The sequence below is a fragment of the Myotis yumanensis genome, unplaced genomic scaffold (assembly GCF_028538775.1).
Source record: "Myotis yumanensis isolate MYYU_CA2020_CCGP unplaced genomic scaffold, mMyoYum1.0.hap1 SCAF_11, whole genome shotgun sequence".
Lineage (NCBI taxonomy): Eukaryota > Metazoa > Chordata > Mammalia > Chiroptera > Vespertilionidae > Myotis > Myotis yumanensis.
The window spans coordinates 68,538,569-68,681,592 of record NW_027223762.1 but is presented as its reverse complement, the minus strand read 5'-3'; the positions used below and the strand labels follow the sequence as shown (position 1 = coordinate 68,681,592).

The following is a 143,024-nucleotide window of genomic DNA, read 5'->3' as shown; positions in this document are numbered from 1 at the left end:
ACAAGATATATATCTGAGATATGACATAAAAATGCAATTATAGCGTTTTGGCAATGGATTACTTAGACTTCAAATCAACCCAATTTTTGGATGAGAAACTGAGTCTCAGAGAATGAGCAAGTGCCCTGTGAAGTAGCCGGGCACAGGATGAGAATTAGAAGCTCTGTGTTCTGACATCCAGCCCAGCACTCCTCCCTCGACACTTTGCCAGATATCCACACCTCAACTTAGACACTGCCCTTCTCTTCTCAAAACCAGCTGGTGGCTGTGCCCATCCCTTTATCCTCCATCCATTTTATATCTTCATTACAAGAAGGACTTTATGGAATTTCACTGGCTGATGAGAGCATAAGAACATCAGCTGGGGAAGGAGGAGGCTGTGGGCAGCACTTCCCACAGGGGGCGTAGTCCTTGGCCGCAGCGTGCCCTTCCCTGTAGCACCTACATTTGATTCCTACCCACAAACTCAATCAGGGTCTCACCTCTTCCACAGAGTCCTCTGGCCACCGAGCTGAATGTGATCTCTCCATCCTCTAACCCTCCAGATGTTTTGCAAACCACTCATGCGGCACTACCTCTCCAACGAGATGCTTTGGCTGAGCATTAGAGTCACCTGGGAGCGTGGGCTCCACCCCCATCCAGTCACTCAGAATCTCCAGGATCCAGGTTGTTCCAAAGTGCAAACAAGGTTGAAACCTCTGAACTATCTGTAAGCCATTTCAAGATGGCAAGGCCTAGGAGTAGGACCATCTACGTAATTTGCAGGGCCCGGTGTGAAATGGAACTGGAGGCTCCTGTTCAGAAAATTCAGAATTGCAACAAGCTGACAGCAACGTGCTAAATCCTTCTAGATCCGGAGCCGTCTACACCTGGGAAGGCTGCACACCTGTGCCAGCAGTGGCCTTGGACAGAGACGGATTTCAACAAACAAGGTGTAGATTGGTGAGGGGCAGGAGGGATAGAGTCCACTAGCATTTAGCAGACTTAAACTGAGCAAAAAAGCACAGGCAAGCACTTCAAAAGCTGGATTCAAAAGGAAGTTTGGGGAAAGTGTAGAGGTGGGCATTTCAAAAATGAAGACTTCTCTGTAAACAGTTTTTAAATAATTGAGCTATAAAGTGCATGCAGTAAAGGGTGTAAGTCTTAAGTCTGATAAATTTTTCATGTGTAACCACTCATGTGTAATAGAGTAACCACTACCCAGACCAAAACAGAACATCTTTGGCCCCTAAGCAAATCAAGTCCCCCTCACTAAAAAGCCACAGTTCTGACTTCCCTCACCATGTAGTCACATTTCCTTGTTCTCAAACTCCATAAAAGGGTATTATGCACTCTTACGATCAGTGTGTTAAGGTTCATATATGTTGTTGCATGTATCTGGGGTTTGCTCTTTTTATTGCTGTACACACTTTATTCCACACTTGATCCTTTCTACTACTGCCGGACACTGTGGGGCTACCACGTATAAAGCTGCTATGAGCATTTCGTACTTGCCTTTTAGTGAAAAGCGTGCACATGTTGGGATTTACCTCTGACTGGGATTTCTGGGCCATGGGACAGTGATATGCTTCATGTACACATAGTTTTAAAATATACGTAGCTGTACAGATTTACACACCCAACGGCGTGCAGGGGAGTCTGGCTGTGCCACATTCAATCCAATGCTTGGTATTGGCAGTCTGTCTGACGTTAGCCCTTCCTCTAAGTGTGTGTCGGTATCTCCCAATGCTTTCTGTTTTCCCCATGACTAATGATGTTGAGCTTTCTCTTTTTTTTTCAGGAAAAGTATAGGCCCTTTGGATATCCTTTTTTTGTAAACTCTTTCCCTTTCTTAAAAAGGACTTGTCTGTCTTTCTCTTATTAACCTGTAGAAGTTAAACTATATTTTAGTACTTATCTTTATCAAATATATGGTTGCAAATATCTACTCCTAGTCTGTGGCTTGATCTTTACAATCTCTACATAGTGTCCTTAATTGTTCATTTTAATAAAGGCAAGTTCTTCCATCTTTTCTTTATTGGTTTGCATTCCAGTTTAAGGAAGCTTTGCCTAACCCAAGGGTCATAAGATATTCTACTTTTTTTAGCGAACCTTTACTGTTTTGCCCTTTTCATTCAGGCTTACAATCCACCCAGAACTGACTGTTTTGCCTGTGGTGTTGGAGGCCCAAGCTCAAGACTTTTCCTTAATGTAGCCAAGTGACCCAGTACCATGTTTGAAATGGCTATTTGTTTACCACGACATTAAAACTGCAACTTTATTGTAAACCAGTGGTTTTTGTGTGTGAATATATTTGGTTTGTCCCATTGGTTTCTTTGTCTATTCTTGTATAAATACCACATTTAAAAACTACTATAGCTTTATAAGAAATATTGATACCAAGGAGAGTAATATCCCTGGTTTGTTATTTTGTTCTGGGGAGTTTTCCCCCCAAAATTGTCTTGACTCCTCTTGGCCTTTTGCTGTTTTGTGTAAAATTTTAAAATGTATCTTGGCAGTTTCTACAGAGAATCTGTTGGAATTTTACACAGCATTGGATTTAATTTGTAGAGACTTGTCTATTTAAAGGGAGTTGAATTTAGAGCATTGTCATCTTAATAATATTCATCTTCCAATCCATGAACACTTGTTTAAGTCTTAATTTTTCTTAGCAATGTTTTGTAAAATTGTGTGTATAAGAATTGCATATTTTAAATTAGAGTTATTAATGGGTTTTTTAAATGTTTTTGATGTTTCTAAATGTTATTGTTCCCTTTAATTTCATTTTCTAATTGTTTATTTTTAGTAGAGAAATACAATACCTTTGTATGTTGATTTTATATCCAGTGACCTTGATAAACACTATAAGTTACAATATTTTATCTATAGAGTTTTGAATATTTACATATATACTCCTATCATGTGAGAGGAATTCACAGTTCTGTTTATTCTTCCTGATATTTATAACTATGGTTCCTCTGTCTTGCTTGTCGCTCTGACTAGGCCTTGTAGTGCAATGTCAAAAGAAGTTGTGTTGGTGAGCATCCTTGTTTTATCAAATTCAGGAAGGGAACATTCAATATATCACCATTACTTATAATATTGACTGTAGGTACTTTATCAATTTTAAAAAATTTTTCTTTTTTTTTTTGAGAGTTTGTGTTTTTTTTTAAATCATGGTTAGGTGATGAATTTTACAAAAGCTTTTTGAGGCATTATTTGAGATGATCATATGGTCTTACTCTTCACAAATTATTATAGCAAATTATATTGATTTATTTTCAATTCATTTCTTTATTCCTGGAATGCACCCTACTTGGTCTGCTCTATTATTTTTTTAAGTATCACTGTATTCAAATTGTTGATATTTTATTGAGGATTTATGAGAGCTATCAATCTGTGACTTTTCTTTGTGTAACATCCATGTCAGGGGTTGATATAGGGCAGTGATGGCGAACCTTTTGAGCTCGGCGTGTCAGCATTTTGAAAAACCCTAACTTAACTCTGGTGCCGTCACATATAGAAGTTTTTTGATATTTGCAACCATAGTAAAACAAAGACTTATATTTTTGATATTTATTTTATATATCCAAATGCCATTTAACAAAGAAAAATCAACCAAAAAAATGAGTTCGCGTGTCACCTCTGACACGCGTGTCATAGGTTCGCCGTCACTGCTCTAGGGTCATGGGGCCGAGGGCAGGAGTGGAGAGGAGCTTCTTGCCCTGGAGTTTCGGTCTGGCAGGTGCTTGTTAATTTTATGAGACTTCAAAATATGAACCTTTGTCTTGATTTTCTTTATCATGTGTTGTTTTATTTTTTCATGTCATTGATTTTTGCTCTTACTTCATAACTTCCATTCTTCTATTTAGAGCGTAAATTTTCTGCCCTGGCTGGGTAGGTCAGTTGGTTTGAGAGTTGTCCTGATACGCCAAGGTTTCGGGTTCCATCCCAGGTCAGGGCACATATAAGAATCAACCAATGGACGCATGAATAAGTGGAACAACAAATCTATCATCTCTCTCTCTCTCTCTCTCTCCTTCCTCTCTCTCTAAAAATCAATAGTTTTTTTTTTAATAGAGCATTCAGTTTTTAACATTTCTGCCTTTTTAATATATGCATTTATCCCAGGCATATTTGGTTTATGTTTGATAATCATTTAGTATCTTCTTGAAATAGAGGCTTAAATTGTTGGTTTTCAATCTTTCTGCTCTTCTGATATATGCAGATAAAGCTGCATACTTTCCTCTGAACATTGCTTTAGCTAAAACCCATAGGTTTTGATATGTTGGATGTTTATCCAACATATTTCTAATTTCCTTTCTAGTTTTCATTTTACCTACATATTATTTAGAAATATGTTTTTTACCTTCTAAATATATGTAAATCTTTCATTTATCTTTCTCTTCTTAATTTCTAGTTTAATTCCACTGTGGTCAGAGAACATATTGCATATGATTTCAGTCTTTTGAAATTTGTTGAGGCTTGCTGTATGGCTCAGAATATGGTCTTTGTTGGTACATGTTCCTTAGGGCAAGAAAAATATTATATTCTGCTATTAATGTTTGCAACATTATGTATATTATATGTGTATGTATATATAATATATGTTATATGTACATCATTATATTAAGCTAGAGGCCGGTGCATGAAATTCGTGCATGGGGGGTGGGTACCCTCAGCCTGGCCTGCACCCTCTCGCAATCCGGGACCCCTCAAGGGATGTCTGACTGCCAGTTTAGGACTGATCCTACAGTGATCCCTGCGGGATCAGGCCTAAACTGGCAGTCAGACATCCCTCTCGCAATCTGGGACTGCTGGTTCCTAACTGCTTGCCTACCTGCCTGCCTGCCTGATCGCCCCTAACCACTCTGCCTGTTTGCCTGATCGCCCCTAACCACTCTGCATGCCTGCCTGATTGCCCCTAACTGCTCACCTGCCTGCCTGATCGCCCCTAATTGCTCACCTGCCTGCCTGATCACCCCTAACCACCTCTGCCTCAGCCCCCATTGTTGTAGCTTCATCAGGAAGGTCATCTGGAAGGATGTCTGGAATGATGTACGAAAGGTTGTTCAGCTGTCTGGTCTAATTAGCATATTACACTTTTATTATTATAGACTAGAGGCCTGGTGCACAAAAATTTGTGCACTCGGGGGGGTCCTTCAGTCCAGCCTGTGCCCTCTTGCAGTCTGGGACCCTTGGGGATGTCACCTGTTGGCTTAGGCTTGCTCCCAGAGGATTGGGCCTAAGCTGCCAGTCAGACATCCCTCTGGCAGCCCAGGAGCCCTCAGGGGATGTCCACTTGCCAGCAGGGAGCAGGCCTAAGTTGCAGTCCGACATCCTTAGCGCTGCTGAGGAGTGGGGAAAGCCTCCCACCACCAGAGCTGTGCTGGCAGCCGTCGGCCTAGCTTGTGGCTGAGCAGAGCTCCCCCTGTGGGAGCTCACTGACCACCGGGGGGCAGCTCCTGCATTGAACGTCTGCCCCCTGGTGGTCAGTGTGTGTCATAGTGACCAGTCATTCCCAGTCGTTCTGCTGTTAGGGTCAATTTGCATATTACCCTTTTATTATATAGGATAGGTCAAGTTGAATCATTTACATCTTTACTGATTTTGTGTCTGCTTTAATAGTCTCTGAAAAAATGTTTGTTAAAACCTCTAACTACTAGTATGATTGTGTGTTTGTCTATTTCTCCTTTAGTTCTGTCACTTTTTCTTTACATATTTCTAAGCTATACTAATCAGTGCATGAAATATATGATAGTTATATTTTCCTATTGAATTAATGTTTTTATCATTAAGAAGTATTCATCTTTATCTCTGATAATTTACTTTTCTTAAAGTTTTCTTTATCTGTTGATAATTTATCTATCCTAGCTTTACATTGGTTAGATCATACTCAGTATCTGTTCTATCCATTTACTTTCATCTTATCTGTAATGTTATATTTAAAACATGTCTTTTATAATCAGCATATACTTGTGTTTTTAATTTAATCTAATATTTTTGTCTTTTCATGTGAGTATTGGTCCATTGACATTTAATGAAATAACTGACATAGTTTTAAATCTATCATCTTAATAATTTCCTTTTTATGTTTTTTTTTATTTCAGAGAGAGGAAGGGAGAGGAAGAGAGATAGAAACATCACTTATAAGAGAGAATCCTGGATCAGCTGCCTCCTACATGCTCCCTACTGGGTATCGAGCCCACAACACAGGCATGTGCCTTGACCTGGAATTGAACTGTGACCTCCTAGTTCATGGGTGGATGCTCAACCACTGAGCCACACCAGCCAGGTTTAATAATTATTTTTATATTGTCCCCTCTTTGTTTCCTTATTTCTCCCTTATAGATTTACTTATTAATCAAGCATTTTTATTGTTCTGTTTTAATATATCAGCCTATTACTTATACATTTTAAATTATTATTTTAGTAATTAATTATGATATTAAAAATACATCTTTGACTTAGTAAGTTTATCTTAAATTGGTACTTTTACCAACTCCCTGAATAGTGCAAAAAGCTTAAAACAGTCTAACTTCCCTTTACTCCACATCCTCACCAACACTTGTTTGTTGATTTATTGATGATAGCCATTCTGACAGGCGTGAGGTGATATTTCATTGTGGTTTTAATTTGCATTTATCTGACGATTAGTGATGTTGAGCATCTTTCCATATGTCTATTGACCATATGTATGTCCTCTTTAGAGAGGTAGCTATCAGGTCCTTTGCCCAGTTTTTAATTGGATTGTTTGGTGGGTTTTTTGTTGAGTTGTATAAGTTCTTTATACATTTTGGATATTAACCCCTTATCAGATGTTTCATTGGCAAGTATGTTCACACACTCAGTGGATTGTCTTTTCATTTTGTTTATGGTCTCCTTTGCTGTGCAAAAACTTTTTAGTTTGATATAGTTCCATTTATTTATTTATTTATTGTTTACTTTGCCCGATGAGATATATCAGAAAAAAAATATTGCTATGAGCAATTTACTGCCTGAGATTTTACTGCCTATGTTTCGTTCTAGGATTTTTATGGTTTGAGTCTTACATTTAAGTCTTTAAACCATTTTGAGATTGTTCTTGTGCACGGTTAAGAAGATGGTCTAGTTTCTTTTTCTTTTCTTTATTTTTTTCACGTATCTGTCCAATTTTCCCAACACCATTTACTGAACAGACTATCCATCCACATGTGGCTGGCAGTAGTAGAGCCAGACCTTGCAGGCAGGTCTGCCTGACACCTGAGCTGATGACCTTAACCAGGACATTACACTTCCTCCTGGCTCCTTCTGCTCTCAGTGTCTGGCTGAAGCCTGACATCATGAAGATCCACTGTCATTCAATTTTTATTAGAATTATTAAAGTTTCTTTGCATCTATATTTGAATTGTGTTATGGGTTGAATTGCATCCCCCCCCCCCCAGGTTTATACACTGAAGTCTGAATTTAAGTCCCAGTACCTCAATGTGACAGTATTTAAAGATAAGGTCTTTGAACAGGTAATTACAATTAAATGAGGTCATTAGAGTGGCCCCTAATCCAATATGACTGGAGTTTTTATAAGACGAAGAAATTAGGTGTCCCTCTCAAAAGTCATATGTTGAACCGTACCCCCGAATGTGATGGTACTAGGAGGCAGACCTTTGGCAGGTAACTAGGATTAGATGGGGTCATCAGGGTGAAGCCCTCACGAATGGGATTAGTGCCTTTAAGAGAGTCATGTGAGAGCTTGCTTCTGCTCTCTATTCTGTCCAGCAAGTGAAGTCACAAGGAAAACTTGGCTGTCTGAAACCTAGAGAGGGTTCTTACCAGAACTCAAGCATGCGGGCACGCTTCCAGCCTCCAGAGCTGTGAGAAATAAGTTTCTCTTGTCATCAACTCTTTGATACTTCATTATGGCAGCCAAAACTAAGACATTACGATAAAGACATACACAGAGGAAAAACTGTGTGAAGACACAGGGAGGAGACAGCTATTTGCAATCCAAGGAAAGACCTCTCAGAAGAGACGGACCCTGCCAACATCGTAATCTTGGACTTCTAGTCTCCAAAAGTGTGAGAAAATAAATTTGTGTTGTCTAAGCCACTGACTCTGTGGCACTTTGTATGACGGCCCTAGTAAACCAAGGATGTATTTAGTGTATGGCCCAGGCTTACTGATTTTAATTTGCACAAGTGATTTAGATCTTGTGATCCATTCGAGACAAACTTCAAGTGAAGCTCCATTCTGTCATGCTTACTGTAATTCTGTGTCCAGATACAGACACACAGACTGATTAAAGAATTAGCCCACTCGATCTCAATGCTTGAAGATCAAAAGATATGGGAATGATTACATTGCCTCCCAAACACAGCATGACCAGCTTGACCTTCTTGGCTATGCTTATGTCACTAGAATTAAAACAAAACAGCAGATCTGAAAGCAAATAAGCATGGACAGGAAGAAAGTCAGATTCACAGTCAGAAAGGGGGAGGGTGGTTGCCAGGCACCGGGCGAGGAGGGGGTGGGGAGCTCGTGTTGAATGGGACGGAAGTTCTGCTTGGGACAATGAACAGGTTCTGAGATGCATGGTGTTGACGGTCACAGTATATTGTGATTGCACTCAGTGCCACCGCCCCGTACACGCACGCACTGAGATGGCAGGTGTCAGGTTCTGTAGATTTTACCACAATAAGAAAAGGGTCGATGGGAAACAGACTGGATTGCCTTTATTGATCCTTTGTGGTTCAGCTGATGCACAGGCGTCTGCGTGGCCTCTCGGGCCAGCGCAGGGAGCGCAGATGCACCTGGTGGCAAGTGATTATTCTTCTAACAGTGCTCTTTGCACCAACCCAGTAAAGGCAACAGAGCAGCATTTTTTCTTTCAGTTACTTAGAAATAGAGAAGTCAGTCAACCCAGTGTTCTTGGTGGCTCTGTTTACTTTCCCTCTCAACGAATTCCTTCCTGTTCTGGGGAAAGGTAACGGACATTTTGCGTGTTTCCATGTTTTTCGGGCCTAAGCAATGTGATTGATGATGGCTGGAACTTAAACTGCCAACAAGTTCTCAGAAAAGGTATGTTTTTAAACTAAACACCACAATCAGAGTTCTTTCCGCAGACCCTCTGTTACCCACATGGCACTAAATGCACCTGTGTAGTCAGAAATGTCAAGGCCATCAACGTGCAGCTGTGGCCTCCTCCCCTGCCCCAGCCCCACCCCCCACCCAGGCCAGGGTGTCTGTGCCCACATGGAGAATGTCCAGGATGGGTTGACCTCAGTATGTTCTTCATAAAAATGAAATCTCAGCCCCACTTCAATGAATTTTGAGTCAAACTTTCCATGCCAGGGCTTCGGAAAAAGAATTTGGTGCCCAAATATTTTATGTGGTTTCTGGTCCAAGTCTTAGCCACACACCGTAAGAGCTATTTTCATCTCATTTTATTGATCCAAGTGTGAACGCTGGAAGGCGGAGCCTAAGCAGACCCCGAGTATGAGCGGCTTCAGAGCCGTAGAAACGCCCTCAGGCTGCTTGGCCGAAGTGCACAGTGAACAGAACTTCTTAGTCATCTCTTTTCCCTTTGGTTCTAAAGTTGGGAGTACAAGGGAGCTTCCAGTGGGGCTAAAGCAGGGGCCAGGGCTGGAGGAGTTCAGCCAAGGCCCCTGGCAAGGTGGCAATGGGCCCCCTGGTGTCCACCCGCTGCCCCAGGGAAGCAAGCAGGTGTGGGGGAAGGAAGCCCAGCAGGATGCAGGAATGTTGGGTGTGAGCGGTCCTCCTCCCGCAGGTATAGTCATTTGTGAACTCGGATTCTCTCGATTTCATTACAGTGCATGTTAGAGCGGCCCGTGTGGTGGAGCAGCTCGCTGAGATGGTCATTGGAGGAAGGGGATGGTCGCCAAGGAGATGGGCGGGTTGGCCGAGAGGTTAAGAACCTGGCTTCCAGGGTCTGAGCCCGAGTCTATAAAATGGGACTAGAGCTGCTACCTCACTCATGAACTATCTGGTGGACGAGGAAATGCAGGTAAACACAAGTTAGAAGCTGGTGTGTGACAAAGCATGTGCCCCTTATTACAGCTGGTGTTACTCCCGCCGCAATGGGCCATGGGCAGCCCACCTGCTGTGCACCCAGCACCCTGGGAAGTGCTGACAGGTGCATCCCTGGAAGAGAGGTGGCCCTAGACCAGTGATGGCGAAACTTTTGAGCTCGGCGTGTCAGCATTTTGAAAAACCCTAACTTAACTGTGGTGCCGTGTTACATATAGAAATTTTTTGATATTTGCAACCATAGTAAAACAAAGACATATTTTTGATGTTTATTTTTTATATTTAAATGCCATTTAACAAAGAAAAATCAACCAAAAAAAATCACCTCTGACACGCGTGTCATAGGTTCGCCATCACTGCCCTAGACTGTGCAGACGATGGAAAGAAAATGTTGTACATTTTTTAAAAGGGTCTCGATGAACTGTATCAGCGTTCAGAGAACAGCTGGTCCTTAAGGGAGTGGTGGGTTTTGAGCCGCACCTTGAAGAGCAGGTGGGATTTGGAGAAGTGCTTCTGAGTGCACATGTAACCCCTTCAGTGCCCCCACCTCACGCTCACCTCCCTCATCTCGACATGCCAGGGCCACCTTCACTTCAGGACAGAGGGCACCACCTCAGGGTGGAGACCCCAGGCAGGAGGTGAGAACCCTGAGGCCCTGAGGACATGTTCTTGGTGGATGTTGGGCCGCCCGTGGGATGTGAACATAGGAAGGTATTTCTATGTCCCTATGTTCACCTGGTGGCTGGTCCTTTTCCACCTCTTTAATTTGTCACCAAAAAGATGATGCTGGAAAAGTGTGATCTTATTCCCTCTGCTTCTTGTTAGCTTGCTCGGCAAGTCTAGGAATGCCAGTTATACGAAAATCTTTACCCAAAGAAGGCAACTCCTTCTTCTGATGCCTCTCCTCCTGTCTGTGGTTTGTCCTTTCAGTTTTCCATTCAGTAGATCTGTTTTCCCCTCTGCAGAACGTGTAGGTGACAGGCTTGATTCAGACCGGAGTGGGAAGCAGGAGGCTGGGTACATGAACGCTCATGCCATTGGGCCAGGCAGGAAGCAGATGGCACACTGAAAGAGGGTAATTGGCAGTGAGCTCAGTAAAAGGACTATTTTTTTTTTTTACTTTTGACAGTATTACAGATGTCCCCTACCCCACCCTGCCTTTGCCCCCTTCCACCCAGCCCCACCCCAGGCCTTCGCCACTTTATCACCTGTGTCCATGGGTTATGCATGTAGTAGTATGCATGCAAGGTCTTTAGTTAATCTCTTCCAATCCCCCCACCCTCTTCCCTCTGACCTCTCTGTCAGTTTGTTCCACACATCCATGTCTCTGGATCTATTTTGTTTGTCAGTTTATTTTGTTCATTAGATTCCACATATGAGTGAGATCATGTGATACTTGTCTTTCTCTGACTGGCTTATTTCACTTAGCATAATACTCTCCAGGCCCCTCCATGCTGTCCCAAAGGGTAAGAGCTTCTTCTTTTTTAGTGCTGCATAGTATTCCATGCTGTAAATGTACCACAGCTTTTTTAATATATATATTTTATTGATTTTCTACAGAGAGGAAGGGAGAGGAAATAGAGAGTTAGAAACATCGATGAGAGAGAAACATCGATCAGCTGCCTCCTGCACACCCCTCATGGGGATGTGCCCGCAACCAAGGTACATACCCCGGACCAGAATCCAACCTGGGACTCCTTAGTCCTCAGGCCGACTCTCTATCCACTGAGCCAAACCAGTCAGGTCGTACCACAGCTTTTTTATCCACTCGTCTACTGATGGGCACTTGGGCTGTTTCCAGATCTTAGCTATTGGAAATAATGCTGCTATGAGCATAGGGGTGCATATGTTCTTTCTGATTGGTGTTTTGGGATTCTTAGGATTTAAAGGGATTCTCACGGGGATGGTGCAACTCCTTGGGCCAGCAACAAGGGAAGGTGTTTGCCACCCAGGACCTAAAGGGATGAGGGAAGAAGTGACCCCCAGAACCCAGAGAAAGGCCGTAGAGGGCCACCTGGGAGGCACTGTGGCTTGTCATATAGAAATACAAAATGAACAGCAGCACCTGCAGGGAGAGATCTGGAAGACAAATAAACACCACTTCACTCTCTCAGATCTCCTGTCAGGAACCCGCCTCTACCTCCTAGCCTACTGGTCTTTGCTGGCCACCTTTGCCTGCCTGGTGGTCATGTACCAGAATGCCAACCGGTCATCTTCTGAATCCAAGAAACACCAGGCCCCCACCATTACCCGGAAATATTTCCACTTCATTGTGGTAGCCACCTACGTCCCAGGTATCATCTTTGACCTACCACTGCTCCACGTGGCCGCCACTATGTGTCTGGCCGTCTTCATCTTTCTAGAGTATGTGTGCTATTTCCGCATTAGGCCCCTGGGCCATGCTCTGCGCAGCCTCCTCTCCCTCTTCCTGGATGAACGGGACAGCGGGCCGCTCATCCTGACAACATCTACCTACTCCTGGGCATGTCCCTTCCCATTTGGCTGATCCCCAGGCCCTGTACACAGAAGGGTAGCCTGGGAGGAGCGAGAGCCCTAGTCCCCTATGCCGGCGTCCTGGCTGTGGGTGTGGGTGACACTGTGGCCTCCATCTTTGGCAGCACCATGGGGGGAATCCGCTGGCCCGGAACCAAAAAGACTTTCGAGGGGACCATGACATCTATATTTGCCCAGATCATTTCTGTAGCTTTCATCTTAACCTTTGACAGTGAAGTGGATATAAACCACAGTTATGCTTGGATTTTGGGGTCCATCAGCACAGTGTCCCTCCTAGAAGCATAGACAATCTCCTTTTGCCTCTCTATCTCCTGATATTGCTGATGGCCTAGCTGTTGTGCAGCAGCGATGAAGGAAACAGGGACATGGAGAGAACAAATGGTCCCCACAGTGGCCAGCCTCTTGGGCATAAAGAAGCAAGGGGTGAGAAGCAGATTGGATTTTTCAGTTGACTCAGATTCAAAATAAAAATTAAAGCTCTCAAAAAAATGGAAATAATAAAAATTGCCTTCAATCTTATCCTCCAAAGATGACTTCTGTTACATTTTGGTGACTGTCCTGTCAGTGTCTTTTCCGTGCGCGTGTGCCAGTGTTTTTATATGAAACGTGGACTGTGCTCTTTACTCGCCTCTGTATCAGCTTTTCTCACTTACTGTGCCTGGAGCATGTTCCTGTGTTGCTGGCTGCATGTCCCCTACCTTGTGGGTATATGATAATTATTTAGACACTTCCTGGTACTGGGGATTAAGGTGTGCCCAGTTTCTTACTACTATGATTACACCCTGATGACAGCAGTGCGATTTGAAGAGGCACCTGACTTCCTGCTCTTACTGCCGAGCTCTCTGAGGAGCGAGGCTCAGGGTTTCAGCGCGTCTTCACACGAGGCGCAGCCTGCAGACCTCCCCACTGTTCATGGATGCGGCCCCACGGTGTCGCGTGCACGTTGAAACGGGCGCCCTCCCCAGCTCTCCTGGAGCCCGTTCTCAGTGTCTTCACCAGCCAGCAGGAGACCCTGGGAGGCCCGTCCCCTGTCCCTTGGGGGAGACAACGTGGGCCCAGGACAGAGCAGCAGGCGATGGGCCACTGGCCCGGAAGACTGGAGACACGGCAAGCTCTCGGTTTCCATTCCTGCTGGTGCGAAATCTTCACCGTTGCTCTTAAAAGTGGGCCTGCTGGCCCTGGCCGGTTTGGCTCAGTGGATAGAGCCTCAGCCTGCAGACTGAAGGGTCCCAGGTTCCATTCCAGTCAAGGGCACATGCCTGGGTTGTGGGCTCCATCCCCAGTAGGGGGTGTGCAGGAGGCAGCCGATCAATGATTCCCTCTCATCATGGATGTTTCTATCTCTCTATCCTTCTCCCTTCCTCTCTGAAATCAATGAAAATATTTTAAAAAGGGGGGGGGCCTGCTGGCACAGGGCCACCTTCTGCCCGCAGGTACTACGCGCCCTCCCCACACACACCGGGCAGGGCACCCTTCAACAACCGGAACCTTACTCCTTCACCAGCCTGCAGACCCCCCCCCGACCCCCCCCCTCCCCGCTCTAGCACGGATCACCTGTCCCTCGGCTTCTGTGGAAGGCTGTCCTCTCAGCAAAGATTCGGATGTAATTGATGTTTGCTGGAGGGAGAGGAAGAGGACTCAGAACCAAAACAGAACAGTTAGCCCCAAAATTCTTTCCTACTGAATGCTGTCTGGCATGGAATTATCTGGAATCCATCTGCTCCCAGAGGAATTGGAGAAAGAATAGGGGGGCGGAAAGAAAGCATTTGATTGGGGAATTTTGCAAGTTGGGTCTGAGGAAGCGGAGCTGCCCTCAGCACCGGGAGGGGGTTTGGGAGAAGGATGAGACCTTGGCCCTGCTCCCCTGCGGAGCGGGTGGCTGGCTCACCCAGGCTGGGGCCGCCTTAAATCCTGTGGGACAGACGTGGGGTGTGCTATGCGCCAGGTCCGCGGGGCCGGGGATGCCCAGGCCAAGATGGCCCGAGCCTGCTCCTGGGCCTGCGGGGCGGCCAGCCGAGTCCCACCCTCTGTGAGGAGTGGTAGAGATGCCCAGTGTGTCCAGGGTCACGGGCCGCACTGGGCCAGCCCCTCTCTCCTGCTCCAGGACTTGGACCTGCACCTTCCTGTTCCCTGGTGTCGTCTTGTCATTCCTCCTCTCTCAGCACGCAGATGATCCTTACTTCAGCTGAAACAGAAAAGCAAGTAGCTAACAAAACCAACCCCTCCCAGGCCGATTTGGCTCAGTAGATAGAGCGTCGGCCTAGGGACTGAAAGGTCCCAAGTTCGATTCCGGTCAAGGGCACATGCCTGGGTTGTGGGTTGGATCCCCAGTAGAGGGTGTGCAGGAGGCAGCTGATCAATGATTCTCTCTCATTGATGATGTTTCTATTTCTCTCTCCCTCTCCCTTCCTCTCTGAAATCAATAAAAATATTAAAAAACAAAACAACCCCCATCACTTCCCTGCTCTGCCCTCTGGCAGCAGTCCTCGGAGGCTGGCTCCGCCCAGGGTCCCACTCCCTCGCCTGTACTTGCATCACTGCATTCCCAGGGTTCCCATCTCAAGGTCAGGCTGCCCTCTGCTTTCACCTCCACTTTCATACCCCACACCTCCGCACCCACACCTCCGCACCCCACACCTCCACACCCCACACCTGCACACCCCACACCTCCACCTCCCACACCTCCACCTCCCACACCCCCACCTCCCACACCCCCACCTCCCACACCTCCACACCCCACACCTCCACCTCCCACACCTCCACTTCCCACACCCCCACCTCCCACACCTCCACACCCCACACCTCCACCTCCCACACCTCCACCTCCCACACCTCCGCACCATACATTTCCACCTCCCACACCTCCACCTCCCACACCTCCACACCCCACACCTCCACCTCCCACACCTCCACCCCCCACACCTCCACCTCCCACACCTCCACACCCCACACCTCCACCTCCCACACCTCCACACCCCACACCTCCACCTCCCACACCTCCACCTCCCACACCTCCACCTCCCTCACCTCCACCTCCCACACCTCCGCACCCCACACCTCTGCACCCCATACCTCCGCACCCTACATCTCCACACCCCACACCACCACCTCCCACACCTCAACCTCCCACACCTCCACCTCCCACACCTCCGCACCCCACACCTCTGCACCCCACACCCCCACCTCCCACACCTCCACCTCCCACACCTCCACCTCCCACACCTCCAAACCCCACACCTCCACCTCCCACACCTCCGCACCCCACACCTCCACACCCTACATCTCCACCTCCCACACCCCCACCTCCCACACCTCCACCTCCCACACCTCCACCTCCCACACCTCCGCACCCCACACCTCTGCACCCCATACCTCCGCACCCTACATCTCCACACCCCACACCACCACCTCCCACACCTCAACCTCCCTCACCTCCACCTCCCACACCTCCGCACCCCACACCTCTGCACCCCACACCCCCGCCTCCCACACCTCCACCTCCCACACCTCCACCTCCCACACCTCCAAACCCCACACCTCCACCTCCCACACCTCCGCACCCCACACCTCCACACCCTACATCTCCACCTCCCACACCCCCACCTCCCACACCTCCACCTCCCACACCTCCACCTCCCACACCCCCACCTCCCACACCCCCACCTCCCACACCTCCACCTCCCACACCTCCACACCCCACACCTCCACACACCACACCTCCACACACCACACCTCCACCTCCCACACCTCCACCTCCCACACCCCCACCTCCCACACCCCCACCTCCCACACCTCCACCTCCCACACCTCCACACCCCACACCTCCACACCCCACACCTCCACACACCACACCTCCACCTCCCACACCTCCACCTCCCACACCTCCGCACCCCACACCTCTGCACCCCACACCTCCACCTCCCACACCTCCACCTCCCACACCTCCAAACCCCACACCTCCACCTCCCACACCTCCGCACCCCACACCTCCACACCCTACATCTCCACCTCCCACACCCCCACCTCCCACACCTCCACCTCCCACACCCCCACCTCCCACACCCCCACCTCCCACACCTCCACCTCCCACACCTCCACACACCACACCTCCACCTCCCACACCTCCACCTCCCACACCTCCACACCCCACAACTCCACACCCCACACCCCCACCTCCCACACCTCCACCTCCCACACCTCCACCTCCCACACCTCCACACCCCACAACTCCACACCCCACACCCCCACCTCCCACACCTCCACCTCCCACACCCCCACCTCCCACACCTCCACCTCCCACACCCCCACCTCCCACACCCCCACCTCCCACACCTCCACACCCCACACCTCCACCTCCCACACCCCCACCTCCCACACCCCCACCTCCCACACCCCCACCTCCCACACCTCCACACCCCCACCTCCCACACCTCCACCTACCACACCTCCACCTCCCACACCTCCACCTCCCACACCTCCACACCCCACACCTCCACCTCCCACACCTCCACCTCCCACACCTCCACCTCCCACACCTCCACACCCCACACCTCCACCTCCCACACCTCCACACCCCACACCTCCACCTTCCTCACTTCCACCTCACTCACCTCCACCTCCCACACCTCCACCTCCCACACCCTTTGTGTTGAGGGTATTTACCTCTCTCCTGCAGGCGGGAATCTAGGGGAGGGTCAGGGTGGGTCTCAATAGAATACTCGTCAGCTTCCAGGGGTGCTCTTTCAGGGTCGGCGGCGCCAGGGCCAGGGTCATTAGTCACTGCAGCTGGTCCTGAGGCAGCCACAGGGTCACTTGTCTGGTTTTGCTGCTTTTATTGATTTCTGGTTTGGAGCTGAAACACACTGAGGCCTAGATGTTATCCTTCGGAGGAAAGGTCAGGGGTCCAAACCGCATGGCCAGCGCTATCCAGGGGAGGAGAGGTTACCCTGGGTGTGAGGTCCTTCTTTTCCCAGTTTTGCCCCTTGCTAGGCACCTGGGGCTTTCCCCCCTGGTGACCTTCTGCACTGGCCCATCTTCCTTGCTCTGCTCGTGTCTAACTGCCCATTACAGTATGCTTTCTGTATATTTCCTATATCTATAATCAGAAAAAAAGAGCTGGTACCAGAATTTTCTCAGGAAGAAAACAAAATTTCCAGTATACGGTATTTCAGAAGGCACCGTCTCAGCCCATGAGGGGTGGGTGAGAGCTTGAGGCATGGTGTCTGCAGACACAAGCAGCAAAGGGAGAGTGCTCCATACCCTTTTGCAAGCTGCAAAGCCAGCTCAGGCGAGAAGGCCAAGCCTGGTCACAGAGCCAGCCCCACACTAATTGCTGCTTTTCCAGTAACTGTTTTCTACCAAATCCTTGAAACAGTACGGCCCCCACTCTGGGCTTCAGATCGCTGTGAGGGCATGAAACAGCCCCAGCTGGAAGGTGGGCGTCATGGAAGGTCTCCAAGAGCTGTCAGAGAGAAAGCAGCATGCGAGCTAGGACTGATGTCCAGGGGACGTGCGGCTGCGGCAGGTGGGGCAGGAGGCGTTGGTTCTAGCATGAGCTACAAGGAAATCTCTAGTTGAGGACTGGACTGTCCCCTTTGGTCCAAGGAGCCTCCAGAAGACCCGATGAGTTCGCACGCTATGAGCCGGAAATAGGCTGGGAGTCATGTCAGTGGGCCTGCATGGTTTATCAGTGCAGATCAGGGGGTTATGAACCAAGACTGTGCACACCAGAAAGCCTGCTGGGCAGGTGCCAAGATGACCACAGGACATGTTGGAGTCATTAACTTCCTGTCCCTGTTTTTGTGTCCCGTTGGCAGCTTCTCAGAATGAAGTCTCTGCAGAATTCACTCCTGCAACGTGCAGGAGGGTCCAGGGGTTGCAATCGTGTGTCTGCAGCAGCCACGCAGGTGACTGAACGTGTGAAGCAGATGGCCTAAGGGGGCGGGGGGAGACCCTCGGTGCACAACTAAACCATGGAAACCATGTGCAGTGGGACTCGGCCCTCTAGCTGCAGACAGCCAGCCCTGGAGGGGCGGGGGGGGGGGGGGGGGGTGCGGTAATCCAAGGCCAGTCTGATCAAGTCTAATCATCAAGCCACTGGGAAATCATGCCAGGATCAGAGCATTGGCCACAGCCACGGTCAGTGTTTCCAGACAAAACCTCAAGTGGTTCCACAAAATGAGGTTACATTCATCAGCCTTTTCGTTTGCCCTTCCCTGCCCTTTCCCCTCCCTCTTACATTTTTCTTTTCAATTTAAGCAAAACAGACCTTGAGTCTTTTGCTTCTGGAAAGTTACTGAAAACAGCTCACTCAGAAGCTTACTTTCCATAAATACGCCCGTTTATAAATGAAAGAATGTGATCACCGGGAAGCTGCAGACATTTCTAATTTGTTTCTGTTTGTTTGACTTTCTCAGGGACATGATCGGCCAATGCACACATTCTTTTCAGATCTGCACATGGGTTCCAGCGAGAAGCCCTCAAGCCAAAGAGCCTGCAATCAAAGCTCCTGCCCAGCCGCTGACAGCAGTGAGAGGAAGTCGTTATCCATGAAGAGCACGGGGGTGATGACACTCAGGATTAAAATGCTCCTTCTGGTTGTGCCTAAACATGTCAAAACAAAAGACTAAAGCAGGACAAATCACTTATCTTGATGCCTTCACAAGAGGAAACAAATGTTGACTCGTTGCTCAGTGCGCTCTTATTCCTGTCCCAAATAGATGAGTAATGTGGGGTGCCCTGCTCCTCATGGTTTTTTATGGCAAAGATCATGATGCTGGGAAAACCGGGCCAATGCTGTGCACTTTCAGAATGTGTGTGTCGCAGCGGATAGCAGTCGCCTGTGAAATAGCTGCTCTCTCTGTCTTGCGTGTTCTTGCCAAGACTCTACTAAAGGCAGCGGGTGCTCGGGAGAAGGGGAGCCTCTGGAGTTAGCACCTGGCTCTGTGCCTCGTTCAAAAGGTGCTTTATCTACTTTACGCCTTTGACGCTTCCTTTGAAAATCAGCCCCATCTCCTTGCCAAGTTCACTGGGGGAGTTCAGTGGCATTTTCACAAGCCATTTCATTTTCTGGATACCTTCCTATCGGGGAGACACAGCTATGATCCCACTAACTCCTGGCTGCACCTCTCTCATTATCTCCCTCCTTTCTCCTCTCCCCCATCCTCTTCTCCCGCACCCCCACTTCCTTCCTTCCCCTCAGCCCTTCCTTTGCAATCCCATCCACCTCCCTGCTCTCCCCTAAGCCCTCAGCTTCCTGCCGGAGGGTGGGAGTGCAGCCTGAACCATTGCTCATCTCTTCTCAGCACCCTTTACCTTCCAGGTTAAGTGTTAGTTCTGGCGTCTCTGTTAAAACATCTGCACTACAGTACCAGCGAACCAGCGAAGAATCAGCGTGTGCCTAGGTCACTCCCTGTGCGTACCGGTGAGTTTGGGTGCCCAAAGCCTTCATGTACATATTCATAAACTACAATGAAGCGGTACCATTAAGGAGACAGAAGGAATTTAGGTAGATGGGGTGGGACGACGTGAAAAGAAGTAGAACCCGGAACCCACTTGGGTGGAGGCCTGAACTTCAAAATATGTGGATACTGCTAAGACAGGCATCGTGCAGATAACCAATCACAAGGCAGCAAGGCGTATAAACCAATCCCAAGGATATTGCCCAGGCACAATTCTTTGAAAGACCAATTAGGAGCTAGCAAGACTACCCACCCCCTAAGCTAAAAGGCGCACGGGTGCCTGTGGCTTGTGGCCGTGTGGGACTCTGCACACAGACTACTAGGCTTTCATTTGCATGGATGCTCTCAGTAAACATTGGTTCCGCTACTTTATTCTTTGTCCTCAACTTTATTCTTCCGTTTTTCGAGGCAACGAACTCGGACTCAACTCCCCACATTTTGGCTTCACCATGACGTGAATTAGAGGACAAGGCGTCTCAAGGAGAGGTTCACAAATATGGTAACATCTTGATTTTGTCAAAAGTCACCAATTATTTTTCAACTGTTTTAATTCAGTAAAACCAAGTCTCTCTCTTGCTGGACTTTTAAACTCATGTGTACTTTAGGTGAAATGTAATCCCTGTGTTTCTACCACATTCGCACTTAACACAGCCAACTATTATTTTCTTAAAGTCCAAGAACACTTTAAGAGTGGTTATAGCCTCTTTTAAAAGGCTTTCCTCCTCCCAGGCTCCCAGGCAGGAAATCAGTTTTACTAAGGTAAATAGGGTTACCATTCCCAGCTTCCTGAGCCTTCACAGCAGCAGCCAGCCTGCTCAAAGGAGCTCCGGATTGGACAAAGTGTATTCTAGTTCCTCTGGTTCAAAAGTGTGCATATGTGAAATTCCCAAACAAGTTTATAATCATACAGATAGATATGTAAACATGTTAAATGATCAATATCTATATATATAAAAGCCTAAGCGACCGTTATGATGGAATGACTGGAATGACCCATCAATCAGTTGCTATGATGTGCACTGACCACCAGGGGGCAGACACTCAACACAGGCTCACGGCTGGCAAGCGCAGCTGCAGGGATCAGGCCTAAACCAGCAGTTGGACATCCCCCAAGGGGTCCCAGATTGCGAGGGGGCACACACTGGGCTGAGAGACCCCAGCCCCTGCCCCCCCCCCCCCGCATGAATTTCATGCACCTAACCTCTAGTATATTACATAAATGCATTACATATCTCTATACCTACCTCCAGCTTAATGTTTTCATTCAAGTTCTTTTTTGGGGGAGGGACAAAGATCATCGTTGATTTTTTTTTATTCTTTATTATTTTTACTAGAGGCTCGGTACATGGCATTTGTGCACTGGGGGTAGGGGGATCCCTCAGCCAGTCCTGTGCCCTCTTGCAGTCCGGGACCCGTCGGGGGATGTCCATCTGCCGGCTTAGGTCCACTCCCTGCGGACATCCCCCAAGGGGTCCTTAGTGCTGCCACAGAGGTGGGAGAAGCTCCTGCCACCTTACCTGCGCTCACCAGCTGTGAGCCCAGCTTCTGGCTGAGCAGCACTCCCCCTGTGGGAGTGCACTGACCACCAGGGGGCAGCTCCTGCATTGAGCATCTGCCCCCTGGTAGTCATTGCGCATCATAGCAATTGGTCATTCTGCTGTTCAGTCAATTTGCATATTAGGGCTTTATTATATAGGAGGATTGCCATCTCTCCATCCCCTTCCTCTTTGGCAGCCATCAGCTTGTTCTCTATATCTATGGGTCTTTTTCTGTATTTGTTTTTCTCTGACTTATTTCACTTAACATAATACCCTCCATCCATGTTGTTGCAAATGGCAATACTTCATTCCTTTTATTGCTGAATAATATTCAAGAGTGTGTGTGCGCGTGTGTGTGTGTGTGTGTGTGTGTGTGTGTGTGTGAGACATCTTCTTTATCCATTCATCTATTGATGGACATCGAGGTCACATCCATATCTTGGTTATTATTAGTAATGCTACAATGAACATAGGGGTGCATATATCTTTTTTAATTAGTGTTTTTGTTTTCTTCAGCTAAATGCTCAGAAGTGGAATTGCTGAATTATAGGGCAGCTCTATTTTTTATTTTTTGAAGAATCTTCATACTGTTTTCCATAGTGGTTGAACTATTTCCAAATTAGTGTATAAAGGTTCTCTTGTCTCCACATCCTCACCAACATTTGTTATTTGCTGATTTATTGATGATAGCCATTTTGACAAGTGTGAGGTGATATCTCATTTTGGTTATCATTTGAATTTCCAAGATAATTGGTGATTTTGAGAATGTTTTCATATATTTATTGGCTATATGTATATTTTCTGTAGAGAAATATCTATTCAGGTTCTCTGCCCAATTTAATTGTTTGGATTTTTTGCTGTTAAGTTGTATGAGTTCCTTATATATTTTGGATACTAAACTCTTATCAGATATATCATTGGCAAATATCTTCTCCAGTTCAGAAGGTTATCTTTTTACTTGTTGATGGTGTCCTTTGCTGTGCAGAAACTTTGAAGTTTGATGTAGTCCTATTTGTTTACTTTTTCTTTTGTTTCCGTTGCCCAAGGAGACATATCCTAAAAGATAGTGCTAAGAGTGATGTCAAAAGAGTTTACTGACTATTTTATTTTAGGATTTTTATGGCGTCAGGTCTTACATTTAAGTCTTTTATCCAATTTGAATTTATTCTTATAAAAGTGGTCCTGTTTAATTTTTTGCATGTATCTCTCCAATTTTCTCATCACCACTTATTGAAGAAAATGGCTTTGCCCCATTGTGTAGCATTGCCTTCTTCGTCATAGATTAAATTGATCATGTAAGTAAGGATTTATTTTGGGACTCTGTAGTCTATTCCATTGATCCATATATCTGTTTTTATGCCAGTACCACCCTATCTTTATTATTGTTCCCTTATAGTATAGTTTAATATTAGGGAGCATAATACCTCCCACTTTGATCTGTCTTATGATTTCTTTGGGTACTCAGGGCCCTTGCAGTTCTATGTAAATTTTAGTATTACTCATTCTAATTCTGAGAAGAATGCCATTGATATTTTAGTAGGAATTGCCTTGAATCTGTAAATTGCTGTAGGTAGTAAGAACATCTTTTTTAAAGAATAGTTTATTGATTTATAGAGAGAGAGGAAGGGAGAATAAACATTGATGTGAGAGCACAACATCAAAGGGCTGCCTCAGACACGCCCCCCATTGGGGAATTGAGCCCAAAACCTGGGCATGTGACCTGACTGGGAATTGAACCAGCAATCTCTTGGTACATATGACAATGCCCAACCAACCAACTGAGCCACACTGGCCAGGGCAAGAACATTTTAACAATATTAATCCTTCCAATCTATGAACAAGCTGTATCCTTCTATTTGTTTGTATCTTCTTCAATTTCTTCCTTCAATGTCTTATAGTATTCAGAGTACAGGCTGTTCATCTCTTTGGGTAAGTTTATTCCCAGATATTTTGTACTTACTGATGCAATAAAATGATGGGATTTTTTTGTTAATTTCTCTGGTTTTGGTATCAGGGTAATGCTGACTTCATAAAATGAGTTTGAAAGCATTCCCTTCTCTTCAATATTTTTTTAAATAGTTTTAAAAGAATATGTATTGAGAGAACCAAGATGGAGGCATAAGGTATAAACCTGTACGTGCCACATTAAAACTACAACTAAAAGACAAAACAGCTATCATCCAGAACCACGGGAAAGCTGGCCGAGTGGAAGTTCTACAACTAGAAGGAAAGAAAAAAGTGCATTGAGACTGGGTAGGAGGTGCAGAAGCGCCAAGAGCAGGGGTATGGAGGTGTGCATGCACGTGAGGCAGGCTGCACCTGGGTGCGCAGTTTTTTTCAATCGGAAGGGGATACAAGCTCTCGAATGCACTGAACTCATTTACGGTGAGACTCTGGGGACCCAGACTCCTTCGGGGAGAAACTGGACTGTCTTGCAGCGGGTCAGAAAGCGAGGGTGGCTTTCTCGCAGAGCTGCTCGCAGGGATCGTTGTTACTGTGGGGGCGCGGGACTCCGGGACTCGGACGCAGAGACACGGAGATGCGAGGAGTCGTGAAGACGGCTGATGACAGCCATTGCTGTTTGCTCCACCCTGGTGATTCTCTGAGACCCCGCCCCAATCAATTTACATCCCCACCCAAGCAGGGCAAGGAAACCGCCTGCCCTTTTGCAGCCTAACCTAACAAACTGCAGCTGGGTCAGAGAGCTCCAAAAACTTCCAAAGCCCAAACAAAGAGGAGAAATCTGCTGATATCACTGTAGCTCCTGCTGGGTGGACTCACACAGTGGTTGACTTGGAGATCCAGGAGCCAGGGTACCCAGTGGTCAGATACCAGATTTCAACTCCTCACATCCATAAGGGACACACTCAAGAGGCAGACTCAGTGAGCACCAAAACCCCACTGAAGCAAGTCCTACCCCATAAGGGTGTCTCCAGCACAGCAGTTCTTCCACTATAGACACAGCAGGTCCTTGCAGTCAGCCAAAAATGCGAAGACAAAGAAACATGTCACAAATGAAAGAAATGGAGGAAAGCAAACTACGGGACATAGAGTTCAAAACCACAGTTATAAGGTTACTCAAGAATCTTCTACGAACCTCCGAGGAACTTAGTGAGACCTTCAAGGATCTTAATGAGAATGCCAAAAAATGGAAAAGGACTAGTCAGAAATTAAACATACACTGACTGAAATTAAGAATAATATACAGAGATCCAACAGCAGACGAGAGGATCCCAAGAATCAAGTCAAAGATTTGAAATACGAGAAAGCAAAAAATACCCATCCTGAAAAGCAAAAAGAAAAAAGAATCCAAAAATATGAAGAGAGTGTAAGGAGCCTCTGGGACAACTTCAAACATACCAACATCCGAATTATGGGGGTGCCAGAAGAAGAGAGAGAGCAAGATATTGAAAGCCTATTAGAAGAAATCATGACAGAAAACTTCCCCTACCTGATGAAAGAAATAGACTGACAAGTCCAGGAAGCGAAGAGAACCCCAAATAAGAGGAATCCAAAGAGGACCACACCAAGACACATCATCATTAAAATGCCAAGAGCAAAAGACAAAGAGAGAATCTTAAAAGCAGCAAGAGAAAGACAGTTAGTTACCTACAAGGGAGTACCCATACAACTGTCAGCTTATTTCTCAACAGAAACCATGCAGGCCAGAAGGGAATGGCAAGAAATATTCAAAGTGATGAATAGCAAGAACCTACAACCAAGATTACTCTACCCAGCAAAGCTATCATGTAGAATTGAAGGTCAGATAAAGAGCTTCATAGACAAGAAAAAGCTAAATGAGTTCATCACCACCAAACCAGGATTATATGAAATGCTGAAGGATATTCTTTAAGAAGAGGAAGAAGAAGAAAAAGGTAAAGATAAAAATTATGAACAACAAAGTGACAACAAATAAATAGCTATCAACAAGTGAATCTAAAAATTAAGTCAGAATAAACTGGTGAATATAATAGAATCAGGGGCATAGAAAGGGAGTGGACTGACAAATCTCAGGGGGAAGGGGATGTAGGGGGTGCGGGAAGAGATTGGACAAAAATCTTACAGCTATGGATGAGGACAGTGGCGGGGGGTAAGGGCATGGGGTGGGGTGGGAACCAGGTGGAGGGGAGCTATGGGGGGAAAAGAGGAACATCTGTAATAATCTGAACAATTAAGATTTATTTAAAAAATATAAAAATAAAAAAAGAATATGTATTAATTCTTTTTTGAATATTTGATAGAATTTACCTGTGTGTCCTGGCCTTTTATTTATTGGGAGTTTTTTAAATTACTGCTTCAATTTTACTGCTAGTTATTAGTCTGTTTATTTTTTTTTAATTTTTGTTAATTCTCACCCGAGGATATTTTTACATTGATTTTTAGAAAGAGTGGAAGGGAGGGAGGGTGGAAGTAAGGGAGAGTGCGAGAGAGAGAGAGAGAGAGAGAGAGAGAGACAGATGTGAGAGAGACACACTGCTTGGTTGCCTCCTGCACACACCCCGATAGGGAAGCGGATTGAACCTGCAACCCAGGTATGTACCTTTGACTGGGAATAGAACCCATGACCCTTTGGTGTGCAGAGCCACACTAACCACTTAGCAACACTGGCCAGGGTGACAACTGGGCTGTTTAGATTTTATACTTATTCCTGGTTCAGTCTTGGAATGTTATATACTTTTAGAAATTATCTATTTCTTCTAAAGTCAAATTTGTTAGCATATAATTGTTCATAGTATTTATATTTCTCTGATATCAGTTGTCAATTCTTTTCTTTAATTTATGCCTTTATTTATTTGGATTCTTTTTCCATTTTTCTTGAGGGGTTTGGCTAAAGGTTTGTCAATTTTATCTATCTTTTCAAAGAACCAGCTCTTAGTTTTATTGATCTTTTTTATTTTTTGTTTGATTTCTATTTCATTTATTTCTGCTCTGATTTAACTATTTCCTTTCTTCTATTCACTTTGGGTTTTGTTTGTTCTTCTTTTTCTTTTTAACTATTTTTTAAAATATTTTTTATTGATTTTAGAGAGGAAGGGAGAAGGAGAGATAGAAACACCAAGGATGATAGATAATCATTGATCAACTGCCTCCTGCACGCCCCCTACTGAAGATCGAGTCCACAACCCAGGCATGTTCCCTTGACCGGAATCAAACCTGGGACCCTTCAGATCGCAGCTCAACGCTCAATCCACTGAGCAAAACCAGCTAGGGCAACATGCCAACTTTTAATTGTTACCAATATGATCCAAAAAATGACATCTCACTGTTATTTCACTTTGCCTCTTTTTTTTTTCTTTTTTCTTTTTTCATTAGGTATGAAAGATTGGATTTTATTTACTTCCTTCTTTATTTTTATTTTATTTTTTAAAATCTTCATTGTTGAGAGTATTACAGATGTCCCACCCCTTTTTTCCTCTGATTTACTTCTTCCACTTGAATCCTATCCCACTCCAGGCCTTCACCACCTTATTGTCTGTTTCCATGGGTAATGCATATATGCATGTAACTTCTTTGGTTAATCTCTTCCCTCCCCGCTTCCCTCTGAGATTCGTAAGTCTGTTCCATGTTTCCATGCCTCTGGATCTATTTTATTCATCAGTTTATTTTGTTCATTAGATTCCTTATTCATTTATTTTGATTTTTAGGTTCAATTGTTGATAAATATGTATTTATTGACATTTTATTGTTCATATTTTTATCTTTTTTCTTCTTCTTTTTAAAAAAGACCCTTTAACATTTCATGTAATACTGGTTTGGTGGTGGTGAACTCCTTTAGCTTTTTCTTGTCTGTGAAGCTCTTTATCTCTGACCTTCAATTCTAAATGATAGCTTTGTTGGATAATCTTGTTTGTAAGTCCTTGCTTTTTATCACTTTGAATATTTATTATCACTCCCTTTTGGTCTGCAAAGTTTCTGTTGAGAAATCAGCTGTCAGTCATATGGGCACTCCCTTGTAGGTAACTAACTGCTTTTCTCTTGCTGCTTTTATGATTCTTTGTCTTTAATCTTTGGCATTTTAATTATGATGTGTCTTAGTATGGGCCACTTTGCGTTCCTCTTGTTTGGGATTCTCTGCACTTCCTGGACTTGTATGTCTATTTCTTTTACCAGGTAAGGGAAGTTTACTGTCATTATTTTTTTCAAGAAGGTTTTCAATTTCTTGCTCCCTCTCTTCTCCTTCTGGCACCCCCATGATGCAAATGTTGGTATGCTTAAAGTTGTCCCAGAGGTTCCTTACACTGTCTTCATATTTTTTTATTCTTTTTTCTTTTTGCTGTTCTGATTGGGTGTTTTTTGCTTCCTCATATTCCAAATTGCTGGCTTGATTTTTGGCATCCTCTACTGTTGATACCCTAGAAGTAATTCTTCATTTCAGTTAGTGTATGCTTCATTTCTGACTGATCCTTTTTTATGTTGTTGATGTTCTCTCTAAGTTCCTTGAAGTTGTCCCTAAGACCCTTGAAGCTCTCATTAAGTTCCTTGAGCATCCTTATAACCATTGTTTTGAACTCTATATCTTGTAGCTTGCTTGCTTCCATTATATTTAGTTCTTTTCTGGAGATTTCTTCTGTTCTTTCATTTGTGAGATGTTTCTTTGACTACGCACTTTGGCTATTTCCCTATATTTATTTTTATGTATTAGATAGAGCTGCTATGTCTCCTGGAATTGGTAGAGTGGCCTTGTATAGTAGGTGTCCTGTAGGGCCCAGTGGCTCAGCCTCCCAGTCACCTGAGCTGAGTATTCTAGGTATGCCCCTGCATGGGCTGTGTGCACTATCCTATTGTAGTCAAGCCTTGCTTGCTGTTGGCATGGCTGGGAGGGATTAACCACCAGGCCAATTGGCTGTGCAGAGCAGCTGTGACTACAGTGGAAGAGCTTCTGTGAAGTAGATGCCCCTAAGGAGCAGGACTTACTTCAGTGGGGCTTTGGTGCTCTCCAAGTCTGCCCCTTGAGTGTGTCACTCGTGTATGTGGTACAGTTTTAATCTGGTGTGGTCTGAAGCTGACCACCAGTGCACTGGTTCTGGGGCCTCCCAGGAGGGTCAAAGTCAGCTACTGCCTGTGTCCTGCCTGGGGCCACCTGGCACAAGCTACAGAGCCATCTGCAGATGGCCGCTACTTGTGCAGGGCTTGGAGATGCCCAGGAGAGGCCAAACTTTGAACCAAGGCAGGCTGGAGCCTCTTATTGAGAGGTATAGGGCATGCTGAGGCCAGCTGCTATGTGTTTGAGAGATTTTTAGAAAAATGTGAAGCCTAAGCCAGGACAGGCTTTTCATGGGGAAAAGACCACTGCAAACAGCTTCAGTGGGGCTGCAAATTGGGTGAGGCAGGGTCTCAGGGAGTCACCAGGCAAACAATGTGAGCCAGGTTGATGGAAACTCAGATATGACGCCTGCCAGTTGGCTCTGTGGTGGGGAGGTCTCAGCATAGGAACAATGACCTCTGCCAGCATTTTTGTTTGGAAGAAAGCTTCCCCCCCCAGTTCTTGCTCTGATAGTTGCCAGACAATTTTAGTTCCCCCTCATATGTCCCTAGATCCTTTCAAACTGCTGCCACAGCGCTGGAGCTCAGAGGTGAGTCTGAGTAAGGACATACAGGAGGCAGCCAATCAATGATTCTCTCTCATCATTGGTGTTTCTCTTTTTTAAAAATATATTCTTTTATTTATTTCAGAGAGGAAGCGAGAGACAGAAATATCAATGATGAGAAAGAATCATTGATTGGCTGCCTCCTGCATGCCCCACACTGGGGATGAAGCCCACAACCTGGGAATGTGCCTGGACTGGGAATAGAACCATGACCTCCTGGTTCATAGGTCGTCGCTCAACCACTGAGCAATGCTGACTGGGCTCTTCATTGATTATTTTTTCCCTCTTCCCTTTCCCTTCCTGTCTGAGATCAATAAAAATATTTTTTTTTTAAAAAGGCCCTAACCAGTTTGGCTCAGTGGATAGAGCGTCAGCCTGCAGACTGAAAGGTCCCAGGTTCGATTCCAGTCAAGGTCATGTACCTTGGTTGCGGGCACATCCCCAGTAGGAGGTGTGCAGGAGGCAGCTGATCGATGTTTCTCTCTCATCGATGTTTCTAATTCTCTATCCCTCTCCCTTCCTCTCTGTAAAAAAAATCAATAAAATATATTTTTTAAAAACGAGGAACACCTACGACCCCAGCAGCCTCTGTGTCACTCAGCCTCAATTCCCGCTGGTTTTTACAGCCCCAAGTTACAGGACTTCTCTTCCTGACACATAGACCTCTGCAGCCAAGATATCTCTCCAGATTAAAAACACGCCACACATGGGTACCAGACCAGCCTGTTCCGCCCTTCCACCCCTCCTACCAATTTCACTGTGGCTTCTTTAATTCTCTAGTTGTAGGACTTTCATTCAGCCAGATTTCAGGCAGTTCTGAATGATAGTTGTTCTGTGGTTTAGTTGTAATTTTGATGTGGTTGTGGGAGGATGCGAATGCCTCGTTTACCTATGCCATCTCAATTTGCCTTTCTTTTACTGCTTGTGAGATTGGCACATTTTAATAAAGTCGTCACCCCCTTCTAGAGATGCTGCTAGAGCAATGGTGGTCAGCCTTCTTCATCTCGTGGCACACAAACTAGTTAAGTTCTGGGGCACACCCCAAAATATAGTTTTTGCCAATATGACAAGAAATTGGTATAATTTTGGTTCATTCACATGGGATGGTTATTGTTGTGTTGGCTATTGTCATTTTATATTGGACAATCTAAGGGAAGAGAGGTCAGGGCCCCTGACTAAATAGTCATGTATGGCATGTTTTAAACACCCATTGTGCCACTTGCAGCATACGGGTTGAAAACTGCTGTGCGAGGGAGAGGTGGCAGGTTTGATTCCTGGTCAGGTCACGTGCCCAGGTTGTGGTAGGGGGCATGCAGGAGGCAGCCGATCAATTATTCTCTCTCATGGATGTTATACTTTCTCCTCTCCCTCCCTCTGTCTCTCTAAAATTAATTTAAAAGAAAGCATTAAAAAAAAAGAAAAAATCACTGTGGATTTTGTACTTGACCCACTCTTCTATTGGACTGTTTATCTTGTCATGTTAACTTATACAAACTATATTAGGGCTATTAATACTCTGACATAATATCATAAAATTTTCCTCCAGTTTGTGTTTGCCTTTTTACTTTTGTACATGGTATTTTTTGCCCTGAATGTGGCCTAATTCATTTTTTTTAAATCCTCACCTGAGGATATTTTCCCATTGATTTTTTTTTTTTTTTTTTTTTTTTTTTTTTTTTTAGAGAGAGAGTGGGAATGGGAGAGACCTGGAGACAGAGAAACATTGATGTGAGAGAGACACATCAATTGGTTGCCTCCTGTATACACCCAACCAGGTCTGGGAGCCTGCAACCAAGGTATGTGTCCTTGACCAGAATTGAACCTGGGACCCTTCAGTCCACAGGCCGACACTCTAACCACTGAACCAAACCGGCTAGGGCCTAATTCAGTTTTTACGGTTTTAGTTTTTTATGTCTTCCCTTATCTCAAGCTGGATGTCACTTCATCACCACTAGCTACATTTAATATTCTTTCTCCTCTTGAATGAATTTTGGCATCAGACAATTAGTTGGACATCCAGCTTCCAAACTCAGAAATTCTGTTTTACTTGGTAACTTACCACCACCTACTCTTTGTCTCCTGAGCCAGTACCCGCGCCCATTCCTAAATCCTCTTCCTAGTGCTGCGGGGATCAGCACCAGCCTGTCCCTCCACCATGCTTACAGAAGCTGTCCCTCAGCACTTGGCCGGGCCAGGGCTCAGGTTACCAATTAGTTGCCAGGAGTGACTTTGACAAGATCACAGAAAACAAACATTAGTTCTCACAGCAACAGCTGTGTGGCTGTGCCTCCGGCCTTCCTTCTCACTTGGGCCCACGTCTTGAGCTGTGCACATGTGCAGAGCACAAGCTCGTGTCAGCGACAGCAGTCTGAAACGTGAGTCCCTCCTGGGACCAGCAGCCTCCAGCTCTCAGCTGCTGGGGTCTTGTTTCTTTCTTTCTTAATAATTTCATATACATGAGATGAGTTTTCAAACTGTACTCGGCCCAAACTTTTAATTCTACTCCACAGAGCTAAAGAATGGCTAAAGATAAAGCAAAGTGAGTGAAAGTCAATTAGGGGCTCAGAAATGAATCACTAAACATGAACTTCATCTGGAAATGGGTCCTTAATATGGCAAAAGTGAAGGTATTTTCAAGGTAATGAGAAGCCACCGTGAGAATTGAATAACTAGGGTTGTGTATAATAACATAGCACCTTCCATGTAAACGGGAACTTATAAGGATTCTTTGAATGACTGCATGAATGAGTGAATGAATGAAACTTTCAAAGTGCATTGCTGGTGATTAGAACAAGGCTAACTTATATAGCTGTGGCTGGTAATGATTAAGAAAATAGGAGGAATTCTGATGTCTGGTTCCTTCTTAAGAAAGGGTTGTGTTAAGTGCCTGTGAGGCTGAGTTTGGAGTGGAGGCAGAGATTCGTCTTTGCAGCTTCTTAACAATGAACGCAGCCTTGCTTCCTCCAGGTACAATGGTGCACACAGTCCCCCCTCCCTGTCCTTGGGTTCACTCAGAGTTCCTCACCTCTAGGCCAGTGATGGCGAACCTATGACACGCGAACTCATTTTTTTGGTTGATTTTTCTTTGTTAAATGGCATTTAAATATATAAAATAAATATCAAAAATATGTCTTTGTTTGACTATGGTTGCAAATATCAAAAATTTTCTATATGTGACACGGCACCAGAGTTAAGTTAGGGTTTTTCAAAATGCTGGCATGCCGAGCTCAAAAGGTTCGCCATCACTGCTCTAGGAGCACTTTATCCTTTGATGACACAGCATCCCAGGCCAGGCCAGGAGAGCTCCTGCTTTGTCATTATGTGAATTCCCCCAGGTCACGCCACAGACCTGCCCAGCAAGCACTGGGCACTCTGTCTGTTGCTCCACCTCTTACTCAAATCATCCTTATTTACTTACTGGTCACATCACCTTGATACGACAAAGGACAAAGCAATAGAACGGGCACCGAGCCTGTGTGCCCAGCACATCTTGAGGGCTGAACACCTGTTGTACCAGGCTCACGTGACGATACTGCTATGAATCAATTAGGTGCTCACGAGTCCACTCGCCTATTGCCCTGGGTGTGTGGAAGGAAGCCCTGGGGACTAGCCTGGCTGCGACAGTCCCAGCCCCTCCCTGCTGGACCTACCTGAGCAGGTACCTGTGCAGGGCTGTTATACCCTCTGCTGCCACCGCACTCCTGGCTGTCCTGCTGACCGATGCACACTCCCTCAATTCATCATTCTAACTCACTTCACCACCACTAGCTACATTTAATATTCCTTCTCCTCGAATACATTTTCCTAATTAGTATATCCATAAAACTGATTAATTTAATGAGTGGCTAATGTATTCATACTCCCACTTTCATGTCCTCTCCACTGTTACCTCTATTAGTCCAGCACCCTAGGCTGAGTGGGAACACATGTAGCGAGTTCCCTCTACAAAGTCCTGTTCCCTGATTAAAGCGAGGCAGGAACTCGCCTCCTCTAAGCAGCTCTCTCCTGGTCTTGCAGGACATGGAGAGCTCACTTAAGCAGGAAAAGATGAATTAGTTGATAAGAGGATTGGGATACAGTTTTTGTTCATTTGTCTATAATGAGACTTCAATTAATATAAAATCTGTGGGCATCTGGAAACCACGTGGAAGGTTTAAAAAAGAAAGTATGACCCACTTGAATTCCATTTTAACAGGAGGAATTTAATGCAAGAAGTGGCCACACCGGTGATGGAGGGTGGAGGAAGCCACTGTTGGCCTCTGAGAGGCCAAAAAGCTGGGGTCACCAAGCAGATGTTGGAGCCATGGCAAGAGCCACCGCGGCGGCCTCACACACCACATACCCGGCCCAGTGCACCTCTTCCTTGCTGCTTCTGAGTTGTATTCTTTGAAACAAACAGGTAAATGTAAGCAAAGTATGGAACCCAAGAAGGGGGTCATGGGAACCTCTGATTCTAGCCAGTAAGTCAGAGGTCGGAGGAGACCGGGACTTGCGACTGGCACCTGAGGTGGGGCAGCCTTGTGGGCTGAGCCCTTCACCTGTGGATCTGATGCGAACGTCAGGTGCATGGTGTCAGAGCTGAACTGAACTGTAGGGCACCAGGTGGTGTCCACACAGGACAGGAGAATTGGTTGGTGTCAGAGGTGCAATGTTGTGAGGGATAAAGGAAAAGGCTTTGTTCCTTTTAGCCAGTCACAAAGGACAAACACTGTAGGATCCCACTTATATGAGGTCCCTGGAGTAGTTAGAGAGAGAGAGAGAGAGAGAGAGAGAGAGAGAAAGGCCAGAGGCTGAAGAGAGGGAGGGTTTGGGAGTTACCGTGGGGTCTGAACAGGCTCCCAGGCTGGGCCCCGTGGGCAGGTGAAGCTGAAGGCATTTTGAGCTGAAGGCAATGGAGGCCCTGCAGGCTCAGGAAGCACTTCTCTCTGAACGACCAGGAAGGGTTTACATGAGGGTCTTGCCCGGGAAAGGAGCTGGAGCTGGAGATGGGAGGTCCTTCCTGACCTGCTTACGGAGCAGAACAAACTGCTGACTGCTGGACACCTGCTCCTCTTCCGTCCTGCAATGGCCTTTCCCCCTCCAACGTTCCAGGCGTCTTACCTCCTCCTTAGCTCAGGATGCCACATGCACCCGATTTCCCATTTCTGCCTCGGAACCTCTCACTGTGTGAGGTCTCTGATGCTCCCGTGTATGGGGGGTGTCCGTTTGTCCACATGTAACTACGTTCATCTGTTTTCCCTTGTTACTTTGTCTCCTGTCTGTTTGATGATGAGACCAGCCCAGGGGACCTCAGAGGTGAGGGAAGTTTCTGCCTTCCCCACAGCCCTTCACTAGGTGCAGAGTTCCAGTTCGGAAGATGGAAAGTTCTGGTTGTAAAACAATGTAAATGGACAACCGTGTAAATGTATGTAATGCCACTCAGCGTCCGCTTACAGTGGTTAAAACGGTAAAGTTTATGTTATGTGTATTTTACCACGATAAAATATTTTTAATTAAAAAATACATTTACCTTACGGGTTTCCTCCTGAGTCTGGGGCATTTAGGACGTTTAAAATTATTGCGCTTTTGCAAGTCAGTGTGTCATAAGGACTGTGCTTTGAGTGACTCATAAAACAATCTTGCCTCACGATCAGTCCGCTGGCTTGGTCTTTTGCAATAAGGTGACGCTACCTGGTCCTGAGGGAGGCAGGCCTGCTTGGGTGCGTCTGGCACGGCTAGCCGGGTGGACTGAAGTGGAGAGAGGGAACTCTGTCTCTTAATGTCATGGCGACCGGAGCAGAATGAACAAACACTTGAGTCATCTGGGAAGGATGCTCGATGCAGCTCACCTGATGGTGCAAGAGAGGGGAGACGCGTGATTCTCTTCCTCTGTGCTCTGCAGATTCCACCTGTGTGAGGAGAAGAGCGAGCAGAGGTGAAGTGTGGCCTTGCTGAGGCGGGGAAATGAGTGTCTGCCTGCTGCAGAGCAGGGTGGGTGGAGGTCTGCTCTCCCTCCCACTGCCTTTCCGGCGTGTCTTTAGTCTGGCGTTAGGTGTCGCTCCTGAGGACAGCAGCAGGCCCTCAAGAAAACAGGAGGTTCCAGCAACATGGGCAGCCTCCTGCTCTCGGAAGGCTCTCTCTCTGGGAACAGGCTGGGTTTGCCTTCAGACTGTCGGATGCCCACAGCCCAGAGGCCTCCTTGCCCCCACCTCTGTAGGAAGGAGAACAAACAGATGAAGACTAGAGTAACTGTGTCACAGAGACAGTGAGTGTTTCTCCTAGGCTTCCCGAGGATGGTTTTACCATAATGATGGTTCTGTGTTCTGCAGGCCCCTGAGAGGAAGGGCAGGTTCGAGCCATTTAAGAGCACGGTTCTGTGGTTAGCAGACTGGGTTTCCGGGCCTGCTCCACCACGGGTGAGCTGCCCCTCCCCCTACAGGCCTTGCCCACCCTAGGAGCTCAACAAACGGCAGGTGTTGTTAAAGCCTTTGTGACCCTCAGCCTAGAAGCACAGGTTTGCAGGAAATATTGCGTTATTTCCCTTGAAACAACTCAGTTAGGATTCTGGGCACCCGCTCTCCACCAGCATGGCAGCAAATTCCCGTCTGGGCGTGACTGGGACCCCTCCCCCATCTTCACTGCACCAGGATCTGGAGGCTTATGTGCCCCACTAAGTGGGTGCCAGCCAATCCCATCATCTGAGGCAAACTGCTGGCCGCATGGTGGCAGCACCACCGTAGAACCCACACCCCGCCCTGTCACTCACAGCCTGTGGGAGGGTTGGGGGGGGAGAGGAGGGGGGGCATTGGACCAGTTCTCACTCTAACTGCTGTGGAAGATGCTCAGCTTTCCTCTCTGGGTCACTCAGGGGCCCACACCCAGCCTAGGTCAATGGAGCTCAGGTTTGGCAAAGGAGCTGTTGACAAAGGTGTGGGCAGCAGTTAGGGACATCAGTGAGGGACAGGGCAGGACGTTGGATGCGGCAGCTGCGGGAAGTCATGGCATGCCTAGCCCTTCGGGTCAAGGACAAGGAACTGCCCCCAGAGCTGGGAGAGGCCCACCAACTGCAGCCTTCCTGCCCGGGATCCCGGCGCCTGAGGACCTGACCTCCCCCTCGGTCATCTGATCGGCAGGTTCCTTCACTGGCCACACCAACCAGAACGCCAGGGAACAAAGGGGCCCTTTGGTGCTCATTTACATCAGCCGCCTGGGCAGGGAGTCAGGGGGCAGGTGGGGGCGGGCAGAAGGTCCCTCGGGCCCTTCACTCCAGGAGGCCTAGCATCGCCTCTCCCAGGAGGTCAGGCTTCTCCCCTGGTCCGGCCACACGGTAACTGTAAGGGGTTCTAGGATTACAGGCCGGCCCACCTGAGTCCAGCCCATTCATTAACTCCAGCACAGACGGGACACATCTGGGAGTGTTTCTCGTATAAACTCAGGGGCTAGGAAGACCCAGTCCCTCCTAATTCTCCCTCAGCTCCTAATTGAGGTTTGACATGTCACTGGTTAAAGTTTCATCCCTGTGATTGGACATTTTTGACCCTCACTGGGGTACAAATAACTTCAGGCCGAGAGTCCCCAGCCGCTGTCAATGATAGAATTGGCGGTGAGGTGAAGATGGTAAGAGCAGGGTTGCTGGGCGTTTACGGGAGAGAGAACCCGTGTGCACGGCACCTGGCGCCCGGGCTGCTGCGTGCCGTGCACTGGCGTGCATGCGTGTGTTGCATTTGTCGTGTATCTTTGGCCTGTGACTTGCAGCAACGCGACGTGTTGGATCCGGGGGATTGTGACTGAGGAAGGCTCAGCCTGTCCTTGGCGCTCCCAGGCTCTCCTCCTGCGAGTGATCACCACCACCTCGCGCAGCAGAAGCCAAGCTCACAGCAGAGGAGAAGCCTGGACTCTGTCCCGCCAGCAGACGGTGACGCGATTTTTCAGGTTGAAACTTTCCAGAGCGGCTCACAGACGCATTTACACGATCGGCTGTTTATGCAACTGTCCCTGCTGCTTGTTATTCTGGGAAGTGCGGAAGGAATGTTTATGCAGAGGTTTCAGCAAATGGAGTGGACGAAAGGCCTTCACTGGAAAACGAGGACAGGGAGCCAATGCAGCTTGTCCTGCAGGCGTCTGTGGATGGGCCCTGGGTGGGCGGCTCGCATCACAAACCAGTGCCCTGGGCACCCCTGGCACCGCCTTCTGCATGAGGACTTCCCTCCGGCAGAGAGCAGGCTGTCCTTCGTCCTCGCTGCTCCATGCCTCGCCTCCGTCTGCTTGTCCTCTGACTCGCTGGCCACCCGTCTTCGTCTGTGTGGGATCTACAGGTCCCACCAGGGAGATGTGTGCGGGTGGAAGAGACTAGCTCCCAGCCCACCAGGGGACAGGGCATTAGCCCCTGTGCCTTCCCACCTGGGCGGCGGGGGGCGGGGGGGGGGGGGGGGGGGAGGCAGTCCCGGGAGCAGGGGCTGGCGGGCCCTGCTGGCCCTGGTGACAGGTGAGGGCACACGCTCCCTGAGCCAGGCTCAGAGGGCCCAGTGCTGTGCTCGGCGGCGGGGGCGGCACCCCATCCCACGGCAAACTCCTCCCGCAGTTCCAGGGCGCACAGCCAGGTCTGCAGGAGGATGAAGGCTGCCCACCCCGGAGCAAGAGCAGTGCTGACAGTGATCACACAGAAAGGTTTCTGGGTGGCCCGGCAGTAAATGGCACCTGCAGTGACCAGGAGAGAAGGGGAGCCAGGTTCAAGGCGAGAGGCTCAGGCTCACATGATGTGACTACAGCACACAACAGGCAGGCTGTGAGCTCCTGGCGTAGGGTCCTGCTGTTTGCTTGGGCTCAGGAGCCAGGAGCCAGGAGCCAGCCACAGTGCTTTGTCCCTGGAGGACGTTTAATGAATATTTGTGGGGAAAGAATTCATAGTGCTGGTGAACAAGGGGACTTCCTGGCCCTCGGGCCAGTGCCTGCGAGCGCCCGGGAGCTGGCGTGCAGGCAGGTGGTGCCTGGGCCAGGCTGGTGGCCAGGGGCGAACTCCTGGAGCTCAGGGACCCACTGGGAGCTCCGTGGCTCCTATCCCGAGCCCACAGTTTCTGGTTCCTTGTGGGGCTCCAAACGTTTGTGGAACAGAATCAAGGTGTTTGTTCCAGACCAACACGTCCTTCAATTTTGGTGTCAGCATTTCATCCGGGGCAGCGCGGGAGCGAGGCCAGCGCCACATGCACACGAGCCTCCTGCACAGCTGGTCCCAGAATCCGGCCTGGCCCAGCAGATGCCGTGCTTCCCTCGAGCGCTTGTGGTGGAGGTCAGCAGGCACGGCCCCCCACGGGCACACACCCCCCCCCCCCCCGCCCCCCGACACACACACACACACAGTGTGAGAGCTGTTCCTGGAGTTTGAGAACGAGCCACACAGGCGAGTGTGCCCTCACCCCAGCCCTCACAGAGGCTGCCCGAGATGTGTGCACCTCAGTTCCTTGCTGGGCCCAGCGTCCTCCAAGTAGAGCCCCATGCAGTCCTTCCGGGCACTGATCTGCCCTTGTTCAGGGAAACCCCACCCCAGCATTGGCGATCCAGGATGCAGTCCCGTCTTCTTCTGAGATCCCTGCAGGGCACGTGCCCATGAGTAAGAGGGCTGCAATCCGAGGTAGGTGGTGAAGGCAGGCCTGAGGGGACCGGCCAAGAAGGACTTTGATTCTGAAAGTTCCAAAGAACACTCCAGAAAGTTGCTCAGCCTCAGCCCCCAGGCTCTGCCCCTGGGTCACTGTGTCTGTTTGAGAGCCCCCACCCGCTCCTGTAACAATGGCTCAACCCAAAAGTTTGAAACTGCCCTGCCTCGTGTGGTGAGCTGTTTCTGTTTCCCGCGACCCGCACGGGAAAACGACAGGTTCTTGAGCGGAGGAGCTGGGGATTAAGAAAATAAAGAAAAAACGAGACCAGACACAGAAATAGAGAAAAGCTGGGGCCAGGTGGGGGGCTGCCACTCTGATGGAGAGACAGTCACACCCCACCACAGACAACACAGCGCATTTATTTACTTCCAAAGGGGAGGTTTAAGGTCAAAGGAATTTTGGGTGTACCCAGGTCCTATTCATTCCTCATTCCTGGCACAAGGACAGGATTTAGCATATCAAGACCTGGGTGGGTCAATTCATTCCTTATTCCCAGCACATGGATAAAGATAAGATATCAGTACTGATAACAGTCTCCGACATTTTGGGAGGCTGTTTTTCCGGGAGACGGCCCTGCCAGTCACCTCGGACTCAGCTGACATTAATTTAAAGGTCATCCATGTGCATTCCCAGGGGGCCCTCTACACCTCGGGCCAGGTCCTGCTCATAAGGAGGCCAGGCACTGTGGCAGTTAAAGGGTCCCCGGGCCTGTGCCAGCAGCCCGGGCCCAGGGGAGGAGTCCCTCCTTCAACACGTGCCCTCCCCTCTCCCCCCGCCACCCTCACACCCATTGTGCAGTGTGCTCTCTGTCGCTGCCAGGCCTGGAGGCCGGCATTGAGGTCAGCAACATGCAGAGGGAAGTCATCTTCAGAACATGCGTTCCTTTCACCAGTGCCTTCGTACCCCCCCCCCCCCCCCCCCCCCGGTCACAGCACCCACAGGCTGTTAGGTCAGACAAAGGTGATAGGGCGATGGCTATGTTCTATCACCCTATTATGGTTCTTATTTCCTGCCTCCTCCCTTTTTTCTTTATCTTTTTTTTTATTTTCCTTCTTTTTCCTTGCTCTCTCCTTGGCTGACCTTGACCTTGACCTTGATGGGCACTTGACGATTCTATTGATGCTGCCACATCATAGTGTTGGTATTGGCATGAAAGGAGCTGCTGATCCTACATAGATCTTTTCAAAGGCTGGGGAGACTCAAGAAACCCTGAAACCCTGAAGTAAATCTGGGCTCATTAATACAGAAACACAGACCGCTCTCTTCTGATTCTGAGACACTTAGGTTTTAAATGAAATTAATGTTCTTATTCTAAAAAAAATCAAAGATCATTGTAAATAACTTAGAGATTACATATAGCCAAAGAAGAAAATAAAATCAGCCAAAATGCTATCATCAGCCATAACCACATTTGCACATTCGCACATGTCCTTTCAAGGTTGCAAGAAAGGTTCCTTTGGCTGTATCTCTGCCACATGCACCATTTTTCCTTAGGAAAAGTCCGTGGCCCTGGGACCACTGTGTTACGGTAGACAACGTTGCCAAGCAGTCCTCCAGAGAGCCTGACTGCGTCCTCCCACCCTCCTCCAGCCGCAGAAACAAGAAATGTAAGGTGATCAGGAACTGTTGATCCCACAAAGTAGCCTTTTCTCTCCTCACCAACATATGGCTTAAAGGGCTCTAGTAAGATTTCTCTGTTTAAATTCTATAGAGAAAAAAAGCATGTGGCTCAGGACGCCCTCACAAGCGCTCATGAGCGGAGAGGATGGGAGAGGACAGAGTAAATGCATTCCAGTCCTAGCTTCCTGTAGCCCCTCGTTTATCAACCCGATCCTTTAGTCGATTCTTTTCCATCCAGTCAAATGCCTCTGAAGCCAGGGGAGAGGGTCAGCGAGCTCTCTCCTAGAGGCAGCGCTGGAATCCCCACCACCTCCCAGAGGTGCTCTGTGGCCTGGGCTAGTGTCCTGCTTCTGGGCCTCACTGCCAGCCACCTAAGCCGAGGGGCTGTGCGCTTGTCTGACAATGTGAGGCCCTTCCTGGCACTGTCCTGTCCCTTCCACGTGGCTGGAACCTGTGCGCGGCTGGGATGTCCTTGAGGCAGGCAGGCCAAGTGCGGAGCTGGCGGCCCCTTCCCATCTGGATACCTTACAAGGCAGGCGGGAGCGAGGGGCTGAGTTCTTATCTCCTGTGCTCTGGATGCGCCTTATTTATAGACCTGGTGGCAGGAGCGAGCTGCTGGCGGTCGCTGCATACGTGGTTGGGGCCCTCTAAGAGAGTGGTTGGCCCCGAGCTGCTGCCGTCCCCCCTGGTCCGGCTGGGGAGCAGAAGACAGGCAGGTAAGAGTTCCCAGTTTCCTCTTCCCCTTCCCTCTCCCTTGTCGTCCTTCCTGCCCTGTGGCCTGGGACCCCACTGTGCAGGATTCGTGTCCTGGGAGGGAGCTCTCTGGCACTGTGCACTTGCAAACCCGCGGAGACCCAGGTGGCCCTGCAGCTGCTGCCTGCAGCACAGTCCTGCTCCGGGATCTGCAGGGAGAGAGCAGAGCCTGAGCCCCCCACCCCCCCACAAGCTGCCGCAGGCCCGGGGGAATAGGAGGAACGCGGGAGAGCCCTGGGTCAGCTCACCCTCCCTGAGCTGGAATCAGAATTCACACTGAGTTCTGAGTACCACAGAGCTTTTCCTCAATGAGGACAGAAAAAGAAAAACCTAAAAATAAACATTGGATGGAGGAAAACACAGTCTTGAACTTTTCCTCCCTGGCAGGATTTCCAGGGAGCCTGGGGTGAAAGGCAGATTACTGCTGAGTCCTATTATGCTGGGAAAGAATGTTTGTGCAAGATAACTTGTTCCGGCTGATGGTTCAAAAGTACAGATAGCTGTGGGTGCTTTCAAAAGGAAATGCATTCATGTTTTACTAACGTCTACAGCAGAACATATGGGAAATGCACAGTGCCCAGTAAGCTGGCCCCGGCGTGAGTAATGCTGATACCGAAAGAATGGACATGTACGTGATGGGCATCATCCACTGTAACCCCTGCCGGAGGCTCCCTGCAGGGGCTTGTCAAGCCCAATCTGAAAACAGGCCAGCCAGGCGTTTGCTCTGCTAGGCCTGCTGTCCGGCTTCTCGAGGAGTGTTCCTTCACTTGTGTCTTACTGCGAGGTTTATAACAAGATGCGCCGCAATCAAGTCGATCACATCTTGAGATCCATCCCATTTTGCAAAAGTGCTTAATGGACTAGCCACTCACTCAGCCCAAATGATTACATTTTGGAGGTTTTTTCCTAATATTAAGGAAATATTTTAGTGTAAGGACTTCCATGAAAAATTGCACACTTTCCCATAACGCATCCTGGCTGCCCACCCATCCTGGCCGGTCTCCGAGCACACATTTCCCTGTTATACGTCATTCATCCTGGTCACTGCGTCCACATCTCCCCGTCCGTTCCAGATCCTGGAGGCCAGGCCACGCTGTACCTCTCTCTACAGTCCCACAACGCTTAACACAGGGAACTACACAGTTTAGAAACGACTGGTTTCTAAAATATTTCCTATTTAAAATAAATAGCCAAGAAACTCTAAGTTTAAATTGTCCTCTCCCACTGTTAGAAAATAAAAATCAACAGAATAAATTTTAAAGATCTTATTGGCTTTATTCCATGATTCATGAATCAGTCAGCTCCCAGCTAGTGCATAGAAAGGAACGCCAAGGAGCTGTGCAAGAGGAAAAGCTTAGGCAGAAGGGCGCAGGATTGGGGAGTCATTCTGGCAAAAAAGTGGGCTAATTATGACTTTCCTTCAGGGACGGCAGGGATCCACCAGGCAGATGTCCTCACTGGGGCTGGTCAGGGGACTCCTGATGGACGGGTTTAAGAGTCCACTTTTGGGAGAGGCTGAAAGTGTAATTAAGCTAATTACAGTTTGATGACATGGGGCTTAGCGTAAGCAATTCCATTTGGGGCCTGTTGTCTTGTTTTCGACACCACCAAAAATATTGGTGAAAGTATATTCATAGTGTTAATATTTTCTTTTGTTTTTTTTCTTACTATACAAACTTATGTTTACCATAGAAAATACAGACCTGCAGAGATAAGGAAATACTCAGCATTTTATTGTTTATCTTAACTATTCTAAGAGGTACTTGATTCTAAGACCAATCATCAACTTAATATTAGCTTCAAAAGAGAGGGGGAAATTCCCACTATGATGTATATTAAGATGAACCCCAAAATAACAAATTATGGGAGAAATATGTTATAATTAATAGGTATATATGAATACATACATATGACCAAGTTAGCTACTTTTTGTCCAATTTATCGTCTATGTACTTTTACTGTGTATTTAAATTTGAATTAATTGAAAATTGGTTATCTCTATATGACTTTATGACTTCTTTCATTTAGCCAGAATATTAAAATATTCATAACAGTCAGGTAAATTGGAAGTAAAAAGAATAAACTAAGATTTAGATGAGTAATTTTTATCAGACTATAACTTGCTTTGAAGTATGATCTGCTAATCTCTACACTATGAATGCTACCTACTGAGTAGTGAAAAGCTCAACCATCTTGCACCTGATCTGGATGCTCGCCCAAAACCTCCTTACAGATTTTATTCATTGTCATCGATTTGCCCATCTTTCATCATTAGTCTCCAATATACTAAAATGAGGATGAAAAATAGAAAGAAACTAATAAGTTCTGAGCAATTTGGTACTTAACAGATATATTTCATAAATACCTTTAATTTTAAGTGTAAGCTTATTAAAATAAAAGCCATTTGAACGTTGAGGACAATTTTACAATTTGGAGCTTTGTTTTAATTTAAAAGATAAATTTATATAGAGAGAAGAGGAATAAAAATTCATTTTAACAGACGATGTATACAGTTAAAAAAAAATGACCCCAAAAAGTTAAACTAAAATAAAACCATATCAAGGCAACAACACATAGAACATGCTCCATGTGTTTTACTAAGAAAGCTGTGTAATTAGATTTTAAAGGGAAAGTGCAAGAATTTCATTTTGGATGTTAAGAAGTGAGCCTTCTTGGGCTGCCCAGGACCTGCCTGATCCGCATGGAAGGGGCAGGGTGTCTGAAGGGACAGCCGAGCTGACTATTTGATGACATGGGGATTAGCATTTGAGTAATGAGCATAGCCATGGCTTAGCATGAACACAAAATAGAAAAATGCATGATACTGATTATTTCACTCTTTTCCATATCCTTTGTAGGTAGATAAAATGAATAGTATGGAGGCACTAAGGGTTCTATGACAACATATTATATGTAACTAAAGGCCCGGTGCATAAAATTCGTGCATGGCTAGGGTCCCTAGGCCTGGCCAGCGATCAGGGTTGATCTGTGGGGTGACCGGAGGGACAATCAGGGCCTCCTCCTGCCACCCGCTAGCACCCACCTTGGCTGGCCTGGGGCCTGCGGGATGGGGGCAGCTCCTGCATTAAGCATCTGACCCCTGGTGGTCAGTGCACATCATAGCAAATGGTCATTCCACCAGTCATTCCGCCGTTCAGTCGATTTGCATATCAGGCTTTTATTATATAGGATAACTAAAATGCTAAACAATGCAATTGTCCAAGGTTGAGTATGGTTAAATTAAATGGGGCATATAGTCATAGTGTGGAATATATACAACCACCAAACAGTTTGCAGGGGAATGGAATTTTTATCTTAAAAAATCAAAATACAAAGCTATATTCATAATTTATTATCTTGACTGTATAATCCTATCTAATAATAGACAAACATGGTAATTGACCATACCTTCATTACGCCTCCCATTGGCTAATCAGCATGATATGCAAATTAACTGCCAACAAAGATGGTGGCTAATTTGCATACTGCATGCAGGGCAGGACAGCGCCATCCCGCCTGTCCCACTGCCATCCGGGCCTGCTATTTGCGACCCAGAGTGGTGGAGTGGGACAGCGCCATCCCGCCTGCCCCACTGCCATCCGGGCCTGCTATTTGTGACCCAGGGCGGTGAGTGGGACAGCGCCATCCCGCCTGCCCTGCCGCCATCCGGGCCTGCTATTTGTGACCCGGGGTGGTGAGTGGGACAGCGCCATCCCGCCTGCCCTGCCGCCATCCGGGCCTGCTATTTGTGACCCAGGGTGGTGAGTGGGACAGCGCCATCCCGCCTGCCCTGCCGCCATCAGGGCCTGGTATTTGTGACCCAGGGTGGTGGAGTGGGACAGCGCCATCCCGCCTGCCCCGCCACCATCCAGGCCTGCTATTTGTGACCCAGGGTGGTGAGTGGGACAGCGCCATCCCACCTGCCCTGCCGCCATCCGGGCCTGCTATTTGTGACCCAGGGCGGTGAGTGGGACAGCGCCATCCCGCCTGCCCCGCCGCCATCCGGGCCTGGTATTTGTGACCCGGGGTGGTGAGTGGGACAGCGCCATCCCGCCTGCCCCGCCGCCATCCGGGCCTGGTATTTGTGACCCGGGGTGGTGATTGGGACAGCGCCATCCCACCTGCCCCACCACCATCTGAGCCTGCTATTTGCGACCCAGGGCGGCGGGCGTCCGTGTGCGACCTGACCCGAGGCAGCGGGTGTCCATGTGCAACCCAACCCGGGGTGGCTGGGCAGTGCAGCAGCAATCGGCCAGCCCGCCCGACCTCCATCCGGGCATCCTGTGTGCGACCCGACCCGGGGCAGCTGGGCAGGGCAGCAGCGATCCACCGGCCCGCCCAGGCGTCCTGTGTGTGACCCACCTGGGGCGTCCCGTGTTTGACCCAACCCGTGGCGACACCCCAACCCCTAGATGGGCCCTGCTGTGTGTGCAACCCGGAGAGGCGGGGCAGGCACCAAGAAATCGGGCCTGCCATCTGCCACCCGGGGAGCGGGCCTAAGCCAGCAGGTGTTTATGTCCTGAGGGGTCCCAGACTGTGAGAGGGCACAAGTGGGGCTGAGGGACACCCCCCCCACCTTCCTCCCCCGCCAGTGCACAAATTTTTGTGCACTGGGCCTCTAGTGTACGTATATAAAAGTATTGTTTCTAAGGGATAAGAGTAGTAGGAATTTTATATTTTCTCTATGCTAAAGTTTATTAAATAATCACTATATCCAGGAACTATGTATTAGCTCACTTAATTCTCACAGCCATCTATAAGAATTATTATTCCTGTTTTCAGACAGGGAAATGAGTTTGAAACAGTGTTATTCACTGCACAAGTTGCAACCAAGTTAAGGATATGATCCAGCTTCTAAGCCTTCATAACCAAGTTGGCATGAGAATAACATGAGAGCGATGTAAAGCCCCGAGCGATGAGCAGTGTGGTTTGAAGGGCATACAGAGATGCTGGAGGAATGGCAGGAATAATCCTATAGGAATATGACTTGGACTAAAGGACATACTTGGGGTAAATGTTACATGGGAAAAGGATGGCGCTAAAGGAAGAGCCACAAAGGCCCAGGCAGGTGGGGAGATGTGAACAATGCAGACTGGACATGAATAGAATTCGTCCTGCAGGCACAAGCGTGTGTGCCACATGCGTGCTGGCGAGGGGTGGCAGGAACAACCCCTGGGGCAATGGCTGCTTGACCTTTCCTAAGAGGAAATGAACTTGTCTCCTGGCTCCCCACACCGAAAAGCAAAACACCCCTTTTCTGTAAAGACCCTGAACTAGCACCGATCAGAATTAAATCTAAAGTGAAAAGCAGCTCTGGGTGAGGGAGGCAGCGCAGCTGCGCACGCTCCATGGCGCACAGGGCTCCCCCTCCTGCCTGAGCGGCCAGGCCCCCCTGCTGTGTGTGAGCAGCCGTGGCCGCCTCCCGGGTGAGCGGCCCTGAGGTGCACAGGGCAGCGCTGCTCTGGGGCTGAGGGAGAAGCAGCGGCTCAGGGCCCGCGGGGCTGTGCCGAGCATCCGACAGAGACTCTGGAAAGTCTCCGCCTGGAGAGGATCTCACCCTAGAGGTGACTGAGGGCTGTGAACTACCCCTTATTTCCCTGTTTTACATTCTCCGGTCATTTCCAGCACCTTCCCGGGCGCACGAACAGTGCCCCTCTCCTGCGTCCCCTGCAGGAGCGTGGTGTGGTGCGCTGCCTGCACCTCCTGCCCAGCTCCCCGCGGTGCTGAGCTCAGGGGATGGAGTGTGAGGTCCTGGGAGCAGTGGAACCTCCCTCCTCTCGCAGGCCCCGCCCGGGCTGAGATCCGCACAGCACGGAGCCAGTGAGCACAGCGTGTGCATTGGGCCCTAAACACTAACGTATGATGGGAATATTTCTCTAGCAGCGGTTCTCAACCTGTGGGTCGCAACCCCTTTGGCGGTCGAATGACCCTTTCACAGGGGTTGCCTAAGACCATCCTGCATATCAGATATTTGCATGATGATTCATAACAGTAGCAACATTACAGTTGTGAAGTAGCAACGAAAATAATTTTATGGTTGGGGGTCACAACATGAGAAACTGTATTTAAAGGGCCAGAAGGTTGAGAACCACTGCAAGGAGTCAATTCCCTGACGTGGCAGTTTTCATTCACCAAAGTCTCTGTGTTTGGGCGGGATGGGGGGGGGGGGGGGGGGGCGGGGGATGGATGGGAGTGTGTGTGGGTGAATGTGTGTGGGGGTGAGGGATGGGAGTGCATATGTGGTGTGTGTGAATGTGTGTGTTTGGTTGGGGGACAGGAAAGAGGTTGGGGATGCTGAATAAATTCTAAGTGGCATAAGCTTCCTTTTCCAAAAGCTCTCCAATTTTATTCAGAATATCTTAATTCATTATTAAGAAAAAACATCATTTTGCTTAAATTTAATTTAGTAAACAACAACAAAAAAATACAGGTGAGAGAAGATAGCCTCCTTATTTCAAAACCCCAATTTTAATTACACTGAATTATGAACCAAACATTAGGCCCTTCCAATCCCCCAAGCACAGACAGAGGCCAGAGAGCCTTGCGTTGGGCTCAGTGAGGAAAGCATACGCGCCTGTTACATAAAAGACGGGAAGAGGGTTAGAAAGTGCACGAGACAGACCCCTGTGGGCACCCCTCTCTCCTCCGGCAAAGGTAAAGGCGGCATCCTAGAACAGGTGCGAGTCTGCTGGCACTCAATTCACCCGCTGGGCAACCGGCCAGGCGAGGGCGGGCATGCTCACACCACATTCCCGTGCCACCTACTCGGGTGGAAAGCCTGGAGGGCAGCCAGGAGGCAGTGTGGGGTCGTCTCAGCTGAACAGTGCCCAGTCCGAAGGCCTGGGAATTGGCAGTGACAAGCTCAGATCATTTACATAGTGAATCCGGTAGGACTGGTGGGGCCTCAGGCAGTGCCTGCTGGCAGTCTGGCTGTGGATTTGCTCTGCAGGATCCTGGCGCCCCCTCCCCAGCTGTTTCTACTTTTGTTGCCCGAACTTCACTGAGTCCTGGGACGCGGCAGCCACCTCAGCCACCTTCCCAAGCCTCGGGCGGGAGCCCCCCTGAACCACAAGTCTCTTTTTAAATCTGTTATCGTAGTCGCAACAAATCAGATCATGCCTCTCACCTGCTCAGAACTCTCAAATCAAAATACAATCTTTATGCTGCTGACCCGCTGTTCCCCTCCCAGCACTGAGGCCCGGGAGTCTGCGCTCATCGCCTCGGCTCTCCCCCTGCATCTGGGATGCTCCAGGCTCACTGCCCCGCCCCCGCTGTGCCCAGCACTGCCTGCCCCCAGGCTGGGCACTTGCTGGTAGCGTCAGCACTCCCCCAGGAAATCACATGCCCTCCTCCCTCCTTCATGCACTCACATCTGAGAGCCCCCCCTGGACATCCCAGCCAAAACCCCACGTCTAGCTCTAGCTCCTACGTCAGCTCACACGTACACACGCTCACAGCCACATCCGTGCTGGTGTTTGTCGCGCCCTCATAACACGGGAGCCGGGTTAAAGCAGAGCCCCTCTTGCTCACCCAGTGTCCCCAGGACCCACACCTGTGCGTGGCACAGACTAGGTTCTGAAGTATTTGTTGGGGGGCCTGTGGGGAGGCTCACATTCTTTAAAACTTTTTCACTGTAATTCATACATCAAAGTAGTCCCAGCAGGCTCTGCATCTGACCCTCCCTCCCCCAACTTAACCTCGTTTCAGAGGCCTTCGCTGCGCCGCACACTGTTTAGGGGGCATGGGGGGCACACTGTTTGGGGGGCGTGGGGGGCAGTAACCATAGTGATGGCCCCCACTGTGAGGTGCCCACACCGGGAGCCCTTCCCGGGGTTGTAATGAAGGCAGGGTCCACATGACACTGAGCAGGACAATTCGTCCCCCTGTGCCCTGCGGTGTGCAGGACGCCAGATCACGGCTAACCCGAAAGTCACTCTGTCTTTTGGAGCTAAGTTCTAACATACTCGGGCTCCTTTCTACTTGCACATGGTGTTGGCTTTCTAGGAAGCAGACCTTCCCATACAAGCAGGCGGCAGAGTGGAAACGCAGGCGCTTGGGGCCGCGCTGCTCACGGCGGGAGGTGCTGGCAGAGGGCGAGGGCGCAGCCCTGAGCAGTCCTGGCACCAGGATGCCCCAGGGAACATGCAGGCGAGGAGGAGCTGGTTAACACCTGGCAGGCACCAGGTCAGGCCAGGGTCCTGGCTCAGGCCTCCAGGAGCACCCGGGACCCAGCTGCACCGTGGGGTCCAGCAGGCGACCGCGGCTGGGCAGGCTCTGACCAGTCCAGCTCTCAGGGGCAGGTCCGGCCCAGTGGAGGGGGAGACCAGAAGGGAATGACCTGCAGTCCACGGCTCAGCAAGGCCCCTGCCAGCCCTGTCTTGAGTGGCACCTGGCTGCCCCTAAATACCCACATGTACGCTCCCCCCACTCCGGGATGGCTCCAGAGCCACCAGAGCTTGTGGAAGAAGGACGGGTCCCTCCCGGTGGCCGGGACGGGGAAGGCATAAGCTGGCCCCTGGGCAGCAGGAACGGGGCATGACCGTGAGTTTCAGGGGCAGAAATCCAGTCGCATTATTCCAACCCTTTCCCGCATGTCTACCTCACAGTGTTAGAAATCGGCGAGTAAGCATGTAGGCAAAGCAATAATAATAATAACAACTATTATTATTATACAGATTGTGTGCCACAGACATATTTTCCTCAATTATCCATACTTAGGGTGACTGTGGAGTTTATGGTCCAAATGGGGGCACTTTGAGAGAGAAAGAGAATGCTTTTAGTAAGTATGCGGGCCAGCAGGTGGGAAGGGGCAGGTCCGGGGGCCCCGTCTCCGGCCCAGGCCGAGCCTCCTCTGCCACAGGCACCAAGGTCCCCGGTGGACCTGCCTTGGCGGGAAATGAACATTTAGAGGGTCTGTTCAACCCCCATAAGCTCGATACACCTTCAGGCATTTTTACTCCTTTCACAAGGAAAGGAGGGCCTGGAGCACAGATTCCTGTAAGAGACATCTATATGTGAGCCCTTACACTGGCCCCTGAGTTAAACCACATGCGCTTCTTCCTTCAGGAGACTGTGGACATTAGAGAGTTCCATGGCCTCACCTGTAGCTCCAGCTTCCTTCGTGACATTTTCCTAAACTGCGAGCCTTTGCTCTCTGCGGAGCTCCATGTGCTCACGGGGCCTTGAGTTCACAGGACGCTGTCCTGGGGGCCGAGTCTGCCCTGAGTGCAAGCTTTTTCAGCGAGGGGCCGGCGTCACTGCTCTGCGCGAGCCGGGAGATCCACTTGGTGGATTGAGACCCACATTTAAAATAAACTTTTTTGTAATCCTCACCAGAGGATATGTTTCTGTTGATTTCAGTGAGAGGGAGAGGAGAGAGAGAAACATCCATGTGAGAGCCATCGGTTGCCTCCTGTATGCAACCCACAACCTGGTATGTGCCCTGACCAGGAATCAAACTTGTGACCTTTCGCTGTACAGGACGACGCTCCAACCAACTAAGCCACAGTGCAGGGCGAGACCCACATATGATTTAACAATAAAATGAAATAAACTAGAATTTAAAAAATAGAATAAAACAGAACAGAGTATGCCTCACATCGTAAGGATAGGAATTATTTCATGACAATTTCGGCCCTGAGTGGGGCTGTGTGTAAAAACGTCCTTCCCGCCCTGGCTGGCTTGGTCCACCATCAGCCCAAAGGGTCTTGGGTTCCATTCCCTGTCAAGGGCATGTACCTGAGTTGCCGGTTTGATCTCTGGCACATTCATGTTTCTCTCTCTCCCGCTGCCTCCCACTCTCTCTAAAACTCAATGGGAAAACACCCTCAAGTGAGGATTAACAACAGCTAAGCCCTGTCCCGAGTGGGCTGTTGTCAGAGCTGGAGATCCGCTGCCAGGAACCGCATTGCAGGTCCCTTTTCCTGCCGCTGGGTCCTCACAGGCCAGGGCAGCTCACTCACTCCCAGCACCGGGGACGCCTGGTCTCTGGGCAGATGACCTAGTTTGATCCTTTAGGCTGCAGCCAATGAAATGTTTTCATGCTTGATCAGTTCCATAAAAGTGAGGCTTTGTGGGGAAAAGGAAAAGAAACAAAACAACAAAAACCTGTGCGTTCACAAAGCGTGAGAGGGTCCAGGGACAGAGCTCTGAGAAGCCTAAAGGCGTGGTGGCTAATTACCAGGAACTCCCAGCCTCCGCACAGCTGCGCCTTCTCTGCCTGTGCCTACGCGGAGGGTTTGTGGGCGCCTTCTAATTCACCTCCCTCCTGGGCCACCAAGTAGGTAAAACATCCCAGCGGGGCCTGGCCCCCTCCTCTGTATCAGGGTCTCTGCAGCAGCCTGTCCCTGTCATTTGCAGACGGGGTGAGGGGGTGGTGAGCTGGTTACCCCCACATCCAAGGCTGCCTTTTATGATGGCTGGCTAGGAGGAGGGAGCAGAGGGGAGCCCCCGGGCAGGAGGTCTGGGAGGAGAGGTGAAGCCGCTGCTCAGGGACGCCATCCTTTCCCAGGCGGTCTTCATTCTGCCCTGGTTACTTCTGACTTGAAGTATGGAACTCTGACTCTTGGTTAAAGCAACTTAGAAGCAATTGCTTTTCTACGTCAAAAATGCAGACTGACGTTTTGGGTGGGGTGGGGCTATGATGGTGAGGGGTGAGGGAGACAGGCATTGCCGTTCAGGTGGCTGGGGTACTTCTCTCTTCCCTCTGCCTCATGGGAGTGTAGAACCTATAATCCCAAGAGCCCAGCGCTGCTTGCGGTGCAGGGGGCAGAACAAAGAGTACCAAAGCGCTCATCCCCCGGGTTCCGTGCACAGGACCCCCGGGGGTGAGGAGGAGGGTGGCCAGTAAGCTGGAGGGGAAGCCGACCAGCAGGCGCAAAAGAAATGTGGGGGCTCATCTGTGTGTCCAAGCAAGTGCTGGGACCAGTACATTGCAGAGGGTTGTTTATGAGATACGCTTTTGAAACCTTCAAGTGACTTCCAAATACTTGAAAGCTGAGCTACAATTTTCAGTCATTCGAAAAGCTGTGTATGTTCCCCCACATCCCACGTGGTTCAGGGTTCAGGATCTGGAAGAGGAGCTGCACACAAATGAAAGAGATGAGGCAAGAGATAATTTGGAACTATTGGGGGGCCAGGTGGGCAAGCCCAACTCAAGGGGAAGGACTTCCACTGGTGCCCAGGCCTCGCCAGCCTTTTATTCAATGTTGGATACACATCTAGCTCTTAGGCAGGCAGCAATTGCGGTAACAGACTGACTATCTTGAAGGTCAGTAAATATTAGAAGGATTTACTCTGAGACTATTTGGTCAGGAATAGCTTGAGCCCCCATTGTCTGGACTAGACAATCGGTGCATAACTCAGGCCCTTGCCATGGGTTCAAGGTTCACCAGCGTTCCGGGATCCTTGTTTGCACTTCTCTGCTAGTGAAGACAATGGGCGGCCTCCTGCAAAAAGCTGCCCCCCGCAGCCCTGGCTTCGCTCTGCACTACTGGCCACTGTGCCTTGAAGTGTTTTAGTCATGGTGCCTCCCCTCTCTCCTGCTCCCCTGTCCCTGGTCCACGTGGGTGCCTCCTCCTCTGCCGGCCCCTTAAACTCTAAAGGCTTCTGGAACTTGACCTTTGACCCAGTCCTCACAAGCCACATCCCCTCTTGGGTGGGTGACTTACTCTATTGATTGTTGTTGTTTTTAAACTGCCATTTGGCTGGTGAACCCTGAGAGCTGTATCGCCAGCTCTAACCGTCCTCCGGTTATTCACACAAGTTAAGACATGTTTCTACTTGGATGGCCGTCCCCCAAAGCGCTCCAGTTCCCGTAGGTCAAAAGGAAAACCGTCCTCCACCACAAACCCATTTTTTCTCTCTCCTGATGCTGGTGCCTGTCACAATTCCAAGCCACAGAAACGGTCCTGGGCTCATCCTCAGGATCCAATCATCTATCACAATTCCTACTGATTTTACATCTTTAAAACCCTTGAATCTGACGCTCTCTCTCCGATCCTGGTACTCCTCCCACTCACAGCCTGCCTGCCTTCAAAAGGACGGTGGCAGCCTCCTGCCACAGGCTGGGCTCCCAGGCGGGAGTCTGGGTTTACTGAGGAAGAGCCCCCGTAGGCAGTGGGGACAGGACAGGGAAGGGAGGAAGCTCAGCAAGAACGTGGCTTCAGGCAGGCCCAGCCCCAGCTTCAGCCGGACCCCAGATCCTGTGGGGTTGACCCGAGTAAGGAAGGGAGCTGGACTTCCACCTTCCCCCAGTCCGTCAGGGCAAGGCCACCCAGGAGGAGTGATGCAGCTGCCATCGGCAGGGCGGCAGCACTGAGGCAGTGAGCGCAGGCAGAATCCCCTCTGCTCCTAAGGGAGCCCCTGGCAGATTTCTATACTCTAGTCCCGTGGTTGGCAAACCGCGGCTCGAGAGCCACATGCGGCTCTTTGGCCCCTTGAGTGTGGCTCTTCCACAAAATACCACGTGGGGGCGTGCACGTACAGTGCGATTGAAACTTCGTGGCCCATGCACAGAAGTCGGTATTTTGTGGAAGAGTCGGTATTTTGTGGAAGAGCCACACTGAAGGGGCCAAAGAGCCGCATGTGTCTCTCGAGCCGCGGTTTGCCGACCGCTGCTCTTGTCAGTCATCTACCAAATTGAAGCACTAGCCACGTCGGTCTCCTACTTACGCCCTTTCCGTGACTTCCACTCTCCCAGCAGCCCTCCATGGAAAGCGGCCTCCTTCCCGTCTTAATAGGTACCAGAATGAGGCGGGAGGAGGGAGCCCGGGGGAACAGATCTTCCTCCCCTGGAGATGCGTGCTGCACGCAGGTTCTCCAGGGGCTCTGACAATCCCTGGAGTAAAGAAACTGTTCACTTGGTGAACTTGGGAGCTACCAGCCCTGTCTGGCCTTAACCTTGAGTGCTTGCTTGTGTGTGTCATGTGTGAGGCACCTCTTACACACTATCTTCAGACCTGACTGGGAGATGCTGGCCTATAGGATACAGGGCCCTGGTGTGGCACTCGGGGTCTCTGTGGCCTGGTCCCACCTCCTCTCAGCACCACCCCTGGCTCTGGTCATGCTGAACTGTGTGCAAAACTTGACACAGACCTTGACATGTCACAGGGGCCTCTGTGTCCATTCACCCGTCCAGCTGGTCATCTCCTACGTTCCTGCCAAGGCTTAGGCCAGGGGCTATCTCCTGCAGGGAAAGCCTTCCTAGGTGCTCCAGAGACGGAGCCAGAGGGGTGTGCGTGTGCGTGTGCGTGTGCGTGTGTGTGTGTGAGTGGTTATGGGATTGGCTTGCCCGATTATGGAGACTGAGAAGTCCCATGACCTGCAGGGTGAGCCTGCAAGCTAGACCCCCAGGAGAGTCGGTGTTTCATTTCGAGTCCGAAAGCAGGACAAAAGCAACCCCAGCTCCGAGGCCGTCAGGCAGAAAGAACTCTTTTTCACTGTGGGGAAGGTGGGTGTTTATGATCTAGTCAGGCCTGCAATTGACCAGGCAGACCCCCCCACACACACACACACATTAGGGGGGCAATCTGCTTCACTCAGTCTGATTCACGTGCTAGTTGCACCCAGAAACACCTCGCAAAAACGCCCAAAATCATGCTTGACCAAACACCGAGCACATAAAATGAACCCCAAGACCCTCCGGCTGGGCGAGTGCTCTCCTGGTGCTGCCATCACTTTCCGCGCTCACTTTCCACATCTTTTCACCATCTCAGCCATCTTTCAGGGCGCATTTCAGTCGTGTTAAATATGCTCACTGGCTGGGGCTGGGACTTGACCTGGGACCAGGTCCTGGCTGAGCTTTCTCTCCTTCCCTGGCCAGTACCCCCACTTCAGCACTGCTGGGCAGCAGATCTCTAAGGCATTTTCATCTTGCAAGTCTGAACCCCTGTCCCACTGAACACTAACTCCCATGCCCTCCTCCCCAGCCCCCCACACCCACTGGTCTACTTTCTGTCTCCAGAGTCCGACTGCTCTGGGTACCTCATGTAAGTGGAAGCATACATATTTGCCTTTTTGTGACTGTCTTCTTTTACTTAGTCCTCGAGGTCCATCCATGTTGTAGCAGGTGTCAGAATTTCCTTACTTTTTAAAAAATATTTTTTTTATTGATTTCAAAGAGGAAGGGAGAGGGAGAGAGAGATTGAAAAATCAATGATGAGAGAGATTCATTGATTGGCTGACTCCTGTACGCCCCACACTGGGGATTGAACCCACAACCTGGGCATGTGCCCTGACTGGGAATTGAACCATGACCTCCTTCTTCATAGGTCGACACCCAACCATTGAGCTACACCAGCCAGGCCAGAATTTCCTGACTTTTAAAGCTGAATACTAATTTTCCATCATGTGTAGAGACTACATGTGTCCATTCACCCACTGATGGGCACGGGTGCTTTCACCTCTTGGCTATTGTGAGTAATGCTGCTATGAACATGCAAGTGCAGATATTTCTCTGAGACTCTGCTTTCAATTCTCTTGGATATAAATACGCCCAGTGTGGGATATACTTTCCATAGCTGAACCCAACCGGGTCTTTCTGGGCTCTCATGGCCGCACTGACTTCAAGCTCTGGGAGGGATGGGGTGAGTTTTCTTCATCCTTGTGGCATTGTGAGGATGAATCGCTTAGCAAGTAGCAAGTTCCTGCCCAATCATTTCTTCCTGCCCACCCTCCTCAATCCAACCGCAATGAGAAGGACATCACATGAGCTTTCGTTGTCAAAATAGCCCTAATTTCCAGGATCTTTTACAAATGTAAAGATTAGGATTTTTGGTGAATAGGGAAACAGAATTCTAACTAAAATAAGAATAACAGACAAGGGCTACTGAGTTAAGCTTGAAAATAAATAATGAGAAAGAAATGTTGTACATTATACTTTGTTTTCTTTGAGTTTACTCTAAATATGCATGACAGGACTGATCTTTAACAATACTCTTTCTAAAGTTATATTTTTTATTTTTAAAAGTTATATTTAAAACTTTAACTCAAAGGTATACTGGGAAATTATGTTAATGTGTGGTGAGCCAGCACGGCCATGGCATACTCAGCCCCACACTGGGCACCTTATGTTCCATGCCAGCTCAGCCAGGTTCAGTGAACCTGAGAGGGGGCAGTGAAGGATTGAGAAAAGACAGACAAGAGAAGAAAGCTGGTGGGACGCTGTCCTCTCTGATGGAGAGCTAGCGACAGCACCACGGACTATAAGCCATGTCTTTATTTTATAGCCAGATTCCACAAGGCAAAGTAAGGGCATGGTCAAGATGTTCACAACATTCTCGTTGGTTTTGATCCTACTCAATTACATGCACCTGAACTCTATCAGGCCCACATCACTCAGGCACGTGGGGCCATGTGTTCAGACCATAGGTTCAAGCTTACAACCATAGCTCAGCCGTAGGCAAACTACGGCCCGCGGGCCGGATCCGGCCCATTTGAAATGAATAAAACTAAAAAAAAAAAAAGACCATACCTTTTATGTAATGATGTTTACTTTGAATTTATATTAGTTCACGCAAACACTCCATCCATGCTTTTGTTCCAGCCCTCCGGTCCAGTTTAAGAACCCATTGTGGCCCTCGAGTCAAAAAGTTTGCCCACCCCTGCCATAGCTGTTGGCTATAATTGTGCTGGGAGGGCTCTGCCTCCAAGCTAGGACTTGCACGTGGCTTTGCCATGAGAGGACTGTGCCCTCTCATTAGTCCGAGGCTTAAACCTGTCCAAACACTTTGCCGCTCTCCACATTAATGTCCTTCAGTTTTGTCTACAGTTTAAAACATAGTGGGCGTTAGTCTGCCTTAATTTTCAGATCAGTTGTATTAACTGAGATGAGAATGAATGAGTCTAATTACCAAACATGATGAAGGTTCCGTGCACATGTGCCCACAGAGGCCCATTTGGCATTCTCTCATGTTGGCTCATATTCCTGCTCCCCTCCCTTAAATTTCATGAGGATTTGTTTCAGGGCCAAAATGGTGAACATTTTGTAAATGATGAAATAGAACTTGAAACCTTAGACTAGACCCCTGAAATCTTAGCTGACGTTTGTTTAATAGACACTGTGTTGCTTCCTAAATTAACTAAGCATATTCCTATCACATAACTTTTCTATATGCTCATAGCCATTGCGCCACCACCTGCATCTGGCCTTGTAGCGCTGTTAACTTCTCTCCGACAGAGAGCTCATCGCATGGCTCCTCACAGTCAGGTCTGCATTTCTTTCCACCGATGAGGACCCTCCGGTGGCCAGCACAATGGAAACACAAGCTCATACACCGCTTCCCTCTGGTGGCCTGGGCAAGGCAATCCGAGTGTGGGTTTGGACCTCGCCAACAACTAGCAGCGTCATAGCTGACACAGTTCCCTGAGATTAGCAGTCAGAATAGACTTCCAAAGGCATTGCCCTAATAAGCCTGCCGCAAGTAGCTTCCTGACATTCCCAGAAGCTCAGACGAAGTGGGCTCATGCAGACTAACCCTCGCCTTAACCCTCTCCTCTCCATCTGCCAGGAGGCCAGCCTGGAACTTCCAGGCATGAGAAGAGAAAATAATTCCTATTTGGGGAATAATTCCTGTTCCTCATCAGGGCACATGCTCAGTTATTGTCAGAGTCACGAAGAGGCAGGCAAGCCATTTCTAGAAGGTGAAACAGTTGCCAATAAAAGCTTCAGGCTTCCCAGGTCTTCTAAGCCCCCTGCCGCCTGCTCTCCTGCACTCTGCCCTGGGTGTGAGCACTCCCTTGAGGTCCGGCCCCCCCAAATCACAGCCTCTGTGCCCAGCTCTGCCAGGGCGTGGCTGGTAACCTCAGAGTACCCACCCAGCCCTAGCACCGCAGGTTTCCGGTACTCCTTGCCCTCTGGAATGCCCCTGTCTCGGCTGGCTCTGCCGCAGGCCCAGGCGGTGGGAAGCGGGCGGGAGTCGGCTTGCTCTCCTGGCACGGGCCCTGGAGGAGGCTGGCCAGGCCGAGCCTGTTAGCAGGTATGCACGTGCTTTCGTCCGCCTGCAGCCGCTCTGGGCCACAGGGCAGGCAGGGGCCTCCCGAGATGCCCCAGGGTGGATTTCATGCCACCTCTGCCCCTCTTTCTGGGACCAAATCCTCGATAGGCATTTAAACAATAATAGCACATTCTTGACTACATGGCACACCCAGGATACTCCATAACAGACCAGAGGGTAACATTAGTCAGTCCTGAGCACCATTACAATGCAATGAAACCGCTCTATTAAACAACATCCTAAAATTTACCATTAACGCGGGCTGCCCTCCGGGGCTAATATCAGGGCCTCTCCTGAAGCGGCTGAGTGAGTGGGGGGCTCAGCCATGGGGAGGTTTGGGGTAACCTCAGCTTTTTCCTCTAAAACTGTCTGACTTCTGGGTGAGTAGTATCCAGCGCCTCATTGCCCGCAGCAATAACTAGCCAAGTGCCGCGCCTCGCTCATTTCCCCTAAGGGAAGCTTCCTTTACCTTCCTCGCTCCATGTCCTCTCTCCCTCGCTCCCCAGGTTCCCACAGTCTCCCCTTTTCCTGGGGCATCCCCCAGCAACCTCTGCGGCTCCTTCCCCGTGTCCCGCAGCCTTGTCCGCTGGACATTCTCCCCTCTGGGCCACAGCCCCTTGGCCTTTCCTGCCACCACAGAGCTCCTGGGGCCGCCACCAGCTCCCCAGCCTCCCCTCGGCCCTTGCGCCCCCCCCCCCCCCGCCCCCCCGGCTCCACGTTGGATGGGAAGTTCCTCTAATACCACCTCTCTCCCCCTGGAGTCTTGGTCGCAAAGGGGAAGAAACCAACCTCCCAAGACTCTGAGTCTAAATCCACACCCACCACCTCATCTTGCAAAAGCCAATGCCACCACCTCAGCAGTCAGAAGTGGTGATGGAAGAGTGGTGATAGGTGATCGCTCCTCTACGCTCCTCGTTCCAGAATCAGGGATGTCAAGCTCATGTGCATGGACTCCCAGCCCGACTAGTTCCACGCACACAGACACCAAACTCTCCGTGTGCGCCCTGGCCCAGGGGCAGGAGGCCTGTCCGAAACAGCGAACTCTCACTGCAAACTGCTAAGGCGTGGAGGGTTCTCCTCGCGTTCCCCTCAGAGCGGCCTGCGGGGCAGGTTGGGAAGGGTTCCCAGAGCGCCTGCAGGTGGGTGAGTGGAAATTAGGGTTCCGGGCCTGGAAGCCCGCAGTCAGTCATGCTCCTGCACGCCAGCAGCCCAGGGAAGGACAAGCTCGCTACCCGCCTACCTATGTGAGTGCTTACACATTTCACCTCCCAACGGGTGGGTGGAGGGACAGAGCTATGTGCTTCGGGCTGGGCCCATCTCTGCAGCCGTTTTATCAAAAGCAACTTCAAGAGTGGGGGACCCTCTCCCAAGCCAGGGCAGGTGGACCAGCTCCCACACGGCCCCAGCGCAGGCCCATGCAGCGACAGAGGGGAGAGCCTTTATGTGTTTCTGTGGGAGGCAGGAGATTTATTTCTCTGTTCCCATTGGTATAGACCGGTGGTCGGCAAACTGCGGCTCGCGAGCCACATGCGGCTCTTTGGCCCCTTCAGTGTGGCTCTTCCACAAAATACCGGCTCTTCCACAAAATACTGACTTCTGCGCATGGGCCACGAAGTTTCGATCGCACTGTACGTGTGCCCGCACATGGTATTTTGTGGAAGATCCACACTCAAGGGGCCAAAGAGCCGCATGTGGCTCGCGAGCCGCAGTTTGCCGACCACGGGTATAGACAGACCTTTTAAAGCATTTTATAGAAAATCAAACTTGCCCCGAGCATTATTTAAAGACACAAACACTGCATTCAGTTGCTAAAACCGAAGACCTTGGCTTCCGTTTGCACAGCGAAGCAGACGTCAGGGAAGGCCCTCAGTGAGCAGCAGGCTTCGCGGTTGAACAGGCCCAGGCGGTATGGGGGAGCAGGTGGGGGAGCAGGGGCTGGTCCGGAGAAGCAGCCCCCACCTCCAGACCTAGACTCTTGGCACACGCTCCCAAGAACATCCCCACGCTGGCCCTACAGCCCCCTTTCAGCTTCTTACCTCTGATGCCACCTGGAAGGACGGGCCCTTCTGCTTTGCTTGAATTCAAGTTGTTTGCAAGCTGGATCTCAGGGCAAAGCCCAGAGAGCGGAGCTGCCCACTGGGAGATGGGCAGGGCTTGTTTGGCTCAAGGAGGCCCTCATGAGCCCTGGCATGGCTGCCCTACATTGGTTTAGGCATTTTTAGGAACCAGAATTGAATTCAGTAGCTATTGACCAAGTTGCAAACTGCAGAGAATAGAGAAATGAAGGTCTCAGTCCTCATCTTTCGTTGTAAATAAGGGAGCAATGAGACTGTATGGGATGAGAAAAAAGGAGCCTATGGATGGGTTTCCCACACCGCTTCCTGGGGACACCTTTATCTGTTTTAAAGAATAAACAGGAGTTTGCCAGGCAGAGCAGGGAGGAAAGGCATCTCCCCCTCATGCCCCCTCCCCCCGAAGGTGGAGCATATGGGAGCAGAGAGAATGAGCTGGACGGTCTCAAAGGCCTCCTCGCTTAGGGTCACTGACCTGCTCTCCTGACCTGATAACTTTCCAAACATATTCTTAGCAAAAGGGAAACCTGTCAAGCCTGTCCTTCATCTGCTTTCAATATGACCCGGAGACTCAAGGGAGCCATCAAGAGCCAGGGGAGAGGACCGAGCCCACCAAGGCTGACCAGGCCAGGAGCGGTCACTGAGGCCGTCTGCAAGGTGGAAACAGAACTTCAAATGGCTGGAATGACGGCAAAAGCACAGAGAAAGGAAGAGAGAAAGACCTCAAATTGAAGAACGGCCAGCTGAACGTTTTCAGGAATCCGAGGACATTTGTCCCTGGAGCCTCCGCCAACCCTGGGGGAGACACATGACTAACCTGGGACTCCGACAGAGTAACTTACCCACATCTCCGTGCAGGAGTTTCCAAAAATATCTGTGCAGCTAGGATGGCCCAGAATTTTAAAAGATGTGTGTGTGTGTGTGTGTGTGTGTGTGTGCGCGCGCGCGCGCACGCGCGCGCGCAAATAGCACTGCCAGTATATGCTGAAGGTCAGATATACAGTATTAGAAAATCTTTTCCTGGTATTTCAACAGTCAGCTACCATCGCAACGATGTAGAAAGAAGCTTGCCTGTTGCAGAAAGCTGTCATGACTCTGAGGTCCAATGTTAAAGCACTTTCTAAATAGGTGGGACACATCCCTTAACTTGTTTTCTAGAAGCGGGCTTTTCACCCGCTCCCCACCCGGAGCACATCTGGGCTGCCCCTGCTGGCCTGGGCTCTGGGCTCCTGCTAGCCAGCGCTGCCATCCCCTCCAGCCGCCATCAGGATCATGTCCCCGGACCTCACAGCCACAGAGAGCTGTTCGCCCGTATCTGTCAGATCAAGGAGAGGGGGTGGGGGAGGGGGAGATGGTCAGTAGGACACAGGGTAGCACTGATGACTGCTTATTGGTGGAAATGCTTCGCTGGAGCCCCGAGGGTGAAGGCAGGGAAAGCAGGCATCACTGGTGTTGACATTGCCGTGAGCTGTCATGCAAAAAACCAGCTTCACAAAAGAAGTCCACAGGACATCAAGGCTCCGTGAAATCCATCAAAGGGGACTGTGAGGAACCGAGGCCAGAAACAGTAAGGCCTTACAGGACGGGCTGCAGGACAAGGCAGCCCTCCTTGCTCCTTTCAGCACTTCCAGGCTTGGGTGGGTGAGAAGGCATCCAGCCGCACGGTGGCTCCCTGGACCACGCGAGGATGCTGTGACCGGGCTGATTTGTGTTAAGGATGGTTCAGAAGTGGAAAAGTGATCATAACCTGGCCACTGGGACCCTGTCATCATATCTGGCTGCTTGTCAGCCACACACCGGACAAGGACACAGGGACTGATGTCATGTGAGCTCTTCATTTATTTTGACCTTGACTTAAGTGGAGTGAGCATTGTTTTCAAGAAAACACATGTCATGTAGGTTGTCTAAAAATAAAATGCATTTCAATTTTTTTTTAAAAGAACATAAAGCAACATCTGATACAGCTCTTATCCCACACCAATCCCCATCATGGTGAAGAATCAGACAGGAGAATTCTGGAAAATGTGCAGTTATTGATTAGCCATCAAAATGACTTGAGAAAAATTAAATAATTTGAAATAACCCTTTAAGGTAAGAAGAGAGGTGGTACATCTTTTGTTTCACAGGTAAGATAGTGGGGACACACGAAGGTTAAGGGTATTTGTTGTTGCCCAACCAGTGTGATTCAGTAGTTGAACCAGGAGGGCACAGTTCAATTCCTGGTCAAGGGCACATGCCTGGGTTGTGGGCTCAGTCCCCAGTGTGGGGTCATGCAGGAGGCAGGTGATCAATGACTCTCTCTCATCATTGATGTTTCTATCTCTCTCCCTCTCCCTTCCTCTCTGAAATCAGTCGAAATATATTTCTAAAAAAGGGTGTTTGTTACTTGTGGCACGCTGCTGCATAGGTTCTCCTGGGCCTGAGTTCAGCCTTTCACTCCTAGGGACTAGCCTCCTGGCTCTTCCTGGGTAGACCAGTGGGTTGTCTGTTAATGACCCTGATCAAAGCAGAAATAGGACAGGAAGACCGTGGTGGCAGGGGAGAAAGAGCTCTCGGGTTAAAGTTGCAGCACTGACTCATGACGTTATTTCACTAAGACTCTCTGGACTTCAGTGTGGCTTAACCACAACATTCTGAGAAACAAGCGAGGCATGAAAAGCGCCCATTTCGAGATGCCAGGAAGAATTGTCAAAGGCCACATGTGAGGACTTCAGGCAATCTTCTCTCATAACTGAACGAGAAAAGAAAAGAATGTGGGGGAAAGAGAGCTTCCGGAATTCCAGGGGAGCAAACTGGTTCATTCAAAGGAAGGTGTGCAGAGACCTCGGTCACACTTCCTTCCAGTGGGTTTGGAATAGCGAATGAAAGGGGGCTGCTGGCCAGCAGAGCAGGGGATGGACTGCCGCTAAAGGGGCTGGAATGGAGACAAAGGATCGCAAATAGGAAGCGAACTTTTCCTGAGTCCACATTATAAATCGCTGTCATCCCGCATCGTTTCCTAACCCACAACTGACCACAACCGCAGTGTGAACGGTTTCATCTTATTGGTCATTAAGTCACCAACGAGAAGCTTTCTTAATGAGTTATCAAAGCCACATGGAAACTTGTATCAAATGTCCCAAATAAGATGAACCAGTGATGGCAATCCTGGACTCATGGAGTTGTTTGTGGATCTGGCTTAGAGTCAGACATGTTTTCAGACTTTAAACACGGACTCCTGGCACCCATGAATGCCGCTTGTGAAAAAGAGAGGTAGGAGAAATGAGATATGGCAACTTTGCGTCTTAAGGAAAAGCCAAGCATTTTCCCTGCTAACCAGAGCACGGCTAAGGGGGGAGGGAGGGAAGGAGTTTGCCTTTTGTAGCGGGCTGCGCTTTTCCTGAAAGTCTCACAGGCAAGGGGGGTAGCGTTTGGGTCCTTCTAGAACCTACCGTAGCTGCAACCAGACCAAGCTCATAGGCACAAGCAGGTGGCCATCCTGCCGGCAGGGCCATCTGCCACAGAGGCTCTCCTGCTTCATTCTGAAAAGTCGTGCTTTTAGGAAAAGTGAGTCCAGGTGTCTGGGCCACCACACTGGGGTCTGGTGCTGTGCATGGGGAGGTTCCCAAAGGCCTGCCTCCTGACACTGCCCCACCACCACCACCCCCCCCCCCCCCCGCCCCCGCATCCCTCCATCTCAAGGAGCATGGAGAGAATTCACCCTTTGACCACCAGCTGTTAGGATCGGAGGCACTTACTCACCCACCAACCATCCAAGGCAATTAAGAAGGATCACCTCTGAATCAAGGGCAAGTCATCCGCTAGATTCCTGCCCAGGGTTTGAGTGGGTGGAACTGCCTCTGAGAAAGCCCTTCTTAAATGGATAACAGTGCTCTGAAAATCTTCACTGAAATGGTCAGTTAGGGCCACTACGGTGAGGAGGTCTGACCCTCCCCTCCACCATGTTTTCATGGGTCTCCCTTTCTTCCTGGCGATGATGCGGTCTCCTGGTGCCAGTGGTGCAGGTCCTGGAGCACCTGACGCCCCACCACCGGGCTGCAGTGCCTGCCCCTCCCAGAACTCTGCCTTCCTCTGGGCCCTCTCCATGGAGACAATTAAGTTCCCGCATTTGTGCCACTGAGACACGGGCTGGAACGTTTGTCTTGAAGTTTTCTGCCTGCAGTTGAATTTAGAGTTCCTGAGTCTGGCCTATGTTTAGTCTATCTCTGTTCCCACTCGCTCCGCCATAGAAACTGACATCCCCTGGGTTTCAGGAAAATTACTGAGTCCAGAGTGGGAATGCCTAGAGGGTACTTCACCCAGAAGCAATGTCAGTCATCAGAATTACCTCGAGGGCTGCTTGAAACACAGAGTTGGGCCCAAGGATGTTCACTTCTAACCATTTCCCAGGGACCTGCTGCTGCTGGTCGAAGACCACGCTTTGAGCACCACTGGCCTACCTGGAAATTCCTCCTTCTTCCCTCCCTTCCTACCCATGCCTCTTCCTGAAACCCCCACAAGAGAGGAAGAAGGGAGGGCCTTGTTGGCTGGTGAAGGGATTATAGGAGAACCGAATTAAACAAGAGAAGAACTTGAATAACCTACCAGAATTCTCAGAAAATATAATTTCTTAATTTTTCCTTTTATGAATTAGCCTTTTACCTATAGCAGAGAATTTTTCTCTCAAAAATGCAATATTTTATCTTTAGAACAGGACCTCAACCTTAATGCTTCCTTCTGATGAGAATTAAGTATGTTTTCTTTTTTAAAAATTTAGATACACATAATTGACATATAACATTATATTATGGTGATTGCCCAGTGGGAGGGGTGGAGGAGGAGGAGGGTATAGGGGGGATAAATGGTGATGGATGGAGATTTGACTTGGGGTGATGACCACACAATAAAGTGTACAGATGATGTGTTGCAGGATTGTGCACCTGAAACTTAATTTTAATTTTGTTAACCAGTGTCACCCCAATAAATTCCATAAAAAGGGAAAAACACATTAGTTTCACGTGTACAACATCATGATTCAGTATTTGTATACGTTACAAAGTGATCACCACTGTAAACCTAGCTAACATCCATCACCACACATAGTCACATATTTTTGCCTTCTGATGAGAATTTGAAGAGTTGCTCTCTTGGCAACTTTCAAATCTGCAGTATAGTTTTAACTATCGTCTCCTTGCTGCACATCACATCCCCAGGGCTCATTTATCTTGTAACTGGAAGTTGGTACCTTTTAACCACCTTCATGTTTCCTTCTCACTCTGGGTTCATCTGCCCAGTTATTTGTTGAGGGCCTACTATGTGTCAAGGACTGTACTAATAACAACTAAGTGGTTTATATGCATTATGTGAAAGGAACTTCCCAACAATTTTGCATGTATATGTTATTAGCTCATTTTACATGTGAGCAAACTGAAGGTCTTGTGGTTGGCCCAGGCCACAGAGCATAGTATAGGGATTCAAATCCAGGTCTGATTCCAGAGATGAAACTGTACTACCTTACATTGTGTTACATTTTTTATAATATTATCTTATATTATAATCAGTTACAAAGTGTGTGATGTTACATTTTAAACAATTCTTCTGCAATCCATTCATTCATTCTTATATTTATTAAGCAAATACTATGTGCCATGCACTATAGTTAGGTCTGGGGAATACAATAGTATGTAAGATAGAACTTTTCAAAATTCATGTTACCAGAATGCTTTGTGAAATTTTAGTTTTTTAGTAGTTTGTTCTTTGATTAAAATTGTTCAGGAAAATACATATGCCATTAAGCCCAGAATTGCATCTCTTCTTCCTTTACTTCTAGCAAACCTCCTATTGAGTTTCTATAAACTCAGTTTAACAAATTTGTTTCATATTTTTCTTAAAGAAGGAGCATGTATTGTGTTAATTATTTATTTTTGAATGGATGATACATTTAAATAATCAAAATTTAGAAGAAACATTGGGTATCAGTGAAAACTAATCTTGCTTTCACTCAATACCTACAGCCCCAGATCTCCGCAGAGACAACCACATGAACTGTACTGTTGTCTCCCTCCTTCCTTTCTTTGTTTATTAGCACCAACAGGTGTTGCTTTCTGCAGAGTGTTCTCTACTTTTCTTTTTGATGCTATAACTTGAAGATCATGTCAAATCAATCAGTGTAGCTACCTCTCTCTTGTTAACAGATGCACATAGAAATAATTTTTAAATGTACCATAGGGTCTTTAAGTAGGCCCTGTTGATGAGCATGTAACATGGTCCAGTATTTTACTATTACAAACAATTCTATGATGGCTCCCTCCCCCCCTATTTATCTCAATCTACACATGAGCAAGTCAATCTGTAAGATAATTTGCTGTAAGGGGAAATGCTGGATTAAGGGTAAATGGTATGTATATTTATACTTTTGAAAATGTTCATTATGGAATTTTTCAAGCCATACAAAAGGAGCTAGACTAGTATAATGAACCCCACATACCTGTCACCCACGTCAATGGTCACCATTAATCCATGGCTGATACTGTCCTATATAATAAATGGCTAATATGCAATTTGTTCCCTTGACCAGGAGTTCAACAGGAAGTTCGACCAGGGGCGGGGCCAGCTGGTCAACCACCCGCAGCCCCTCCCCCCAGCCAGCCCAGCCCAATCGGCCTCTATCGGGGTGGGCCAGCCGGACCTCACCCATGCATGAATTCGTGTACCAGGCCTCTCTCTATATATAGAGAGAGAGAGAGGGAGGGACCTGGTGGCCTCTAGATAGATGATTGATAGATGGATGATAGATAGATAGATAGATAGATAGAGGCCTGGTTTATAAAATTCATGCACTTGGGGCGGGGGGGGTCCGTCAGCCCAGCCTGCACCCTCTCACAGTCCGGGAGCCCTCACGGGATGTCCAACTGACGGCTTAGATGGGGAAAGGCCTAAGCCAGCAGTTGGACATCCTTAGCACTGCCTCGGAGAAAGGAGAGGTTCCCACCACCACCCCTGCACTCGACAGCTGTGAGCCTGGCTTCTGGCTGAGCATTGCTCCCCCTGTGGAAGCACACTGACCACCAGGGGACAGCTCCTGCATTGAGCGTCTGCCCCCTGGTGGTCAGTGCATGTCATAGTGAGTGGTTGAGCGGTCTTAGCATATCATTAGCATATTATTCTTTGATTGATTGAATGGCCAACTGGATGACCGGACACTTGGCATATTAGGCTTTTATTATATAGGATATATAATGTTATGTATGCTCTGCAACTCAAATTATTTTGAGCTAACCTCAGACATAATGTTACTTCAGTGGTAAATGTTTTGGCACTACTTCTGAAAAGTAGGGGCTTTAGAAATGTGTGTGTAACTTCATTATCAACCTAAATTAAATTAATAATAGTTTGTCATTTATTAACCCCAGATTGTCTCACGAAAATTATCTTTCAAAAAGTCTGTTCTTTGATGCAGAACCTAACTTAGGTCCACCCATTCACTGCAGTTGGTTAAGTTTTTTCTTAATCTTTTGGTTTCCTCCTCCATCTCTCTCTCTTTTTTTCTTTCTTCCTTTTATAACATTATTATAGAAACTGGGTAAATTTGCTTCCAAAGTCTAGATTTTATTAATTGTATCCTCATAGAGACATTTAATATGTTCCTCTATCCTTTAGGTCAAAGGTGAAATACAAAATTAACTTGCAGAACTTCTTAAAATAATAATAAAGAAAATACAACATATCAGAATCTGTATGGTACAATAACTATATCAGTAACAAAGAAAATGAAAACAAATGAATTAAAAACTGAGAGCCCTGGCTGGCTTGGCTCAGTGGATAGAGGGTTGGCCTGCAGACTGAAGGGTCCCGGGTTTGATTCTGGCCAAGGGCACATGCGTGGATTGTGGGCTCAGTCCCCAGTGGGGGGCGTGCAGGAGGCAGCCGATAGGTGATTCTCTCTCATCATTGATGTTTCTATCTCTCTCTCCTTCTCCCTTCCTCTCTGAAATCAATAAAGAAATATATTTTTAAAAATAAATAAATAAAAATAACTGAAGCCGGTTTGGCTCAGTGGATAGAGCGTCGGCCTGCGGACTGGAGGGTCCCGGGTTCGATTCCGGTCAAGGGCATGTACCTGGGTTGTGGGCACATCCCCAGTGGGAGATGTGCAGGAGGCAGCTGATCGATGTTTCTCTCTCTCATTGATGTTTCTAACTTTCTATCTCTCTCTCTTCCTCTCTGTAGAAAATCAATAAAATATATTTTTAAAAAAATAAAAATAAAAATAAAAATAAATAAATAAAAATAAAAACTGAGAAAACTAAATAAAATAAAGTTAGCCAAAAGAAAGAAGATAAATGCAGCAAATAATGTTTCAATAATTTTTAAACTTGTTTTTTAGTCGCATCATTTGAGAATTAGGAAATCATTTTGTAATTTGCAACTATATAGACAACATGTCTAGATATTATCAGAGAGATAAGTTTTTCCACACGCTTTTATCTGAATTTCAAGATGTTTGACTGTCAGTGGAAATTCAGGTTAGGAGATCATACTTCGGTTCTTGGTGAAAAGTTAGGGGTTCAGGGAGGAATGGGGGGCAGGCTGGATCCCTCACATCCAATTCTGTCTGGGCTTACGTCTTGGCCCTCTGGCAGGCGATGGAGTGGCCGTGGGAGGAGGGGCATTTCATATCCGGAAAGATACTTGCATGGCTCTGCCATCTGACAGACTCCCATTCAAATCTCAGCGGCATCATTACTGTCCGGGAGGCAGTGCGCCCGTCTCGGATATGGTCTTCACCATAACATCCCTGGCCTCAAAGGGCTGAGGGTCAAGTAAGGTGCCGCATAGAACTAGTGTCCAGTAAGTGGGAGCAATGAGTTGCGTGTTGCATGATGGAGACTCTGTGTGTGTGTGTGTGTGTGTGTGTGTGTGTGTGTGTGTGTGCTGGGGGTGGGAGTCTGAAATATCTCCAGACATTGAGCGTCAACCAGGAGAAAGCAATGCAATCGCTCTCCCTTCTCTGTGGCCCACTGCGTGTTAAACACAAACACGGCTGCCCCAGCCTTTCTGCTGTGCCTTCCTTCCAGCCCGTCCTCCACCGCTGCCTGCGCTGCAGCCCGACCACCTCCTCAAGAACAAAGTCTCTCTCCGGATGCGCCGCTCCCTTCCCCAGGCCTAGCGTCCACCTGCGCCCTCTCCGCAGGGTGCCTGGTGGCCCTGTCCCCGCGCCTGTGCTCCATGCAGAGGCCCGGGCTTCGAGTGCGGGAGGCCTTCTCTCCACATGACTTTTGTTTCCTCGCCCAGAGAGGGTCAGAGCACAGAACCTCTCAACAGGCCGTCGCCCCTGCAGTGCTGGGCTGGGACCTTCTGTCCCCTCTCCAGCAGAACAAAGGACTTGGCATTATTCATTCGTTTGGGCCATTTTCTGGGTTCATTTCCTGACAGAGTCGGGTCTGCGGGGCGAGGCGGACAAAAAGCCCACCTTGCAAATGCCTCTCTGGCGCATGCCTCGTGCCCTCAAAGACCAGAGAAGTGGCCGTTCCACCACCCCCGCCTCTCGCTGCGCCCTCTGGGCTGGGGCTGCCTCTGGGTGGGGGAACCCCGCAGATCCCTACCACCCCCCCGCCCCGGGTCCCAGGTCGCCCCAGCGCTGGCCCGGGGCCCTCCACCAAACTACCCCCGCGAGCTAACGCTCAGGACGAAGCTCCACGTCACCCGTGCGCCACGCACCCAGGGGAGGAAGGAACAGCGAACCAAGTGGGGTCCGCGCGCTGGTGCGGCCCCGGGAGGCCGAGGGTGCTCGCCCCGCGCCCCCGCACCCGCTGCTGCGCGCCAGCCGCTCCTGGCGCCGGGGAGGCGTGCGTCGCCTCCTTATATGGTCAAATGACACCGGGGTTCGCCGGGCGGAAGGCTGCGCTCCAGTCGCCAGGCAGCGGAGCCGCGGAGCAGCCACTTCGAGCAGCCACGCCGGACTCCCACCCGCCCCGTCCCGTCCCGTCCCGTACCGTCCCGTCCCGTCCCGGAGCGCCTGCCGCCCGCGGTGAGTGCCGCCCTCCCGGCCACCCGGAGGGAGACGGGCTCCAGCCGCACGGCTGGGGGCAGGGAAGCCAAGCCATTGGGGAGACCCGGAGAGGGGCGCCCAGCGTGGGGGAGACCCGGAGAGGGGCGCCCAGCGTGGGGGAGACCCGGAGAGGGGCGCCCAGCGTGGGGGAGACCCGAGGACAAGGGAGCCGGGCCGCGGGAGAAACCCGAGAGACCGGGAGCCGAGCCGTGGGGGCGATCGGGACGCGGGGGCGCCAAGCGGTGCGGGAGACCGGGGACGGGGAGTCGAGCGGTGGGGGAGACCGGGGACGGGGAGCCGAGCGGTGGGGGAGACTGGGGATGGGGAGCCGAGCGGTGGGGGAGACTGGGGATGGGGAGCCGAGCGGTGGGGGAGAGTGGGCGAGAAGGAGGCTGATCCGTGGGGTGGGGGGCCTTGGAGGTACTGCAGGCTGGGGGACCCGCCCCCGCCCCATCCTCGGACGGAGAACCGCAGTCCGAGTCCAGGTCAGATAGGTCTCCGCTGGGTGGAGAGCAGGGGCTGCGCCACCCACGGGCGGGTCCCAGGTGGAGAGGTGGCCGGCTCTCGACCCGGAGGCCTCGACTCTGCCCGCATCTGTCTGTGCGGGTGTCTGAACCTCCGCCTTCAGTAGAAAGAAGCGGAGCTTGCATGTGGCCTCACGCACTAACTTGTGCAGAAACTGAAAAACTAAACCCCTGGGTTATCAAAATCGGCCATTTTAAAAGAAAAGAACCTCTCATCTTACGGTGCGCCTCTGTGACATCCTAGCTTACCTGGAATTGCCGACAGAGAGGTAAACGCCGTTTCCTCTTAAATGAACAACCCGTTTCCTCTCAGATCCACCCTGGGTTCCCGTGAAGGGGAGCCGGGTGGGCGAAGGGGCGCCTGCACCGATCCTGCGGGATCACCGCCGTGTGGGCTGACAATCAGGAGATCCATGTTCAGACACAAGGCAAAGCCTCCGCTCCTTTGGCACTGCCTCAGTTTACCTGGTTTTGAAGTAACGCGTTAGAAGGAGGCTTTTCTGTCCTGAAGGGGATAGAGACCAAGAAACAGCCGAGGCAAGTCTTAGGCGCACTGGGACTCTGGTGGAACAATTAAACTTCCATGAAACCAAAGTCGATGAAGGACATTTTACTGTGTATTTATATAGAACGGTTTCCACCTTGTCTTTAGATTTAGTCAGTGCCTCAGTTTCCTCAACTGGAAACAGATAGACAGTGTCTTGTTTGCAGGGTTGTTTTCGAGCCTGCCCGTCCTGAGCAGTGTGTTCGTATTTGATGTTATGTTTGTTTTTACAGATAAACGGAAGCACAGAGAGGTTACAGTGACTTGGTTAAGGTTTCCCACTCGTAAATGCCCGTGGTCCTGAGACCTGAGCCCAGATAGCATAACTCAAGATCTGGAGGTCTAACCACTAAGCATAGGGCACACCTGGATATGCATTGAGGTTGCATACTTTGACCCAAGATTGCTTGTGAACTCACTTCCAGAACGGAAAGAACTCTAACTGGCAGACAGAAATGCCCAGTGGAATATGGAAAAGAATGAGACGGGGCCTCGGGAGGCCTGGGTTCGATTCCTGCCGGCACCAGGGTCGGTTCCCCAGCCTCCCTCCGAGCTCAGGCTGCCTGTTCGTCGGCCAGGGGGCTGGAGTAGGAAAATTTCTCTGACTCAGATGCCACGCTTGGGTGAACACAGGGATCTCGGATACTTCCTGTGTCGTTTCATTAGGAGAATTTTCCGAAGCGCGTTTATCAGATGGAATTATACTGAGAGGCCACTTTCTCAAGATGACCACCTTGAACAAAATGCATGGACTCTTCTCAAGCGCCTCCGAGCCTGCTCTCCCAAAAGACCATACTGGCCCTGTGATTTTTTTTTGGGGGGGGGGGGGGGCGGGGGGGGGCGGTCGATGAATTGGCTCTGTTGTACTGAATTATGGGTTTGGACTTTAGCCCCTGTGGCAATTGATTTTATGTCAGCTTGACTGGGCCATGGGTTGCCGGGACACACATGTTATTTCTGGGTGTGTCTGTGAGGGTGTTTCTGGATTCGATTAGCATTTGAGTCAGGAGACTGAATAAGCAGATTGCCCTTCTCCTTGTGGGTGGGCCTCGTCCAATCAGCCGAAGACCTGAATATAACATGAAGGCCCAGCAAGAGGGAGCTCCACCTGCCTGACTGCCTCGCCGGGCTGTGTCCTTTCCGGCTCCGGCCTTGGACTAAGCATCCGCTCCCCTCGGGCCTTGAGCTTTGAAGGAGAACTCGCACCATTGGTTCCTTATTCTCGGGCTTCACACTCCTGTATAGTCACTCTCCTATTCGTTCTGTTTCTCTGGAGAACCCCGACTATTATAGCTCCCCAGTAACTTGTTTAAAAAGTCTCCCACCAACTCTTCATCTTGTTTTTCAAGATTCCGTCATGCCTTTGCTACTGCTGGTCTTGATTTTCCCTTTGCTGTAAACTATGGTGTCCTCTTGGCGATCTAATGAGGGGTTCGGGGCAGCATTTGGTCTCTGTCGTGAGTCCAGTTCTGAGGGGAACTCTCACACCTGGCCTGAACTTAGACATCACATGTCATCACACTCGTCCTCATTCTTTACTGCCCGATGTAGTCTGTGACTTAAAGATCTCCTCTTGGCTTATGGTATGAAGTGAGGCAGGTGAAGTCTATGCCAATAAAAGGAGCAGCTGCCCTGTTTCTACAGGTAAATAAAATTCATGTCCAAAGGCATCCTTGAAGTCTGTAAATATTTAGGTTTTCAGTCAAAAAAAAGAGAAGATCTGTCTGTGATGATACCACTTCTAGAAAATAAGACAGCCACCCCATGCACAGAGTAGCGGGACACGTGTGAGCGATCTGACAGGACCCGTGTTCAGTGGTGTGCTGAACAAGCACCGTGAGGTGGCGGGGCTGGGAGAATGAAGAGGCCAAGGCCAGGCTTTCATGAAAGTTGAGGTCACCAAAGGAAAAGGCCATTTGGGGGTCATAGCAGGTGGAAGGCCAGGCAGACCACAGAGCATAAACAACAAACTGCCTTTTAGAGACTGGGTTAGGGTTAGGGTCAGGGTTAGGGTTAGGTTTTTGGCGAGAGAGAATGAACGTGTAAATAACTTGCTCCCATGTTCCCAGGAAGGCAGTGGTAGAGCTGTAGGGTGGATCCCTCCTCACCCCCAGCACTGAGATGATTTATGAGCCTGAGGCAACCCGCCATTCTAGCTGCATAATTATGCTTGTCTAGCATCGACTGAACTGACATGTTTGGAGATTAACTGACAAGATAGTATCTGGAAGGTGATTTAAATTCTTTAGGCTAGCGTTGGACTGGAACTCTTTCATACATTGTATGTCTTATCTCAGTTTCCCAGGACCTAAGCCAGGGCGTGGAAAATAGTGGTTACCTCATACATTCCTGTTGACTGAATTTAAAAGTCCAGAGGACATCAATTCTTGCATTTATGGACTTAAGGTCAGAAATTTGACATTTATTATGTCCCCATTTCTTTTCAGTATTCCATATTTAAAAGTGTATTTGCAGGACAGCAGTTACCTTATTCAAGCATTGTCTCTCACACAAGACATTTCTTTATCAGAGACCAATCAGATTTTTGTTTTGTTTTTGAAAGTTACCAGTTTACATATCAAATCATGATACATCCCTGACCCCTGTTCATAGACGTACTCAGTTCAGAGTCGTTCAACTAACCCATAAATATATCCTATTGCTGTAGGCACAGTCAGTCTTACAGCTTACCAATAATCTAAAAATCTGTTTCAGGAGAATTCTAGGTACATTATTATATTTTTTAAAATAGCAACATCTCTTGAACTGGCCCCCTCCCCACTCCCTTTCACCAGAATTTTCACTTAAAAGAAGGAGTTAGCTAGATTAATGAAAAGTGCTGGCAGTAAGTGTCCTGCTTTATAGTCATGCAGTGTCTAAGGACATTATATAACTTATTGATAAATCTCACCCCCATCAGACACCATACATAGTTATCAAAACCTTATTGACTGCCGAACCGGTTTGGCTCAGTGGATAGGGCGTCAGCCTGCGGACTCAAGGGTCCTGGGTTCGATTCCGGTCAAGGGCATGTACCCTGGTTGCGGGCACATCCCCAGTGGGGGGCGTGCAGGAGGCAGCTGATCGATCTGATCTCTCTCATCGATGTTTCTAACTCTCTATCCCTCTCCCTTCTTCTCTGTAAAAAATCAATAAAATATATTAAAAAAAAAACAAAAAAAAAACCTTATTGACTATATTCCCTATGCTATATTTTACATCCCTGTGACTATTCTGTAACTACCAATTTATACTTCTTAATCCCTTCACCTTTTTCACCCAACACCCCCTCCCATCTGGCAACCATCAAAATGTTTCCTGAATCTACTAGTAGAGTCTGTTCTGTTTCTGTTCTGCTTGTTTATTTTGTTTTTTACATTCAATTATTGATAGGTATGTAATTATTGCCATTTTATTGTGCATATTCTTATCTTTTTTTCTTTCTCTCTACAACGCTCTGGTTTATTGTTGACAAGCGATGGCATTTCCTAGCTGGCACCCTGGTGGTTTTTAAAGGTGGCCCTGGCTTTGTCAGGACTGACTTCTCTTTAGGAACCGAGTGTTAGAGGACTGTCCTAAGTCACAGTTGATCTAGAAGACACTTGGGTTTGGAGGGGGAGAAGGGAAAGGGCATCTTTGGGGTCAGAGCAAAGTAGGTAGTTTAAAAAGAGATCATTGGAGCCCTGGCCGGTTTTCTCAGGGGTTAGAGCCTTGGCCCGTGGACCAAAGGGTCCTGAGTTGGATTCCCCATCAAGGGCACGTACCTGAGTTGCAGTTTCATCCCTGGCTCTGGTCAGGGTGCACGAGGGAGGCAACCAGTTGATGTGTCTCTCTCACATCGATGTGTCTCTCTCTCTCCCTTCCACTCTCTCTAAGAAATCAATGGGAAAAAGTGTCCTCGGGTGAGGATTAACAAAAAAATAGAGAGATAATCAGAAAGGAGGCAAATCTGGCTGTGTTAGGTCAAGGTGGCCCAGCGGGTCGCCAGCGTGGGAAGAACGGGGTGAGCTCCTGAGAAGCAGAGGCCGGGGCAGCATGTCCGGCAGAGGCTGTCCGCCATGCCGGCCTCTCCTCTGATGCTCAAGAAATCCTTCGGGTCAAAACAAGTGGACGCCGTCTGGCTGCCCATGTCCTCGCCTCTCCTCCTTCATCTTCTTCTCACCACTGCTCCCTCCTTCCTTACCGTCTTTCTGTGCTCCTCCTCCCTTCTCTTCATGCTTCTCCTCTCTCTTCCTAGTTCTGACACTTTCCCCCTCAAACTTTGTTTTATAGTTTTTGAATCTGAGAAGATAAAAATTACCCACATCTAAAATCTGTAGACTTTTAAGTCGTAATTATTCTTAGTAGGTAAGCCCAGCGCATCTTTGCCCCATGGCTCTCTGAACTTGATTCTTGCATCTGACTGAACGAGGTGGGGGCGGGGGGGGGGGGGCGGGGGGGGCTGAGGGAGATGCAGATCACAGCGCTCGCTCCCTGGGCCTCCGCCCTGCCAGCTGCGCCTGGGACGTGCCTTGCCCACTGCAGTTCGCGTGGCCTGGAGCCAAGCCTGTTGCCTAAGATCCAGCTTTTTCACATGCCCTGGCTGTTCAGAGCCCGGGGGTATGACACCGGAGAATGACTTATCCCTCGGAGGGATGGGAACTCCAGGACGCTGCACTTTGGACTCATCACTGAAGTAACACGTCAGCAGCCACACCTTAGGTTTGGGTGGCTCCTTGCAGCTGTCGCATCTCTGCCAGCACTGCTGTGTGCAGGTCATGGGCAGGAGGCATATACATATACCCTGTCAAGAGGGGTCCTGGGCTTCAGCGAGGGTCAGCGATCATGCACAGTTAGGTTGAAACAGCCCTTATTGAACCAAGACGCCCTGTTTTTATTGAAGAAACAAGTCAGCAGTGGACTCTGACACCCAGGGAACATGTGTGGAGTCGTTGCCCTCAGTCTTGTCCCCACCACGCTGTGCGCTCTCAGTGGGCCCTCTGTGTCTCCTCCACACGCACTGCAAGCTTGGGGAGCTCACGTGCTAAACCCTTGCCCACGGGCACATCGTGTTCGTGACCAAGGCCACGGGCCCTGCTGTCCCAGGCCTTCGACTACCTTTTCCGCTTCATCTTTGCCGTTCCTAAAGTGGCACCACTCACTCCCATCTTCCCGGGGTGCCCACCCACCCTTCCCTGTTGCTTGTCTCCCTGCCTCTGCTCACTCTGCCCCTTGGTCTGCAGGGCCAGCTGCTCACCGTTCCCAGCACAGGGACCATCTCCTGCAGGAAGCCGTCCTGCCGTCCCAGGAGGGGAGCTCAGCTCCTCCCTGGCTATGACAGGGCAGCCCTGTCCTGGGCGGGAGCCCGAGAGTCTGACATATGTCTGTTTTCCTTCCTAGACTGAAGGTCCTTCAGGGAGGGCCTGTGTCTTAATCACATTTGTGTCTCTAGCATTTTGCATCACTTCTGCCACCCAATTCCAGCTCAACTGATGCTTCTTGAATGAATGAATACTCAGGTGCTTCATGGGATTTGAAAATGGAAAATGACAGGGGCTTCTCCTGAAGGACTGTAGGTAAACTTTTCCTATGAACAAGAAGCTTAGGATTGATAGTGTCACTTAAATACACAAGAGCATATCCCACTTGGTAGCATTTGATGAAGGGAGAACTGATTTAAACACTATGACAGAGGAGCTCTTTGTTTTTTCATTAGCTTATGGGCTACTTACTTTTGATTCTCAGGGTTGGTGCTTCATAGAATTCTCTGGAAGTCCAGAAGAGGGCTTCTCAGATAACGTGTGTCCTGCCCTGTTCCTAATTAATGATGGGTGCTCACCTTACATCTAACCTGTCGCTTTAAGCTGAAGTGTTCTTCTAATCATTGAAATCATAGTCACTTCTTAGAGAAGATAACAAGCCAGGAGCAAGAGAGACCCATCAGCATGAGACGAAAATCTACAGACAGGGGACCCGACCCCCTGGGCCAAGCGCCTCATCCCCGTTGGGCCTTCTGAGCAGGTCGAGGCCTCACTCCTCCTGCTGGGAGTCAGACTCAGTGATGACACGCTGCCTTGGGAGAGCCTGCGTCACGCTTTGAGCAGACGTGGAGCCCCCTCCTCTTGCTCAGAGTGACTCCCTGCAGTTATTTCTGTCCTGGCCTTGTGCACTGGGAGGAGGTAAGCAAACAGGTGCCAGGTGTATGAGCGTCATGGCCATTACCTTAGAGGAAAGAAGGTTCACCCTTTCACCAGCTGAGAACATAAACATGGTGCTCTAGAGAGATTATCGGTGAAGCCAGCAGGGCCTGTGCTTGTCCCAGTCCACATGCAACCACCTTGCCATTGAGACTGGGAGTTTGTTTTTTCAAATTTAGATGGCTAGCTCATGTGAAAACTCATGTGAATCATCCTTTTTCATTAAGACTCCTGGCCGGCCAGTGTGTTGTTCAGTGGTTAGAGCACTGGCCCACACAACCAAGGGTCATGGGTTCGATTCCTAGTCAAGGGCACGTGCTTGGGTTGCAAGCTCGATCCCTGGCCCTGGTCAGGGCACGTGTAGGAGGCAACCAATTGATGTGTCTCTCTCAAATCGATGTTTTTATCTCTCTCTCTGTCTCTCCCCCACCCCACCCCCCCACCCCCGCTTCCCTCCTTTCCAATCTCTCGAAAACTATCCTCCGGTAAGGATTAACAACAACAAAAAGACTCCTGGGCTCCAGTTTTTCCTCCATGAAATGAAACTAGAAAATCTTGGGAGTTGCTGGCAGCTTTTAAAATTCCACGATTTGTCGTTCTGTCTCCTTTCGTTTTTATTTCAGTATATCCCTGTTTCCTCCTCCCTTTCATTTTTATTTCAGATTCTCAAGGCATTATTCTTATATTTGTGTGAACAAAATGGGCATAAACCTCTGGTTCCACAGATAAATGGCAGCCTTTATTGGAAAAATACATGTGTTGGAAGGACAGTGTTCAATCGTGATGAAATAAATGACAGCCACTTTCAAAACTGAGGAATTACAGGAGAGCATCCGGTCTTCTGCCAGCATAGCTCCTGCAGCCTGTGATGGCTTCTGTGCAAAGTATATTCAGTGTCTCTCTCTCTCTCTCTCTCTCTCTCTCACACACACACACACACACACACACACACACGCCCACACCTTTCTTTCCCAGGCACATTACCTCTGCTTTCCTTCTCCTAAGCTCCAAGGGCCCTTCTGTTGCCTCTGTAACTTGTTTCTTGGGCCCACGCAGCCCAGCTGGCGCACTTCTTCCCGGACTCACTTGTACCTCTGTGACTTTCTAAATAAACTTTTGCTAGTAAAAACAAAAACAAAGCATATTTATATGTTGGGTCACAGAATAATAATTCAAATGCTTAAGAGCCTCATCTTGTGATGTTATCACAGGAACATCCAGACAGTGTTTTCTTTAACTCCAGGAAGAGCAGTTCAGGAGGCTGGATCTTGCCACATGTGTCCAGCTGCACATTCAATACTCTTGGAAAAAACCGTTCCATAAATCTGGAAATAACCAAGTCCGGATACTTGAGTCATGTTCATTTCTTGGCTTACAGTTGTCAAGACCTTGTATATACAAGAGTTCAAAATTAATAAACACTGTCATATCTGCTGCTATTATAAACCAGGCAACAATATTTTATTTGCATCTTAGGGTATTATTATGAAATTTCACACTTAAGTGGTTTGAAATGACGGAAAATTGAACCAAGTTTAATTAGAATTCATGAAACATTGCTCAGAATTACACAGCCAGTCTACATATTTAACAATTTATTGTACTTTTTGCTTTTCACAAATTAAATATTGCCACTTGAGAACATATTCCTGCAGAATATCAGCTCTGTGTTTCCATGCCTTGGAGGTGTCTCTCCACACTGGGTATTTCTGGAAGCTTCTAACCTGTACGGAACGGCCCACGAGGAGGAGGCGAGGTGAAAACCTCCTGTCCCCCCCCCACCACCACCTCCTCACCCCCACCCCCGTTCCTCTCTGCTCACGCACACTCCATGCTCACCCTGGAAAAACGCAGTGACTGGCCTGAGATGCATTCTTGTTCCTTTTGGAAAACTGGGAGGCATTGCCTGGAGAGGCCTTTGCCTGCAGTCCCGGTGCTAATCCCGTTCCTGGAAGCCAGCCTTCCGAGCCCTGTGCTCAGGCGACCCGGCAGTGGGAGGAGGATCTCCATCCGTATGGCACTTTTTCTGTGCTGGGTCGGTGCTTCCCTTTGCAGTGTCCAGGTCATGGGTAATGAATGCTCTCTGATAGGCCTCTAACCGCAGGTTTACCCACTCCAGACCCTACCTGTGCCGCTGCGGTTTCTTACTATTCACATGCAGGAACCCGTGGAACTCATGGAAACTTCGTAGGAGTGAGCTCTTTGTTGGTGTGCCTGCCTTTCTGTTTGGGGGCCAGGAGGCAGGGAGGACGCAGGCCCTGTCACACATCGGTACACATTTGAAGCACATGCCTGAGGGGTCGGCAAACTCTCGTAGCCAAAACTGAGGTGGCTTTTTCTGACACAGTCAACGATACAAAACTGCCTCCAATGAATTTTTTTAATAAAAGTATTGAAAATTATGATCATTTCAAGGCTGAGTTAGTTACTCACCAGAGGAGGGAGCCACCGGTTGGCCAGAGGTGACCCTGAGGGCCGCCGCACCGCCAGGGGCTCAGCACACGGCATTCGCAGGGCGCTCACTGTAACACGCGTGTCCTCTTCTGTTCGGTAGGCCGCGGAAGAGCCGGGTGTCAGAATGGAGCGCTTTGACTGCCACCATTGCGAAGAGTCTCTCTTTGGCAAGAAGTACATCCTGAGGGAGGAGAGCCCCTACTGCGTGGCCTGCTTCGAGGCCCTCTACGCCAGCACGTGCGAGGAGTGTGGGAAGCCCATAGGCTGCGACTGCAAGGTACCCGGCCCCCAGCAGTGCCTGTAGCTCCTGCCCCCCCCACCCCTGCTCCCCAGGAACCGTGGGCTGTGTGCATGGTTGTGCTGAAGTCCCCATCTGCATCCCCTGGTGAAATCCCATCCTTTGGAGCCCCCACCATCACTCCGAGGTCGATCCTTCAGGGTCTTTTCAAGCCTCTTCCCTCCGCTGGTTCGGTCTCTGCCCACTCCTGCTTGCGTAGCACGTGCACAGTGCTTTCCCCGGGCATTTGTGCTGAACGTCCCACATACACGTCTCAGGTTTCGGTATCCATGTCCTTATCTCACACCCAGCCCAGCTCCTGCTGCTGCAGCTTCCCTGAGGGCCACGCACTTACTCATGTTTGCTTGGCCCTGACTCACGGGGAGCAGGTGCTGCTCAGCCCGTATCTGCGGGTGAAAGTGCACGGGGGAGCCGGAGCGGGGAGCCAGCAGCGGGCACGGGAAAGCAGGAAGCACTGGCATAGGAGGGGCTCTTCCCTCTCTTGGCAGAAGGTTGGGATTTGCCCTTTTATTTTCCAGGGGAAAAGCACACGTGTGGGAATTCCCTGCTTTCCTGCTGTGAGGGCGCAGCAGGTTCAGCCAGGGCCCTGGCCCTGGGTGCCGCCCGCCCGGCTGGGTCGCGTGTTGGGAACGCTGGCCTGCGCTGCTCAGCGTGTCTTCGGTCCACAGTGGCCCCTGAAGGACCCCCTGGGGCCGCTGTGTCTGAGAGTGCCCTCTTCCCCGCAGGCCCACCACTGAAACACACACAGCGCTGTCCATGATGGTCCCCAAGAGCCACCGATTGGGCACAAAGTGGGGTCACTTTGGAATCTCTAAAGGGATTCCCAGATTTTAAGGCAACTTATGGCATGTCCCCATTTCCTGCTCTCATTCCTTTGTGCTCTTGTGGGATTGTGTCACCCTCCTCCGCTGTTATAAATGTCAGTACCTCATTGCTGACTGGCCGAGCCAGGCTGTGCACAGATGGGCTGTTCTAATCCATCCTGTGCACGGTTCCTGCATGTCTGTGCTTTGCCACCTCAGTCCTAGAACAGGCAGTGAGCTGGGGGCTGCACCCTCCGTCCCTGCTGCCTGGGGTGTCGTGACAATTGTGGGATCGTTTCCATCTTGTGCGGAAAGAGGCCTTTGTCCTGAGCAGAGACAGGGGGTGTGCAGTGGCCACTCCAGGCCATGCGGCAAGTGGCTTTGCTGTCAGAGCAGGAGTGGCAGCCAGGGCTCCGGACAGGAAGCTCAGAGGGGGTCCTGCGTAACCTGCAATAGGTTCGGCCTTCCGGCACCGTGAGCACCTCGCTGATTGCGAGTCTGCAAGTTGAATACCGTCTCCAGCTTTTCCTGAGGGTGTCCCTGCCTCACAGCCCTCAGTCCCTGTTCGTTTCCTGGGCCGAGCATGCCGAACTGCCCGCTCCAGCCTGGCTGGCTCGCCAGCTGTCTGCACTGGGGCTGACGACCTGAACCCTCTGTGCTGTCTTCACATTTCTCAAATGGAGGTGACACCAGGGTGCCACTTCCTGGGGGGCTTGGGTATGTAGACATGAGCCCTGAGCACCGGGAATGGCAGCCGGCGTCACTGTCAGCTCCAAACTGCCGTTTCCTGCCAACAGCGTCCCTGCTCTTCCGTAACGTGTTCCCTCCACACACCTCTCTCTTCCTCAGTTTTCATTATAAAAACATCAGTGGAGATGTCTGGTTTGAGGAACAACTAATTGGCAGAAACAAATTATTATTTCATAAAAGCTTTACCTGGAAAAGACGTAAGTAGCTGCGAGGTTAACTTATTATTCTAACAAAAAACAACTGTAGTTTAAAGGAAACGTTTTGGATATTTAGAGGTACTCATCCTTGAACAGAGACTAATGTAAAAACAAAACAAGCCTGTGTAGCTCATTGGGTTGAGTGTTGACCTATGAACCAGGAGGTCACAGTTTGACTCCTGGTCAGGGCACATGCCCTGATTGTGGTCTCAATCCCCAGTGGGGGCATGTAGGAGTCAGCCAATCAATGATTCTCACTCATCATTGATGTTGCTATCTGTCTCCCTCTCCCTCTCTGAAATAAATATATATATTTATTTCACAAAATTCGTGCACGGGTAACGTCCCTAGGCCTGGCCAGCAATCAGAGCCAATCGGGGCCTTCCAGCTGTCGGCCGGGGCCTTCCTTCATTCCACGCTGCCCCCTGGTGATCAGCACATCATAGTGAGCAATCGGTCTTCCAGTTGAACTCCCGCAGGGACAATTTGTGTATTAGGCTTTTATATATACAGGTGTATTATAAATAAATAAATAAATGGAAATAAATTACTATTTCTCTAATATGATTTAGTGGAAAGACCCTGAAACCTCCTTATTCTTTAGCACATACTTTATGAGCAAACACAAGAATCCTCCGAATGGGGCCAAAATCAATATGACTGCTGCAAAGTCAAGAGTAAATCATGCTGAACTTTTCAACCCAGATTACTGTTCGTGGCGTTACGCCATGTGACTTTCCACATGTTGGAAGAAAAAGAGATGTTGACTTGAAGTTAGATTTTGCCATTTGGTGCTTTTGAATATTTGGAACAGTTTTCTTGACTCAGAAATAATGATATGGTTGACTTTGTGGAGGAAGCAATGGTAGCAAAGAATGTTTGTTACTTCATAGAGAGCAACTGAGTGGGCAGATCTGGGGCCATTCTCTTAGAATCGCACAGGCACTCGAGCCTCATGTGCACCCTCTGAAGGATGGGGGTTTGTGGGAATTAGGCTAATCTTGTGGTACTGACTGCCTTTTACTTTTATTTATTTTAATTAAATCTTTTTTGTTGAAAGTATTACATATGTGCCCCTTTTTTCCTCATTGACCCCTTCTAGCCCACCCCCATCGCCTGCCCCAGGCCTTCCCCACCCTATTGTCTGTGTCCATGGGTTATGCATATATGGATACAAGTTCTTTGATCTCTTCCCACCCACCTACCCTCTGAGGTTCCACAGTTTGTTCTATGCTTCCATGTCTCTGGATCTATTTTGTTCATCAGTTTATTTTGTTGATTATATTCCATACATGGATGAGTTCATGTGATACTTGCCTTTCTCTGACTGGCTTATTTCACTTAGCATAACACTTTCCAGGTCCCTCCATGCCCTCTCAAAGGGTAAGAGATCCTTCTTTTTTACTGCTGCATAGTATTCCATGGTGTAAATGTACCACAGCTTCTTTATCCACTTATCTACTGATGGGCACTTGGGCTGTTTCCAGATCTTAGCTATTGTAAATTGTGTTGCTGTGAACATAGGGGTGCATATATTCTTTCTAATTGGTGTTTTGGGTATTTTAGGATATACTCCTGGAAGTGGGATCACAGGGTCAAATGGGAGTTCCATTTTTAATTTTTTGAGGAAACTCCATACTGTTTTCCATAATGGTTGCACCAGTCTACATTCCCACCAGCAGTGCATGAGGATTCCCTTTTCTCCACATCTTGGCCAGCACTTGTCATTTGATGATTTGTTGATGGTAGCCATTCTGACAGGTGTGAGGTGATACCTCATGGTCGTTTTAATTTGCATTTCTATGATGATCAGTGACTTTGAGAATATTTTCATATGTCTCTTGGCCTTCTGTATGTCCCTTTGGCGAAGTGTCCTTTTAGGTCCTTTGACCATTTTTTAATTGGATTGTTTGTCTTCCTGTTGTTAAGTTGTATGAGTTCCTTAACCTTTATCAGATGTATCATTGCCAAATATGTTCTCCCATGCAGTGGGCTTTCTTGTTGTTTTGTTTGTGGTTTCTTTTGCTCTGCAGAAGCTTTTTATTTTATGTAGTCCCATTTGTTTAGTCTCCTATTTTCCTTTGCCCAAGGAGATGTATCTGTAAACCTGTTGCTACGAGAGATGTCTGATATTTTTCTGTCTATGGTTTCTTCTAGGATTTTTATGGTTTGATGACTTACATTTAAATCTTATCCATTTTGAGTTTATTCTTCCGTATGGTGTAAGTTAGTGGTCTAGTTTCACTTTTTTGCATGTATCTGTCCGATTTTTCCAGCACCATTTATTAAAGAGACTGTCTTGACTCCATTGTGTATTCTTGCCTCCTTTGTCAAATATTAATTGAGCGAATGGCTTGGGTCGATTTCTGATCTATATGCCTGTTCTTGTGCCAGTACCAGGCTGTTTTGATTACTGTGGCTTTGTATTATTGTGATTCCTCCAATTTGGTTCTTCTTTCTCAAGATTGCTGTGGCTATTGGAGGTCTTTTTTGATTCCATATACATTTTTGGAGAGTTTGTTCTAAATTTGTGAAATATGCTGTTGGTATTTTAATACGGATTGCATTGATTCTGTAGATTGCCTTGGACATTTTAATGATGTTGATTCTACCAATCCATGAACATGGTATATTCTTCCACTTATTTATATCTTCCTCTATCTCTTTTTTCAACGTCCTGTAGATTTCTGAGTACAGGTCTTATACATCCTTGATTAAGTTTATTCCTAAGTATCTTAATTTTGTTGTTGCAATGGTAAATGGGATTATTTGTTTAGTTTCTCTTTCTGAGAAGTCATTATTGGAGTATAAAAATGCCATCGATTTCTGGGTGTTAATTTTGTATTCTGCTACATTGCCAAATTCATTTATTAAAACTAGTAGATTTTTGGTGGTGTCTTTAGGGTTTTCTATGTACAATATCATGTCATCTGCAAATAATGACAGTTTTACTTCCTCCTTTCCAATTTGGATGCCTTGTATTTCTTCTTTTTGTCTGATCACTGTGGGTAGGACTTCCAGTACTATCCTATATAATAAAAGCCCAGTGACCAAAATGGTGGAATGACCAGAACGACTACAATGACCAGAACAACCACGGCCCCTCACCCCAGCTGCTCCATCCCCCGGCAGAGACCCCCCCACCCCAATCAGGGGTGTGTCCAGCCTGCAAACTGCCTGAGACCTCTTGCTCCGGCAAGCCCCGCCCCAGCAGTGGGGACCCCCACCCGATCCAGGGCCCCCATCAGGGCAGGCTGGCGGGCCCCTACCCATGCACCAGGCCTCTATAGCAATATAAAACCCTGACTGTCCACTGCCACCGGTCCCCACCACTGTATCCGCTGCTGCTGCTGTGCCACGTTCCTGAGGACTGAGGAGAATCCCCTAGGAACCGAAAATGCCGAAACCAATCAATGTCCGAGTCACCACCATGGATGCATGGGGCTGGAGTTTGCCATCCAGCCAGACACCCAGGAAAGCTGCTTTTTGATCAGGTGGTTAAGACAATCAGCCTTTGGGAAGTGTGGTACTTTGGCCTCCAGTGTGTAGATAATAAAGGATTTCCCAGCTGGTTGAAACTTGATAAAAGGTGTTGGCCCAGGAGGTCAGGAAGGAGAATCCCCTGCAGTTCAAGTTCAGGGCCAAGTTCTGCCCTGAAGATGTGTCTGAGGAGCTCATCCAGGACATTACGCAGAAGCTTTTCTTCCTCCACGTGAAGGAGGGCATTCTTAGCGATGAGATTTACTGCCCTCCTGAGACTGTGGTGCTCCTTGGCTCCTACGCCATGCAGGCCAAGTTTGGAGACTATAACAAAGAAATTCACAAGTATGGCTACCTCAGCTCCGAGGGGCTGATCCCCCAGAAAGTCATTGAGCAGCACAAGCTCACCAGGGACCAGTGGGAGGACCGGATCCAGGTATGGCACGTGGGGCACTGCGGGATGCTCAAAGTTAGTGCCATGCTGGAGTGCCTGAAGATTGCCCAGGACCTGGAAATGTACAGAATCAACTATTCTGAGATTAAAAAAATAAGAATGGAACTGACTGTGGCTTGTAGTGGATGCCCTGGGACTAAATATTTATGAGAAAGTTGATAATTTGACCCCAAAGATTGGCTTCCCGTGGAGTGAGATCAGGAACATCCATTTCAATGACAAGAACTTTGTCATCAAGCCCATCGACAAGAAGGCGCCTGACTTCGTCTTCTGTGCCCCCCGCCTGCACATCAACAAGCGGATCCTGCAGCTCCACATGGGGAACCACGAGCTATACATGTGCTGCAAAAAGCCCGACAACATCAAGGTGCAGCAGATGAAGGCCCAGGCCTGCGAGGAGAAGCACCAGAAGCAGCTGGAGCAGCAGCAGCTGGAAACTAAGAAGAAGAGGCGAGAGACTGTGGAGAGAGAAAAGGAGCAGATGATGGGGGAGAAGGAGGAGCTGATGCTCAGGCTCCAGGACTATGAGCAGAAGACCAAGAAGGCCGAGAAAGAGCTCTCGGACCAGATCCAGAGGGCCCTGCAGCTGGAGGAGGAGCGGGCGCCTGGAGGCCCACCACATGGTTGCACTGCACCAAGGAGGAGCTGGAGAGGCAGATGGTGGATCAGATAAAGAGCCAGGAGCAGCTGGCCATGGACCTCGCAGAGTACACCGCCAAGGTCGCGCTCCTGGAGGAGGCGCGCAGGTGCAAGGAGGATGAGGTAGAGGAGTGGCAGCACCAGACCAAGGAAGCCCAGGATGACCTGGTGAAGACCAAGGAAGAGCTGCAGCTGGTAATGATGGCGCCCCTGCCCCCGCCGCCCCCTGTGTATGAGCCAGTGGCCTATCACGTCCACGAGAACCTGTAGGAGGAGGGCACGGAGGACTCAGGCTATAGCGCCAAGCTGTCCAGCGAGGGCATCCTGGATGACCGCAATGAGGAGAAGCGGTCACCGTGGCCTAGAAGAACCTGTGCGTGCAGCAGCAGCTGATGACTGTCCAGCGAGCTGTCCCAGGCCAGAGACAGGAACAAGAGGGCCCACAACGACATCATCCACAATGAGAACATGAGGCAAGGCCGTGACAAGTACAAGATGCTACAGCACATCCGGCAGGGCAACACCAAGCATTGATGAGTTCGAGGCCATGTGAGTCTGGGCCGGGACTGGCAGGGCGGGCCCGAGCCTGGGCCCTGCCGGGTTGCACGCAGACTCTAAAACTCATATTTGTAGTTCTCAAAATCTAGACCACTCCTCGTACCCAGTTCCTTTAAAGAGAGTAGCTGTTTCAGCAGGAATATTCTGGGGCTGGGACAGTGGAGGCTCCCCTGGTTATTTTCCCATTTGTATCATAGTGCCAAACGGGCCTGATTTTTACTGTTGTTATTATTGAATCACTTCCTGTCTGTGCTGGGGGCAGGGCCGATTGAATCAAGGAAAGGGCCGCTGTACGCCTGAGGAGCAGCTCTGCGCTGGCATCTGTGAGAGTTGTGTCATTAAAGCAACCATGGCGGCTCCAGTCTGTGCCATACTTCTTCTGTATTTGAAATTATTCAGATTTTACTTGATTTCTGTGAAGGATGCATCTCTGCATTTATGTTTTTGAGGCTTAAAAACTGGGTTGAAAGCATTCACACACGTGCACACAGTGACTTCCTCCCTCGGGTGGCAACGTCCTCGCTCATTCTGGATAAACAGCAAGGAGGACATTCATGCTTAGATAAACTTCTCTGGTATATTTAACAGTTAGAGGGCTCCATTGTTGGGCTCACACACCTGATTAATGACCAGCTATAGAGTATAATATCCTATATAATAAAAGCCCAGCGACCATAACAGCAGAACAACCAGAATGACCGCTTGACCAATCACTATGAGATGCACTGACCACCTCTCGCTCCCTACCCCTGGCTAGCAGGCTCCCATCGCCTGATGGTGAACAGGGACTGGGGGTGGGTGGCAATGGATGGTGGAGCTGGCAAGTGGGTGGAATGGCTGACCTCTCGGTCCCTCCCCCTGGCCAGCAGGCTCCAATTGCCCAATGGCGAACAGGGATCTCAGGGTGGGTAGCAGGATGTGGGTGGTGCCAGGTCAAGCCCTGCCCCCCCAGCTGGTTGCCCCACACACAGAGGGCAACCCATGGCAGGGGTGGGGCCATGAGTGGGTGGTAGCAGCCGACCTCTCGTTCCCTCCCCTCCAGCTGTCAGGCTCCGATTGCCTGCCTGATGGCAAACTGCAAACCTGGGTGGGTGGTGGCGGTGGGGCAGGGCCAGCTGCCAGCAGCCGGCAGCCGGAGAAGATGGCCCTGATCACAGGCTATGCCTAGGGACTGTACCCGCGCATGAATTTCATGCTCCGGGCCTCTAGTGTTGAATAAGAGTGGTGAAAGTGGACATCCCTGTCTTGTTCCTGTTCTTAGGGGAAATGGTTTTAGTTTTTGCCCATTGAGTATGATGTTGGCTGTATGTTTGTCATATAAGGCTTTTATTATGTTGAGATATGATCCCTCTATTCCCACTTTGCTGAGACTTTTTATCAGAAATGTGTGTTGGATTTTGTCAAATGCTTTCTCTGTGTCTGTTGATATGATCATATGACTTTTGTCTTTCAATTGGTTTATGTGATGTGTCACATTTATTGATTTGTGAATATTGTACCAGTCTTGCATCCCTGGATAAAATCCCACTTGGCCATGGTGTATGATCCTTTTAATATATTGCTGGATCTGATTTGCTAATATTTTCTTGAGGATTTTAGAAAATATGTTCTCAGGGATATTTGCCTGTAGTTCTCTTTCATTGTGGTATCTTTATCTGTTTTTGGAATTAAGACAATGCTAGCCTCTGAAAAAGAGTTTGGAAGTGTTCCTTCATCTTGGATTTTTTGGAATAGTTTGAGGAGTATAGGTGTTCGTTCTTTGAATGTTTGGTAAAACTCCCCTGCGAAGCCATGTGGACCTGGGCTTTTGTTTGCTGGGAGTTTTTTATTTTCATCACTTGGTATTGGCCTATTCAGGTTTTCTGATTCTTCTTGATTCAGTTTTGGGAGATTATATTTTTCTAAGAATTTGTTCATATCATTCACATATCCAGATTGTTGGCATATTGTTGTTCATAGTATTTTCTTACATTCCTTTGTGCTTCTTTGGTGCCAGTGGTTACTTCTCCACTTTCATTTCTGATTTTATTTATTTGGGTCCTCTTTCTTTGTTTCTTGATGAATCTGGATAGTAGTTCATCAATCTTGTGCATCTTTTCAAAGAACCAGCTTTTGGTTTCATTGATTTTTTTTGTACTCTTTTTTTTAGCCTCTATGCAATTTATTTCTGCTCTAGTCTTTATTATTTTCTTCCTTCTACTTAATAGGCTTTTCTTGTTGTTCTCTTTCTAACTCTTTAAGTTGTAGGGTTAAGTAGTTTATTATTACTTTTTCTTCTTTTTTGAGGTAGACTGTAATACTATCAACTTCCCTTTCAGGACGGCTTTTACTATGTCCTAGAGATTTTGGGTTGTTGTGTGTTCATTTTCATTTGTTTCCAGGAAGTTTTTTATTTCTTTCCTGATCTCATTGGTAACCCATTCATTGTTTAATAATATGCTATTTAGCCTGTATGTGTTTGAATGTTTTTGGGTATTTTGACTATAGTTATTTTCTAATTTCATTCCACTGTGATCTGAGAAGATGCTTGATATTTACCAGGGTTATATCCTCTTGTTGGATCAGTCCCTTTAGTATTATGTAGTGACCTTTGTTGTCTCTTATGATGGTCTTTATTTTGAACTCTATTTTGTCATATATGAATATTGCTACCTCAGCTTTTTTTTCCTTTCCATTTGCCTGGTAAAATGTTTTCCATCCCTTCACTCTCATCCTGTGTGAGTCTGTTGTTGTTGTTGTTGTTGTTCTTCTTCTTCTTCTTCTCCTTCTTTTTTGTTAATCCTCACCCGAGGATATTTTTCCATTGATTTTAAAGAGAGTGGAAGAGAGGGGGAAAGACTGAGAGAAATATTGATGTGAGAGAAACACATCTATTGGTTGCCTCCTGCATGTGTCTCAACTAGGGCCTGGGCCTGGGAGAAGCCGGCACATGCCCTTGACCAGAATCAAACTCAGGACCCTTCAGTTCATAGGCTGATGCTCTATCCACTGAGCCAAACCAGCTAGGGCCTATGTGAGTCTTTTGTTCTGAGGTGGGTGTCTTGTAGACAGCATGTAATTGGGTCATGTTTTTGTATCCATTCAGCTACCCTACGTCTTTTGATTGGAGTATTTAATCCCTTTATAGTTAAGGTTATTATTGATATGTACTTATTTATTGCCATTTTAATTCTGTATGCCTTGATTTTTCTCTCTTTTTCTTCTTCTCATTATAGCTGTCCCTTTAGCATTTCTTGCAGTGCTGGTTTGGTGGTGATAAACTCATTTAGGCTTTTTTGTCTGGGAAGCTCTTTATTTCACCATCTATTTTGAAGGATAGCCTTGCTGGATATAGTAATCTTGGTCTCAGATCCTTGCTTTTCATTACATTGAGTACTCCATGCCATTCCCTCTGGCCTATAGAGTTTCTGATGAAAAATCAGCTGTCAGCCTTTGGAAGCTCCTTTGTAGGTAACAAATTGCTTTTTCCTTGCTGCCTTTCATATTCTCTCTTTGTCTTTAATTTTTGTCATTTTAATTATTATATGTCTGGGCATGGGTCTGTTTGGGTTCTTCTTGCTTGGGACTCTATACCTCCTGAGTAACTTTTTCCTTTACCAGGTTAGGGAAGTTTTCTGCCATTATTTCTTCAAACACATTCTCTGTCCCTTGCTCCCTTTCTTTCCTTTCTGGCACACATATTATGTGAATATTGTTACATTTCACATTGTCCCACAGCTCCCTTAAGCTGTCCTCCTGTTTTTTAATTGTTTTTTTTTTTCTTTTTGGTTCTCTGAGTGATTTTTTTCAACCCTGTTTTCTAATTCACTGATCCGATCCGTAGCTTCCCCTAATCTGCTGTGTATTCCTTCCAATGTGTTCTTTATTAATACTATGTCATTCTTTATTTCTGACTGTTCTTTTTTCATAGTTACTATATATTTTCTCATACTGTTGAGCATCTTTACCATCATTATTCTGAACTCTATATCAGATAAATTTATCTATATCAGATAAATTTCTTTTCTCCATTTCATTTAGCTCTCTTGGAATTCTCTTGTTCTTTCATTTGGGGGTTGTTGTTTTTTGTCTCCCCATTTGGGCTGCCTGTTTGGGTTTGTGTCTATGTGTTAGGTAGATCTGCTATGACTCCCAATCTCTAGTGCAGAACAATGTCAGATGCTCTTTCTGATTGGTCCTGAGTACCCTGCTTGGGACTATCAGCAATCCACAGTTTGTGGCTCCCTCTTCTGGGACTGGATGCAGGCCCAGAAGGAGATCAGGCAAAGACTCAAAGATCCAGAGAGCTGCCTGAAGTCTAATTGTTATCAGCCTCAATTGGTCTTAGACTGTGAACCATAGGGTGGGGCAACAGTTCTTCCAACAGGGTGTGGCTACTGCCTTACCTCAGGCCAAAACCACCTGGATAGCAAAGGTCCATAGGAGAAAGATGACGTCTGCAGCGTGAGGGAATGACTCAGCACAGGAAACCAGGGTGTCTGCCTTCTGAGCTCTCACCCCAGAGCCCTCAACCCTGGCTTCTGCTCACACAGCTCCAGTCTACTCTGCCCTCCTTCTGCCAGAGCCCAAAGTGAGTGGCTGCACCGGGAATTTTGTGCATTGGCCCTTTAACAGGGTGCCTGCATTTCCAGCCTTCTCTCCCTGGCAGACAGCAACCCTGCTGCTTTTCACAACCAGATGTTATGTGGGCACCTTCTCAGTTCTGGTTTTCTGGGCTGGGGAGCCCAGCTTTGGGTTTAGACCTCAGAGTTCTCAGTGGGAACCCCCCACAGCTGAGATGTCCCTCCAGACCTTCAGTTGCTGCCTGTGGGAGCCCAACCAGCCCTTTCACGCCTCCACCTTTCCTATGAGTCTCTATTCAGTTTCCACTTCCTGTTCTTGGTTATCGGGGTTCTCTCCAGCGAGTCTTCAGTTGATTTTTCAGGGTGGTTTTACTGCCATCCTGACTGCCTTTTAAATGAGATAGACACGACTTCAGGACCTATTGCCGTAGTTGGATTAGATATATTTGAATATCATTTCTATGCAGTCACTCAATTACATTCTTTACTTCTACTTAGTTACTCTGAGGAGATGCTATGATCTCAAAGGGTAAAAACCATTTATTTTTGTGGCCAGTGGGACAGTTGAGAACACGTAATACAAATAAAATTTTTTGATCCTCCAACATTTCACTGTTCCTGTGGATACTAGCAAAAAACATTTTTTATAGCCTGATTACAGAATTTTTTTTTTTGTGGGTAGGTTTATCTACCTATGTTCTGGGCTTCAAAAATTCAAGAAAGTAAAGAGGAGACAGGCTGGGCTGGAGCTCCAGAGATGGCTGTAAGAACCACACATTCATCAAATCAGTGACTTCAGCACACTCCAGGCCACATGCCCAGCTCAGACTTGGAGTTTGCATGTCTGTGTGAGCAGGTCATATAGTCAGCTAGGCCACCTGACCCATGCATGTGTCCTAGCAGGTTCTGGGAAGAGGAAGACAGTAACGAGTGAAAATCCATCTGTGGATGTAAGACTAGCATTCGGGGGTAGCTTCCAGTTGTCACAAAAGCCCCACGCACTGAGTGGAACTTTTGTTCCAGACACTGGGAAATGCGCTGATTGCATGATCTGAACTTCTCATAACACCCCTATGGAGGGACTTTTTCATTCGATTTTATGGAGAAGCTACTGAGGCTGGGAGAGGGGTGGGGTCTTTCTGGGTTACAGGTTGGGAGGCACTTGAGTTGGAATTAAAGCCCCTGTGGGTGGTTCCTGACCCACGTGCTGCCCGCCAGCCCCACGCAGCCTCGGCGGGATGTGGTCTGCGGGACTCGAGGGCCAGCTGCGATGGGACTGGTGGTCTGTCCTCTGGGTCAGCTGCCTGCCTTGCCTCCATCGCGGACCTCAGCAAAGGGCTCCTGTTTCTGCTGGGCCTTCAGGTCGCCCTGACTGTGCTGCAGAATTGATTTCCTTCTAGAACACTCTTTCCAGTTTTCTAATTAGTTAAATGGAAAACATTGAATTGTTGATCAAATAGCCCCGAGTGTACTCATCAAACTATAAAAGTTTCTCATTTGACATTTGGAAGTTCTCAAAGGACAGAAAACGCCTGAGGCCTTTTGGCAAAAGGCAGCCCCGGGAATGGGACAGGAGACTGGGTTAGCCCACGTCCAGGTTAGAGCTAGGTGTCTCTGTGACACTTCTGAGGATTCCTGGCCCCGGCTGAGGGGCAGAAGTGAGACTGATGCGTTCTTCCTGCCCTCCGGCGGGTCACGGCCGCCTGCCCTCCGGCCGCGCTTCCGGGAGGGGCAGCTCGCTATTCCACACGCGTGCTCACAGGCCAGCGCGCAGCCTGGCTCCTTTTGTTGGTTGTGTTAAGTGCTTAATGAGTGGATCAGCTCTTTAGAGTTTCCGTGTAATTTGTCCGAGTTTGTAATGAGCACTTAATATGTACATGTATTTGGACATCCTCCTCTAAGAGAGAAAGCTGAGGGAACTGAGTAAAGCAGGAGTCTCAGCATTGGGAACAGAATAACCAGATGACGACTATAAGGACCTCTCATTCCACGAAAACCAAGGGTCACGGCAAGGCACGCCCTGCATGCAGCAGGGACCGTGCCCACCCAGGTGGGACTTGGGCCAGACTTGCCCCTGGGAGCCTTGGTGCCCGGGTCTGAAATCAGGGTCCCTCTCCCGGGGAGCTGACTGCGCTGAGGGACGGACCAGGGGCCACAGGGGAGGGGCCCTCGTCTGCTCCTCTGCACCTTTGTTTTCGGGTTTGAAAGAATATGCCGTCCAATGCCCAGTAACCGGACCATCTGTGGCCATCCACCACCTTTCCAGAGTGCTGAGATGGCAGGCACTGAGGATCCGCTCACACAGGGGAGTCCCGTGGATGCGGTTGCTTTGGGAAATAGCAGCTGACCGCCCCCCGCCCAGGCGGGAGGGTGCACGAAGGAGTGGGTGCCAGCGCCAGGCCCGCTTCGGGGTGGAGCCGCCCTGCTGCCCGGCCACTTGCACTGAGCCCCGGGCCGAGGGTCCCGCCAGGACACGCAGTCCACCCCCTGGCTCAGCTTAAGGCTCAGGAAAGGCCAAGCAACAGGCACTTCCATATTAGGGAGTTTCTGAGATGGAAAAATAGGAAATCTGACAGGAAGTGTTTAATCGCATTATTTATCAACATCTTACTGCAATTTATGACATTTCTGTGAGCATAAGATTAGTGTTGCTATTTTTTCTGGGATGTATAAAAGATTATTTTCTTTTTTCTTCTTCCCTCTCTCTCTAGAAGAATTCAGAACCAGGGCATTTGTTTACTTTCTGTTGTTGTTGTTATTAATCCTCACCTGAGAATATTTCTCCACTGCTTTTTGGGGAGAGCAGAAGAGAGGGAAAGACAGAGAGAAACATGAATGTGAGAGAAGCACATTGACTGGTTGCCTCCTGCACAAGCCCTGACCAGGCCGGGGTGGAGTCTGCAACCGAGGTACATGCCCTTGACCGGAATTGAACAGGGACCCTTTGACCCGAAGGCCAATGCTCTATCCACTGAGCCAAACCAGCGAGGGCTAGAACCAGGATACTTTAGGGCACTTTAAAGTGATTGAAGGTCCACCAGGGAGTCTGGGGGTCTGAGAGCATCTCCGTCACACTCCCCGCGGGGTGCCGGGGTGCAGCGCCGTAGGTCACAGTGTTGACAGGGCTGGACGAGGTTCTGGCTACTGAGGACGGAAAGGAAACCTGTATGGATGGGGACACTGCAGGGAAAGGGCCGTCGCGTCTCCCCAGAAAAATATCGGGGTGCGACCTAAGGCCGGGCGGGCACGAGGCCACTGCTGCCACGGGCCTGGCGGCCTTTCTGTGGCGTTTCCTGTCTGCCTTGAGCTCTGGGATCGGGCACCTCTGACCCTCCTCACCCCGCCCAGGGCAGTGCTGTGTGGCCAGAGCCGCCGCCACCCTGAAAACAGCCGCAGTTCCTCGACCTTCCGCTGTCCACGCCGCCTCCCCTCGCTTCCTGCGTGTCGTGGGCCGGGGCAGCGGTGGCGTCCCCACCACAGTAAGGCCGGCAGCTGGAGCGGTGCAGGGTCAGCGGGGCCTCGCAGCTGGGGCTGTGCCTGTGCCCGGAGAGGAGGGGAGAGCCTGGAGGGCTGAAGGGGGGCAGAGCAGAGGACGAGGCCGGGCAGGCGTGTTGGGACCAACTTGCAAAGATGCTGCTGTGTCCGGCAACGACGGTGAGAAACATGCCTGGGCCTGTCAGACCCCTGAAGGCCGAATGCTGTCGGAAACGGAATGTGGGCTTTTAGCGTTGTGTTACATTTGCTCATGTGTAAAATAAGAATAAAACCTTATATCACAGGGTATTGTATGGCTCCAAATAGGTAAGAAGGAATTAAGGAAAGGGATTTTAGATGTGAAAGGGCTGAGGAAACCAGCAGCACTGTGCAAAGGCAGAGGGGCTGTTCTTGGCGTGGGAGAGCAAGGCGAGGAAGTCCTCGTCAGGCCCGTGGCTTCGCGAGTCCCTGGGGCTCAGCCAGCCACTCGCGGTGGAAACAGCCAGTGTGTTCATCGTTCGCGGCGATCTGAACAGAAGCCAATATTAACATTAATTGAGCAATTGCAGTAAAGCAAGTTAGTTATGCTTGGTGTATCTGCTTTACCTTAGAACTTGTGTGTGTTAAAATGCTTTCCATGTAGTCCTAACTTGTTTGGCTCAGTGGATGGAGCGTCGGCCTGCGGACTGAAGGGTCCCAGGTTTGATTCCCGTCAAGGGCATGTACCTTGGTTGTGGGCACATCCCCAGCAGGGGGTGTGCAAGAGGCAGCTGATCAATGTTTCTCTCTCATCGATGTTTCTAACTCTATCCCTCTCCCTTCCTCTCTGTAAAAAAATCAATAAAATACATTGAAAAAGAAATGCTTTCCATGTAGTAACTCACGAACTCTTTCCATCTTTGCAGCCAGTGGTAGCTACTGTTATTGCTTCTTCACAGGTGAGAAATCTGAGGCCAGAAGCGGTTAAGAGCCTTGCGTGCCCGCGGTCATGTATCTGTTAGATAGGATTTGAATCCAGAGCCTGAAGTTCAACAGCAGGAGGAAATACACCAGGCGTTTCAGACGCCTGCCCAGCGTCCAGGGGCCCTGGGGCTGCAGCAGGCATGCAGAGGGGACTCAGGCCTCCCACCTGCCGCTTGCAGCAGCTGCTCAGATGTCATCGGCCAGGAAGCAGACCTCAGACTGCAGCTGCAATGGAGGAGGGGGTGATTATATTCCCAGAGGACCCACCGCCAGCGGAGGCACAAGCTCATTAAAGAGTAGTGTTATTTATTGCAACCCAGGAAACTTAAGAGCATGGTCATAGCTCAATACTTATTTTCAAGGAAAATATCTTGTCAGGTTTGAAAATTATCAAACGTCCTTGAATGAGCCATTCAGGAACTCTTGTGTTAAAGCAGGAAGACGTGTGTGTGCATGCGCGTGCGAGGGAGTGGGGCAGACTGAGAGGAACTGCAGGCGAGTCCGGCCCCGGGAAAGGAGTGCGCAGCTAGCTCCGCCGGGTCAGCTGAAGAGGCCGCTGGGGCACGGGCACGAGAACCACTCTCAGCCCGCTCCCCCCCATCTCCACCAGCCGGAGCACAGGCCAGCGGCTCAGGACGCAGCTGAGCTGGAGCAGCTGCACCCCCCTTGGACCTAGTGAGTCAGGTCATTGTGAGGAAGGCAGCGGCACCTTGGGGGACCCCCTTCTGAGAGCAGGGGCGGCCTCGGGAAGCATGTCTTTAGGGCTGGATGGCTAGCACTGATGCTTACGGTCTAGTGGGGGCTTGTCCATGGTCCCCACACTTAGGGGACACTTCCTAGTGTCAAAGGCCTATGTCATCCACTCAGCCTGAGCGGGAGCTGTGCGTTTGTGCCGGGAACGTTTCCCGTAGGAGAGATGCGTGGCTTCAGCTCCTGACGCACCTGCACTTGCCGCTTGGCCATGATGGCCAGTCACGCCCACCTCTCCACTGCCCAGGGCGGAGGCTGCCATGGCTGCTGCTTTGCTCCCAGACGCAGCTCCCCTAAGGGCAGCCCCAACGGGCAAGTGTCCTCAACCTCCTGCTTCCTTTCTTCCTCTTCCCACTAACCTATGGCCCAGCTGTGACGCCACCCCCTGGACAACTAGACCCTTTTCCGGGAGGCAGCCTCCACGCGTGCCCCCCCTCCCCCTCCCGCCTCTCCCCGGAGGCAGTGGGTCAGGAGCATGGAGAGCGCTTTGCCCCTTTCCACAACAAAAGCCTTCGTGGGTGACTGGTCTGCCAGGAGGGGACCCAGCTAACACGCGAAAAAGTGTTTCTCTCCTGCTACGTAACAATCGAAACTTATTCCTCACTGTCGCAAGTCGTGGTAAAATACACAGGATACAGACGGCGCCATCCTACCCCTTTTGAAGGGTGCAGTGCCGCGGTGTTAAGCACATTCACATCGTGGGGCAACAGATCTCCAGACTTGTCTTCCCAAACTGAACTGTGTCCATTACACAGCCTCCCTGCCCCTCCCCACCCCTCCCCACCCCACAGCCGCTCTGCCTCCGCCTCTGCCTGTGGGAGGCTCGGGGCTCTCCTGTGAGTGGAATGAGACAGTGCCCGTCCTTGTGTGTCTGGTTGGGTTTGCCTGTGGTGGTCAGAATTCCCTTTCTTCCCTGCGGTCTTCATACACTGTGTCGCCCCTTCACCCAGCGATGGACGCTGGGCAGCTTCCACGGCTCGGTTGGTGTGACTAATGCTGCCGAGAACGTGGGTCCACAAACCCTCTTTTGGTTCTCGCGGGCTCACATCCGAAAGGGGAGTTGCTGGATGTGGACATCTATTTTTGACTTTTCAGGAACTGCCATACTGTTTTCCATCCCAGAAAACTTGACGTGCATGGACTCCAGAGTCAGCCTGACAGTGGCGACCGCTTGGTCAAAACCTGCAGCTCCTCTCAGGCCGCGGGGCCCGCCTGCTGGACAGGCTCGAGGGCTGTCCCACCTCATCCAGCGCCGAGACCAAGGCGATGCCCAACTGCACTCATTGGGCTGAAAATACAGCCTGTTTCCGCTGTTTCCCGGTGGGTGCACCCAGCTCTCACCGAGGGAGTTTTTGAAAGCGAGAGCAGCTCAGAGCCGACCAGGGCTTCAGCTGGCATGTCCCCGGAAACAGCTTTTGCATCAGAAGGACTTGAGCTTGGGCCCTGCCTGGCAACGTGCCAGCAGTGTGCCGGGGAGCGACTGGGCATCTCTGGGCCTCCAGCAACTTTCCCCATGCAGGCTGCGCAGCCAGACCTCCCTGCATGGCCACACGCACTGTCCCTGGCAGCCCAGAAAGGAACAATGATGACAGCTGTAGGGAGGAGGGACATGTGCAGAGTTTGGCTCTGTGGTGTGCAATGAGTTTACCTGTACTGTTAACACAAAGTAATGCAGTTCCTACCTTCTTCATTTGTCAAAATAACCAGCCAAGTGCAGATAATCTCTCCCCTTTTCTGAAAATACTTGAGGCTAGAGATTCAAGAGACAGGACAGCGCTCTGCCCGCAGGCCATGCGCCCTCGGGGGGCAGGCGTTGCAGTGTGCCGTCCCCTGGTCCCGAGAGGCAGTGCCCGCTCGCAGGACCCCCGATCCCAGGGCCGCTGGGCTCAGGGGAGAACCCGCCTCACAGAAACAAGCCCACGGAGTCCTGCACTAGGAGATTCTGTGCTTGTCTCACCTCCTTTCCATGTTATCTGGCACCGGCCGTGACTCCTCCCAGGTGTCCTGGGAAGCAAGCCGCTGACAGGCGGGCGTGAGGCCCGCAGGCTCACCCTCCCAGTCGCCCAGCTGTGCTCACAGGCGTTCAACATGATACTGTTTAAATTCCCCGAATTAAAACAATGCGCAAAGAGATCACCGAATCAGATAGCTTTAGCAAAAGAGAACTGTTCCGGTTCGGGTCCGAGTGGAGCTGGTGTTTTAGGTCTCGGGTCCAAGTGGACCCGGTGTTTTGTCTTTCTATCAAGGCCAGGGTGTGTTTTCACACCCTGCGCTCGGCATCGCTCCAGCTCCCGCCTGGGTGTTGGTACCAGAGACGTGGGGGGGAGGATGCTCTTGGCGGTGGTGTGAGCAGCCGCGTCAGGGCACTGAGCCGGGAGCCGGCCCGGAGCCGGCCCGGAGCCCTCGCCGTGGCCTCCGATTCTGTTTCTGCCTCATTAGTAAATGGATGACGGTTCTGGGCCAGAGCTGGGAATACCAGGAACAGTAGAAAAATAATCCGTTTAAGATAAAGCTGGATGTAAACAGGTCACTTTAATTTCGAATTGGTACTTTCAAAAGCCATTTGAACAACACAGGATGAGGAGGTTTCTTCGGGCAACACCCAGGGCAGCGGAGAGCCTGCAGCTCCCCCGTTCACTCTCAGCCCCTCTTTCCGAAACGCAGGGGCTCCGTCTTCTCAGCACCTGTCCCACCGGTTCCTTACTTGCTCTTCCATGGACCAGACCTCCAGCCCTCACGTCTCCGCGGGACCTTCTGCACGTTTCCACCTCCGCGTCCCCTCTCCCTCCCCTGTCCTCATCCACCTGCACATGCATGTCCCCTGCACGGCCTCAGGATGAACCGAGACTGCGTGCAGGCCTCACAGGGCCCTCCTGGCCCCGCCTGGGTGGGAATGCGCCCCGTGGGGCCCCGGCTGGAGCCCAGCACCAGCTCCAGCAAGCACCCCGCCCCGCTCCTGCCCCTCATCCATGCACAGGCCTTCCTCTGCCGGGAATGCCCTTCCCAACTTTCCTCCCCGCTCCCCACCCACCTGGGCTCCAGCCTCAGCTGGTGGAACCAACACGAGGAGTCTCCTGGCACTTTCCGCCAGGCCCCACCAGGGCCTGTGCCGGGGCTCCTTCCCTGACTCGCCCTCCACCTGGGGCTCCCCTCCTGCCACCACCTCGGTGACCCTGCTGTCAGGGGGCTCTGCCCACCTCCCTCCGAGGCCCAAGCTCCTGCAGCCCAGAGGCTGTCGGTGAGAAGCCTTGACTTTCATGTTTTCTGTCTCTTTCTCAGAGATGATACCTAAGGGAAATCCATTCGCTTTTCAAAGCATCTCGTTCTCTCTCCGTCTCTTTCTCTGTCTCTCACACACACACCCCATCTAAACAATTGCTCCGAAATGCAGTAAGGACAGCAGCCTTGCTTTACTCATTTGAGCAGTAGGTGGAGGGCATGGCCCAGGAATGCCCATAGCCTCCGGCCCTTCACTCCGTCTGCCTCCCAGGTTGGCACAGGCCCCTCTGCAGTGGGCGGAGCCGCTCCTCCTCTCCCCCCACCCCATCTGACGGTCTCTGTGTCTGGGTCTGCAGGACTTGTCCTATAAGGACCGGCACTGGCACGAGGCCTGCTTCCACTGCTCCCGCTGCGAGAACTCGCTGGTGGACAAGCCCTTCGCCGCCAAGGAGGACCAGCTGCTCTGCACCGACTGCTACTCCCACGAGTACTCGTCCAGGTGCCAGGAGTGCAAGAAGACCATCATGCCAGGTCAGCACGCCCCCGCACACGCGGCTCCTCCCTCCCTGCGCTCGCGATTCTGTGTCGTGGTCGTGTCGGCCAGCATGCCTGTCCCCGGGTGCCCGTGCAGCAGCTGGGTGTGCATAGACTGGTGGGTGGGGAGGCGACCGGTCCTCTGTCCTGGAGCTCACATTCTGCAGACGGACCCACCTTCAGAGCAACCCAGACTCGACTGCAGCAAGGACTTGCCCGCAGGGGGCAACGGGGGCTGTGTCCCTCGTTGTTTAGGAGGAAAGTAGTTTGATTTGTTTTGGTTTTTGCTCGAGGGAGGAACATTTCCTTTTTAAAACTAGAGCGAACAAATATATGTGACATTTAAAAAATAAATCCTGTGAGACATAGAAATGCGGGCAAGTAGAGCGCCCTGTGCGGGCCGACGGCTTGGACCTGCTGCTGACACAGGTGCAGACCTCGCTGTGGCCAGTCCACCGGAGGCACAAGCAGCGCCGGCCTCCGCGCCGCCCGAGAAGTGGGCCCGGAAGGCAGACTTGGCGGGTTTAGCAAATAAGAACACAGAACTCCCAGCTACGTCTGAACGTCAGCTCATCTTCTGGTGTCTCCCATTCGAGACCTTTAATCTGGCATCCCTGCCGGAGAGCCACACGAACCAGGACAGGCCGCGGAGCACGGAGGGGGGCAGTGACGAAGTCCCCGGAGCCTGCGCATGGCCAGCGGGTACAGATGGCTGCATGAGGGTGCCAGGGGGCATGGAGGACTTGGGGCCTGAGGACTCTGAGGCGGTCGGGAGGGTCCGGGAGGGCCCAGGAGGGCCCACGGAGCCAGCCTCGGGCACAGTGGCCCTTGGAGCGAGGGCTGGAGACATCCCCCCCACCCCACCCCACCCACGAGACTGCTGCTGTATGCTGCTTTAGGGGAGCTCGGCCTTACCGGGCAAGGTTTAGAACTAAGGGCGGCACATTAAGAGAATGGCACCCACAGAAATGATGCATGAAGTAATCTGATAAAGTACGTGTGGGTTCTAAAAAGTCGGTCTAAAGAGTAAATTAAGCTAACGATTCTGACTTAAAGTACATGGAGTAAGTGATTTAGGCTTGTGATTTTAAATGGAAAATGTCTTCATTGATGAACTGTTTGGACATTTAAGGTATCTTATGATCCCCCATGGTTAGAAGTTTTCTTCATTTCAACAATTACTGAAGAACTTGAGGTTCAGTTTGTTAGTTGAGGAACTTTAAAGGGATATCAAATATACTTAATTTTCAAAAGTAGTCTTAAAGGAGTTCAGTTCACCACATTAACAACAGAACCAAATGTAAAGGCCCCTGAGAAGTGATTTTTAAAATTCACTATATTCATGAATGTGATCATAGATGTGCCATGTGAACTTGAGGGTTTTGAGTTTGTTACCTCAATAGATTGAATGCTAATTTTTAAAAACTAAGGCGGCTGCTGGGTAATCATAGGCCATGCAGCTGGGGTCCCAGTGACGGAAGAGATGAGGCTGCAGAGGTCACGGAGAGGCAGGCTCTCCACTCTGCCGGGACTGCTTGTCAAGCTCTGAGTTTGTGTTTTATTTTTGGTTTGCTCTGTTTTTGGCAACGGAGATACTAAAGAGCTCTGAGCAGGAGACCAGCATGTGGGAGGTGTTATTTTAGGAAGATCTATTGCCTTAAGAAATCATAACCTTCTGAAAGGCAAGGTCATAATTAGGTCTCAGTCAGATGGTTCTATTGCTACTGCATTCTCCCGGTCAGCACATCTCACAAGTAACTGTGACATCCTGTCACAGGGAGCAGAGGCCGGGCCACGCCCACAGCCCTGCACCAGAAGACTTTTACAAAATAACGTTAACACTCACCTGTTGGAACCAAGCGGCCCACATGTGGAGACAGTGGGAATGCCAGCTGCAGCCACGTCCACGGGGTCACACGCAGGGACACATAGTCCTGCACAGGACCCTGGGTTCATGGACACACAAGCTAAGCTGTACTAGGGTTCCACAGCCAGAGCCCAGGAAGGGCCGTGGGAGGCTCCGAGCAGACGCCTGCCGCCTCCATTCACAGCCCCTCACCTGCCCGAGTTCTCCCTGGGCAACTGGCCCTGCCTCCGCACTCCCTGTCCACTCGGGATCCGGGGTTTGCACTTGCTCAGCGGAGTTCTGCCCTTTTGCAAGGAAGCCCTGTGGGCCCCTCTGCTTCTCCAGGTCCTCCCCTCACTGCCCTGCCTGGAGGACCAGGGCGGGATGGGAGTCCTTCTTGGGGGAGGGGGACCCAAAGGAGGAAGTCCCAGGCTGAGGCTCACGCTGGAGCTCCCAGGACTGGTGGGGGCGCACAGGCCGAGGTCCCGCCCGCAGGTGGCCGTGAACCCGCAGGAATGGAGATGTCTTTCCGGGGGAGTCCGGGCATCGGGAAGGCGGTGCAGGTGCAGAGGATGCCCACGCGGCCCTTGGAATGAGAGCTATGTGGAATCACACAGTGCGAACGTGTAAAAGCATGGACAGTTCTAAGCTTACATGGCCTTCAGGGCCAGATGAGCCTCTGTGATATGGACCCCCTCCCCCACCCCCCCCCACCCCCCCGCCCCGCACAGCCCCACTGGCAGGAGTGCAGAGCAGCATGGGGCACCCCCTCCCCCCGGAAACAGCACAGCATCCGTGCGAGTGCACCGGACGCCGGTCAGGAGGCTGTGCTCCTCAGTCCTGTGCCTCCCCCACTGCACACTGCGTAGGCCCTGGTCTCCTCCCCACCCCACCCCAGCCCCGCACCAGTCTTAGTTACTTTAAATTCAGAACAGCCTGGCAGAGTGGCCGAGGGAGCTCGGTTCCTCTGTGCCGCCTGCAGAGCACATTTCCTTCAGTGACTGCTCCCAGCTCCTGCCGCCTCGAGCTCCGTTCCATCTTCACCCTGTGAGGGCAGCTCAGGAGCAGCATGGGCGAGGGGCGGGGATGGAGGACATGCGGGCTGCCTTCGAGTGCTGGTCCAGGCGATGGGCTCAGGCTGGGTGAGTGGAAGGTGCCGTCCGAGTGCAGACACAGGGCAGTCAGCCGAAGCGCGGGAAGTGTGAGCCAGACGTGGCCCTGACCTGCAGGAGTGTCCCTGGGGAGACGGCCCTGCAGACCCAGGTGTCCAGCTGTGTCTGCTCGGACAGGAGCAACCAGGGCGGATGGGGAGAGCTCCCACTTCCCAGAGCAATGGCATACTTCCGAGATTAGGAGCAAAACACTGAGTAACTAAACTGGCATTTAAATGAAGACAAACATAAGTGTCTCTTAGAATAGGCTGTGAAATCTTCCTAAATGTTTTGAGATTTCCAAGACAGTCCATGATTCTGGGGGCTGGAGCAGGGGACGGCTCAGTCCACTCTGAGTACCCCTCCCCCACCTCAGTGAGAGGGTCTGTCCTGGGATGCTTTGGTGGGAATGTTGGAGAAGCCGTCTAGCCTGCTGGGAGGGAGGAACATGCCAAGAGCAGGGGAGTCAGGAGGGGCGGGCGCTTGGGGCTGCCCCATAGGAGCAGGCTGGAAGGATGAACTGGGTTTCAGCGAGTGGAGAAGTCAGAGAAGCACCAGGGCAGGTAGGGGAAAGCCTGGGTGTGCAAAACCAGAAGGAGAAAGGGCGAGCACCGGATCGGCACATGCCTGCTTCCTTGCTGTGGTTCGATGCTTAAATGCTACCACCCAGTCAAGATGCACAGCGGCGCAGAGCAGGGTGCTTTGGAGTCTGGACAGACAGGACGAGAGGCGTTTGCCAATGAAAAAGTACCCTGGGCCCGCACTCCATAGAAGTCAGCATGTCGACCTTTCCCGGCTTGTGTGACACCCCACAGAGCGAGGGCTCACAGCACTCACCCGCCAAACGCCCAGGCCTGGGCAGAGGTCTCCGGCAGAAGCACCGCAGCCTGGGCGGGCTCTCGGGTCACAGCCCTCCCCAGGCTTCTGGACCCCCTTGCTTATTTGAATCAGAGAGAAAGGCCCTGGCTGGTTTTCCCAGTGGATAGAGCGTCGGCCTGTGGACTGAAGGGTCCCAGGTTCCATTCCAGTCAAGGGCACATGCCCGGGTTTCAGGCTCAATCCCCAATAGGGGTGTGCAGGAGGCTGCCGGTCAATATTCTCTCATCATTGATGTTTCTATCTCTCTCTCCCTCTCCCTTCCTCTCTGAAATCAATAAAAATATATTTTTTAAAAAAACACACACACTCTCCATCTGGAGAATCCGTGGCCATGCAGGTTCTGTTAGAAGAGGTTTGCTGCCACCTGCTGGCAATGTTTTGCAGTCCCTTTGCAGGCCTGTGTAAATGGAGTCTCAGGCCCCAGGCCCGCTTTGGGCTGGCGTGCCCACAGGATTCCCTGCCGGGACCGGGCTGGTTCCTGAGCCCTGGTGTGGTATAAGACTCGGCTCAGAAGACACCAGGGATGCACTTGCACAGTGTTGCCTGGGGTCTCTATGTTCATGGACAACGTCCTTGGCTGCTTGCTCAGAGCGAAGGGCAGAGAGAAAAGAGTAAGTGATGCAGGTATATTTGGAAAAAGGAAGCCCTGAGACCAAAGTAAATTATTCTAGAATTTACATGAAAACCCCTCCACCACTGGTGGCTCTCTCCAGGGAGCACGCCACGCCGCCCCTCCCCCAGCGCCTTCCCTGTGCTTCCTTTCTCCTCAGCTCCAAGGGCTTCCAGCTCTGTAACTTGTTTCCTGCGCCCATTCCTCCTACATCTGTGACTCACTCCTTCTACCTCTGTGACTTTCTAAATAAACTTTCTCTTATGCTTTGAAATAATAATAAAAAAGCACCCACCATTTGTACTTGAAATTAAACTGCTTACTAGAATTTTCCTCGTTTCAGAATTCATCACCCCCTGATTGAATTTCATAGGCTGTGAAGATCGCTATGCACCCCCCTCCCCCTCCCCCTCCCCCGGCCCCCTCCCCCCCCCCCCCCCCGCAAGAATTCCATGACTATGGGAGATGGTGCCCAAATGTCTGATCCTGAAAGGACAGGGAGCTGAGAGAGTGACCCCAAGACGACATCTAGAAACATAATCAGTAATGCTTCCCAGTGCATATTCTAATGGTTCGAGTCACCTGCATCTCACCAACTTGCCCCCCAGCTAAACACAGCCCTTAGCCTGGTTGTATTATTTTTGACTTAGCGACTGTAGACGCCTGCATTGTGCTGCCTGCATTGTCTCAGAAGACTGCCACCCAGGGTCCATGCAGGCCAACTCCCCCGCTGCTGGAGTGCAAGCTGCAATCATTCCACTGTAGCGTCCTTCCCGTGAGCCAGGGGTTGGCACTGTTTTCCATGAAGACCCAGCTGGATTAATAACCTGGTCTTTGCAGGCCACAGCCCTGTTGAGGCTGCTCCCCTCTGCAGGCAGCGTGAAAGCAGCTGCGGAAGGACCGCGTGAGTGGGAGTGGCTGGTTCCAAAAAACTTCCCTACGAAGTGGGGTCTGGGTTTGCCCCGGGTGTGTGCAGCGAGCTGGCGCCACGCTTCTCCTTCCTTCATCCCTTATGCTCCCTTTCTTCAAGTACTTTACTTCTGCTTCATACCAGCGGTGCTCACATACTTGTCTGTCTTGAACCATGTCTTTCAGTAAATATACACTTTTTTGGTAAAGTATGGGGAAAACATCGATCAACAAGTATTGAATGTTTGCTGTGCATCAGGCATGGGGGTAGGGGTGAACCAAAAAGCATTTAGGTTCTCCATCTTCTTATTTATTTTTTAATTTATTTTACTTATTTACAACATACAAAATAAATCTTGCAAGTAACAGGATTACTTCTATTATATTCTAAAATATTTTTTTCTCTGGCTCTATTTTTGTTCATCAGTTTATGTTGTTCGTTATATTTCACAAATGAGTGAGACCATGTGATATTTATCTTTCTCCTGGCTTATTTTGCTTAGAATAATGCTCTCCAGGTCCATCCATGCTGTTACAAATGGCAAGAGTTCCTTCTTTTTTACAGCAGCATAGTATTCCATCGTGTAGATGTACCACAGTTTTGTAATCCACTCATCTGCTGATGGGCATTTAGGCTGTTTCTAAATCTTAGCTGTGGTGAATTGTGCTGCTATGAACATAGGGGTGCATATATCCTTTCTGATTGGTGTTTCTGGTTTCTTGGGATATAATCCTGGAAATGGGATTACTGGGTCAAATGGGAGTTCCATTTTTAGTTTTTTGAGGAAACTCCATACTGTTCTCCACAGTGGCTGCACCAGTCTGCATTCCCACCAGGAGTGTATGAGGGTTCCTTTTTCTCCACATCCTTGCCAGCACTTGTCGTTTGTAGATTTGTTGCTGATAGCCATTCTGACAGGTGCGAGATGGTACCTCATTGTCATTTTGATTTGCATCAGAAACTTTGAGCATGTTTTCATATGTCTCTTGGCTTTCTGTATGTCCTCTTTTGAAAAGTGTCTATTTAAGTCCTTTGCCCATTTTCTGATTGGGTTGTTTATCTTCCTTTTGTTAAGTTGTTCCCTGTAAATGTTGGAGATTAAACCCTTACTGGAAATAACATTGGCAAATACATTCTTCCATGCAGTGGCCTCTCTTGTTTTGTTGATGGTTTCTTTTGCTGTGCAGAAGCTTTTTATTTTGATGTAGTCCCATTTGTTTATTTTCTCCTTAGTTTCCATTGTCCTAGGATCTGTGTCTGTAAAGATATCGTTATGACACATGTCTGTTATTTTGCTGCCTATGGATTCTTCTAAGATTTTTATGGTTTCCTGTCTTATGTTTAAGTCCGTTATCCATTTTGAGTTTATTTTTGTGTATGGTGTAAGTTGGTGGTCTAGTTTTATTTTTTTGCATGTATCTGTCCTATTTTCCCAACACCATTTATTGAAGAGACTGTCTTGACTTCATTGTATGTGTTTGTCTCCTTTGTCAAATATTAATTGAGCATAATGGCTTGGATTGATTTCTGGGTTCTCTGTTTGGTTCCATTGGTCTATATGTCTGTTCTTGTGCCAGTACCAGGCAGGTTTGAGAACAGTGGCTTTGTAATATAGTTTGATATCTGGTATTGTGATCCCTCCAACTTTGTTCTTCTTTCTCAGGATTGCTGTGGCTATTCGGGGTCTTTTTTTTATTCCATATGAATTTTGGAGAGTTTGTTCTAGGTCTGTGAAATATGCATTGGTGTTTTAATGGGGATTGCATTGAATCTATAGATTGCTTTGGGTAGTATGGACATTTTAATGATGTTGATTCTATGAATCCATGAACACAATGTATTCTTCTATTTCTTTATGTCTTCCTCTATCTCTTTTATCAATGTCCTGTAGTTTTCCGAGTACAGGTCTTTTACCTCCTTGGTTAAGTTTATTCCTAGGTATCTTAATTTTTTTTGTGCAATGGTAAATGGACTTGTTTTTTTAGTTTCTTTCTGTGAGTTAATTATTGGTGTGTAAAAAAGCTATAGATTTATGGATGTTAATTTTGTATCCTGCTACATTGCCGAATTCATTTATGAAGTCTTTTTTTATGGAGTCTTTAGGGTTTTCTATGTACAATATCATGCGAATAATGACAGTTTAACTTCTTTTCCAACTTGGATGCCTTTTATTTCTTCTTCTTGTCGGATTGCTATGGCTAGCACTTCCAGTACTATGTCAAACAGGAGTGGTGAAATACAACAAATGATGTCGCAAATCAATAAACGTGACACATCATATAAACCAACTGAAAGACAAAAATCGCATGATCATATCAATAGATGCAGAGAAAGCATTCGACAAAATCCAACAAATACAACCATAAAAATATTTTCGTTGCTACTTCATAACTGTAATTTTGCTACTGTTATGAATCGTAATGTAAATATCTGATATGCTATATGTGTTTTCCGATGGTCGTGACCCACAGGTTGAGAACCGCTGCATTTGGGGGTTGTTTCTTTGTCTCCTCACTTTGGATGTCTGTTTGGGTTTGTGACTTTGTTTTAGGTAGATCCTCTACACCTCTCAATCTCTAGTGCAGGACAGTGTTAAAGGCTGTTTCTGACTAATTAGATCAGGCAAAGACTCAAAGCCTTCAGAGATTGCCTCTGCCTACAGACTGATAGGATTCCAACTTGAATTGCCCCCAGGCAATCGTCCTCAGGTGTGGCGGGAGTTTTTTCAACAGGGTGGGGCAGTTGCTTCTGCCTGGAAGCTAATTATTAGTTTTAGTCTCTTAAGTGGCCTCAGGGCAAGGTGTTTTCCAATAGGGCAGTGGTTCTCAACCTTCTGGCCCTTTAAATACAGTTCCTCATGTTGTGACCCAACCATAAAATTATTTTTGTTGCTACTTCATAACTGTAATGTTGCTACTGCTATGAACCGTAATGGAAATATCTGATATGCATGATGGTCTTAGGTGACCCCTGTGAAGGGGTCGTTCGACCACCAAAGGGGTGGTGACCCACAGGTTGAGAACTGCTGCAATAGGGTGTGTTGACTATCTTCCCCCCAGGCAAGGCAGATGTCTATGTGGGAAAGATGTTCTCCACTGCCTAAGGGAATGACTTAGCCCAGGAAACTTGGGGTGTCTGCCTTCTGAGCTCTGTCACCCGAGTCCCCAGTCCTGGCTTCTGCTCTCACAGCTCCAGTCCACTTCACCCTCCCGCTGCCTGAGCTCAAGGTGGGTGGCTCCACAGGGAGCCCTTGCATTGGCCCTTTAAGAGGGTGCCTGAATTTTCAGCTGTCACTCCCTGGCAGACAGCACCCTGCTGCTTTTCACTGTCAGATGTTATGGGGTACCTTTCTCAGTTTTGGTGCTCTCTGCTGGGGGGCCCAGCTTGGGGATTAGATCCCAGAGTTTTTAGTGGCATCCCCCCCCCGCCCCCCCCCGCCACAGCTGCGATATCTCTCCGGGACTTCAGTTGCTGTCTGTGGGCGCCTACCAGCCCTTTTGTGCCTCCACCCTTCCTACCAGTCTTTATGGGGTCTCCACGTTTGGTCCTCAGGTAGCAGGGTTCTCTCCTTTGACTTTTCCGTTGATTATTCAGGAAGTTTTTCTGTATTTTAGTTGTAATTCCAGTTTGTTCCTGGGATTATGTCCATGCAGCATCCACTTACTCTGCCGCCATTTTTAGTCCTCTGTTCTCCATCTTCTTAATCTACTTGAAGAAATTATGTGAACACATCACATGATAATAGTACTCGGAAGGAAATGAGATGTCACTCATTTACTGGTAGCGCTGGCTCAGTGTGGGAGGCACTGGGCATCACAGCTCTGTGCACCACCTTGCTGGGTGAGATGTGGAGGCTCCTCACTGAGCCGGCGGGGGCTCCAGGTTCCTTCCCCCCTGCCATTTCCACCCCCTGAGCAGCAGGGCTGTTCATAACAGGTCCCTCTGCTCCGGAATGATTCACAGGTTAGTCTGAGCTATGCCAGATTTCTTTGTTTTGCAATGCTGAGAGACTAGAATATTTTTTCATGTCATGTGCATACACACACCTTGAGTATGTACAGATGTTGTTTAACGAACTGGGTGGGGAGCAGTGGGCACCTCTCTACAACCTAGAAAGCATCCCACTCAGAGGCGAGCCTTTGAGAGCAAAATGCCTCCCTGTGCGCAGGCCGAGCGGGTGGCCGGTCCCAGGGCAGACAGCACCCAGCTGTCGTGTCACAGCGCCTCTCTGTTCTTGCCTGTCACCACAGGTACCCGCAAGATGGAGTACAAGGGCAGCAGCTGGCACGAGACCTGCTTCATCTGCCACCGCTGCCAGCAGCCCATCGGGACCAAGAGCTTCATCCCCAAGGACGAGCAGAACTTCTGCGTGCCCTGCTACGAGAAGCAGCATGCCCTGCAGTGTGTTCAGTGCAAAAAGGTACCCGAGCCTGCTGGGCCTTGCACACGCGAGTCAGTGTGGGCCATGGCCCACCCGCTCGTCCTTCCCGAAAGAGGTGACGGTGTGACACTGGAACGGCACGGAAGTTACACCTCTGTCACCCTCTGTCCATATTCTCATGTGCTCCGGACACTGGCCCCTGGGACCTGTGTTCCAGTCTTTCCAGGCGTGAGCACGGTGGTCTGAGATAAAATCCTTCATTGCTTCCTTCTTCTTTCCCAGATGTGTGCTCATGTGTGACTCGATGTGGAGAGAACTTATGAGCCCAAAGCGGTGTCTGTTGTCTTGCTCTGGAAGAAACGAAGCCAGAAGCCAACTGCTGTGGAAGGGAAAGAGGCGGCGGGAGGGAAAGTCAGGGAACGGCCGCCCCGGGGAGTGCAGGTCGTCAGTTACACGTGGCCCCGGGCCGTGGCTGCGTGGCTCCGTTAGGTAGGGAGGACGGAGCCCTGCACCCGGAAGAAGCCGTCTCCCTCCCGCCTGTCCCGTCCCCCACGTCCCTGCCCTTCAGGTGTAGCTTCGTTTCCCAGTGTCCGCTCACACACAGGTCCTGACACTGTGAGGACTGTGCACCTCCAGCGCCCTGGCCTGCTGTCGCGGGACTAAGCGCAGACTGGCTCCCGCCCGTTTTCTGTCTGTGCCGTGTCCCCATTCCCTGCCAGCCGCCTGCCTGCACCGTTTCAAAGCAGAGTATTGTGCTTTTCTTCAGTCTCCACCTTGTTTCCTTCTCACGTTTCCATTTTTTCTTTACTATTTTGAATTCCATTTCGCCATCGCCCCTCTCACGACCATGTGTCTGCTGTGTATTCCTTCGTCCCTTCATGGCACCCTCTCCCTGCGCTCTCCCTTTTTGTGGTTGTTCCTCAGGGAGACCCACGGGAACTTCCCTTTAGAGGCTCCTCTTCCTGAGCCGTCTTCCCCGCCTCACAGTCCTATTCCCGTGGGGAAATGAAGGCACACCGTCTGGGCTGCACGTGTGTGCGACATCAGCACGCCCGTCAGCGTTCATGCCAGAGCATCCCTTCCCGCCACTGTGGCAGGGCACGGAGTCTGGATGGGCAGAGCGAGGGAGGCTGCTCCAGATGAAGCATCTGCCACAGAAATGCCCTCTGTAGCCTCGGAGATACTTTGCCACCCAGCATATTTTGCATAAGTTCTACTCCTTAGAGAGCACTTGTTGGATAATTATTAATGGTTTATACTTTAATGAAGAGAATACGGGATAGGAGGAAGTCCTGAACTCTGTACCTACTTTGCTATTTACTAGCTATGAATTCTCAGGCAAGTCACTGAATTTCTCTGGGTCTCAGTTTGTTCATCTGCAAAATGGAAGTCACATCTGTCTCTATAAGGACTAGAGCAGGAGCTGGACGGGCAGCAGTGTTCAGGATGCACTGCGAGTGCCAGTGCAGCGCTCTCTGTTGTACATGGCCGGCCCGCAGCCAGCTGAGACCCGGGCCCGGCTGTCCACATCCGTTGGTTAACTGAACAGGGAAAGCAACAGTGCAAACGGGAAGTAGCAGGTCAGGTGGAGGTGTTGCCGACCAGTGTGTGTGTGCCTGGCTTCCGCGCAGGACTAGAGCTGAGACAGCGAAGAAGGGGCCTGGGGCCTCTCCCTGCTGCCCTGCGGCCCCGCAGGCCCGTCCCACGTGGCTTTAGCCTCTTCCACAGCAGTGACTGGACCAGGGGGGCCCGGGTCATTACAGACAAGTGGCCCCGGGCCCAGGCCTTCGAGATCTGGGTTAGGTTAGGGTCGCCCTCTTCGCTGCAGGCTCAGCCTTCACCCCAGCCCTGCCTCCTGCCCTGACACCTGTGCCCAGTCCAGCACCCTCTGAGGATGGAGGGCGGGCACCTTGTACCCACATCACTAGCAGGAAGCCAGGGTCTGCAGCAGGGACTGTGAGGGCTGGGAAGCAGTTTCTCAGTGACCTTGAACCAGAGCTGACGTTTCCTGGAGGCAGTACGCTAAGAACACAGGCCGCTCTGCCTCAGGACCTGACCCCTGCCCTCTTGCCTCCCAGCCCATCACCGCCGGAGGGGTCACCTACCGGGAGCAGCCCTGGCACAAGGAGTGCTTTGTGTGCACCGCCTGCAAGAAGCCGCTGTCCGGGCAGCGCTTCACGTCCCGAGACGAGTTTGCCTACTGCCTGGACTGCTTCTGCGACCTGTATGCCAAGAAGTGTGCCGGCTGCACCAACCCCATCAGTGGTGAGTGTCTGGGGCCACCAGGCCGCGGCCCTGCCCCTCCTCACGAGCCAACGCTGATGGGTGAGAGTCTGGCATGTGGGTTTGTTGCACGGGCAGACCTTGCAGAGGCTGCGGGCTGGGTTCCGGGGCTTGTCTCATGACCGCCCTCTGCGAGAAAGTGTGCCCCCTCCTCCACACCCACCCACTGTTTCTTTTGTGCGGTCTTTCCCGCCATTCCAGAGAAAATGAGCCTTTTCTCTTCACCCTCCCTGTGAGCACGTCATTCATTAAATCGGTGCCAGCCACGCCCCGGTGAGGGGCGCTCAGCTGTCAGTTCCTTCTGGTGGGCGCACGGGCTCTGGAACTTTGGGCGTCCCACATGCTGCTCTCTAGCCCTTTCTCCTTGGAGTCCTGAGCTCCTCAGGCTGTGTCTGGACCCCACTCCCAGGAGCAGAACCAGAATTCCTGGTGCAGCTCCAGCGCCTGGCCCGGCGTGCTCACCCGTGTCATTCTCCACCCACAGGACTTGGTGGCACAAAGTACATCTCCTTCGAGGAGCGGCAGTGGCACAATGACTGCTTCAACTGCAAGAAGTGCTCCCTGTCGCTGGTGGGCCGCGGCTTCCTCACCGAGAGGGACGACATCCTGTGCCCCGACTGCGGGAAGGACATCTGAGTGCGGCTGCCTGCATCACGCAGGCCCACGTCCCCGTGTCCCCGCACAGGGGCCAGCGTGGAGCCTGCCTCCTCCAGCCTCACCTGGCTTTCCTCTTGTGCTTCTCAGCGATAGCCACTAGTCACATTTGTGTAACCCCTCCGCCCTTTCTTCTAGCCCAATCCCGGGGGAGGAGAAACCCTTATGGAGACCTTAGGTGGGAAGACAGTTGTGAATTTTTATAACCAAGCAAGGCAAATCCAAGTGCAAACTTCCCGTTGAATATCTTTATAAATGTATTTCTTTCACCGCATATTTAATTTTAAGTGCAATTAACATGTCAGGAACTTGGAAATAATGACGAGCTGTCCCTACAGCTGTCACTTTCTGTCGTGTGAGGCCTGCAGCAAGATTGTATGACTTGCAATAAAGCTACCCAGCACCGAGTGGGAGTGGTGCGTGCACAGTAAGGCTGCGTGTAATTGACACTTTGCTGCGCGATCGATCCATGCACTGCCTGAGGTGCGGGCCCTGGCGGGTGGGCGGGCATGTTGACTGAAACTGGATCGCACCTTTCACTGACAGGCTTCCCGTCAGCACACGCTGCCTTCTCCGACACCCTCCCCAAACTCCCGAATTTCATGCTCTGACCTGATGCAGTTACATGGGCTCCCAAGGGAGCCTGTGACAGTAAAGGCAGTTGTGGCCCTGAGAGCCCGGATCTTGCCCTGACCTGCCTTCTCTTCGTCAGGTGAAGGACTGCAAAAGGGCACAGCACCGTGGGGCCAGGATGGCAGCTCGCTCTGTGTATCCCAACGCCTGAGCATTCAGGGTATTCTGGCGCCTGCAGGACGTGCCACAGAGACAGTCAGAGGGAAGGAGGCAGAGTCACGCGGAGCTCCGGGCTGGGCAGCAGTCTGTCAGTCACCTGGAGAGCAGGCTCCATACCTGAAAGCACTGAGCAGTTGATGAGCTAGGGCCTTGCATATTTCTTTATCCCGAATAGTAACAATTTCGACTTTCGGTCCTCAGTTTTCTAAGACAATGCCCCATGATAAAATGACATGGTGTCCAATCAGAAAGAATATATGCACCACTATGTTCATAGCAGTGCAATTTACAATGGTTAAGATCTGGAAACAGCCTAGTGCCCATCAGAAAAAAAGTGGATAAAAAAGCTGAGGTTGCTCTGGCTGGTGGCTCAGTGGCTAGAGCATCAGCCAAGAACCAAAGGGTCCCGGGTGTGATTCTGGTCAAGGGCACATATCTAGGCTGCAGGTTCCCCACTCCAGTCGGGGTGCATGTGGGAGGGAGGCAACTGATTGGTGTGGCTCTCTCATGTCAACTTTCTCTCTTCTCTCCTTCTCCCCCGTCCCTTTCACTCTCTCTAAAAACAATGGAAGAAATAGCCTCCAGTAAGAATTAACAACAAAAAAGCTGCGGTACATTATACTGTGGAATACCAGGCAGCAGTAAAAAACAACGATCTCTTACCCTTGAAGCAGCATGGAGGGACCTGGAGAGTATTATGCTAAGTGAAATAAGCCAGTCAGAGAAAGACAAGTATTACATGAGCGCACTCATATGTGGAAGCTAATGAACAAAATAAACTCACAAACAAAATAGATCCAGAGATTTGGAAGCAGGGAACAGACTGAAGATTCTCAGAGGGAAGAGACGGGTGGGGGGGGTGGGAAGAGATTAACCAAAGAACTTGCATGCCTCTATATGCATAGCCCATGGACACAGACCATAGAGTGGTGAAGGCCGGGGCAGCGCATGGGGGTGGGTTAGAAGGGGTCACTGGGGAGAAAGGGGACATCTGTAATAGTTTCATCAAAAAAGATAAATTGTTATAAAATGAAACGGTGTGCCAGGGAAAGCCTGGTGGAAGCCCAGCCTGTCTCTGCCAGTGCTACCACCAGGAGGGCATCTGAACACATGAGCCAGGCCATGAGCCAGGCCGCCAGAGTTACAGTGAGCTGGAGGCTTTGCTCAAAAAGAATAAACCCACCTTGTTAGTTGTTTTGCCATCTTCTACTTTATAATGTTAACATGAAAACATTCAAACCTGTAAAGAATTTTTGTGAGTTTGAGCCAAACTGTCGACATATCCCGGGAAGCAGAACCTCAACAGATTGAGATAATGCTCTGGAGAATGGTGAATGGCGGGTTACATCTGTATTTATACATTGCAATCAAAGGAAAGGGACATAGGTGGGTGACATGAAATCCACTGGTGCTAGACTAGAGAGGTGGGAGAAAGCAAAGTGGGTGGGGTGGGGGGGACCCCTGGGATTGAATAAAAAGTAAAATGATAGACACATACTTAGGTGGGTGCAGGAACAATTAACATGATAACAAGGAATTTGTGGTCTCTGTCCTAGCACCCAGGCACATTAGGTTGTGCCTCAAGGGGTCCAGAAAAATCGAAGTTACAAGTTACCCAGACATTTCAAGGGTATGTTATCATAGATACAAACAGACAGATAGGCTGAGTTAAGGTAAAGGTTGATCTTGTCAGTGAAGATTCCGGCCTAGGATGTAACTACCCACCATAACTGCTTTCAGTTAAAGTTTAATTTCAGACCATCCTTTGTGGTTACTTTAGGTCTGAGTTTGCAAGACCGCCATGAAGGCCTTCCCTGAGCTTGTCAGGTTAGCATGTGGCCCCTTTCGTCCACAATAATATAAAAGTAAAAGCATTCTTGCAAATGTGCTTTTGAAAATAAAAATAGCAGTGTTCAAAAAAAAAACCAAAAGTAAAAGCTTTCCAAATTTCATTATGGAACATCTTAACTTGTTCCTGGTTAAAAACACAGCTACAGTAAACGTATCCAACCTTAAATTACCCAGTTTGTCAAAAACAAAGATCTTAGTGGCCAGCAACTACCAGGGAGCTAGAGCTCCATGAGACTAGTAGCAAAAAGCAAAATGGCAGACTAGCCAGTTTAACAGGAACCAGGGGAAGAGCCCTCATGGGATCCCACTTGCCGCTGGGGGCCCAGGAGACGGCATGACGGGGCTGCCCCCCTGAGGGGCAGTCGGAGGACGTGGAGCAGACGTGTGAGCATTCACCAAGCCACGCACAGAGCAGCAAAGCTCTTAGAACCTTGTCTGCTCAGAGGGCTAGGCAGAAGCTCTGACCTGGCTAGGCGTGTATTATGAACGTGTTCAAACACCTAAAGGAAACCATGCTTAAAGAATGAAAGGAACATTTATAACAATTTCTCATCAGAGTGAGAATACCAATAAAGAGGTAAACCTTTTTAAAAGAGCCAAATGGAAATTCTGGAGTCTGAAAGTGCAGTAACCAGAATGAGCAACCACTAGAGCAGCTTGAGCTGGGAGGAGAGGAAGTCAGTGAACACGAAGACAGAGCAATAAAGATCATGAAATCTGAAAAACAGGGAAAAAAGAAAACAATGAACAGAGCCTCAGAGAAATGCGAACCACCATTAAGTGAACCAAATTATGCAAAGCGGGGATACCGGGAGAGGAGAGGGAAAAGGGACAGAAAAAATGTTTTAAGAATTGATGGCTGGCCCTGGCCGGTTTTGCTCAGTGGATGGAGCATTGGCCTGCGGACTGAAGGGTCCCAGGTTCCATTCCGGTCGGGGGCACATGCCTGGGTTGTGGGCTCCATCCCCCATAGGGGTGTGCAGGAGGCAGCCAATCAATTATTCTCACCATTGATGTTTCTATCTCTCTCCCTTTCCCTTCCTCTCTGAAATCAATGAAAATATATATATATTTTTAAAAAAGAATTAATCGCCCTAACCGGTTTAGCTCAGTGGATAGAGCGTCAGCCTGCGGACTGAAGGGACCCAGGTTTGATTCTGGTCAAGGGCATGTACCTTGGTTGCATGCACATTCCCAGTAGGGGGTGTGCAGGAGGCAGCTGATCGATGTTTCTCTCATTGATGTTTCTAACTCTCTGTCTGCCTTCCTCTGTAAAAAATCAATAAAATATATTTACAAAAAAAAGAGAATCGCTGAAAACTTCTGAAATTTGATGAAAAACATTAATCTAAAAATTATCCAAGAAGCCTGACAAACTCACAGGAAAAATGCAAAGAGATCCGTACCCAGACATATTATAGTTAAGATGTTGAAAGCCAAAGATAAAGGGAAGAATCCTGAACGTAGTGAACTGTGATTAGAGCCGCTACACCCACTCAGGGGTCTGCAGAGCCCACATGGGCCTCCACCCCAGCTGGGAATCATGACACTGAACAGTACTTCCGACTGGCTCTACAACAATGCAGTTCTATGATAAATCGCTTTATGAGCAAGACTTTTTATTAAAAAGAAATAAAATATACATAAAAGTGCATAAAACAAATGTTAGCAGGTAAAACTCAATGATGAAGACGGAAGTCAGAACAGTGGTTCATTCTGCTGGGGAAAGGGTGGAGAGAACTTCTGGAATGCGAGAAGGTTCTGTGCTTCGGTTGGCAAACTGGCTCGGCTAAGTCCTGTACGCTGCCCTGCGTTCTCTTAAAAAGGTGTATGGGAATATAGCCTGCCCACTCAGCCACACACGCCTGCCTGCCCATAGGCCTAAAATGTATACTGTTGGCTCTTACAGGAAGTTTGCTCTCTATGTTGATCTGGGGAGTGGTGTGTCTCTCTCTCTCTCTCTCTCTCTCTCTCACACACACACAAACACACACACACACACACACACACACACACGTGAATTCACTGAGCTGTAGGTTTTAAACTTTACAATGTTATGACATCTCAGAAAAGTGTATGTTATACTTTTTATCGTTTCCTATATTGATAGTTAATATAAAGCAAATTTGCTTGATCTCTATCTGATTGTCCTAATACCTGAGAGCTCTGGGGTCAGTCTCTCCCACCTGATGGTTCAGCGGCATCTGACGCTGGTGCACATTTTCCTCGTGTGCCTGGTAAGCCGGCCTGTGCTGTCGCCGCGTCCAGCACCGTCCGCAGGCGTCTCCTCCTGCCCAGCGCTGTCTTCCTGCAGACAGGGCTCCGCCGGCCTAGGCTGGACCTACTTCCCAGGAAGCCTCCGGGCGCAGCTTTGGCTGCAAACCTGCAGGAGCCTGCTTGCTGCTGCAGGCCTCCATCTCCGCCTCCCCCCCACCCGCTTCCTTTCTATCTCCCTGTTCTTTCTCCTTCCTCCCTCCCTTAGCAGGCAGGCTGACTTCTAGTTCACCTTTATCACAGGGGACAGGTGCTCTTCGGAGTTGTGGCCACAGGTTCCCCACCTCGTAGGGTGCGGGGCTGTCTTCTCACCATGACACACTGGTTAATAGCGCATCAAACAAATGGCCTACTCTGCTGGGTTCTTGCGGTCTCAGGTTTTTGCATCAACTCTCAGGGCTCTGGATTTTTTCCACAGGGGGGTGTGTTCTATTGAGATATGTTATAAGAGCAGAGGAAGGGTATCCATGGCAGGGAATCCTTCCGGAAAAGGGTGACTGACAGTATCCACGGGGATCCCACACTAACAGTGGGCAACCCCCGCCCGCCCCTGCCGGAGCGCCCTGAACCCTGACACAGAGTAGACACACTCACAGGAGGCATGCCACGCACGCTGAAAGGAAGGAGGGCCGGGCGCGGGAGGCCCCCTCTTCTGCAGAGACCCCAGGCAGAGGCACAAGGTCCATGAAGTAGAGACAGACCTGAGCAAAAAGCCTTATAATGCTCCCTGTATATATTTAAATGCTCATTCCGACATGAGGCTGCCTGGCCTTAGAGGGCAGCCTGAGGGGCTCAGGGTGAGGATGAGGTGGAAATACAGAGAACTAAGATCTGGGAGAGACCCCGGATCGGAGTGAAAATGGGAGCCCAGAAGGAATGATGCTCACTCAAGGCCACGCAGGCCAGCACACGGGCAGGTCCCGACGCCAGCCCGTCCTTCCTGGGGGAACTGCCAGTCGCACACCTGCTGCTGCGGCATCTGTGTGTGTTATGTCCCTCTCCTCTCCGCTAGCCAGTGGGCCGTCATGTGAACGCAGGGCCACTGCACTGTACTCCAGGGGAGGGGTGGGCGTGGAGGGGCCTGGGAAGGGGCCCATTTCTGGTTTAAGAAAAGGGCAGGGGGTCCAGGTTTGGGCCGCCGCTCTGCCACCAGCCTTCAGAGAAGTCACTCCCTCCGCACGCCTCCTCTTCCATAATCAGAGTGCTGCGCCCCATTGCTTCCAGTCTGAAACAATGAGAAAGAGCCATAACTGGACGAAGGTTAAGGGAGGCATTATTTCCGAAATAAAACACAATTTGTTTTCTTATATGTGGAGATGATTGTGGGGGATGCGATCTCTGAATACAGCTTTTCTGAAACACTGAGAAGGGAATGTCCAGGCATCACACGTGTCCAAATGCACATGAACTACGAAACTGACTCTTCTCAGCACGCCAAAGGGATGCGAGAGGAGAAATAAGCCTGCCACAGAAATCAGGGCGGGAACTTCATCCCAGGCACTATCAGCAGTTGTACAATCAGAAGCAGGTGAACAAAACCCTTCCAGGGTCGGAAGCATCTTCCAAGAGAAAAAGCCGGTTTGGGGTCGGTTTCCTTAGGCTTCAAAGAATTAAAAATGTTAACGAGTAAGCCATTTGGTGCACAGAACATCCTGACTTTAATTATAAAATGTTCTTCAGATTTTTTCTCAAATTATTTGAATGTTTAGACTGAATCAACGGGGATTAACAAGAGGTAAAGCCCCTTGGAGCAGAGACATGTCTTATTCCAGCTCCTTATGTAGAGTGTGAAACATACCAGTCCCTACTGCACTAATGGCGTGTGTGGCCAGGAACAGGGCGTTCACGTTCGTTAGCGCATGGTCCCATCAGGGCACGTACAAGAACCAACCAATGAATGCGTAAATAAGCGGAACGACAAATCGGTCTCTCTCTCTCTCTCTCTCTCTCTCTCTCTCATCAATCAAACAGAGAAAAGTTAACTTGACATCCTCTTGTTCATTAAAATACAAAACTCCCATATTTTTAAGCGACATGACTTAAAGTAACACTGGAAATGAGTGGAGTCTGAAAGGATAGAGGCAGAGGAATTGTATAAATCACTGCACTCCATCTAGTTGATGGCGTTGTTTCCCACATGGGCACAGGTGGACAGCGGCCACCGCTGCACCTGGGTACCAGAAGCCAACAGGTAAGTAAGTGGACAGTGGGTGGTGGGAGCCTGGTTTCTCATTTTTGGGGCGGGCACTTAGAAACAAGCACAGGAGGCCTACAGTGGTCCACACAGTATGAACTCATGTTTAGCTTACTATAGAGATGCTTACATATAAAAACACGCAGATGTGTGCATATCCCAGGGTCAGTATAAACACACATGTATTTCCTTGCTCTGTCAGTTGCGGCCCAGAAGCAACAACACCCCAGTATCAGTGAGCACCCTAGTGCCCAGATCTTGCTTTCTAATGCCATCCTGCAATAAAAGGAACCAAGACTCCTTGGAGAGATGGCCACGTCAGGACTGGAACAGGAAACATGCAAGAGGAGCCTGGAGCACTTTGTTCCACCAGAAAGTAAGGAGGTGCTCCAGAGAAGCCGCAAGGATGGCTAAGTCAGAGGGACACAGCGGCCAACTGAGACCGTTCTCAGTGGCCAGAGCCAGAGGGATCTGAGCAAAACCAACAAGAAAGCATTATGTCATTACCCAAAGTGCAAGTGTCGGAGTCCACACTGAGATGATTATTAAATTTTAAAAGGGGGGAGAACAGACAATTCTGCAGAGCATTCCAAATGGGCTATGTGGCCACTTGGCCAGCAAGGTGAAGCGTACTCCACGCTCCTCCCGTGACCCTCTCCCAAGCACAGCGTGAGAGGAAAGAAAGTGACCCCATGTGACCAGACAGTGCCTGAGCCGGTGGCCGAGGGTCCCCTCGAAAGGGTTAAAGCCGTTAGAGAATGCACCCTAATACAGCGGATGGAAGGGCTCTTTCCTCCCATCGTCCTGAAACTCGTAACCCGTCTCATCATGCGAAAGACCAACTGAGGGGCAGTCTTCAAAACAACTAACCAATACGCTCCCCATGTCAAGGCTGAGAAATTTAAGGAGAGTCTGAGACACTGTCACAGCCCAGCTGACTCTAAGGAGTTATTATGAAAACTAAAGGTAAGGTGGTATCCTGGCACAGAAAACGGACATTTGGTAAAAACTAAGAAAACCTGAATAAAGTTATGGACTTTAGCTAACAATATATCAGTACCGATTAGTCTCAGGAAGGCACCAGACTAACGCGGATCAGTGGCAGGAAGCTGTCGGGAGAGGGAACTCTCAATACCGCCTCAGCCAGCAATACTTCTATGCACCGAAACGCTACACGGTTTATGTTTTAAAAGTTTATTTCAAAAAAAGTATGTAGCAGGGCAGAATAGACATAACAGAAGGCTTAGCTAGAGTTGGTGTTCTTGTATTTATAAAACTATCTTTAAGCATAACTGGTATTTTAGTCTTCTAAGGTTTAATTATTAGTCAAAGAAATGTAAATAGTTTGGTTCAAACCATGTACCCAAAGGCTAAAAAACAAGGCATCTGGTTAATTTTATTAGAGATTAAAAAACATTTCATGCTATTGTACAGTTAATCAACCAGTCTTGTTTCTGTTTTTTGATTCAACTTGGTCAAGTCTGAACAGCGCTAACAAACAGCTTCCAATTTCTCTTAGCACTACATTCGAGGTCCTTTATGGCCTAAGATCCACCTTACTCTGGCTTCTGCCTACCTTCTCTGACTTCATTTCATACTACCCTCCCCACTAGTCTTTTTGATCTAAAAACCTATGAAGACTCAGGTGTTCACTTCACCATGAGAACTGATGTCTGTTATTAGTGCTGGGTAGCAAACCATCCCCAGCGCTTAGTGGCTGAGCACCGCCCCTTCTGTCCCCTGTGATTCTGAGTCAGCTGTCTGGGCTGTCTGCCCTGGGACCTCATGCAGTCAGTCACCTGGCAGCTGGATGGAGAGTGGGTGGCTGTCAGTGGGACATATTTTTCTAGCTTCTTCCCCATCATGGCTGCAGCAGGGGTCCAGGAGTGACAGTAGAAGCATTTGCTTGATCACAATCTACCATTTATAGGATGTTTTTCCCAAAAGCTTCCCATAGCTGTCACCCCTTAAAATACCAGCGTTTCAAAGAGGCTTTCCTAACCACTAGATTTAAATAGTTTCTCACCCTACGCCTGATTTTTTTTTCTCTCATTATAATTACCCATCATTCCTGTTCACTTGCCTGTCTTTTCTTTAGGAGAACTTAATTCACATCTTTATTTCTTCTGCCACAACAGGGAAGACAACCAACTTTATAACAACTGGCAGGGCAAAGCACTTCAGTTAGTACTAAGAGCACATTAGTAAAAATCTAAATGGAAATAAATTTTTTTGTTCGCTTCTGTCCAGACAAAAAAAAATCAAGGATCTAATTTTTAAGTTCAAGGCAGGTGACCTGAGGCTTTTCCTAGTTAATTTAGAGCTTCACTATCAACATTAAGGCACCAGTGTAGAAATTAACTTTCTTAAGACCACGCAAACACAAATAAGCCCTCAACGAATCTCTGGTTTGCCCCAGTTAAGAAAGCTTACAAGGGCCCAGCCAGCATGGCTCAGTGGCTGAGCGTCAGCCTATGGCTCGATCCCTGGTGGGGGCGGGAGGGCTGCAGGAGGCAGCCAATTTTGATTCTCACCATTGATGTTTCTATCTCTCCCTCTCCCTTCCTCTCTGAAATCAATTTGAATATATATATATATATATACATATATATATATATATACACACACACAAACACACATATTTTTTTTTTTAAAGAAAGCTTACAAGGGATGAGGTTTGGGAACGCATCTCCTTCCCCCAAGCACAGCGGTGGTCAGTGTCAGCCTCTGTCGCACCAGGGAGTCCTGAATGCCAGGCCACTCCAGCCGTGCTCCTGTACAGCAGCGCCCAGAGATGGGGGGACTATCGGAATCATGCTGGAGCTCAATCAGTCCAGAAACAGACTTTTTACTATAAAAATGACACCTTTCAATAGCACTTACTCAAATAAAAAGAGATCAAGTCATTACAGAGTATTTTTTCATTTTATTTTTTTTACGAACGACAGACCTACTCAATAATTTTATTCAGTTTATTTAAATAAGGATAAGGCTACTTAAAAGACTTTTTACATACAAAAAAATGTACATTACAAGGTTAAACTTTCTGTACTGAATTACAAAACCTGCACGAGCATTTAATAAAGAGCACACTTAAAAACATTTGAAGTCCCACAGTAGAGAACAGAGGAGGCTCTGACATACATGTGATTTAAGCTACTGGCAGTTTACTTAATGTAAGTTTTAAAAAGGTCATTGCTGCTGAATGAGTCTCTAGGTCAGTTTAGAATTGTCTCTGAAAACTTAAGCAACCAAAATATTACTTCAAAAAATAATTACAATTCTGAGGAACTTTAGTTCTAGCAAAAGCACTATGGCCTCATGGCAGAAGGTGAACCAGCTTCCCAAAGGGCCTGGCTGCTGAGTGTCTGGAAAACTGCAGCCGACAGTCCCGGAGGCCCCAGCACTCTGGGCCCTCGCAGCAGCCCGACCTCACCGCACGAGGACCGGTCGGTCCAGCTCTACCGCAGTGAATGAGCAGGGCCACGCTGTGACCAAGCCTGAAGCTTAGGCTCTACAGAGAGGAGGAAGGAGATGAAGGCAAAGGAAGTGAAAATGCGGGAAAGGAGGCCATGAGCAAGGAAAACAGGGAACCAAAAGGGGGAGGAAGAAAAGAACAAGACCACCTGGCAAGGCAGGCAGTGGTCAGTGCCTGGAACTCCACCTCAGAAGCCACTCTCTACACAAATGCCATTCGCTTTCCTACCCCAACAAGAAAAAAACTGGCTTTATTGGACTATAGAATCGAGAGCAACAATAGTAACCCGTTAGGGAGTACAGAGGATTCCGAAGATGTTAGCCATTCAAGTCCTTCTCAGCTTCAAAGCTCACCAAAGCAACACTTCAAAACATCAGCCTCCCAACACCTCTGCCTGCTTCCCATGCGTCCCTCAGCAGGCTCCGGGGCAGGCTCTGGGGCAGGCTCCGGGGCAGGCTCCGGGGCAGCCTCCGGGGGCAGGCTCCGGGGCAGGCTCCTCCGGCAGGCTCCGCGGGCAGCCTCCGGGACAGGCTCCGGGGCAGGCTCCGCGGGCAGGCTCCGGGGCAGCCTCCGGGGCAGGCTCCTCGGGCAGCCTCCGGGGCAGCCTCCGGGGCAGGCTCCGCGGGCAGGCTCCTCGGGCAGCCTCCGGTGCAGGCTCCGGGGCAGGCTCCGCGGGCAGCCTCCGGGGCAGGCTCCTCGGGCAGCCTCCGGGGCAGGCTCCGCGGGCAGGCTCCTCGGGCAGCCTCCGGGACAGGCTCCGGGGCAGGCTCCGCGGGCAGGCTCCGGGGCAGCCTCCGGGGCAGGCTCCTCGGGCAGCCTCCGGGGCAGCCTCCGGGGCAGGCTCCTCGGGCAGGCTCCGGGGCAGGCTCCGCGGGCAGCCTCTGGGGCAGGCTCCGGGGCAGGCTCCGCGGGCCGCTGCCGCACGTGGAGACACCGAGGGCTAGCTGTGTCTGTGCCCGGAGGAAGGCACAGCGCTCCAGGATGTTGGTGTATGGGACACACAGTACCCAGCTTAGCTCCTCCACATTTCAAACTCAAAGTAGGTCAAGAACATGCTGCCATATGAGCGCTGACTCTGAATGTCCATAATATAAACTTCAATTTGAAGCAACAATGTTACACAGTTCAGCTGTTAGTACCAACCTGCTTTGTAAGTTAAATATACAAATTAAAAGTTAATTTTTTGAGTAACGAAAAATAAGTTTCTACTGACTTAAAACTGTCAAATGGCTAATTCTCTCTTAACTAAGAGAGAAATGCAGATGAAAGCAGAAGGAACAACTGAATAAATATAACTTGTCTTTCTACCCTAAAATTTGCACTTTTCAAAATGTCCCTTAACACAGTTACGCATAGGAATACATCAGCCCTGCAGACAACTGCGTATTTAATAATTTACCCTAACGTTAACAATTTATGCAACTCAGTATGCATCCACTTTGTCTCCTGCGAACAGATGCACAGTCTGGAGAAGGCAGTGTTCACCTGCATGGCGGAGCTACTTCTTCCTATGGCTATTCAACAGCTGAGTTAAAATGCTTGTTTTAACAAACAGAAAGAGGAATGAGACTGTTGTAAAAAGTACTGAAAAGACAACCCCGGATTTGAAGATCAATCATACAAGGGAGAGAGTATCAAGTATTCTCACACTTCGTTAGAAACGCACGGCAGGAAAGCGAACACTGGAACTCACGAATGTGAAGAATAACCTGTTTGCTCACTGACTCAGTTATGCAGCTGGAACAAGACCACTTAGCACACAGGCAGAGATATGCCTGCGGGACAGCCCGTGCACAGCGCTCCGTGCTGCACCAGCAGGGACCCGGCCAACTGGCACCCTCCATGCTGTCACTGGGTCCTCACTTGCGACTTCAGTACCTCCTGTGCTGGCCCATCTGGGTCACACCGAGTTTCCCCCTTCACCACCATACTCCCAGACTCTCCTAAATTCTACATCTCTACCTCCTCTTCCTGTTCACTGAACTCTCTGCCAACAGGTACCACCTATAACACGATGACTTCACCTGGAGATTTTTAAAGTCGGCCTCAGTAAGCTCCTGGAGGGAGATCCCTGAGCTCAAAGTGAGATCGGACTGCTGCGTGACAAGAACATCCTGAAGGGTGGACCTGGGGCAACACTGACCAGTCAACTCATGAGAAGCAATTCTGCTATGACTTCAAGGGAAGAAGCAATCGCAAGCACTTAGAGGACAGCAATTTTATCTGTATATTCTGAGTAGTGTATTGGCAGCACTGCAAATATGCTTTTCTCAGTGAACCTCAAGGATGGACTGGCAGTATTTACTAAAATACTGTGAACTGTTATATTCTTTTGCTTGGGAAAAGAAAAATTGTGAACTTCTAAAATATGTGAGTTTTTTAAAAAATCTCCAAGTTCTCCAAAGACTGAAACAGATTAATGAGAATTATTCCTGAAATTCATCAGATGCTTTATGGTACACCAGACTTGTAGTTTCCTGATTTGACTCCGGTCAACATAAATAACGTATAGTAAGCCATTCATTTACAAAGAAATTCCTTCCGCCCTGGCTAGTGTGGCTCAGCTGGCTGGGCATCGGCCCGTGCAAAGAAAGGTTGCTGGTTCAATTCCAGGTCAGGACATATGCCCCAGCTGTGGGCTTGATCCCCAGTAGGAGGTGTGCAAAGGAGGCAGTCGATCGTTCGATATTTCTCTCTTACATGGATGTTTTTCTCTCTCTCTCTAAAATCAATAAAAACATATTTTTAAAAAAAGAGAAATTCTTTCCTAATCAGAGAATAAAAGGCAATTTTTTTTTTCCAAAAGGAGGGAGAAAGGCAGGGAGGGAAAGACTTTTTTTTTTTAACCTAATTTTAAACCTTTAGAAAATTTTCAAAATAATCAAGCTCTCTGTAAATACTGTCAATATATGTGAACTGTTTGAAAACTACAGTTATATTTACATTTTTGGAAACTTTCCTTCATGGCCATGTAACGTGCTGTATCTTCCTCTTTGTTTCTGGTGGCTTCAGGTTATCCTAAAATGACATAAACAGAAATCAGTTTATACTTACAAAAATGTCAGAGAACAACTGGAATGACTATTTTTAAGCCACCAAGGTTTATTACCAACATACAAATGGTAGATCCCTGCTGCCATCTGGTGGAAGAGATCTTAGATTAGCAAACAGAGCAAGCCTCCTTGGCTCCCATTTTTCTAGCTGTGGTTCTCAAATATGTGCACCTTAGGATCACCCAGGGCACTTACAAGTATATCCAGGCCTGGGCCTTATCCCAGGACCAGTTAGGTGAGAACCCACAGGCAGCAGGGATGAGGCTCTGACCTCTGACTTTCAGAAGCTCTAGGGCAGCGGTTCTGAACCTTCCTAATGCCGCGACCCTTTAATACAGTTCCTCATGTTGTGGTGACCCCCAATTTCACTGTTAGAAATCGAACATAATTAAAGCATAGTGATTAATCACAAAAACAATATGTAATTATATATGTGTTTTCCGATGGTCTTAGGTGACCCCTGTGAAAGGGTCGTTCGATCCCCAAAGGGGCTGCGACCCTCAGGTTGAGAACCGCTGCTCTAGGGTATACCCAGGGTTGAGACCACTGACTGCTCCTGGGCTGCTTCCCCCCAGCAGAGCCCATGTCCTCCCTCAATCTCACAGTCCAAGATCTTAACAGGAGAAAAGATTTTAAAAAAACACAAAATCACACCTCTGAGCCGAGCGGGTAGCTCAGGTGGTTGGAGCATCGACCCACACACCAAAGGGTGGCAGGTTCGGTTCCTGGTCAGGGCACACACCTAGGTTGTGGGTTCGATTCCCAGTCGGAGCACATACAGGAGGCAACTCATCGATGTTTCTCTCTCCCTTTCTGTCTCTAAAATTAACAGAAAACATATCCTTGGGTGAGGATTAAAAATAAGTAAAAAATTTTAAAACCACACCTCTCAAAGAGTAAAAATTTTCTGAGTAGAAAAATGTTTTCTCAAAAACTAAAAAAAAAAAAAACTCCTTAAAGCTCACTCCTTACTGTAATATGAGGGTGGATGCCTCTTCCCACTCCTATCTGACACCCTCTCCCTCCTTCCTACAAAGGTGACGGAGTTTAGTGTGGAGGCAACATGGTGTCATAAGCGCATGTCTGGGGCCAGGCATGAATTCTAACTGAACCCTGGACAAGTTTATTTAAATTATCCAACCTTCTGTTTCCTCATCTGTGAAATGGAAATAATTATTGTGTCTACATCACAGGATTACTAAAAGGACTCAAGGAACTAATGTAAGGATTTAGGGCTGGTCGGATACACAGCGGCTCTCTTTTTCTAGGGTCTACCATTTTTGGTTGAGCTACTCTGAGTTTTGATCCCTTTGACATACAATTTGAAGATAATAAAGTCCAAGTATACACTACAGGAATGTGCTACAGACTGAATGTCTGTGTCCCCTCAGAAGTCATGTATTAAAACCTAACCCCCAATGTGATATGGAGGTGGGCCTCTGAGGTAATTAGGTAATGGGGTGGAGCCCTCATGAATGGGATTGATGCTTTTATAAAAGGGACCCCAGAAAGGTGCCTTGTCCCTTCTGCCATGTGAGGTCCCAGACAAGCAACTGACTATGAACCAGGAAGTGGGCTCTCACCAGACACTGAATCTGCCAGGGCTTTGATTTTGGACTTCCCAGCCTCTAGGACTGTAAGAAATAACTGCTTGTTACTTGAGCCATCCCATCAATGGTATTTTTGTTATAGCTGTCTGAGATGAACAAGGTTATAAAACCGCTGGATGTTTACATAATCTCATAAATTAAACTCTAAGTAAACTGTGTAACTGTATCCAATTTGCCAGCATCTAAAATGCTTAAGTGCAGCCCTAACCGGTTTGGCTCAGTGGATAGAGCGTCGGCCTGCGGACTCAAGGGTCCCAGGTTCGATTCCGGTCAAGGGCATGTACCTTGGTTGCGGGCACATCCCCAGTAGGGAGTGTGCAGGAGGCAGCTGATTGATGTTTCTCTCTCATCGATGTTTCTAACTCTCTATCCCTCTTTCTTCCTCTCTGTAAAAAATCAATAAAATATATTTTAAAAAATAAATAAATAAAATAAAATAAAATGCTTAAGTGCAGTAGAACACAACATAGTAGCTTCCTCCAAGTGTCCTCTACCCTCCAAGGACAGGGACATTCAAGGGGCAGGGGAGGCAAGTGGTAAGTCCTAGACTCTAGTGTGGCTTAAGTTAAGTGCAAAACAAAGACCAAGCTCTCCCACACCACTGAAATGTGACCTGCACAAATTACCTAACATGCTGAGCCTTACTAACAAGAGGATTTCTTTCTGCCCTGGCCGGTTTGGCTTAGTAGATAGAGCGTCGGCATGAGGACTGACAGTCATGGGTTCGATTCTGGTCAAGGACACATGCCTGGGTTTCGGGCTTGATCCCCTGTGAGGGGTGTGCAGGAGGCAGCCAATCAATGATTCTCTCATCATTGAAGTTTCTTTCTCTCCCCCTCTCTCTTCCCCTCTGAAATCAATAAAAATATATTTTTAAAAAAGAGTATTTCTTTCTTTTAGTTGCAAGATACTTAAAAGATCTAAATGAGAAAAATCTAGGTTAAGTGTCTAAGAGACTCTCTCTTTACACATTTTAAGCAGGAAAAAAAAACAACTGAGTGTACTTTTTAAAAAGCATCAGTTTACCATGATGGGTTTATGAGAAATGAGATGTAAAAATCTGACAGATCACGTGAGGGCTAAGGACCAGCTTGCAGCAGTGACTGCTCACAGACCTCGTTCCCCTCTCATGCGCGTGGAAACCGCCCACTCACCGAGGCCTCGGCTTCTTCTTTCGGAGCAGCTCGCTTTAGCTTCACTGGAGTAGTTCCCACTGGGGACAAAGGCGGCAGCTTCGCGGGGCCCAAAGGACTTTTCCCATGCACTAAGTCATGGTTCTGTTTAGTGTCATTATTATTGTGTTCCATTTTATTGTTCATAGGCAAATTGGAAGACAAAATTAGGGGTGACACACTTGAAGAGGAACTTGATAATTTTCGAAAGGCATTACTGGTAAAGCTTGCCTGAGAGGGAGGCTTGAGTCGATCATTATCCCCATTCTCTGTCTTTCTCACTTTTATGCTTGTGCTTGTTGAACTTCCATCAAACACAATGAGAGGTCTTTTCTTTGACACGTCTACAGTGCTACTCCTGAAATCAAAGAGACACATTCATGAAAGAAGCCATCTGGAATGGCAAAGCAGTTACTAGAATGTAAAGTTAAAACAAACAATGATAAAACAAATTTACTTGTCAGACAAATCTATTGTAAGTAGGACCACTAGAAAAGAAATTTTCTTTTACGCTCTAAATGAAATAGCAATTTTCTGGTGCTTTAAAGTTTAAATATTTGTTGACATGAAATTTAAAGAGAGCGTTATTGTACACACAAGGGAGTTATTTTTAAAACATCAATTGACCAACTACCCCTAAAAGGTAAAACAGAATTTCCTAGTAACTAAAAATTCTTTTAATTTTTAAAAATCACCATCTTATTGATAGGGTTATTCTGACCATGTATTACTATTTAGAAAAGATAATAAACTACAAAACTATACCAAGACGACCACAGCGGCAATCTATATACGACATTACGGAACATTCTGCTCCATTCAGTAAGGTCGCTTAAGTCAAGGCATTTTCTAAAATAACTGGAACTGTACATTTGTATGATTTTAATTTTAAAATTTAGCAAGTCTTCTCATTTAGCTTCTGAAAATCTAATTTCCACTCTTAATTGTAAAGATAATAAAAGCATTTCATTTGTTCATTATTCTTTATACCTCAAACAACAGATTTATGATAAAAAATCTTTTAATTAAACACACTTAGCAGGAAGAACTCCCCAGCCCTGCTACTCAAAGTGTGGTCCAGGGACCAGTAGCATCTGTAGTATCTTGGGAGCTTGTAAAAAATTCAGAATCTGCCTTTTAACCAGATCCCAGGTGATTGGCCAAATTCACCACTGACAACCATTTGGCAGAAGATGAAAAATAAATTCATTATAATCCACTGCCACTGCAGGAGGGAAACAGAAGGACTGGGAGCAGGTGCGTCAGCTGTGAGAGTTCAATCTAAGAGGCAAGGGGCGCCTTCAGGTCTGAGAAACTCGGTAGTAAAGACCTAGTCCAGCTCGGTAGGACCAGGCACGTCACAGCACTTCTCCAAAGCTCCGTTCCTCCAGAGATGAACCAGCAGGCGACTCAATAATGTTCGGTGACCTCGTAGATCCTTCCAGCTTTAATCCTCTGATACAGGAGTCAAACCGTGATTTTTAAAAATAGAGCCAAAGATCCTTTCCAAAGTGACTCTGAGGGACTAAAAGAAGCCGTCACATGAAGTAAAGTACGTCAGGATTGAAAGCTTTGCCTAGGACAATGGGCCTGAATGTGCAGATAAAGAAGAAAATACTTTCAAAGTAAGAGTCAACAGAAGTCAATTAAAGATATGCACAGCATAATCCAGATTTATGAAAGTTGACACTAATACACAGCCTGACCAACACGCAACCATCGAGCTAAAATGATGCTCAACCTGAACTGAAGGTGTTCCTGATCCAAAGTGGGACTGTATGCTCATTTACTTTCCAAAAGACTCTGAGCACGCATGCCCCATTCTTCACTATTCTACTCCTCGGGGAACAACCTCCCTACCGGTCATGAGTTTTTCTGCATTCTTCATAACTAGAGATTAAAACCAGGAATCAGAATTAGCATTCTCCCTCACTCCATCGCTACTGCACTGCCCATGACAGCACCTTACAAACTGAAGGCTCTCAAAGGAGATTCAGTAGTCAATAACACCCACTTGCCATATAAGCGACACAGGAAAAGAAACAGCTAGCTCACTTAGGGATCTCTGGGTACTTTGTCCTCATTAACTAACCAACTATACTGATTGATCACATGTACCTTTAAAAGGGAATTTCATTTGCTTATGGTTCTATAAACCATTTTCTGAAATTTAAAAATTTGAAATAGTGTCCCTGAAGCTGTATGAGTCTCTCCATTTCTGTATTATTCAAAGACCTTAGAGCAGTGGTTCTCAACCTTGGCTGCACATTAGAATCACCTGGGAATCCTTTTAAAATCCTGATTTCTGGCCCTCATCCTCCAGAAATTGTTTCTTTGTTACTAATGTTGTGGCCCCACCCCATAACAAAGAAACAGAATTTCCAAAGGATGAGGCCCAGAAATCAGGATTTTAAAAAGATTCCCAGGTGATTTTAAAGTGCAGCCAAGGTTGAGAACCCCTGCCTTAGAGTCTTGATTCTATTTTTTCCTCACAATTCAGCACATGTTGGCTCTGACTCTACCTCTAAAACACATCCAGACCCAACACTTCTCATCAAGTCCACTACCACCTCACAGTCACCACCAGCTGTTGCCTGGATCACTGCAGTCTAATTGGTTTCCCTGTCCCTCCCCCACCTTAAATCACTTCTCAGTATGGCGGCCAGTATGACCCTGTTAAAACGGACTTCAGATGGTGTCACCACTCTGCTCGAAACCCTCCATTGCCTTCTCCTCTCAATAGTCCAGCCACAGTTCTCACAATGACTAGCAAAGCTTTATGTGATCTGACAATCTCCCAGTCAACCTCACCCCCTCTCCCTCTGAATCTCTCCACCCAGCCTGGTGGTCTCTTTGCTGTTTGTGGGCACACTCCTGACCCCAATTATTGTATTCTGCTTGGAATGCTAGCTTACTCACTACTCGCTAGGTCTCTCTACTGAAATGGCATTGCTCAGTGAGGTTGTTCCTGGCCACCTGAATTAAAACTGTAAATCCGCCCTAGCCGGTTTGGTTCCGTGGATAGAGCGTCAGCCTGCGGACTGAAGGGTCCCAGGTTCGATTCCAGTCAAGGGCACATGCCTGGGTTGCTGGCTCAGTCCAACGTGCAGGAGGAAGCCAATCAATGATTCCCTCTCATCATTGATGTTTCTATCTCTCTTTTCCTCCCTCTTCCTCTCTGAAATCAATAAAAATATATTTTTTAAAAAATAAATAAAACTGTAAATCCTCTCACTGCTTTTTCTTTTGTCACGATTAACATACAATATATTTTCCTTAATATTTTTTATCATGTTTCTTCATATTAAAATATAAGCAGGAAATTTTGTCAGTTTTATTCATGGTATATGTACAGTGCCTGGTGCTCAATAAATAGTTGTTGAGTAAATGAAATCTTTTTGACCTAAATTTACCTAGGGAGAAAAAAAAAAAGTAAAATTGTTTAGTCATAGAAGATGAAAACCAGAAGTATTGAGAAGTACCTTTTAGTCTCGTTTTTTGGCTCATGTTGCTCTCTTTTCTTTTCCATCATTTTCCCCCATCTATTCTTTGGCAAATCTCTCTGAGGCAATGGTATTGCATGCTGAACATACAGATCAGTAAGATTGTCTTTGTTTATTCTTACATCACTTTCAACAGCTATGTTCTTCTGTGGAAAAGGAAACAAAAATAAGTTCAAAACAACATCCTTCTTTTAACAACTAACCAACTACCTGCCTAACAGGGGAGAACATTACTGCTTAAATAACAAATTATAAAACCACTTTACAATTAGACACATGCTTAAGGGTCCGTTATAATACTGAAAAAGCGGTATTATAAGTAGGTCAAGCTCTGTAAATATTAGGTTCAGCCTCCTCTGACAGGCAATGGCCACATGTCCTCCGTGTGATAAGCCGTACTGTCCAGTGTTCAGCCAACACGCCAGGCAACAGGGGCGTCTGCTGACACCATCCTCATCGATGAGGAGAACAGCGAAGGAAACCGGAATGGAGATGTGGTCACCGGCTCACCTACCATTCTGGGAACACTGTGCTTAGAACTGACTAAACACATCCAATCTATGTCCTCTGAAACTTTTCCCAATCCTTTTTTCCCCTTAAAAACTTAAAAGCACAATTTTGCTCCTTTTCTGTCTTATACCAAATGGGCCTTTATCATCAGCTCGCACCTGCACTCACTCACTCGGAGACACGTGGGAACTCCAGGGTCCCATAGACAGTGTCCCACAGAACCACTGGCAGGTTAGACTGGGAGGCCCTGCTTAGGGGCAGCAGTGCTAACTGTGGTCCCTGAACTTGAAGCGAGAACTTGCTAAAAAAACACACGCAGATTTTCAGGCCACATCTCAGAACTACTGACTCCGACACAGAGGGGATGAGTCCCGCAAAATGTGTGTGTTAACCAGTCCTGGGTGGCTCTGATGTGCTTAAGACGTTTGAGAAACACAGGCAAAAGGTAACTGACATCACTAACATGACCGGCTGAGCTGGGGCTTGATGAGCTTAGACAAAGATGCAGCACGGAGGGTTCAGGAGCCACAAGAAAAACAAAGTGCTATACATAAAACCCCAAGGAAACGTTCAGTAATTCTCTACCACTTTACACAAAATTTATCACTTTGTGTCTTCTTTTTCGCCTACTATGAGCGGCCACATTAGCTGAGAAAGAGCAAACGCTACACCGAGCGGAGCGCGCAGAACCCCGGATTCTCCTCCTGGCTGATCCTGCCCCGCAATCACGACGGGGTGCCCCGAAAGGAGGCAGTTCACCCCTGCGTCCTCGTCTGCAACCGGGGTGCGCGTGCGGTGCTCCCCAGTCCCCGACCACGTCCCCGTTTCCGTCCCCCCACGACCCTCGCCCGGCTCCTCTTCTTTGCTCCCGTACAGGCCGCGAGGGTCGCCTAGGACCCCTCTTTGCCAGCCATCGAGAACCCCAAAAGGTAAGTTCCAACCCCCAGGGGTGCCTGATGTGCGAGGACGTCTCCTTTCGGGGGGCGCGGGGAGACCAGGTGGGCCAGCGCCGAGCCGCCCAGACGGCGGGAGCGCTCCCGCCAGAGCACCCCGGCCCCCGCCCCCCGCCCCCGCGGCCCCGGCGCCGACCTGCTCCAGCGTGAGCAGCAGGAACTCCCGGGACAGCAACTCCGGGTGCAGCAGCAGCTCCGAGTCCGGGCAGCGCCGCCCGCCCGCGTCCCCCGCCATCACCGTCGCCCGGACCCGGCCAGCTACCCACAAGGCCCCGCGCAGGAAGCGTCCCGGAAGTGACGTGTAGGCGGGGCTGAGCGTGTCATCCCGGAGCGCCGCGCGTGCGCTCCTGGGGCGGGGCGGCGCGGGCGGGGCCAGCCGGGTGGGCTGCGGGATCCGCCGGGGAATCGAGCTGTCTGCTGCGACGCGAGGGGAATGCGGGGGGAGGTCCCCCTCCGCCTCGGTGACGCGCGTCTCACGCTGGCCACGTGTTCCTTAGTTTGTCCCCTGATCCCGCTTTAATTTGCTGCAAGACCCGGGACTTTAGTGCCGGGCGCAGCACGTAGTAGGTGAAAGTGAGCCGGGTGGAGGGCCGCGGGCAGGGTAAGCAAAGGTGCTTGGAGAGAAATGGAATGGTTTTAGGGAAAGGCAGGGGCTGCCCAGCACCGCCCAGGGGACGTGGGTGGTCGATGGCAGCTCCCGGGCGCTGGAGTTTCATCCTGTGCGCAGTCACCTGCGAGGACTTGTCCGGGGGGCTGGGGGCTGGGGGCTGGGACGGGGCGGGGGGTTGGAATGCAGGCGCGCGAGCTGGTGCCTTCAGGACCCTGCCAAGAAAGCTTTGTTTCTGGTCTGTCTCCTGTGGCGGGAAGCTGACCAATGGCCGTTAAGGATCCTATTGCCCTATGGTCCTAACATTTCCCTCCTCTTTCTGTTTGTTAATAATTATTCTTAATGGAATGGCGCAGAGGCCTCCTCTTCTTCTGTCCGTGGGCGTAAGGAACAAGGCCCTCCCCTCTGGTACTGTTGACCGGGTATCTGAATAAAGTTACTCCACGTATCAGAAACCAACCAGTTAACATTATTATATTTAAAATTGTCTTTCTTGAGATGTTAATGTTTATTGCATATAACATTATTATATTTAAAATTGTTTTTCTTGAAATATGTTTTTAAAAAAAACAACCAGTTGGCAGTTTAGTTATGTCCATTACTATAAGGGAGGGTGAAATTATCATAATAGTTCATAGATACTGAAAGACAACTAGGTCACCTGGGAAAAGTCAGACGTTCACCACAGGGAGCTACTGCAGCAACCTTTATAGAAAACATCCTGCATCTTGTTAACATAAAAACATTCAAACCTATAAAGAATTTTTGTGAGTTTATTTGAGCCAAACTGTCGACAATTGCCGGGAAGCAGGATCTCAACAAATTGGGACAATGCTCCAGAGAATGGTGGGTTTTTCATCTATTTTTATACATTGCAATCAAAGGAGGGGCCGCAGGTGGGTTACATGAATTCCATTGGTGATGGATTAGAGAGGGGGGAGAAAGCAAAGGGGGGAGGGGTGGGAACCTCTGGGATTGGCTAAAAAGTAAAATGATAGACACATACTTCTTTTACTTAGTTGGGTGCAGGATAGTTAACAGTCAACAATTAACATGATAACAACAACACTAAAGGAATTTTTGGTCTCTGTCCTGGTGCCCAGGCACACTTGGTTATGCCCTGAGGGGTCCAGAAAAAGGGAAGTTACAAGTTACCCCGACCTTTCACAAGGATGTTATCTTAGATGCAAAAAGACAGATAGGTTCAGTTAAGGTAAAGATTGACCTTTACCAGGGAAGATACTGGCCCAGGACATGACTACCCACTACAAACTGCTTGTAGTTAAAGTTTCAATTTAACCATCCTTTATGGTTACTTCAGGTCTTTGAGTTTGCAAAACCACCATGCAGGCCTCCCTGAGCTTGTCAGGTTAGCGTGTGGCCTTGTTTTTTCGTCCACAGTCCTTTTCCCGGACAGTGGGTTCCAACACATAAAGGTCCCCGTATGTGACTTTCTTCCCAAAATGAATAGAATGAGTATAATTCTGTATATTAACAATAGGTGTCCCAGCTCCTACCAGGCAAGATGTAAAGGTCTGTTCTCCATAGGTTCCTCCATGAGGTGTTCCTGGGGTTCAGTCACCCGTTCTTCCCCTTCTGGGGCCCTTTTCACTCTGGTGTGATGGATCCAGGGACTCAGAGCATTTGGAGTGAGAAGCATGTCCCAGGGTCCCGGCCATGTTCATCGTCTTGTGATCCAGTTTTCCATGTTTTGAGTAGAATTCTGACTCCTGCTAAGAAGGGACGTAGGAAAAAAAATCCATAGCACATGCCAAATCATTACCCACGGCTGAGGACACCATGTGGAGGGACTGGGAGGTAAAACCTGGTCCTGAGGCAGCCACAGTGTCACTTGCCTGGTTTTGCTGCTTTTCTTGGCTTGAAACTGAAATAGGACTGAGGCCTAGAGAGGAAAAGGTCTCAGGGGTTTTAAAAGAGCCGGGTCCAAACCGCATGACCAGTGATGTGCTAGGGGAGGAGAGGTTACCCTGGCGGCGAGGTTCTTGTTTCCCCAGTTTTGCCTCTTGCTCAGCATCTGGCTTCCGGGGCTTTTTGCCTTAGTGAGTTGCCATACCTAGCTCATCGTCCTCGCTCTGGGGGTCTAACAGTAGGCACTCACGTATTTGTTCCCTGAAATAATTCTCGAATTAACCTGCTCACGTATAAAAATAACCGAGAGCGCTGGTGACAACGTCCAAATATTAGACATTGGCTGTGTGCCAGATACTGCATTTATATAGATTGCTGGTTCCTGGGAACAGCCTTCTGAGATGCACAGTACTGGAATGCTTATTTTTTTCAAACGAGAAAACAGGCATGGGGTAATTTGCTCAAGATCAGAGAATGAGGAAATAGCAAGACTAACATTCAAGTACATTTCCTCTGCACTTGTACCTACAGTAAAGTAACAGTTTTAGTTTAAACGGAATCTAGTTGTGTTATGATCTAACCTCTAGTAGTTAATTTATTGAAAAGTCTTTCCTACTTCTCTTTCATCTTTTGTGGAGGGGATATACATCCCAAAATATTTTGCACATTTAAAACTTAAACTTGCAGACAGTCCTCAAAGCTTGTGGTTTGCATCCTCTATGATGTATTGTTTTATTGGAAGTTATTACAGTGTCTAAAAAGATCTGAGGATGCCAAAAGATAAACCTTGCAAGGGAATTGGAAAATAAGTGAGATGCTAAATCAAAAGTCAAGATAAAGTTGAGAGGTGTTTTCCAATTTTTCATAATTTTTTATGTATATGATGCTTTATCTAGAAATTGAATTTCAGAGCAGGGCAGAATTAAAAGTTACTCAGGTCAGTTCTTTCATTTTCGTGCTGAGGAAGTGGATCTGAGGAGATTAAATGACTTGCCAAATTGAACAGAGTTTTAGAACTGAGCTGAAGCAGGTGTTCGGGTACCCTAATTTGGAGCTATGTGTATTAACTTCATGGTATTAGCATCATGGCATTCCATGTCCAGAATCTGACTTGATTTTCATGATAATAGTGAAGTGCGTGTGACTGGCATTAGCCCCATTTCCTCCTCTAAAAGGCACATGCATTGTTTTAGTGGCACAAGCAGCTGTCTTGGAGGGAGCCTTGGAAACCAGATCTCAGTTCAGATTTTGTTCTGCTGCACCAAGACCCTGGGTGAGTCACTCACGTCTCTGAGCCTCGTTCTTATCAGAAAAATGCTCTGCTTACACCGTCCATGGAGAATATCTAAGGAGTAGAGCTTACATAACACACTTGGGCCCTGGCCAGGTAGCTCAGTTGATTAGAGCAGCGTCCCAAAATGCCCGGATTGAGGTTTGATCCTCTGTCAGGGCACATACAAGAATCAACCAATGGATACATAAATAAGTGGAACAACACATCGATATTCCTCACTCTTCCTCTCTTTCAAATCAATAATTTTAAAAAAAACACAACGAACACACTTGACACAGAGTAGGTGCTTAATAAATGGCAGCTGGTTTTGAGACATACGTCATGTCTCCCCACTTGAGCCTCCTCCCCTGTGAAATGGGAATGATAACACACCTCATCCTGTTAAGAGATGGGTGCCAACGCATGGACACTTGCCTCTGCCTGGAGATCTGTAGCCTGTGACTGTCATCAAAGGAGAGATGAGGCAGCACGGAGGTGGAGCTGTGGAAAACTTGAGCTTCAGACCCTGAAAATGGCGAGAGGTGCTTGCTCCCTGTGGTGCTCTGGACCAGTCACCTGATGCGAGTACATCCCACTTTAGAATGAAAAATTAAATCCATTAGGATAATTCTAGGTGTCTCTGAAGCTAAAATCTCAGGGTAGAGGGAGTGTCTTCTGAGGCAGAGAAAAAACCCAGGTTCAGAGAGGAGGAAGTAGAGTGAGATTCTGATGCCGGACCGACCCCTCTCCGGGGAGGGAGAGCCTGGGAATGCCTGCGCCCTCTCCATCTGCAGAACCTGGAGAGTGGAGCCTCGGAGTATTTGCAACCTGCTGTCTGGGTTCCAATCAGTGTTCCTGAGGCAGGAATCTGGGAAAGAGGAGAATTTTCCTTTCTAAGAAGTTCTGAGGTGATGTTTCAAATATGCCGAGGCAGCAGGGCCACCTCCCAGAGATTTCGCAGGGCAAGGAAGCCACAGCCGGCCTCAACCCGACCCGGAGCCAGGTGTCACCAGGACTGGAGGGCCAGACTGAAAACCGGCACCAGAGACCAAGGACATCCCAGGATCCTTGTGGGTGGATCAGTAATGCAAAGATCTGGTGTCTCCCTCTCTCATCTTGGCACTTCAGAGATTCCCTAATCCGGACCCAGCCCTGAGGAAGGGGGCAGGCCTCTGTTGATAAGATTATTGTTACCGCGGCCAAACGGGGGCTTAAAATAGAAATAAAGCTCAGTTACAGAAAAATAAGTCTATTTGTTACACATTTGAATATGTAGACTGAAGTTGATTCCTGCTACAAATTGTATCTTACATAACCGTACATTTTTAAGTTCAGAATTGTGAGAGTTTCTGCGTCACCTGGATCATGGCGTTGCATTCATAAACATTTTTTGCTGCCTGTAGTTGGCAGACCAACGCTGAGGGCAACAGCCGACACTGCCTGGCCTGGCACCACCACCTCACTAGGACCCGAGCTCCTCCAGGACAGGGCCACACCTTTGCTTTGAATCTCCATCCTGGTCACCAGCATGCACAGGGAGTGGTTGTCCTTAGTAGGTACTCAATCAATATGTATTGAATGAACCATAAGTGAAATATATACTGAGAACTTCAGGTGTTGATTCTTCTTGTCCATAGTGTAATATTTAAGATATTTATGTTACAAATATTTTATCATTAGTTGTCAAAAATATAGCTGAGCATAAATCAAATTAAGAGCTTCAAAGTGAATGTAAAAATTTTAAAAACACTTTCCATTTGGAACCTGTATTTTTAGCTATTTAAAACAATAGTTCGCCCTAATCGGTTTGGCTCAGTGGATAGAGCGTCAGCCTGCGGACTCAAGGGTCCCAGGTTCGATTCCGGTCAAGGGTATGTACATTGGTTGCGGGCACATCCCCAGTGGGGAGTGTGCAGGAGGCAGCTGATCGATATTTCTCTCTCATCGATGTTTCTAACTCTCTATCCCTCTCCCTTCCTCTCTGTAAAAAAAATCAATAAAATATATTTAAAGTAAAAATAAAACAACAGTTCTGCTTTGAGTTTTAAATAACTACCTTTAGTACCATAATGATTATTAAAGACCGTATTTTTTACTATTGTCAATTCTCATCCCTTTTACTGTACAATCCAATGACCATAAAGATGCATTTACATACTTAAACTCCCTACTGGCTTTCTTGTCAAACCCATCAGACACCTGTTCAGTGAGCTCCCTCATTGTCTCTTACATCCTGTCTCAGCACCCAGCACAGTACCACGCACAGTATAAGAACAGTGCGTGACGAACAAACGTCAGTAAACCTCCCCAGCTCCTCAGGCCCTTCCTAACTGACCTCCCCTGTCACCAAACCTCGAGCACATTATATTTTACGTTAGGATATGACCAGGAGAGTATTCCACAAATCCCACTAAAGCCATGCTTCTCAAAACTGACTGAGCGTTAGAGTCACCTGGAGAGCTAGTCACCCCCAAGTTTCTGACTTAGGAGGTTTGATTAGGGGCACGGGAATTTGCACTTACAACAACTTCCAAGGAGATGTTAGTATTGCTGATCACCGATCATACTTTATAAACCACTGAACTAAATTAAGCTGCCTGAGGTCAGGGGCTACGTCCTATTTCAGTATCCCCAGCAGCCTCTGCCATAGTACCTGGCACATAGGGGCTGCTCAAGAAATAGTTGAGTGGAATAACAGCTCAAAAAGTTTATTTTATTGAATCTAGTTTACAAGTATATGAATATGTGTATATATCTTTAAATCAGCTAATACACGTAAAAGCTCTTTAAAACATGCTTGCTAAAAAAAAAAAAAAAAATTATAGCCCTGGCTGCTGTGGCTCAGCTGGTTAGGTGTTGTCCTGTGTACCAAGTGGTTGCCGGTTCGATTCCCAGGCAGAGCATACGCCCAGGTTTCCAGCTCAATCCCCAGTGGGGCGTGTGCCGGAGGCAGCTGATCCATGTTTCACTTTCACATTGATGTTTATCTCTCTCTCTCCCCCTCCCTCTTCCTTTCTCTCTCTCTAAAAATTAATAAAAAATTTTTTAAAATCATAAATATAACCTTTCTTTGCTTAACCTCACATTCTAAACTGATATGCAAACTAGATGTGTACTTGTAATGAGAGCTTATAAATTAGAGTAACAGAATCTTAGCATGAAAAGTCTCTTTTAATGACAGCCTAATTTAATATTGAGTATCAGGAATTTTATTTTATTTATTTATTTTTTATGCATTTGTGTGTTTGTTTGTTTTTTAAATATATTTTAATTGATTTCAGAGAGGAAGGGAGAGGGAGAGAGAGATAGAAACATCCACGATGAGAGAGAATCATGGATCGGCTGCCTCCTGCAAGTCCCCCACTGGGGATCGAGCCCACAACCCAGGCATGTGCCCTGGACCAGAATCGAACCTGGGACCTTTCAGTTCTCAGGCCGACGCTCTATCCACTGAGCCTAACCGGCTAGGGCAGGAATTTTAAGTGTTGGTTGAGTGCTTCCTACATGCAGATCGACACAGCAAAAACTTGATAGACACACCTGTCCTTAAGAGCTTACAGCCAGTGAGGAACCTTAAGGGTACTTGTGAGTGGGAAGATGTTACGTTTTGAAAGTAGGAGAGTAGATGGCAGCTATTAAAAGCATTCAGTTGTATCTATTTAAATCTTAATCTTCATTAATCTATTAGAACACAACTTTACTTCCCATGCTATAAATACTCGTAACATGTTTCAGATGGACCCAAGGGATATTGAATAAATATTAATAAATGAAGTTAATTAACAATTCCTTGGAGAAACATGACTGATATATTTCTTCTTAAATGTAATCAAGCTAATTTAGAATTAGTCCTGATGCAGATATTTCCATGGTTATGGAATAGTTATTTACATAGAGGTTCCTGTTATATGTGAAGTAAACTTCTCAGAGTTCCAGGAAGCACAAATGTTTCTAGATGGGGTAGTGTGCACATGTGGAGTTTGACATTGTAAGCATCCTATGGTGAATCCTTTCATAAAGGAAATCATGATTTCTGAATTATTTTTCTTTTTTTTGTTAATATACACTTTCACTCCTGTATTGTTTAAAGCAGAACACAAAGTGTTGTTCCATACACTATTCAATCAACAGAATTTAATTTTATGCATTTAAAAAATCCACTGGTTTTGAATTCTGGGTTTGTATCTTGTTCTGCCCTTGCTACCATGGAATTTGGGATAAGCGATTCACTTATTTGTGCCTCAGTGAACTGATCTGTAAAATGGAGAGATAGATAGCCTTGCTTCACAGGGACATGGGAGGCTTCTCTGAGAACCTCCGCAAGGCCCTTAGGCCAGCGTCCTGAGGCAGTGGTGTCCCCTCTGCCGCTGGGTAAGGGCAGCTCTGCTCATGCAAATGTGGAGTCCTGGCCCAGGCCTGTGATTGGCTGCTCCGCAACAGTCAGATGGCCGGGTGGTTAGCTTCCCCCGGGATTGGCTGGTCGGTCGGTTCATTCATTCCTTCGGCCCGCGTTTCCCGTGCCTCCCGCGTCCGCTGGTTGGGGTGAGAAATGAGCGGGAGCGGAGCCGCCCGGCCGGCGTTTCCCGAG

The 143,024-nt window shown here is 48.9% G+C and overlaps 2 protein-coding genes and 1 pseudogene across 6 annotated transcripts; 2 read left to right on the top strand and 1 right to left on the bottom strand.

Moving 5' to 3' along the window:
* Positions 1 to 40,989: 40,989 nt before the first annotated feature.
* FHL2 (four and a half LIM domains 2) lies at positions 40,990 to 113,728 on the top strand. Of its 2 annotated transcripts, none has more exons than XM_070429846.1 (6): positions 40,990 to 41,071; positions 80,003 to 80,179; positions 100,406 to 100,580; positions 110,230 to 110,399; positions 112,439 to 112,625; positions 113,128 to 113,728. In XM_070429846.1, exons 2-6 carry the CDS (start codon positions 80,027 to 80,029, stop codon positions 113,277 to 113,279), a joined length of 837 nt encoding a protein of 278 aa, XP_070285947.1. In that variant the 5' UTR covers positions 40,990 to 41,071; positions 80,003 to 80,026; the 3' UTR covers positions 113,280 to 113,728. The 2 variants fall into 2 exon arrangements, with proteins under 2 accessions (XP_070285947.1, XP_070285949.1); XM_070429848.1 differs by lacking the exon at positions 40,990 to 41,071 and adding an exon at positions 70,079 to 70,183.
* Positions 84,922 to 87,843, top strand: LOC139019541 (ezrin pseudogene; annotated as a pseudogene).
* Positions 113,729 to 118,388: 4,660 nt separating the features above from the next.
* On the bottom strand, positions 118,389 to 134,937 carry CUNH2orf49 (chromosome unknown C2orf49 homolog). 4 transcript variants are annotated; one of them, XM_070429843.1, is made up of 5 exons: positions 134,824 to 134,937; positions 133,204 to 133,370; positions 129,704 to 130,079; positions 126,830 to 126,904; positions 118,389 to 119,439 (listed from the first exon to the last, which is right to left on the bottom strand). In XM_070429843.1, exons 1-4 carry the CDS (start codon positions 134,920 to 134,922, stop codon positions 126,848 to 126,850), a joined length of 699 nt encoding a protein of 232 aa, XP_070285944.1. In that variant the 5' UTR covers positions 134,923 to 134,937; the 3' UTR covers positions 118,389 to 119,439; positions 126,830 to 126,847. The 4 variants fall into 4 exon arrangements, with proteins under 4 accessions (XP_070285944.1, XP_070285943.1, XP_070285946.1 ...); XM_070429842.1 differs by lacking the exon at positions 118,389 to 119,439 and adding an exon at positions 123,330 to 126,608; XM_070429845.1 differs by lacking the exon at positions 118,389 to 119,439 and having other exon boundaries at positions 123,330 to 126,904; positions 129,704 to 129,826; positions 129,953 to 130,079.
* Between the last annotated feature and the right edge of the window lie 8,087 nt (positions 134,938 to 143,024).

Bases quoted from the DNA above. Each gene is read 5' to 3' on its own strand.
- FHL2 (XM_070429846.1), top strand. From the start codon at position 80,027: ATGGAGCGCTTTGACTGCCACCATTGCGAAGAGTCTCTCTTTGGCAAG. The intron at 80,180-100,405 runs GTACCCGGCCCC...CTGGGTCTGCAG, and splicing joins CCATAGGCTGCGACTGCAAG to GACTTGTCCTATAAGGACCG. The intron at 100,581-110,229 runs GTCAGCACGCCC...CTGTCACCACAG, and splicing joins CAAGAAGACCATCATGCCAG to GTACCCGCAAGATGGAGTAC.
- CUNH2orf49 (XM_070429843.1), bottom strand. From the start codon at position 134,922: ATGGCGGGGGACGCGGGCGGGCGGCGCTGCCCGGACTCGGAGCTGCTG. The intron at 133,371-134,823 runs GTCGGCGCCGGG...CCTTTTCCACAG, and splicing joins TGCTGCTCACGCTGGAGCAG to AAGAACATAGCTGTTGAAAG. The intron at 126,905-129,703 runs GTGAGTGGGCGG...ATGTCATTTTAG, and splicing joins AAGAAGAAGCCGAGGCCTCG to GATAACCTGAAGCCACCAGA.